At 39.8% G+C, this 110520-nt stretch overlaps 2 protein-coding genes across 4 annotated transcripts; both read right to left on the reverse strand.

Annotated features, from left to right (window-relative positions):
- Nucleotides 1–15725: 15725 nt before the first annotated feature.
- On the reverse strand, nucleotides 15726–30466 carry SLC35E3 (solute carrier family 35 member E3). The gene is made up of 5 exons (XM_025926810.2): nucleotides 29846–30466; nucleotides 28874–28984; nucleotides 24606–24764; nucleotides 21295–21377; nucleotides 15726–16094 (listed from the first exon to the last, which is right to left on the reverse strand). Exons 1-5 carry the CDS (start codon nucleotides 30245–30247, stop codon nucleotides 15908–15910), a joined length of 942 nt encoding a protein of 313 aa, XP_025782595.1. The 5' UTR covers nucleotides 30248–30466; the 3' UTR covers nucleotides 15726–15907.
- Nucleotides 30467–36357: 5891 nt separating this feature from the next.
- Nucleotides 36358–81058, reverse strand: NUP107 (nucleoporin 107). 3 transcript variants are annotated; one of them, XM_086712860.1, is made up of 28 exons: nucleotides 80908–81058; nucleotides 78817–78908; nucleotides 78298–78384; nucleotides 77144–77259; nucleotides 74416–74560; nucleotides 71441–71544; nucleotides 68859–68986; nucleotides 67809–67857; nucleotides 65314–65385; nucleotides 64818–64906; nucleotides 62683–62761; nucleotides 60808–60921; nucleotides 56214–56304; nucleotides 55979–56055; nucleotides 53954–54013; nucleotides 52728–52873; nucleotides 52556–52604; nucleotides 49012–49081; nucleotides 48575–48693; nucleotides 47780–47818; nucleotides 47323–47473; nucleotides 46882–46994; nucleotides 45455–45557; nucleotides 44837–44997; nucleotides 43933–44058; nucleotides 40748–40861; nucleotides 37127–37294; nucleotides 36358–36758 (listed from the first exon to the last, which is right to left on the reverse strand). In XM_086712860.1, the coding sequence occupies exons 1-28, from the start codon at nucleotides 80913–80915 to the stop codon at nucleotides 36651–36653; spliced, it is 2778 nt and encodes a 925-aa protein (XP_086568986.1). In that variant the 5' UTR covers nucleotides 80916–81058; the 3' UTR covers nucleotides 36358–36650. The 3 variants fall into 3 exon arrangements, with proteins under 3 accessions (XP_086568986.1, XP_086568987.1, XP_086568988.1); XM_086712861.1 differs by lacking the exon at nucleotides 80908–81058 and adding an exon at nucleotides 80456–80520; XM_086712862.1 differs by lacking the exons at nucleotides 78298–78384; nucleotides 78817–78908; nucleotides 80908–81058 and having other exon boundaries at nucleotides 71441–71512.
- Between the last annotated feature and the right edge of the window lie 29462 nt (nucleotides 81059–110520).

Genomic DNA, 110520 nt, shown 5'->3' on the forward strand with positions numbered 1-110520 from the left:
TGCCAATTTACAGCCCTACAATTGACAGAGGAGTGTGCTTGCTTCCCCCTGTCCCCCTTGGATACACTACATTTAGAAAGACCTGGATTTATAGGTCTCTATGAAAATTAACCAAATATTTGCCAACTTTCGATGTCAAAATGTCCGTTTCCATTTCGTAAATATTTTAATTAGTTAGAAAAACGTGTACGTTGCCCTTATGAAACAAGGAATTTGCTTTACATTATATTGCAGGGAGCACTGGGGTTTTGCTTGTTTGCACCAATGTTCCTGAGTTGGACTAGAAGTTCTCCGATGCTTTGACAGGTAGCTTTAAGATGGAAGTGTGACGGAACAAAACAAGGGTGGGGGAAAGGGGTAAGAAAAAAACCACAGTATGACTGGAAGGGAAGACAAAAAGAACACGAGCGAGGAAAACGAAAGAAAACAAAACAAAACACAACGTCGGGGGAGCAAGAAGGCTCAGACTTCTGCAGGCACACACTCTGCCCGTGCTTGTCTATTTTCTTGTGTGGTTGCTCTGTCTGATGGTTTTGGTGCAAACATTTAGCAACTGCAGCTTCCTTTATCATTAGAGGAGGAAATGAAAGAGTAAGCACAATTACAGGGTGAGAAGTAATTACTGGGCCCAACATGAGAAGATTTTTTTTTTTTTTAAAGGGAAAATCCTTGTGTTGCAATTTGCTAAGTCGCCAGGATTTTAGGGCTCTGACCCCAGTTAGTCATTCTTGCCTTTTAACACGGTTCCCGTTTTCTAACTGGCCACCGTGTTGTCAATAAACCCTGCAGGGCCCTTCAAACGTCTCTGAAACATTGGAAAATGAATTCAGATTCTAAGAAGCAGCATTTCTGAATGTAAATCAATCGACTACCTATTTTATTTCTTTCTACCTCTTAGGATCTTTCCTATGTAAGGGAATTTACTGAGGTAAAATTTAATTTAAATTCTTTCAAGAGGCTTTGCTTTTAAGATGACAGGAGAGGACGTTTCTCTACAAAGAAGTTTAAGATTTAGAGAGCGATGGCTCCCTCTAATGGCCAGAAGATGCCACAATCTAACTGTGGTTTTGTTTTCAAGCTCCGAGGTTGTGGTTAGTATTAGAATATCTGGGTAAGGCTCAATGTTTCCTATCTCTCATCACCTTACTTAAAAGTGTCAGCACTTTCAAATTATTTAAAGATGTAAATCCAAATATACCACACAAAAAGGGAACAAAAATCAATAGAGTAATTTTTTTTTAAGTAAACTCTACACCCAACATGGGGCTTGAACTCACGACCCCAAGACAGAGTCACATGCTCTACTGACTGAGACAGCCAGGCGCCCCAAGAGTAATTCTTAAAATAAATTATTGTGTTTTTTAGAAGTAGGGCTGAGGGGTAGGAGAACTGGGGAGATGTTAGTCAAAGGGTGAAAACTTGAAGTTAGAAGAATGAGTTCTGGGGATCTAACGCACAGCATAGTGTTTATGGTTAACGATACTGTATTACATATTTCAAAGTTGCTGAGAGACTAGATCTTAAATGTTCTCACCACAAAAAAGAAATAGTTATGGGGGTGCTTGCGTGGCTCAGTTGGTTAAGCGTCCAACTTTGGCTCAAGTCATGATCTCATAGTTTGTGAGTTCGAGCCCCACGTCGGGCTCTGTGCTCACACCTCAGAGCCTGGAGCCTGTTTCGAATTCTATGTGTTCCTCTCTCTGCCCCTCCCCTGCTCGCACTCTGTCTCTCTGTCTCTCTGTCTCTCTCTCTCTCAAACATAAATAAACGTTAAAAAAAAGAGAAATAGTTATGTGAGGTGATGGAGAGGTTCGCTAAGGCTATGGTGGTAATCATACTGTAGCATGTAAGTGTATCAAGTCAATGCGTTGTATGCTTACGTGTGCATAATGTTATATACAGTTGTCCTATAATTGTGACATCAATTGTATCTCAATAAAAATAAAAGATGGAAAATAAAAGCGAGTGAAAAAAAAAGACAGAGTAATGGATATGCATTTACCAGAGTATCAGTTTACTTGATTTGTGATATGTTTTCTAAACCAGTGGATGTTTGAAACATTTCTGAAGTTTCAGGAAAAAACAGTATGAAATAAACTGTGGAAATAAATCACTTGAAATTTCAGTGCCAATTTTTTTAAAGTGTATTTATTTATTTTGAGAGAGAGAGCGAGCATGAGCAAAGGTGGGGCAGAGAGAGAGGGAGAGAGAGAAAATCCTAGCAGGCTCCCTGCTGTCAGTAAAGAGTCTGACGCGGGGCTAAAACCCACAAATCTGTGAAATCATGACCTGAGCCAAAATCAAGTCAGACACTTAAACAACTGAGCCACCCAGGAACCTCTCAAGTACTAATTTTTAAAAAGGTAGATCTTTATCATGATTAAAAACAAATAAATAAGGTTAAAAAAAAAAAGTAAACTAGAATCTAGACTAGAACATTGCCCAGCATGGGTGAAGACAGTCATTTAGCTCAATGTGAAGAAATTCTGTGTGACCAATCGAGTCATGAGTTTCTTGAATTATCACTGCAATCCTATCTGCTAAATATCAAAATATTATAAGCAGGAGTTTGGCTGTGATCCTTAATTCATATATTTAACACATATGTATTGGCACAGCGTGAGGCATTTGAAAGATAGCCTTCTCAAAATAAAACGTCCTTGCGTTTTTGGAGCTTGCTGTGCAATAAAAGAGAGACTGTAAGCAAACAAGTAAATATCTAATTGCAAATTGGGATGAAGCTTTGGAAGGAAGAGAACTGGGTCCTTAACAGAGAGACTAACCAAGGCATCTGGACACAGAAGTAGACACAGATTCCCTGAGATCTGCATGAAGGGGAGTTACCCACGCACAGGGTGGGGAGAGCTTTGCAGGCAGACGGAAACTCTGACAGAGACACCATGAGTAATGATCACTCAATTACTCACAAGGCTGCAGTGGTTTGGTACAATATGTGATATATTAACAAGAAAATTCTTGTTCATATATGTGTCATTGCATAACATTTTAGCATTTTACATATGGCCATGTTCTCTGGCCTTTAGATGGAAGGCTCTGTGATGAAAGGAAATGTCTTCCATTTATTTCCATTTTTCTGGGTTTAGTACAGAGTGCTGCATGCAGAAGACTCTTAACTCATGTGACCAGAGGAATAAAGGACTATTTCTTTGAGGCTACCTAGTTGAGAAAGTCCCCTTGGTTGGATTGCTTCACCAGGGATTTTTTTTTTTTTTTAATTTTATTTAGTTAACACAACAGTGCAATATTGGTTTCAGGAGTAGAATTCGGTGGTTCATCACTTACGTACAACACCCAGTTCTCTTCACACGTGACCTTCTTAACACGCATCGCCAATCTAGCCCACCCCCAAGCCCAACTCCCTCTGTCAATCCTCAGTTGGTTCTCTATTGTTAAGAGTCTCTTATGGCTTGTTTCCCTCTTTCCTTCTTTTCCTTTCCCCCCTTCCCATATGTTCATTTGTTTTGTTTCTTAGATTCCATGTATGAGTGAAATCATATGGTATTTGTCTTTCTCTGATTGACTTATTTCACTTAGCCTAATACATTCTAGCACCATCCACGTCATTGCAAGTGGCAAGATTTCATTTTTCGGATAGCTGAGTAATATTCTGACGTGTGTGTGTGTGTGTGTTTGGCTATTGATGATAATGTTGCTACAAGCCTTGGGGTGCATGTACCTCTTTGCATCTGTATTTTTGCATCCTTTGGGTAAATACCTAGGAGTACAATTGCTGGGTTGTAGGGTAGTTCTATCTTTAGATTTTTGAGAAACCTCCATACAGTTTTCCAGAGTGGCTGCACCAGCTTGCTTTCCCACCAGCAACACAAAAGAGATCCTCTTTCTCCGCATGCTCGCCAACATCTGTTGTTGCCTGAGTTGTTAATGTTTGCCATTCTGACTGGTGTGAGGTGGTATCTCATCATGGCTTTGCTTTCTATTTCCCTGATGATGAGTGATGTTGAGCATCTTTTCATGCGTCTGTTAGCCATCTGGATGTCTTCTTCGGAAAAGTGTCTATTCATGTCTTCTGCCCATTTCTTCACTGGATTGTTTGTTTTTTGTGTGTTGGGTTTGATAAATGTCACCAGGGATTTTGCCTTCCTAGCATCTGACGACATGTCTGCCATAATCAGTGCTCAATACATATTTGTGGAATAGTGAATATAAGACCAAGTGAATACATTTTTCACTACGCAAATATGTCTATTTCCCTGTGTCCAATTAAACCAGTCATTTAATTTCTCAATCACTCAACAATCACTGATGACATGCGGCATGCCAGGCATGATGCCAGTGCTGAGGGTACAAAGGTGAGCAGAAACAGACAAGACTCTGTCCTTGTGGAGCTTACAGTCTATTAAGTATTACAAAAGTCAGAGGTAGTAAATTGATCAAGCATATACTGTGTTGTCTTTATTGCCAGGAGAGAGTTCCTGACAAAGGGCCTTGCCTTGATTTAACCACATAATTTCCAGAAGCTCAGAGCAGGATCCTTAGTGAACAGAAGCCAGAGTCTATTATTAGGGCTAAAGTGTAGGTGGCAAAACCCTGAACTTGGGTTGGTTTCTCAGTAAGGAATGTGGTGCTGTTGCAGATGACGGAGTGTAATCAGGGAGTGAGTCTGACTTTTTGAGCTAGGTTTGCTACTTCGCCCAATGCCTGTGGACTGGGGCAGGAAGGATGAGGGGGTGGGGGCGGCGGGGAGGCGGGGGGAGCTGAGAGGAAGCAAGACAGAGAAGATTCCACAAAGAAGATTAAAGAGATGCTCCTGGGTCGACACACACACACACATCTCAAGAATGTGATACGGATGGTCTCATTGCCCTTGTATGGGGGAAGACTGTCCTTTTCTACCCAAGCTGACGCTTAGGCCCCCTCCCTTCCCTCCTAGAGAGGAAATCACAACCTGGCCTCACTGCCTAGATGTGGCAGTAGGGCCCTCTTCCTCTGTACACCCCCCCCCTCCACCGACGGGATCGCACAGAATTCTGACAACTCACTTAAACGACAACCTGTGTCACAGAGATAGAGAGCCTGTCACAGGGCGGATTGTTTGGCTTCATAGCTCATTGCTATTTATACCTACTTAGAATAAGACAAAAGGCTTCATAAAGATTCAATGCACCTGTGACTGCTCAATTTGAGAGAGAAACTCCTTTCCTTCTTAAAATGGCAGATTTGATGTGTCAGTGGCTTTGACAGCTTCCAGCTCTCCAGACCCAAGGTGAAGAGGGATAAATTAGATATATTATACGCCAAAAAAAAAAAAGAAAGAAAGAAAAGAAAAGAAAAAAAGGAAAAACACTTTTATATGCACTAACAAGGAAGTTTTTATCTATCGAGTGTTTTCTCAAAAAAAGGCTCTAAAGATTATGACCATTGGTTCTGTGCCCAAACTGCCACCACTTTCCTGTCCTTGGCATGCCTCGGTTTCCTCATCTGTAAAATGAGGACAACAAGACTGTTACAAGGGTTAAACAAGGTAATACATACACTTTTATCATTTTTAATAATAATAATGTGGAATCCCCCTGAAGGAATTGTAAGGGTCATAAAAAAAAAATACTGCTGTTATCCAGAACCGGCCATTCTCTTGTCTTACTTTTTTTTTTTTTTTAATTTTTTTAAACTTTTATTAATTTTTGAGAGACAGAGAAAGACAGAGCGCGAGTGGGGAGGGGCAGAGAGAGGGGAGGAGGGAGATAGAATCTGAAGCAGGCTCCAGGCTCTGAGCTGTCAGCACAGAGCCCGATGTGGGGCTCGAACTCATGAACTGCGAGATCATGACCTAAACTGAGGTTGGACGTTTAACCGACTGAGCCACTCAGGCGCCCCAATCTTTCTTGTCTTTCTTAAGTACCAAGCTACTGCCTGCCTCAGGGCTTTGGCCCTTGCTATATCACCTTTCCAGAAACTTCTTCCCCAGTCTTGTGCATGGCAGACCCTCTCTCACCCTTGAGTTCTTGGGTCAGGTGTAACCTCCTCAGAGAGACCTTTTCAAAAGCAGCCCCTCCTCCATCCCTGGTTCGGGTCTAGCACATTCCCGTTGTTCATTCTCTTCCTGGAATTGACCAGGCTCTGAAATAACCTTGTTGATGCCTCCGCTTGCTGGTTATCTTCCATCGCTGGAACTTAAGCCCCACTGAGGCAGCAACCATGATGGATGTCCTGAAAGCCCAGGGTGGCTGTTCACAAAGTGTGGTCCGGTGACCCTCTTGTAAGGTCAAAACTCTTCACAATGCTACTAAGAATTGATTTGCTTTGCTTTTCACACATGTTGACGGTTGCACCGACAGTGCGAAGGCGACGGCGGGCAAAAGTGTTGGCACCTGGCGTGAATCAAGGCTGTGGCCCCAGATGCATCAGCAGTGGCTGAATTTTTCCTCACTCACACGCAAACAAAAGAAAACAAAACAAAGCAAAAACAAGCCGGTTTCACTGAAGAGTCATTTAAGAATGTCCTCGAAGGAACAATCAAAATTATTGGTCTGTCTTAGTCCTGACCCTTGCATACACGCCTTTTCAGTAGTCTCTGTGATAAGGTGGGAAACACACACACGCACACACCCCTGTTGCACACCGAAGCCTGTTACACGGCTGACCTCAAGGAAGAGCTCTCTCCTGGTTGAGATGCAAACTGGAGTAAACCGCTCTTTTCACGGGACACCATTTTTACTTGAAAGAACAGCGGACAAACTCTGGACCGGAGCATAGAACTGAAGATGTGGTTTTGAGAACTGACTGCGTAGAGCTGATAGGGTCTAATATGTGACCGACACTATTTCAGCCACTGGCAACAGACACATTTCTCTGCTCTCAAGGAGCTTCTAAGAGAATAAAGAAAGAGGTCAGAATTGAAGTTTGCTTCATATTTGAAGCTAAGGGCTAGGAGGAGAAAAAGAGGCCAAAAGGAAATCACTTAGGAAATGCATTAATTAAGGAAACAAGTCTGCAAAGCACTACCGTTTATTATTAGCAAAGCAGAGCGGTTAAGGGCTATAAGCCAAAATGTGGAAACAATCCTCTCATAACTGTGACCATAACAGTTTTATTCAGCAAAATGAGATTGTACTTATCCTGATCCTTTAAGGATCTTGCTTTTTTCCCTTTTATATATCCTTGCCTTTTTTTTTTTTAATTTTTTAAATGTTTACTTAATTTTGAGAGAGAGAGAGACAGAGTGTGAGCAGGGGAGGATGAGAGAGAGAGGGAGACACAGAATCTGAAGCAGGCTCCAGGCTCTGAGCTGTCAACACAGAGCCCAACGCGGGGCTCGAACTCACGAACTGTGAGATCATGACCTGAGCCGAAGTCGGACACTCAACTGAATGAGCCACTCAGGCGCCCCCCCCTTTTTTTTTGAGAGAGGGCACAAGTGAGCAAGGAGCAGAGAAAGAATCTCTAGAGGGACAGAGAGAGGGAGAGGGAGAGGGAGAGAAAAGCAGGGCTCACCTGAAGAGAGGCTCGTGTTCACCCAAAGTGGGGTTCGAGCTCACCCGATGTGGGACTCAAGTTCACGAACCGTGAGATCATGACCTGAGCCAAAGTCAGTCATGACCTGAGCCGAAGTCAGATGCATAACTGACGGAGCCACCCAGGTGCCCCTCCTTTCTTCTTTTTTATATCCGTGCTCCTCCAGAGAATTTTCAACATGAGAACATTCAGAATTAACTGGCAAGTGGCAATATCACAGATCACCCTGATTCCAAATACCCTGTCAAATTTACAATGAGAATAATGATTAACTTTTCATCCCTGTGCCATATACATTGTTCGCTCCCAAAGTCACTTAAGTTCATATTGCAATCGCGAATCTTATACTTTCAAAATAATGCTCTTAATAAACTCAACTTGAATTCTTCTTCCCCCAAAGACGCTCACCGCAACCCCAGTTTAAACAAGGCTTTCCTGCTTTCTCCCCTCTGTGTCCTCACTCTACATTCATTCTGTGTTGGACCGAGGCTGGGGCTGTTCCCTCTGAACCAGTGCTCTAAGTCATAAATGCCGGAGAAGACAAGCCTCCTTTTCATAGGCTGAGGGCACCAAATTGCATTCCTTCAATCTTAGGTCTGAGGGAAAAAGTTCTCCAACTGGAAAAGAAGCAAAGCTCTCAGAATAGCATATAGAACATTTTAAACTTTTAACAAAAAGTGTGACTTTAGAAATTACGCGCTGAGATTTTAGAACAAAATTTAGAACTAATTTAAATAAAAAGAGTAACTGGGGCACCTGGGTGGATCAGTTGGTTGAACGTTCGACTTCGGCTCAGGTCACGATCTCGCGGTTTGTGGGTTCGACCCCCATGTTGGGCTTTGAGCTGACAGTGCAGAACCTGCTTGGGGTTCTCTCTCTCCCTCTCTCTCTCTGCCCCTCTCTCACTCATGCTTTCTCTCAAAAACATACCAACTAATTCAGGACAACCCAGATGTCCTGCATTAGGAATAATATTAGAAATGATAGAAAGTTGGGGAGCCTGGTTGGCTCAGCCGTAAGAGTATGCAACTCTTGATCTCGGGGTCATGAGTTTGAGCCCCATGAGTTGGGTGTAGAGATTAATAAATAAACAAACAAACAAACAAATAAATACACTTGAAAGAAAAAAAAAGAAATGATAGAAACTGGGGCCAAAGAAGGGGCCCCAAAATATCCCTCCTGCTCACTCCCTTTATGCTTAGTGGCAACCCATATTTATTTATTAATTGGGGGAAATACTGGGAATTAATTGGGGGAACTACTGGGTAGTTACTGAATAGGTAGAAGGCTGTGGCTGGGGCAAGGGGGGTATTGGGTAATTAGGGATGATCAAAGTCAAGGAGCAAAAAGAAGACGGTGGAGGGCCAAGTAGACCCCCTCCCACTTGAGCAGAAAGTTTGCTCCTGTTAGAACTGGTTCACTCACCCCAAGGTACCAATAGCCCCATGTGTGGACTCCATCTATGTGTCCTCATGTCCACCAAAGCACTTCTTGTCTCCCATCCCCTTGGCCCCCCAGGGTTTGGTGTTCTATGGAATGCAAAGATGCCTGGGGTCAGGCTAGCAACTACTCCTTTTCTGTTTTTAACCAGCTACATTTACTTGTTTCTTCCTGAGTTTTAAAGTCCAACAGATAGAGCAAGTCCTCCATCCTTGCCCCTTGTCACACTGAGCAGCAGGTTGCAATTAAAAGTGGCTTAAGCTGGGGCGCCTGGGTGGCGCAGTCGGTTAAGCGTCCGACTTCGGCCAGGTCGCGATCTCGCGGTCCGGGAGTTCGAGCCCCGCGTCGGGCTCTGGGCTGATGGCTCAGAGCCTGGAGCCTGTTTCCGATTCTGTGTCTCCCTCTCTCTCTGCCCCTCCCCCGTTCATGCTCTGTCTCTCTCTGTCGCAAAAATAAATAAATGTTAAAAAAAAAAAAAAAGTGGCTTAAGCGAATCAGTGTTTACTTTTCATCTAGAACAAGAAGCCCGGAAACAGGCACCTGATGGCATTGTTTTAGCAGCTCAGTACTTTCAGATCATGTTCTCCTCACCTGTCCTTCACCAGTTAGTACAATTCCAGACATCCACAGCTATGTTTGAGGCAGGAAAAGGCAGCGCCAGCCGTAACCACTCCTTTTAGTAGGAAAGCAAAAAATTCCCCATATCCTCGACAGACCTCCAATTATGTTTCAGTGGCGATACCTTACATGACCATCCCTAACTATAGGGCAACATAGTGAAAAGAGAATTTAGCATTTCTAGCCTCTGGAGTAGAAGCAAACAAAGAATAGGAATGGGTGTTCCGTTAAGAAACCAACAGTGTCTTCCGTGGCATTTTGTGTCTCTTTTCACTCCTGTATAACTTTTTGTTCAATTGTATAAAACATTCTGATTCTAACAAATATGGTCAGTGAGCCACTCCATGATTCTCTAAGAACTCTAGTCGAAAGAGATTAGTCTTTCTTCTGAACCCCAGGCAGAGAAAAACCTGGAGAGTCTGAATGTTCCCATAGTAAATCCCAGTTTTGGAGACCCCAGATCCCAACAGACTAATTTATTCCAAGCATTCCATCGCCTGGTAAGACACCGCCCTCATCACTGTCTGGCACCAAACTGCCAGCACTAATCTATTTTTATATCTTTTTTAATGTTTATTTTCAAAGAGAGAGAGAGCAGGAGAGGGGCTGAGGGAGAGACAGAATCCCAAGCAGGCTTTGTGCTGTCAGTACAGAGCCCGACACAGGGCTTGATCTCCCGAACCACGAGACCATGACCTGAGCTGAAATCAAGAGTCGGACATTCAGCTGACTGAGCCACCCTGGCACCTCATCCAGCACTAATTTTAAATGAGAGAAGAATTGAGAAAACAGGAAGCTGACTTTGGGGAGTATAAGAACAAATAGGAAAAGGAAAAGGAAAACATTTGGTTGATACAGATCATTTGATTGTAAAAGAAAAAATATTTTTTATGGATATTAAAAAATTCAAAATTTAGAAATGCATATGAACCTAAAGTTGCTTTAAACAAATAAAGTCCTTAAAAAAAAAGAGCACATAATCCTGGCTGGTTAAATAAATAAGCAGGCTTGTTCTTGTGGGGTACATAGTATTTATGGGATTTTTAAATAGAAAAATGTGAATTACTGTGGCTTGGGTGATGGGCTCTTTTCCAAATTAAAAACAGCGTAGCAAAAAATATCCCCCAAATAGCCATAAAAAATTCGGTGAATGGGCAATAATTTACCTTCCAATCACTTCATATGGAGTGTGAAGCAATTTTGATAAATCAAATGAAATCATGCCTTCTAACATAACATGAAAATAAATTACCTTTAATGTTTTGAAGATAATTTCTAAAAACAATCCATCAGAAAAAAAAATGCACATGAACAAGAAGAATTCTTATAGGGGTCAAACAAAATCTTTCTCATTTAATCACATCTGCTCTCAACATAAACAAATGAGAAATTTTAATTTTGATCTGAAAAGGCAGAACCAGGGAATTTTGGAGTTGAAGAGTCCCTTGGAAATTATCTGGATCCAGGCCCTCATTTTGTAGATGAAGAAACTGAGAGCCAAGAGTCAAGCAGTTTGCCCAAAGCCAAAGACTATTTAATTGCAGAGCCTGGACTGAAAGTCATGGTTAGCCTTGATTTCCAGGCTAACCCGTTCCATCGTGCCATGCTAGTTCCCAGACTGAGACTGGTCTTTCTCTCAGCAGGTTTATCTTTTTTTAACCTTAGCAATAATAGAAACCAAAAAATGCATAACGGATCATTCCTTAATGGGCTTGCAAACAATTTTATTAATAGCAACCCATATTTCAAGAATACCTTCAGGAGCCAAAAATGAAACTCCTTTTCAGGGCAAAAGATCATCCCTTTTACAGAAAGAAGTATGTGTGCTACTTACAAGGTGGTTTCCAATTTTATTTATAATAATAATTTACCATTAAAGTCTTCGACTTACACACAACCAGCTCATGTCAACCTACATTCAGTATCACTTGCAATATTGCATGTTGCAAAAGAAACAGAATTGTCTTTACTCTAGGATTCCATATCCTTTCCTCTCACCCACAAATGACTCTGCCTGCTCCAATCTGCTTTTTGCCACCACCACTGCACTGAAACAGCCTTACTAAGGTCAACAGTGAATTGTCAGTGAATGCAATGGCTACTTTTCTGTACACACCTACCTTAACCTCAGTAGTGTTGTCACATTTGCCCACCCTCTCTCCCATTACATTATCGTTTTTCTCCTACCTCTTTTCTTCCTTCTCAGAATTCTATTCCTCCACCAGTCTATGCTGGAGTTCCTCAAGGCGCAGTAGTAAACAGTCTTCTTGCTTTATATGAGCCTCCTGGGCAAGCCCATCCTGATCTATGTTTTCTTCCGTATCAGGCACACTCTGTGAACTCCCCATGTGTTATCTCCACTCCAACTAAAAAACTTCCTGCCTTCTAGACCTTCCATTTTTAACTGGATGTCTCAAAGACACCTCAAAATCTGGATGGCTATGTACGAACTCATAATCTTTCTCCTTCCCATGTCATACCCCATCTTGTGTTTATTTCACGAATGGCACCATTCTCTCTCCAGCTACACCAGACACATGTGATTCCTGACGTCACCTCCTCCGTGCTCTCCATTTCCAATCCATCTCAAGCCCGGTTGATGCCATCTATTAAATTCTCTTGGACTGTCCCGCTCTAACATCTCACTGCCACTCCTCCCTCTCAAGCTATCATGTCTCTGTACATTGTCTCCCAGCATCCCTCTGGTTCTCCTCCATTAGTTTCAAGACAAAGGGGTTGCCTGTGAAAACACTCAGAACACTCCCCTTTGCTCGTACTAGATTCCTAACATAGCCTGCAAGGTGTCCCATGATCTGAGGCCGGCCTTCCTTTCCAGTCTCATGTTCCACCTTACCTTCCCTCCTTGAAATGTAGCCTTTATCCTCCATCCTGTTTGCAGTTCTTTAGACTCATTATAATTCCTCCAACCAATGGGTCTTTGAATGTGCTTTCCCTTTTTACGAGAATGCGATCCCCTCTCTTTACTTACCTAACTTCCATAAATTCATCACATCCCATCTCAGTCATCTTTTCTTCATGGACACCTTCACGGGCAACCAACCTGGGCCAGATTCTTGCTATATGCTCTAGAGAACTAGGTTTTTAGCATTTACCTGTATTTGTAATCATAAATCCACTGTTTTTATTTAATGTCTATCTTTTCTGCTCGACAGAAGTTTAAGATCATACGGAATACAAGACTGTTTTGGCATAAAAGGACTACCTTTGCACAGTGCCTCCTAGAGTATCTGGCACATAAGTTCAATAAACTTCTGCTGAGTGAATAAAATGATCATCATATTCCTGAGGTTGGCAAGTAAAACCCAGTTCAAGTTTAGAAACGGAAATGCAAAACAGAATACATCTAATAAATCTGGTCTCCATTCTTTTACTCAGACTTCCACCTTTGGCCATTCTGTACACGAATTCACCCAACAACTGTTTACTGATGGAGTCAATGTGCAGTGCCTGATTAATGCTGCTGCTTTTAAATAAATTAAAAAGACAGCTAAGACTTAAAAACGGCAAGGTTTAAAAAGCATTTTAAAAATGAAACAGGAGAAAGCTTGCCTCATTTCAGAGACAGATTTCCCCTTTATGTCATTTAAGATTTTATTTTTAAGTAATGTTTATACCCAACATGGGGCTCGAACGCAAAACCCCAAGATCAAGAGTCACATGCACCACCAACTGAGCCAGACAGACGCCCCTGTGTTATTTAAAAATTTTACTTTATTAGATTCTGCATTTTTGTCCAGCATTACCAATGCATATACACATGGATGCCATCCTTTTTCCACTGGTTCTAATAAGTTCTGACACACAACAGGAAAGTAAAAATAACAGGTTCTCTTTATTTGTAACAGATAAAACTGAAGTTCAGCCACTTAACACAAGATTAAAAACAAGTGTAGTTACATCTGTAACGAAAAGACAATGGGCGTTCATCCACAGCACTGTGTTTCTGGTTTGTTTCTGTGGTCGGGCCTCCTCATTTCCCCAGGAATTTCCTTTTCGATGGGAAGATCATTTTCAGGGCAAAAAATGTTTATCAGACTCTGGTTCCAGTAGTACATATTTTATTCACTTCTATATACACGTACCCCTACTCGATCTAGAGCCAACCTTCTCATTGCATTCCTGACATCAGTCGTTTATTATAGCCCTCCCCCGACATTTACTATGCCCCGAGTGTTTACAATGAAAAAGAATTTGCACATAGCACGAATCAACTCAGCTGTCAGTGTACAGAAGTCACATGATCCTCACGGCGCTGAAATATTTTTCTCCAGCTTTGGGGAAATAATTGTATGTTGGTTTGAACACACACAGACAACATTTCTTAGACAAACATAATGCCTCAGGCTCATCTGGTAAGACAAATTGCTTTGTAATTCTTAGCACGATAAAATATATCTTTAGAAACTGAGAACCAAAGAATATTTACTATTCATTCATTCATTTATTTATATTTTTGGACAGAGAGAGAGTGCAAGCTGGGGAGAGGGGCAGAGGAAGAGAGAGACTCTCAAGCAGATTCCACACTCAGCACAGAGCCCAACACATGGCTCAATCCCACGACCCTGGGATCATGACCTGAGCCGAACTCACGAGTCAACGCTCAACTGACTGAGCCCCAGAACCAAAGAATATTTAAAACAAAAACAGAAAATCATACGTACCAGTCACACAACTAATGGACCGATACACTAAAATTCTGTCAAAATAGATTTTCAGTGAGGCTTTTCATTTCAAACAGGCCAGGGGAAAAAAAAAATCTTAGAAGGTACATTTTATTCACGTGGCTCTTTGTCCTCTTAAGAGTTGTTTCTTCATTTAACGTTTATAAGTAATATTTTTTTTTTTTTAAATTTTTTTTCAACGTTTTTATTTATTTATGGGACAGATAGAGACAGAGCATGAACGGGGGAGGGGCAGAGAGAGAGGGAAACACAGAATCGGAAACAGGCTCCAGGCTCCGAGCCATCAGCCCAGAGCCTGACGCGGGGCTCGAACTCACGGACCGTGAGATCGTGACCTGGCTGAAGTCGGACGCTTAACCGACTGTGCCACCCAGGCGCCCCTATAAGTAATATTTTTTAAAAGAACCATGTATTACAAGAGGGGTTATCTGTCTCAGTCAATTTCTTGTGAGACGTTATTAATGACAGCTTTTAACCCTCCAATGTCAAGAAGCTGGAAGGCAGAAAGACGCTTTGCAAGTAAATGTGTAGCACTGTATTTCCTTAAGTGGAAACCCTGTACTTCCCCTGCAACCTTATTTTTTAGAAAATTATCCCTTTAAAAACTAGCAGAACTCGCTAAATATTGATTATTCTTCTGCTTCTCTTTAAAACCTTCCCTCGTATTTTCACCAAGTTTCTGCCAAATGTTTGGACACTATGTGCCCGGACTTGTTGCCTGAAAAATTTTCCTCAGCCACCTTAGAAAGATCGAACGTAGTTCACTGCAAATCGTTCAATGCCAACGGACGCTCTACGGATGCCTCCAATGTGGTGGGTAGGGGGTGATAGCAGGGAGGTGGTATTAGGAAATTACCAACGTGAAATGCTCAAAGAGGCCAGGAGAATGGGAGAAGACGCCTGCTCAATTCCATCCATCATCTTCTCTTTGGACTGTTTCAACACGGAGCTATTTTGTTTTTTAACTTCCCATCGTGTCTCTAGAGCTCACAGAGAGCTCAGAAATAAGAGAATCCCTGTGGCAACTGTGCTTTTCTGGATAACACATAACTTCTTATATCTATTTTCTACCAGAAATATAGCGCTATTAGAATTGGATTTTGTCTGATGGTCTTCTTTCCTACACTTTGTTTTCTATAAATGATATCTCATTTCTGTAAGTTAAGTAATCAGGAGGTTATACTAAACCAACTAAGACAGAAATGCTGGATTTAACTTCTGACTTGCACATTTTGGCTGAAATTCTAAAAGAGCTCACACTGCAGGCCACCTACGAGCAAGGAGAGGAGTCCTCTGTGTCCTTCCTCAGAAGGGCTGGAACACTTAAAAACCATGACACCTCTGTAGTACAGTGATACGGATTCCTTTGTCACTAGTATAGAATTTTAATTTCCTGTATTTCATTTGGTATAACCAAACCATCCTACAGACTTCATATAACCAATCCTTGAAAAGAAGCACGAGCCATTGTTTTAGAGGTACTTTAAAAGAGAAAGTTATATTTATGAACAAAATTTCCTTTGTGTTACTTCTTGCAAACCATCATTCAACAAATTTGGCAATGTAATTTTTTCTTCTTCTTTGAAGGTAACTTGCACACTTAACGTCTTTTATCTTCTTGGGGTGGCTTTCTTTTCTCCACCAAAACCCAATTAAGGACGCTGTACCAATTTACTCTTACTTCCTTCCTGTTCACTGAGTTTAAAATGGGTATAAGCGAGAATGCCAAATAACGTGCATAACATGCCAAGACCCTGATTAATTGACAATGGATCCTTAAATAAAACATATCCTCCAAATAAAGTGATGCAGAACTTGAAGTGTCCGAACATGTTATAGCTGAAGTTTGTGGATAAGGATAAAAAACCCAACAAGCTAGACTGTTCTATTCACATACGCACACACACACAGAAGGAAAAGCAAGCTAGATGTCATAGTCACACACACGCACACACGTACATATGAAGCAAAGCCTTCCTGTGGCTGGAAGAGCCTCATGGAGCATGGATTGAATTGGCCCCCCCCACCTGAGAAACGAGAACTTCAATCTGGATCAATCCTAGTTCCTTCAGTAGACTTCAGCAACAGTGACAGGAGAGCGCCTCAACTCTTTCTCTCCCGAAAGAAAAGAAAAGAAAAAAAGAAAAGCCCAAAAGAAAAGAAAAGAAAAGAAAAGAAAAGAAAAGAAAAGAAAAGAAAAAAAAGAAAAGAAAAGAAAAGAAAGGGGCTATACGATAAGGTTGGAAAAGGAATTCAGAACAAGGTACAGAGAAGATATTTTGCTGAGCCACTTATATTTCCTAGTGCTATTTCTAATAAACTTCCCTTGGCACATGAGGGGAGGTGTGTGCGGCCCCAGAGACCAGACTCAAGGTGAACACATCCAGTATGCTTAAGTTTAGGAGGGAAACAGGGACAGTATAGGGAGTAAGACCCAGCACCAACGACATGCTAGGCGCTATGCTAGATGTGTGGGTCACCCCACTGTATTAAGCATGACATTTACCTTCACCACAGCATCACTCTTCCCGTCCTGTAACTGTCGGGGCCCAAGGACTTCAAGTAACTTAGAGCACAGAGTTAGTAAGTGGCAGAGCTGGAGTCCAAACACGGACGGGTCTATTTAACTCCAAGCCCATGTTCTAGTCTGGTGCGTGGCCAGCAGTAAAGTGCTGCTCGATTAGGGGTTTCCAAATCACTGTTCTTAAAAAACAGACTACACACACACACCTCACTCCTTTAAAAGTTATTCTTACCGTATTTTACGACTATTTGCTCAGAGGTTTGATGTGTACCCCGCGACTCTTCGGATAATGCTAACAGAAGCAGCCAGTGCTCTGTGCCTCAGTTTCCGCGTCTATAGGACGGAAATGGATAAAAGCTCCCTCACAGTGCTACTGAGGGGACGAACTAGAGAGTGTGTGCAAACTTTCCAGCACGTAGCAAGCCCCACACGTGTCAGCAGCTGTCAACAGCAGTGCTGATGCAGAGTCAACATCTGCCAGGTGCTTGGCGCGTATCCTCTCAAACACTCCCAGCAGCCCGACGCTGTAGATGTTCTCCCCCCTCCGCCGATTCCTAAGAGAGGGCAGTGACAGCCGACAGCACTCACAGGCGGTTCAGGTGCACAGGGAGCGATGGGCCCGGGCGTGCAGCCCTCGAGCTGTCTGACCTCGAAACCCGGGCTCCGGCCCCCGTTGGGGGGCCAGCCAAGCGGCCCGGAAGCTCCTTCTGGGCAGGAGGGCACAGGCCGCGCGCCAGGGTACCTGCAGCTGCCTGAGCCACTAGAAGTGATATCCTGGAGGGCAGAGGGTCTTCCCCAGGACATTAGTTGTAACCACCACAACACATGCTTCGTTGCCCATTATGAACGATCTCAAAGTGCAGTGGCTCTAACACGCTCAGTGTTGCCTTACGCCACAGCCTCTCTTTTTAAGGAGTTCACGATCTGTGGAAGATGTTTATACTGGAGGGGAGGCGAATTTAAAGAAATTCTTCAGTGAGGTAAAAAAATAATAATAATAATAATACATTCAATTAAATCAAAAAGGAACAGTCTATACCTGGTATTTCCGATTCCCCTCTCTAATTCTGCTCTCTGCTCCGGTCAGGCTTTCACCTTGACACTCAGCTCTCGTCAGAATGTCTGCACCCCCACCTTACCAAGCCCCCTCCTCAATTCCCGGCCTTCCCTGACTTGGCCTGTCGGCACAGCTGACCCCTTCTCCTTACGTGGGGTCTGAATCACTTCCCTCCCCTCCTTCGGTTGCTCCTCCTCGGCCTCTGCTGCCAGCTCCTCTCATCCGTGGAGGAGTAAATGCTGACACGACCAGGGACTCCATCTTTGGGCGGCTCTTCTTCTGCTTGTTTGCTTGCTAATCTCAACCAGCCCCACTGCTTTAAACATCCACACGCGACACACAACTCTCTCTGGAATATCTGCATCTGAGAACCTTGATCCTGGACGCTCAGACTTGTTCTACCCGCAGCTCCCTACCCCAAAGCTTCCTTTGGGCTGTCCAATTTCAGCTGATGGCAGCGCCATTCTACCAGGTACTCAGGCCAAAACCATGTGAGCCAACCTGCTTCCTCTCCAATATACTGTCCACAATTTGTCAGCAAAACCTACTGGTGCCACTGGAAAATATACCCAGAATCCAATCACTTCTCACTATATCCACGGCTACCATCCTGGTACCAAACCACCATTATTTCTCTGGGCTCCCTTCTTCTCCTGCCTTTTTTAGTGCAGCAGTTCTCAACCGGTGTGATTTTGCCACCAGAAAGGTCCGGACACATTTTCGGCCGTCATACTTGGGGCATCTAGCGGGTAGAAGCCAGGACGCTGCTAGACATCTTACAATGTGTAGGACAGGCCTCTGCCACAAAGGACTGTCCAACCCCCAAGGTCAACAGCACTGAGTCTGAAAAACCGTGCTTCAGTCCGTTCTCAACACAGAATCCCAGACTGATCCTATTAGAACATAAGTAAAATCACATCATTTTCCTGCTCCAAGCGCCCACAGCTTCCCATCTCACCCCGAGTCACGGTCTGTATGTAAAAGCTCTGCTCAGCCCGGCGACCGGTTCCTCTCAGAGCCTTACTATTCTCCGCCCTGTACTCTTCCTGCTGCAACTCTACAAGGCTTCCTTGTTTCCCCAGGGCCTCTCACCACCGGGAACACTCTTCATCCCAATCTGCATGGGGCGACTTCATTTCCTTCGGGTTTTCATTTACAAGTCCCCTTTCTGTAGATGCCTTCCTGACTACCCCCTCCGAGGTTTCAACCCAGTCCCCAGCATTTTGGATCCTCTTTCCGGCTCTTTTTCTCCTCGGCACTTAGCACAATCTAACGCTCTAGATGGGTATGTTAAATATTTTCTTGTTTATAGTCTTCCTCGCCAGAATTGAAACCTGTGAGAACAAAGAGTTTTGTCTATTTGGTTCACCACAGTACCTCCAGTGCCGAACATAGAGTACATATGCCATCATGTAAATACTTAAGTCAATGCATGGTTTACAGTAAATTGTTCAATAAATATTTGTTGAATGAATGTTCTTAACCAGGGCACATCATCGAATGCCTTGATTTGGCAGCATGGTGCACAAGTTCTGGGACTAGACTGCCATGGGTTCAAATCTGAATACTACACATATGACTGTCAGTGACTTATTTAACCTCTCTGCACCTCCGTTTCTGCCTTTACAACATAAAATGATAGAATTTAACTCACAGAGCTGCTTTGAGAGTGTGATGCCTAATACACCTTAGGTGTTTCTTTCTAACAGTGCCTGGTACAAAGAAATATTTATTTAGTGTTGGTTCTTCAAAAATATTATTCTTAGGGCACCTGGGTGGCTCAGTCGGTTGAGCATCTGACTTCGGCTTAGGTCATGATGTCACGGTTCATGAGTTCGAGCCCCGCATCAGGCTCTCTGGTATCAGTGCAGACCCCACTTTGGATCTTCTATCTCCCTCTCTCTCTGTGCTTCCCCCGCTTGCGTGCTCTCAAAAACAAATAAAACATTAAAATGAAAATAAAAATATAATTCTTATTATAACTTGTTGGTATTTATTGATAGTTGGCAAATATGTTGCTTTTTTACTTTGCTGGCATCTCAGTGTTCACTCATTTAAATCAGCACACTTGGACATAACATTACTAAACTACCTCTCTCATTTGGGGAAATCCTTTTTTTTTTTTTTTTCAGTAAATTGTTTTTTAAGACTTTTTTAAAAGTTTATTTCTTTTTTTTTTTTTAATTTTTTTTTTCAACGTTTATTTATTTTTGGGACAGAGAGAGACAGAGCATGAACGGGGGAGGGGCAGAGAGAGAGGGAGACACAGAATCGGAAACAGGCTCCAGGCTCTAAGCCATCAGCCCAGAGCCCGACACGGGGCTCGAACTCACAGACCGCGAGATCGTGACCTGGCTGAAGTCGGACGCTTAACCGACTGCGCCACCCAGGCGCCCCTAAAAGTTTATTTCTTGAGAGAGACAGAGAACATGGTGGAGAGGCACAGAGAGAGGGAGGGATAGAATCCCAAACCGGCTCTGCACTGTCAGTGCAGAGCCTGACATGGGGCTCAAACTGACAAACTGTGAGATCATGACCTGAGCAGAAATCAAGAGTCAGATGCTTCACTGACTGAGTGACCCAGGTGCCCCTGGGGAAATCTTTCTTTGCATCTGCTTAAGAGTGGAGGCAGAGGGGGGCGCCAGGGTGGCTCAGTTGGTTGAGCGGCCGACTTCAGCTCAGGTCATGATCTCATGGTCTGTGGGTTCGAGCCCCACGTTGGGCTCTGTGCTGATAGCTCAAAGCCTGAAGCCTGCTTCTGATTCAGTGTCTCCCTCTGTCTCTGTCCCTCCCCTGCTTGCTCTGTCTCTCTCTCTCTAAAAAAAACCCAAAAAACCACACATTAAAAAAAAGTTTTAAAAAAAGAGTGGAGGCAGAGATAAATGAGAAGAGAAACAGAACTACAAGCAAAATGCTAGTCATTCAGATTCACTTCTTCAAGGCCTGATTCATTTCTTGATTGAAAGTAATATTGAGAAAAACAGGCACACCAATATCCAAGTAAGTACAAAAACAGGTTCCAAAGTCAGATGTCAATGGTCTGAAATTATCTTTTGTTTTTGGATTAGCTGTACCCCTACTTTATTACCAAAGAGACTGAAAAGTGATTTTAAAACCTGGTGTCCAGTCCATTATTCACTCAACAAATATTTATTTAACTCCACTATGTGCAAGGATTGGTGCTCCACGTTAATTTTGATAAGGGAAAAGGTCACTTACTACTTAAGAAAATTCAAAAGCATTCATGATACAGAAAACTAACACATTTCCCCAGCTCACATTTCTTTAAGTTTCCATAGAGTCCAGAGTGGAAAGATACGGTAAAAGACTAAAGATAAGTCTATCTACTCAAAGTAGGCCACGCGATAGTTAGTGCAAGACTCCTGGAAGGAAACGAATGCGACAGAGTTTTAGAAAACAGAAGATGATGCATTTGTAAGTTACTAGGAAAAGGATACGTGACTGGTGAAGTGTTCCCAATGATCCAATAAATTGATAAGTTCACCATGAAAGCTATTACTCCAGACAGCAGCACCATAAGCTACAAACAAACCCAAAGAATTATTCATGTAAAGCAGTTGCGATCATTATAGTCACCAAGTAAAAATACACTTTGATAGGCATTTCTAAAAACGTAAATGACAACCATTAGAACAAGATTTTTAAAAGAATCCATTTTGGAGACAACAAGAATGGAGGGTAAAATCGCAGAATGAATAGTATTCAGAAATGTAATTTTGTCTACAAAACGCAATGGAAAATTCTCCAGTAACATCCTGCCTCTGAATGTGAATTTCCAGGTTCATTTTTCTTATCCATCTGAAGAAAAATTATTCTGTAATAATTTCTAGTTATAAAAGTAATACAGACTGCTTATAGAAGAATCAGAAAACAAAGATAAGCAAAAAGCACATAAGGACTTCTTACAATCCTAACTACCCACCACTGTTAATACCTTTGCACATATCCTTTCCAGGGATTTTTCTAGTTAATTGCTCATATATATTCTAATTTAAATTAAATCGCTAAGAATTCATTGAGTATCTATGAAGCTAGGCCACACCTTCTGAGGAACAGAGTAGGGTCTTGTCTTCAAAGAGCTCAGAAACCACTTGAGGACATAATAAAAACCATGATAATCACAGCTTACGCTTACGTAGTACTCACTACATGCCAAGAACTGTCCTAAATGTTTTACATATATTAATTCATTTAACCCTCACAAATGCCCATGAGGTAGTAAATACCATCCCTTTTTACAGATGAACACAGAGAAGAAAAGTGATTGGCCTTCGATCACACAGACAGTAAGTGGTAGGGCTGAGATTTAAGCCCAGGGCAGCCTGATTCTAAAGTCTCTGTTGGTAACCGACTCTGCTAGGCTACCTCTATAACCACATGAAAGAGAGTGAGCTCCGGAAATAGAAAAGTCTTGACCGTTGCCAGGCAAACACATGACAGGTTTTAAGTGAATCTCTAGACAGATGTCATTTGGGGCTGGGATAGGGAACGACTGTTTGGATCTTGAATGTACGTACAGATTAGAGGCAGAAGTAGTGGTAGGTTCCCAAGCAGAGGGAACAGTAGGGGCCAAAGCACAGAGGCATGAGAACACAAGGCTGTGCATGGGATGTGAATAAGCCAACCCGGCTGAGGACGGGGGACAAAGTGGCTGTACCACTGTATGCACATAGGACATCTGTCCAAACCTTTCCCACAACTGTATTTAAAGAGTTATAAAGTCATTTTCTATTTCTAAAATAAGAGAATTTAGATAAAACATTTTCTGTGGAATGTAAGAAATCTACATTCCAAAGAAAACATGTCGTATTTGAAGATTCCTTCTGTCCCCTGGGGCTTTTATCAGTTTTTAGATCACTGCGGTCAGGACTAAAGGAGCTGGATTTGTGTCCTATTTAGGTAAAAACAGTAATACCTCATTTGTTTTACAACAGTGAGGTCTGTTACATTTTCAACTAAGAGGACCTTGTTCACTAAAGATTTTAAAAACTGTTTCTAGGAGGCCAATGCCTTATCCATTAGGCTACTAGGGCTTCTTAAAAAATCCTTCTAGAAATATACCACTGTTAGTTTTATTGAGTTGACAGAATGTTACATAATTCTTGATGACTTGGCATATCATTAAAAACACAATTACATGCTTTACTTTGAGGCAATGATGCCTTCTAGGGACAGTAAGGAATGAAAGTGACTTTTTCATATTAAATGGACTGCAACTGCTATGGTCTTAGTTCCTCTGACTTTTGGGGAGGGAGGGACTTCCTGCTGCTTTTCTCTGTTTTGAATCTGTCAGAGGGTCCAGTGCATAAAACCCCCTCCTTCTAGTTCAAGGTCTCTAAGCTGCACTAAATTTGAAGAGCAGGTAACCAAGATGGCTAGAACTAAATTAAAAGCAAATATTATCTGAGGGATGGTCAAGGGATTTCTACTGTGGAAGAAAGCTTATATGCCGGAGTCTACGCACTTGAAATAACTGGCATTCTGCTCACAGGGAGCAAAGCAGAGCACTTAAGAACAGGGGTTCTGGCGCTAGCATGCCTGGACTCAGGCTCTGGCTCCGCTTACTGGCTGTGGGATCTTGAGTCAGCTCCTTAACTCTGTCCCTCAGCTTCCTCATCCTATATCCTAAATATGAGGATAATAATAGTATCCAACTAATAAAGTAGATTCACAAAATAAAATGTGAGGATTAAATAAGTTAATATTTGCAAAGTGTTGGAATAGTTCTTGGAACAGAGTAAGGGCTATCCAAGTTTGATAAATTACCAGCACCAACAAACAAGACTTTTCCACTGACAGTGTTCCAAAGGTTAAAGTTGTGGGAGGCAGAAATTCCTTCCCTAAGCAGGGAGATTATACTTTCTAACTTAAAATGTCCCCAAAGTGCATATCCCTTTGATCTGGCAAGTCTCCTCTTGGGACTCTATTCCAAAGGGAAAAAGTACCAGTTCCTGAAGACATACGTGTAAGGATGTTTACTACAACACTGTTCATAGTGGTCAAGAACTAGATCTATTTTGAATTTTTTTTTTTTCTTAACGTTTATTTATTTTTGAGACAGGGAGAGACAGAGCATGAACGGGGGAGGGTCAGAGAGAGGGAGACACAGAATCGGAAGCAGGCTCCAGGCTCTGAGCCATCAGCCCAGAGCCCGACGCGGGGCTTGAATTCACGGACCGCGAGATCGTGACCTGACCTGAAGTCGGACGCTTAGCCGACTGAGCCACCCAGGCGCCCCTGGAACTAGATCTATTTTGTAGACACTGAAAAGAATGAGCTGGAGAGATTTGCATGAGATATTAAGTGAAAAAGCAAGATGCAGGAAATTATTTATGTTATGATCCCACTTTTGTAAAAGAAACAAATGTGTAATTTATGTTTATACAGGTGTGTGTGTATTGTGTTTACATGGGTATGTACAACACGAAGAAAAATACGGAAGAACACACACTAGAATGTTAACCTGACTCACCTCAAGGGGCAGGGACCAGGAATGAAGTGTGGAATGTGTACGGGGAGGAGGGCTGGCGAGAAGGAATCCATGATAACCGTGTATATGAACACACACACACACAGTGCCTTGGTTTCTTCATCTAAAAAATAATCCTTAGCTTGCTTCCCTTAAAGGGTGATTATACAGATAAATGTGAGAACGGATCTGAGATCATGCTCTGAAAACTAAAAATCACACTTAATAGCAAAGGGAGGATTATCTTGGTTCTTAGGCACCATAACAATTAAAACTTACCAAAGCAGAAACTGACCAGGGGCCAAATATTCCCCCTTCTCCAAACACGGGCTCAAAGAAGGGCACGGCCACCAGTAACATGGCGGAGGACATCGGAGCCTGGTAGTACAACAGCTGCATTGAGTTCACTTGCAATTCATGCTGTTTGGCTCCTACCCACTGAAAATTAGGAGACAAAACAAGTTAGATAGAAAAAAATAGCATCACTTAGTAAACAAATGATGCAACTCTAGTCACAAGGATGGGTACCTGGCGGGGCGGGTTGGGGGGGGGGGTGCTCGGGGAAGAGGAAACCCCTGATTATTCTACTTGATGCCAAAGATCAATAATATATACGAATGTCCTTTAAGCACCTTGGATGAAAGGAGCTTTACAAATTCAATATGTGACAATCTGTTTTCTTCTCAGCTTTGAAGAGAGAGAAAAAAGAGTCCTCTCTTCCCTGCTGGCCCTAGTAAATGGGGGGAATCAATGAATGCACACAGGGGCCCAGGAGTATCAGAGATCTTGGGAAAGAGGCGGGAATGGAGATTTAGGTGATAAGCAGGAACCGGAAATACAGTGCTAGACTTCATTTCTTCCTAAAACTGCCCCCCCCCCAACCCCAGGCAAGAGAAGATGGGGGGTGGGCAGGGCAGACTAACTAGGGATTGACAGAAACCTCAGCTGTCCCAGGTGGCTGCCAGTGTGTGTGGCTAGAAAAGTATGTGAGGTCTTTTCATCCACTTTAGAAAACCCAATCAATGGCAGAAGGAATTTTCCTCTTGATGACTGATTTTTCTGTGGCTAATCTCGCACTGATGCACTGGAAGAAATTAGATAGTCACAAACCCTTTTCAAAGACTACATCATTCAGGAGAACCAACACCTCGAAACCTCAGATCCCATCAGCCCTCAAAATGTTGCACAAATATGAATAAAAAGGAGACTTTCAAGAAAGCTTGACAAGACCGTTTGAATAAGATCTGGCAGAGAACAGCCAGGCTTTTGAATAACTACTCCTACATAATTCTTTTTCCTGTAGATCTGGGTATCCTGTTACACAAACGCGAAGTCTATAGAAATTCACCAAGACAAAAATAGAAGAGCAGGAAATTTGAAACATACCCCTGCCAGCCTCAACTAAGAGTCTTCTGTGAATATGAAGGACAAAGAATCGATTCTTCTGCTGCCCGCTCCCGGGGGTGCTGCAGAGAGCAAAAATGAGTGCAGAGCATGGATGCCCGCTCCTCGGTTCTTTTAGCAACCTCACGAGGCGGCTGCATGTCTCTGGCATTGAACCGCCTGGAAGGGTGGCAACTCTCAGGGCCTCCACTTTCCCTCACTGCGGTGCACCCTGGCTTCTGCCCACTGTGAATGAAACTGCTCTCCCAAAGGGCACCGTCACCTCCAACAGCCACACCCAATGGCCACCCCTCTGCCTTCTTCCTGTGGGGGCTCTCGACAGACCTGACAGGTTTCTCGTGGAAGAACTTGACTTCTGGTTTGCACTCACTTACCTCTTCCTCCATTTACTATTTTTAAGGTAGATGTCTGGCCTTTTTTCTCTTTTATCTCCCTGACTGACGTCACTGACACCCGAAGACCTCTCCAGTTCTGACCTCCTTCTCAGGGCGTGCTCAAACTTCCACAGCTTGCCGGACGCCTTAACTCACACAATCTGCAGGGACCGTTTTCAAAGCAGCTCAGTACTCACTTCCCCAAATTAGCTCCTCCTGTGTTGCTCCCATAATTAAAGACATAATCTCCCCCAAGGATGAGACTCCTTACTTTCGTCATTCCACATTCGGTCAGGTCCTGCTGATTCCTTCTCCAAAAGGCTTCTGGGGTCTCTATCAACTACCACTGTCTGTTCAGCGCCTTCCTGTCTTCCTCCTGAGCCACGAACAGCTTCCTAATTGCTCTGCCTTCACCCTTTGTCCCCCTCCTACTCACCCTTCACTGCCACCAGAGTTAATTTTCTCAAGCACAGGGGACGATCAAGTCACTCCCCTATCTAAGCCCCTTTCCTGGCCCCTGCAGGATAAAGCGCATGAAATTCAAAACTGTGCCATCTGGTCTCATCCGCCCCTAGACCTTGTCCTTCCACAACGCAACAAAGAGTCTCACCAAATAAATCAAGTTCTCCAAAAATGCTCTGTACTTTCACACATCACCGCAAAGAAAGACCTCTGCTGTATTTCTCTGCTCGGCAGATTCCTGTGGGCCCTTCCATTTCAATCGTTAACTTGTCCATAAAGTCTTACCTCACCACCCCCTTGAAGAACAGCCACTTCCTCTCTGGTGTTCCTCAGAACCTTCCTCACATCCTGAGCTATCCTACTTGCAATCAGCTGTCTACATGTGTTTCTACCATGCTGCATTACAGCTGTTTTTCATCTTTGTTATCTTCGAGCAACAAGCAAAAGAAATGTCTGCTGAATAAGTGAGCCTTTCCGCAACTAAAGCTAATACCCAATCACTCATCTTTTTTTTTAAAAATTTTTTTTCAACGTTTTTTATTTATTTTGGGGACAGAGAGAGACAGAGCATGAACGGGGGAGGGGCAGAGAGAGAGGGAGACACAGAATCGGAAACAGGCTCCAGGCTCTGAGCCGTCAGCCCAGAGCCCGACGCGGGGCTCAAACTCCCGGACCACGAGATCGTGACCTGGCTGAAGTCGGACGCTTAACTGACTGCGCCACCCAGGCGCCCCCCAATCACTCATCTTTTAACTCCTATGCCCCTTTTAACTCCAATGCCCTAGCAGTAAAGGCAGAAATAGCTTAGAGATTACACCTGGATACAATGGGAAACGACAACTTTCTTTAAAATGAATTTCTGGGGGAATATACCTATTCCTTAACAGTACATGTACTGTTTACTAATAATAGAAAACGCTGCCTATTAGTCTGTGAACAATCATTCCTTGGTCAATCCCATTTCAAATATGTGCCTGAGGGATACAGAATCCTTTGGTTCTAATCTGTAGCAATTTTGAGACTTGTGGGAACAAAAATGGTCATATTGGCAGGGACACTTAATACTCTGAACTGAAATTACATACAAGGAATGTAAGAAATTCTGATGTTCGATAAATAAAATTCCTTGCTATATTTAATAAACATTTAATCCTTCCTGGGCCAAACAAAATCAGTTTAACAAAAAGGATGAATAGGAATGTTCACTGTTTCTAGTAACAAAATTTAAACTCACTGAAGTATACCTAAATACAACCTTCTTAGAGCACAAAGCCGAACTTCCTCTGATTACTCTCTGTAGTGAAAGACACAGTATCCTGGCGACCAGTGACAGCACTGAGTGGGTGCTCTTTCCTTTCGTGCCACTGGTCTCTTGTTAACACCCCTTCTTGCCACTTACAAATGTCCTCAACCCCAGAATTTTCACATAACAGTATTTCTGAAATGATCAGTACTAGAAAGCTTCATATGCTAAGGCTGTGTTTAGTAAACTTCCAACATTCATAACAAGAAATGCCTTAGTTTATAACCAGCAGACATATGTGAAAAAGGTAAAACCGGTTACACATTTTGGCTCTGACTCCCCATGCAGGCTCACCCAGAATCTCCAGGCCAAGGTTTCCAGTATAGAGAAAATACTGTTTCACTGAGCCCTACACCAAGTTATTTTTCCCCACTGTACAAGAAACAAAAAACATACTTGTTGAGACTTTATGGTAATGAAGTAAGTGAATCCATGCACAAATTTTTAATGAACGCCTGCTAAAGGCAATGCACTGTGCTGCTATAGTACAAGAAGTGAAATACCCATTGCTATAAAATACTGAGAGAGACAAATTGTTGGAAGCTGATATACAAGTTGTAACAGCAGCGTATGTTCTGAGACAAAGATTCATAAATCTGAAATTTTCCTCTCCTGCTCAAATTTCGGAAACGCACTCATTCCTTCACAGTAATCTTAATAATTAAAGAGTCAATCATAAATTTAACCAATGATCTCGGTCTCAAGAACAAAGTCTTCCTACTCATTTTGTAAAGATTTCCCAGATGATAGTATAGCATCACCCCAAACTCAGACTGTCAAGCATGGGTATTATACACTTACACCAGGTAGGTAGGTATTTGGTGAGCATCACACCCAAGTTTCTCTGTCTCCTTTCTTCTCTTCACCTTGAGCCAATTTATGCAATTAGGCTTTCTTCCCAACAGTCTATTGTCTCTATACTGTATTTTCTAAACCTTGGGATACAGCTTCAAAATTTATGAAATCTGCTAAAAAGGCACATAAAGAAAAAAAAAATTACCAACCACTTGATAAAGGGATGTAACTAAAACACCAAGAGCAGCAAACACCATTCCAAGGAAATTAAACTTCACATCGTAATAAGAATTTAGGATTACACCTAAAGTTATAGGAATCTGTAAAGAAAAAGAGGTACATGTTCAGATTAAATTCATGAGACACAAATTTAGTATTCCTTTCATGTTGTCTTACAAAGTTAATCACAAAAGCATCACTGGGAAACAACCTCTATAATTTTTTTTCCATCTGAAAAAAACAGTTAAACCGATTTCCTCAAAGTGAAATATGTGAATTCTATATGTATGTTCCTATTTAATTCTATTTAAAATTCCGGGTAAAATGAATCAATACATTGCAAATTGCAACAAAGGCATACAACGTGCATGCACATAGGAGTAAACAGACCCCCAAAACTAGCGTCTAAACAAAATATAAGCATGAACGTATAGCAAAAGCATTAAGAATTTAAACACTGTAAGTCATTAAGTGCTAAAAGTATCTTCTCTTATTTAAAGACACAGAAACCTCTGCAGTATCTCGCTGCAGACATATTCGGAGACATGTTTTATGCTGAACCCTTAACGTTAATTCATACATGGTTTGAATCCCCTGGGTCGAAGGAGGGCCGTTTTTCAGTTTGCGATTTTGCAGATATTCCAATACACTGAATTGCATAATGTAATGCAGCGTTCTTTTCTTACCAATCACAGCATTTAAGGATTTCCATCAAACAGCAGTTACTAAAGCTCACACAAGCACACTGTTCTGGGCTAAGAGCCCAACAGAGTGCCAAGATGACTTTTTTCACCTCTCCCAAATAAGCCTGAAGTTCACAAACTCACAGACGACTCATCTGTGCATTTCAAGATGACTGGAAAGAGCTTGGCGCAAGGCTAAACATTCAAATTTCCCGGGGAGAAAGACGATCCAGGAGGTAGGTTGCTAGAGGTGCGCCTTGCGAAGCTAAAGCTACTCACCAGCGTGAGCTGTATTTTGGTAGAGAAGGTTTTCTTGTAGCACAGGGTCTGGATGACTATGATGACCGGCGTCGTCATGGCCTTGGCCAGCTGATAGGTGCCTATGGTGTTGTTCTGCAGAGAGAGATTGGTGAAGACCACGAAGCCACAGAAGCTGAGGGCCAGGAGGAGGAGTTTGGAAGGCGGCAGACTCTTGGGGGCAAAGATGTCCAGTTTCTGACAGATGTACAAGCCCAGCCAGGTGACCACGAAGTGCACCAGGGTCAGGCTCATGTTAGGGAAGCCGTGGTGCACATAGATCCATTTGTTTAGGAACACGATGCAGATGGACACCAGCAGGTTAAGCAGGAGCCCAGCGGCGATGCGCCCGTTGCCTCGCATTCGGTCCGCAAGCGATGCCATAACCCCGGCCGAGCCGGGGCCCTTAAGCTCCCGAGAGGGATGCCAGTCTGTCTCCGGCTGCTCTTCCCCTCCTCCGCTGTCTCCACGTCCTCGCCGGCTTCACGGTCCGACCCGGGAGAGGCATGCACTCTCCGCGTCCCTGGCGAGCAGCAGCCTCAGCCACACACACACATGCTCCGCCGCCGCCCATTCAGCTGGTGACGACGCGGCAGCACGTCCCGCGCGCCCCGCCCACCTCCGCTCGCGACCACGTGGTTCGGGGCTCCAGTGCTTCCGTCCCCGAGGTGTGGGCGGAGCAGTCTCTACCCTGCGCAGGCGCGTTGGGCTCTGCGTGAGGGAAAATTGCTTTCTCGGTCCCTTACTTACTTGGTCGCTTAACTTGGACTCTGGTTGGGTGAATATGGGACCTCTCTTGGTGTTGGACATTTCCTGTGTGTCATTTGATTTACTTGCTAGACAGCTGCTGTCAAGTTAGTGGAGTGCACACGCTATCGGCCGGTTTACGTATGAGACAGGTGCTGAGCAAATGTAGTCATGGCCAGAGAGGGGAAAGCATTACTTTTTGAAAGCATGTTTTTAAACATTTTATTTTAAAAATCAAAACATACAAAAAAGTAGACAGTATGATGAACTCTCGTAAACTCATGGTTAGTACACTATTAAGATTTTCTTCTTTTTGAATCAATGTTTGGCCTTTTAATTGTTCTAGAAAACTGCCCGTTTAGCTTAAATGTCCTAATATACTTGGTTAGAGTTTTATATAGTAATCTAACATATTTGAAATTTATTTCATCTGTTGTTCTATCACTTATTCTAAAAGCTATGCATTTGGGTTTTCTTTGTCCCTTGATTAGGCTGCCAGTAATTTGTCTCCTTCTCCAAAGTAACAAAATGGGGTCCTGTGAATGTATAATAAAAGAATCAGATCTAAACTTAGGGAGAGCAAGGCGGTCAAGGGCTTCCCCAAGGAAATGATTGTGAAGATTTGAGAATGAGTAGAAGTTAATAAGGCAAAGTCTACAGTCTAGTTTTCCTAACATAGTCTTCCTGATAAGCTTTTCTTCCTATCATGCTACCAAATTCTACTGATTCTTACCATACTGCGTGCCTTTTCCATTGTATGTTTATATTGCCATCCTCTGGTCCAGTTTGGACCTACAGGACTGTCTGGTCAATGATTTACAACGTTAACCCTCACCTGGTCCCCACTGAAGAGCTGTGGCACCCTGTCTTCATTTAGTCTATTCAATTCATTGTCTCCTTGTGGTTGTAGATTTGGACTGATAATCTTAGCATGGATGATAAATTATCTTTTTATCATCTATTTCTCTTGCAATATTTGAAAATAGTTACAATATGAACTCTGAACTTCGGGTTAAGATATAATAGCATCTAGTGGATTCCAACTGCCTGTTGGGTTAGGGTTACTAATCCTGCCATTCAAGACCTTCCTGAGTCTGACTCCACCTTTGCCATTCAACCAGTTTTCTGCTGTTCTGGAACCTGCCCTTCTCCACACTGATTTAATTGGTTAAGTGGCTTTCTCTACCAAAGCACAGGAGTCCTAATCCTTACTTGTCCTGAAATGTGATTATTGGCCTTATTGCTCATTTACGGATGTTGACTATAGAGGTTTGTGGCTGTTACCTTGCAGCTAGAATGGGATGAGAGTAAGATTCCAACCCCAATTTCTCTGGCTCTGGGACCACTGCCCCATCTTTTAACTATGGAGAATTGAAAACTTGTGCAAAGTTAAAATAGCATTGTGAACCCTCCTGTACCCATCACCTGGTTTCACCAACTGCCATTTTCATGTGTACCTGCTCTTCACTTCTCCATTTGTTGTTGTTGCTGCTTATTTATTTTGGGGAGCGAGGGATAAAGTGTGAGCAGGGGAAGTGCAAAGAGAGAGGGAGTCACAGAATCAGAAGCAGGCTTCAGGCTCTGTCTGTGCTGTCAGCACAGAGCCCGACTGGGAGGCTTGAATCCATGAGAGCCAAGAGATCATAACCAGAGCCGGAAGTCAGATGCTTAAGCAACTGAGCCACCCAGGCGTCCCTTCACTGCTCCATTTGATCTTTCAAAAGCAAATTTGCATTCATTCAAATGCAATAAACTGTACATTTTGTGATAAGTGGATGCACCTATGTAACCCACACCCCTGTCAAGATACAGTACATATCCATCACCTCACAAAATTCCCTAGAAAATCCCCACTCCCCAACGCCCGAAGAAACCACTGTTCTCATTTTTTCTTCACCATAGTTCCGACTGTTCTAGAACTTCACATAAATGGATCATACAGTATGTACTTTTTGCATCTAGGTTTTGTTTTTGTGTGTGTGTTTTTTTTGGGGGGGGGGCGGGCAGAGAGACGGGACAGAGGATCCAAAGCCGGCTCTGCGCTGACAGGCTGACAGCAGTGAAACCAGTGTGGGGCCTGAACTCACAAACTGCGAGATCATGACCTGAGCTGAAGTTGGACACTTAACCGACTGAGCCACCCAGGTGCCCCTGTATCTAGGTTTTTGTTTTTGTTTTTGTTTTTTTGCCAGTTAAGTGTCTGACTCTTGATTTTCGGCTCAGGGCATGATCTCACGGTTTGTGAGTTCGAGCCCCGTGTCAGGCACAGTGCAGAGCCTGCTTGTGATTTTCCCTCTCTCTCTCTCTCTCTGCCCCTCCCCTGCTTGCTCTCTCTCAAAATATTTTTTAAAATTATTTATTTTTTTAGTAATCTCTACACCCAACATGGGGCTCAAACTCACAACCCTGTAATTAAGACTCCCATGCTCTTTCAATTCAGCCAGCCAGGCGCCCCTAGGTTCTTTTGTTGAGTACATCGGTTTTTCCATTTTCATATTGCTGAGTAGTATTGTTTTGTATGAACATTCCACAATTTGTTTATAGTCATCCTATTGATGGACACTTGGGGCATTTCCAGTTTTGGACTATTATAAATAATGCTGCTATGAATATGTGTGCATCATGTTTTTGTAGAATTTATTTTCATTTTCTTGGATAAGTACAGAGGAGTGAAATTTCTAGGTTAAAGGATAGGTGGTTATAGGAAAGTCAAAACTTTCCCCAAAGATTGTACCATTTTATATTCCCCCAGCAGGTGTATCACAGCTGTTCCACAACCTCACAATTTGGTTGTGTCAGTCTTTTTTGATTTTAGCCATTTTGATGGATGTGTGGTGATATCTCATTGTGGTTTTCATTTGCATTCTCCATTGATTTGAGCACTTTTTCGTGGGCTTATTGGTTATGCACATTATCTTCCTTTATGAATCATCTATTCTTTGGCCCACTTTTTGCTTTATTGAGTTGTAAGATTTCTTTATATATTCTGAGTGGGAGTTTTTTCTGACCAAAGATCTGATATATTTTTGCAAATATATTCTCCTAGTCTGTGTCTACCTTATTTATTTTCCTAACGGTGTCTTTGATGAGTGGTTTTGTATTTTGGTGAAGTCTAAGGATTAAATTTTTTCCTTTATGCTTATGGCTTTCTGTCATTTTTTTCTTGTATAGGAAATCTTTGCCTATCTGCAGGTCATAAAGGTATTCCTTTTCTTCAAAGCTTTAGTTTTAGCTTTAATATTGAGCTTTATAATCCATCTCTAATTTTTATTAATGGTATAAAGTGGGGGTCACAGTTCTTTTCCATATGGATATTCAGTTGTCCTGTCATTATTTAACTCCACCCAAATCTTCTATTTTGAAGATTTTTAAATCTACAGAAGTTGAAAGATTAGTATAATAAACACTCCTGTGCCCTTCACAGAGTCCCTAGTTAATATTTTGACATATTTATCTGTGTAGACTTTTATTTTTTTTTTAATTTTTTTTTACGTTTATTCATTTTTGAGAGACAGAGAGCACAAGTGGGGGAGGGGCAGAAGAGAGGGAGACACAGAATCTGAAGCAAGCTCCAGGCTCCGAGCTGTCAGCATAGAGCCCGACGCGGGGCTCGAACCCACAAACCACGAGATCATGACCTGAGCTGAAGTTGGACGCTTACTGACTGAGCCACCCAGGCGCCCCAGTGTAGACTTTTATTTTAAAGCTAAGCCATTTTAAAGTAAAATGCAGACTTCACGACCTTTCATCTCTAAATAGTTTAGTGTGTATCTCTTAATAAGGATACTCTCAGGGCGCCTGGGTGGTTCAGTCGGTTAAGCGTCTGACTTCAGTCCAGGTCATGATCTTGTGGTCCGTGGGTTCGAGCCCCATGTCGGGCTCTGGGCTGACAGCTTGTAGCCTGGAGTCTGCTTCGGATTCTGTGTCTCCCTCTCTCTCTCTGCCCTTCCCCTGCTCATGCTCTGTCTCTCTCTCTCAAGAATAAACATTAAAAAAAAAAAAAAAAAAAGAATAAGGATGCTCTATCTGGCCCCAATACAACAATCACACCTAAGAAAATTAATTCAAGCACAGCAACTAATATACAATCTATTTTCTTGCTGAAATATTGATAAGAACTGTGTTAAACCTGATTATCAATTTGGGGAGAAATGACATCTTCACTATGTTGAGTCTTCCATTTAATGAACATGGTGTGCCTCTCCATTTATTTTGGTCTTCTTCCATTTCCTTTATCAGTATTTTGTAGTTTTTAGCATACAAGTCTTATACATAGTTTAAGATTTAGATCTTCAAGTCCGTTCATAATGCTCTAATTTTTAAAAATTTTATTTATTTATTTTGAGAAAGACAGAGCACGAGTGGGGGAGGGAGAGAGAGAGGGAGAGAGAGAATCCCAAGCAGGCTCCGCATTGTCAGCACAGACCCCGACATAGGGCTTGAACCCATGATGCTGCAAGATCATGACCTGAGCCAAAACCAAGAGTCGGACGCTTAACCTACTGAACCACCCAGGTGCCCCATCTTTTTTAATCTCTAAAAATGAAAGAGGTTTTGGGAAGTAAATATTTCATCTTTGGATCAGTTTCACTAGCATCAGTAAAAACTTGAGGCAGAGTCCACTGCTTCTCCACCTTTCCCCAGCTGATGACAGAACAATGTTAGGACAACTACTGCTGTCTGCCTTGGGTACAAGGGGAGGATCATTTAAGCCAGAATATCCCAAACTAATTAGAATCACCTATGGCATATTCTACTTAAAAGTACAAGTTCTAAGACACTATCCCAGGCCCCCTTGCCAGACATCTGTAGAGGTGGCATCTATAAATATGTATTTAAGAAATTCCTCAGGTAACTCAGATGTTCAGCCAGCTTTAGGAGTTACTAATCTGGACCATGTTTTCTTTTAGAGTCACATTATCTTAGTTATTCCCCCTTGTAAGTCCTACGCTCTTGTCAATTTGGCGTATTTGCTGATTCATAAACAGGCAGCACCATTTCTGGGCCTTGCACATACTGATTTCCCAACATGCAGTGCCTCACCCTTCTTGGGCCGTATCTTTGCCTTTGCAAATTCAGTGCATTACTCAAACGGCAACTCCAGTGCTTTGTCCTCAGAGACGTCTTAGCTGGAAGTAGTTTCTTCCTGCTCAGATTACTTGCATTTTTAAAAAAAGTTTATTTATTTATTTTTTGGGGGGGGGGGGAGAAGGGCAGAGAGAGGACAGAAAGAATCCCAAGCAGACTCTACACTGTCAACATGAAGCCCGATGCAGGACTCAAACCCACAAACTACGAGATCATGACCTGAGCTAAAACCAAGAGTTGGAGACTTAATCAATTTAGCCACGCAGGTGCCCCAGATTACTTGCATTTTTTGACGGTATTTTAAAAATGTATTTGTTTTATTTCCCCTACTAGAAGGGCTGGATTAGATTCCACTCATTTTGTATTTCCTAGTTTATTCAGTGCTTTCTATGTACCAGATACTACATTAAGTCTTTGCAAGATCCCACTTATTTTAGTAGCCAGTTTGCTGAGAGGTTAATAAAAATGTTTTCAAAATAAACAAGAGCATAATATTAGACAAAAGTCTTGCTATATTCATTTTACCTGTAGTATTTAAAAAGTATTACGTTTTATGAGCAATTACATAACTGGCTTAGAAACGTTATCTACTTTTCATCCTCTTTATAATTTTGAGATATTAGAATATTTATGATCACAGAAGAAAAATATGATAATAAGAAATTTAACTTCTCATTCATTACATAATAGATAATCCTGGAACTTGTAAGAACAGAAAATTTTAATTTTTACATAATTTTATTAATAAACACAGGGAAATACTGACATAATACATTAAAATTTCAAAGTATCACCATAATATTCCAAAAAATACAAAATTCAAATGTCTAAATTTTCAAGCATTTTCCCCAGGACAATGCAAAAGAAAAAAACCCAGTAGTTACAAATATGTATATTTTACAGAAAAGTCCACTTATCATGGAAATTAGCGAGATCACAAAGAGTGGATGGATTATGACTGAATTTCATATCCTAATGGATCAAGTCCCTCGTCGAGGAGCATTAGAGAGGATTCTCTTAACTTCTGTAGCAATTTCCTCAGTTCTTCCTTAGAAAATACCTGATTTTAAGAAAAGGAAAAAGAGAATGAGAACAAGGAAGAATCTATGAACTTGGAGTCACCTAATCAACCAGATTAGCTTAATGTAAGAAGAAATTCCTCTTTAAAACGACTTATGTAGCTGGAGGCCAGTATGTTAGCGTGGTCCAAGAACTTCAAAGCTATTTCTTTGAGCCAATCTATTTACTGCTAACTGCTTACGAATATGTACGTATTTTTGGAGAAAAGAACAAACATTAGAACTGGACCATTACTTTAAGAAAATCTAAGACCATCTAAAAAATGTAGACACGTCTCGCAAAATCAAATATTACTACAGAGCTTCTCAAATCACTAAAATTTAAAACTGCAAATGCTCTAGAACTTACCAGATACAGTTTGTGGCGCTCAGAGGATACCATGTCTGCTAACTGCAAGCATTCCTGATACTGGCCGGTACTATGCAATATGGTATGAAGCAGAAAACACAACATGGGCAGACAAAGCTTTCTCAGTAAAACCATTTGATGTGTTCTTTCATGGTCTTCTTCAGCATCCTATAGACAGACATCAAGTTGTCATCTTAACAAGTTTAAGCTAAGTAGTGTCACAAGAAAAAAATCAAGTACTAAATCAAAACCAAAATGTAACAGGTAGAACCTAATGGGGTTTCTCTAAAGCTTGTGACGCCCATTAAAAACAAAATAAAACAAGGCAGGATTTTAATCATGATAGCTAGAGATACCATTTTTTGGTAAAAAAGCATGAAGGTAAACAAAATATACTAGAGGAGTCCCAGGTCTGATAATGAAAACAAAATGCTTCTGAATTTGTATGTCTAATAATTATGTCTTGAATAAAAACATACTTAGGGGCGCCTGAGTGGCTCAGTTGGTTAAGTGTCCAACTTCGGCTCAGGTCATGATCTCATGGTTTGTAGTTTCAAGCCCCACATCGGGCTCTGTGCTGCCAGCTCAGAGCCTGGAGCCTGCTTTGGATTCTGTGTCTCCCTCTCTCTTGCTCCTCCCCGACTCACTCTCTGTCACTCTCTCATAAACATTAAAAAAAAAAAAAATGCTTAAAACAGTAAGAGTTAGAGACTAAATATTGCTAGAACAAAAATCAGAACAGAAAATAAGCCCCTTTCCCCTGGATGTATGTATACAGATGGCAAAACATCCAGAAAGGACACCAAACTGACAGTGGTGATTGCTGCTGGGGAGAAAGGTCATGATGGGGGTGGGGGAAGGTGGGGAGAGGCATACACAGAAGGACAATGTCACTGCAAACTTTGTTTTTAAGCAATGTGAATTTAGGATTCCTTTGTATAATTTTTCAAAAATATAAAAACTAGGGGCGCCTGCGTGTCTCAAGTCGGTTAAGTGTCTGACTTTGACTCAGGTCATGATCTCATGGTTCGTGAGTTCGAGCCCCATGAAGGGCTCTGTGCTGACAGCTCAGAGCCTGGAGCCTGCTTCGGATACAGTGTCTCCCTCTCTCTGCCCCTCCCCCGCTCACACTCTGTCTCCTCTCTCTCTCTCAAAAATAAACATCTATCTATATATATACATATATATAACTAAAAAAACCTATAAATTTGAAAAATACCATTAATGAGAGAACTAACAGATATATGAGGAAAACTTAATGTAGAGAAAACAATTAGCATTTCTAAATATACGTGGATCTTCTAAAAATTATGTGGGCAGTAAGAGTACAGAAATATATCCAAGGCATTTTGTCACAACAGATTTGAAAACTAGAATCATTAAAATAATAATAAAGTATCCAACTTTAAAATGTATGAAATAATCTTAAATATAGGAAGGAAATCCACAGAATTCATAGTGTAAGATAAAACAGAAAACAAGACAAACTAGGGGCTCCTAGGTGGTTCAGTCAGTTAAGCGTCCGAACTCTGGGTCTCGGCTCAGGAGATCGAGCCCCACACTGGCCTCTGCACTGATAGCACGGAGCCTGCTTGGGTTTCTCTCTCTCCCTCTCTCTCTCTGCCCCTTCCTGGCTCTCACTCTCTCTCAAAATAAACTTAAAAAAAAAAAAAAAAAAAAAAAGGGCAAGCTAAATAACTGATCTTTAGAAAAGCCTAATAAAATACCTAATTTTTAAAAATTAAAAATTTTTTTTTAAAAAACCGAATTTTTTTAAAGGCAGAATCTTCTTAGAATTTGGATTTTTCTTCCTTTAGGACCACTTGTATTAATCAGTGAAAGTATCTTCGTGTGACAGACTAGAGTATTAAGTCGCTAAAGCATTTTTCAAAGGTAGATGTACGTGGTGGCAGGAAGCAATAAAATGTAATGTGGTAATTCTACCAATGAATAATTGTACTGACTGATGCTGACCTAGGTCAGGTTTCCACACACAGGAAACATTACTATCAATCTTTTAGTCTTGTTTTGAGATAGAAATATAGAACGGTAAATATTAAAATGCATACCTCATGCTTTCTTAGCTTTAAAAGGGAAAGCACTTTCATTTCTTTCCTCAAACAGGCACTCCCTACTCTCAGAGGGGGATTTAAAATCAAGGTCTTACTCATAAGTCAAATGAGCAGCTGGAGCCTGCTAAGAATGAGAAGACTGCTTCCTTTTGAGTGACTGCTATCTGTGCTCCCGTGCCGTCTGTCCCCAAGGCTGCAGGGGCAAAGATGCGAGTGACCCAGTCACTCAGAACCAGTGACTCTTGTCAACTCTATTTTTACAATACTCCAGACCGTCCATTTTGTAACTTTCATCATCTAACCTACTAAAATTAATAATTTAGAACAAAGATTTATGTATAAATACTCAAGTCTTTTCAAAATTTAAATACTTAAGTAGCATTTTGCAACATTAAAATTTTATCTTCATGAATACCAGCATGAATCTGAAGAGAAAAATTTAGCCCAAGCAACCTACTGAAGGTTCAAAACCATGTAAGAAATCAGCAGAGTTCTATTATGAACTTCAGGGAGAATTTTAAGTAACTACAGTATCAGGAATAGTAGTAAATAGGGGCTCTAATCTAGCCTTATAACCTATCATTTTTTGCTTCTGGTCAGAAAAGGGGAGCTAGAGGAGCTAGAAAAATATAGTATCTAAAAAAAAAAAAAAGGGAATAATATATCAAGATATGGAGAATAGCAGAGGGAAAGATACTGAGAATGCTTCTATGGTTTTCTGTTCAAAATACTACACCATACATCCAAAAATCCAGCATTTCCACTTCCCCTTAGACAGATCATGAGGTCTATAGAGGCAAAGCTGGTCACTCCTGGTTTCTTTTACGCTCTAGGATCAGGCCTCAGCGTCTTCCACTCACGTGAATAGTTACCTGCAGTATGCCTCCTTTCTCCTATCTCAACTCATCCAGATTCTACCCCATTCATTCAGGAATCAGTCAAATGCTATACATTTCAAGCATCCTATCTAGACCTCTTCCAGTGAGAAGCAACCTTTTCTTTTTCTGAACTCACAAAATACTTAACCTGTGCTTTGTTACGACATTTAGTACTTTTGTAACTGGTTCTCAACCCAGGATACACATCTAAGCTCTCATGCCAGATTAAAAAAAACAAACAAATAAACAGAAAACAACCACCCTCCCCTGACCTACCTCTGACCAATCAAACCAGAATCTCTGAGGCTGCACCCCATTTTTGAAAAGCTCCCCAAGTCATTTACATGAATAGCTCAGAGGTGAGAGCCACGGTTATTAGACCTACCTTCATATCCTTAAATTGAGTTGAATATGACAGATAATTAAATTTTTAGGTCCAGAATTTTAAAAAATCAGATTTTAGTATCCTGAATGAACATATAAAATCTGAAGAAAGTTTATCCAAGAGTCAAGATTTCTATTCCCTAGCTAGTATTTTCAGTTTAGGTTTCAATTATGGGATGTTCTGTTATAAGTACAACAGTTATATAAGATCTGTAGGTGCTCCTATTCAGAGAAAGAACCTTTTGAAAAAAGACTTTTTTTTAGCTGTACACAAGGCACAAGCTTACCTCTCTAACATCCACCATCCACCCTCCATCAACAAACAACAAGACATTGTACATTTTCTCCTTCACGTCAGCAGTTAGGGCATCCAAATGCCCTTTCCAAATAACATAATCCATCTGCAAAACAAACATAAGGGCAGACATGTAACAGACCAAAACCAATAAATAATGTATTTTTAAAGCACACACAGGAATATTTACATGGAACATCACTCTAAAGAGTTGACTTAACAGAGGAACACGCGACTCTTGATCTTGGGACCTTGAGTTTGAGCCCTATGTGCGGTGTAGAGCTTACTCGAATAAATAAAACTTTAAAAAAAAAAAAAAAAGAATTGACTTTAATCAGCCAAATACAAAAATAAGTATCAACAGACTGTAGTTAAGTAAAACACTAAAACTGAACACTAATGTCATCTGAAGGCATTTTTCACGTTTGGTTAATAACCTACAGAAAAGTAACTAAACACATGACTTTTTTTTTTTCAAAGAACATTAACAGAAATATCACCTATTACAATAAGAATATAACTGCCAAAAAACCTGCTTCTTTAAATATATAACTTGATAAACACACAGTTATATGGTCAATTAATCTTCAACAAAGCAGGAGAGAGTATCTAATGGGAAAAAGTCTCTTCAATGAATGGTGTTGGGAAAACTGGACAACAGCATGCAAAAGAATGAAACTGGACCATTTTCTTGCACCACACACAAAAATAAATTCATTCAAAGACCTAAATGTGAGACCTGACACCACAAGAATCCTAGAAGACAGCACAGGCAGTAGTATTATCTCTGACATTGGCTGTAGCAACATTTTTCTAGATATACAAGCAAAAATAAACTATTGGGACCACATCAAAATAAAAAGCTTCTGTGGGAATGCAAGCTGGTGCAGCCACTCTGGAAAACAATATGGAGGTTCCTCAAAAAACTAAAAACAGAACTACCCTACGACCCAACAATTGCACTACTAGGCATTTATCCAAGGGACATAGGTGTGCTGTTTTGAAGGGACACATGCACCCTCATGTTTATAGCAGCACTATCAACAATAGCCGAAGTATGGAAAGAGCCCAAATGTCTATCGATGGATTAATGGATAAAGAAGATGTGGTAGGGGCGCCTGGGTGGCGCAGTCGGTTAAGCGTCCGACTTCAGCCAGGTCACGATCTCGCGGTCCGTGAGTTCGAGCCCCGCGTCGGGCTCTGGGCTGATGGCTCAGAGCCTGGAGCCTGTTTCCGATTCTGTGTCTCCCTCTCTCTCTTCCCCTCCCCCGTTCATGCTCTGTCTCTCTCTGTCCCAAAAATAAATAAATGTTGAAAAAAAAATTAAAAAAAAAAAAAACAAACAAACAAGAAGATGTGGTATATGTATGTATGTGTGTGTATACATACATACATACATACATATATATATGTATGTATGTATACACACACACACACACACACACACACACAATGGAGTATTACTTGGTAGTCAAAAAGAATGAAATCTTGCAGAAGTATGGAAAGTATGGAAAGAGCCCAAATGTCTATTAATGGATTAATGGATAAAAAAGATGTGGTGTATGTATGTATGTATATGTGCGTGTGTGTGCATATATATATATACATATATGTATGTATATATATGTGTGTATGTATGTATATACACACACACACACACACACACACACAATGGAGTATTACTCGGCAATCAGAAAGAATGATATCTTACCATTTGCAACTATGTGGATGGAACTGGAGGGTATTATGCTAAGTGAAATTAGTCAGAGAAAGACAAATATTAGAGACAAAACAGATGAACATAAGGGGAGGGAAGCAAAAATAGTATAAAAACAGGGAGGGGGACAAAACATAAGAGACTCTTAAATATGGAGAACAGAGGGTTACTGGAGGGGTTGTGGGAGGGGGGATGGGCTAAATGGGTAAAGGGCATTAAGGAATCTACTGAAATCATTGTTGCACTATATGCTAACTAATTTGGATGTAAATTTTTTAAAAATTTAAATTAAAAAAAAGAAAAGAAAAAAGAAGACAAAATAAAAAATATAAACGAACAAATAAATAAAAAGCTTCTGCACAGTGAAGGAAACAATCAACAAAATTAAAAGGCAACCCACTGAATGGGAGAAGATATTTGCAAATGACACATCTGATAAAGGGCTAGTATCCAAAATATATTAAAGAACTTATACAAATAACATCCTTGAAATAAATAATCCAATTAAAAAATGGGCAGAAGAAATGAACAGACATTTCTCCAAAGAAGACATCCTGATGGCCAACAGACACATGAAAAGATGGTCAACATCACTCCTTATCGGGGAAATACAAATCAAAACTTAACTCCAATGAGATATCACCTCACACCTGTGAGAATGGCTAAAATCAAAAACACTAGAAACAACAAGTGTTGGCGAGGATGTAGAGAAAAAGGAACCCTTGTGCACTGTTGGTGGGTAAGCAAACTGGGGCAGCCACTGTGGAAAACGGTATGAAGGTTCCTCAAAAATCACACCACTGGATATTTACCCAAAAAATAAAAAAACACTAATTCAAAGAGATACATGCAGTATCCCTATGTTTACAGTAGCATTATTTACAACAGCCAAATTATGGAAGCAGCACAAATGTCCACTGGTAGATGAATAAAGATGTGCTGTGAATGTGTGTGTGTGTGTGTGTGTGTGTGTGTGTGTGTGTGTGTGTGTGTGTGTGTGTGTATGATGGAAAATTACTCAACCATAAAAAAGAATGAAATCTTGCCATTTGCAACGACAGGGATGGAGCTAGAGAGTGTAACACTAAGTGAAGTAAGTCAGAGAAAGACAAATACCATATGATTTCACTTATATGTGGGATTTAAGAAACAAAACAAGCACAGAAAAAAAAGAGAGACAAGCCAAGAGACACTCGTAACCTCTTACAGAGAACATGTTGATGGTTACTAGAGGGGAATGGGGTGGGGGGAATGGGGGAAGTAGGTGATGAGGATTAAGGAGCATACTTGTGATGAGCACAGGGGGATATATGAAAGTACTGAATTTCTATATTGTACACCTGAAACTAACATAACACTGTATGTTAACTATACTGGAATTAAATTGTTTTAAAAAATGTGAAACATATGACCTGTATTTTTAAGATGCAATAGATACATCTTATCTATATTCAACTTACTTCATATTTCTTTTCTTTGTGTTCATGAGCCACTTTCTCAGTAAAAGTTGCTTGATGTATCAATGTAGGTTTTTGTGGAGCTGAATTCATATGCTTAAACCACTCATTAAAGGTTTCATGGGCTTCCTAAGATGTAAAATAGAAAAATACAAAAAAACCCACAGGTTTTCCATATGTTCAACACAATATTTACAATCTAGTTCTTAGAAATAACTTTGTAGCATCAAGAAACAGAACTGTTCAATATTTATTCTTTGCACACAAAAAAATCATTGTGAATAAATATTTTGTCAAGTGGTAAACACCAGCAAGGTACGCATATATTGTGTTTTCTGGCACCTACTCCTATCTCAGCACCTGGTCATACACATATCTTGACCTTTACCATTCTGTGATGTACGTATGTTTACTTGTCTGTCTTCTTGACTAGCCCATTAGCTTCCAGAAGGCAAGGATAGACTGCTATCCACAGATGTAGCTCTAGAACTTAGCCCAATGTAATTACTTTGTTATTTGTTGAATGAATTTTAAATGAGTATGTTGTTATTTTAGTTATAAAGACTCTAGAATATTTCGCTTTTCTGTTTTTGCCAAAAAAGAGAAAGAGAAAAAGAAATATTAAAGTTGATACAAGCATTCAAAGAATCTTAAGTAAACTAAGTTTCAGACATCACACACACTACCACATGAGATGTTCTTGGTTGGTTGGCATTGATTAGATACTTAAGGCAATGAAGGCCAGATCACGATTTCAATGTTCCTGTGGATCAGTCAGTACCACAGTCACAAGAGAAATAAGATAATAAGTCAGTCACCACTTCTGAAAAACAGTTCAAAGTCTGAGAGTGAATCAGAAAAGTCATCAGGAAGATAGGCACATTTGTGATTTTCTTTACAATCTCACCAAATAAGCTCTAATGCATAAATGTTCTCTGATAGCATTATCATCTTCAGCAGGAAGTGGACTGTCCATTCCTTGTTCCTCCCACTGATTATAGATTTCTGCTATCGAATCCTGAGGAATTTTCAAAAATACCTCTTTTGCAGCTTCATGCTTTTTTGATGCTGTGAAAAAGATGGTACACATGTGAATTTCTGTATGATCATTTATTAAGGAGCCAAATCATTGGTTTGCAACTTTTATAGTCAGCTATAAGCATCTCCAGTCCCAATGTACTTCTATTAAAGGTGTGGGGGATCTTTCTACCTAATGACCAGGATTTTCCTTATTCCAGTGTGACAGTCACAAAAGGATACATTAAATGCAGTTGCTTTTACCCACTTTTGTGTCTTAAAGCAATTATATTTTTCAAAGCCTTGAGATTATATGAAAAATTGATTAGACAATGAAAATCCATTGTTATATGTTTTGTTTCATAACATCAGATTTGATATACAAGAAGGGCTGTTTTGTCATCTGTCCTCCCCTGCCCATTGGAAGGATTAGAAAACCAGTTAAAACTAAATTTAGGAATATATGGATTCAAACAAAAACTTTAAAAAGTATTAAAATAAAGCATACCCAAGAATTTTCTCATTATCGCATTGCCTTGTTTTAGCGCTTCTGCCCTCTGTGCTGGGTCAAATACCAACCAGTCAATTACGTCAATTTTTAAGCGGTCCTCCTATTTATTTAATTGGAAAAAAGACATCAATTTTGGTATTTTTCTAAGATATTTTGCAAATTAGTAGAATTAACTTACATCTGCACTTCTAGTAAACATGATTTTCCCCCCAAGTTATACAGAATTATGAAAGAATCTACCTTTCCTTAGTTTCTTTTCACATTTAATAGCTCTCTATTAAATTACAAAAAAACTTACTGGAGTGTGAATCTGGAATTAAATATTCTGTGTCCCACCAACTTAACCAGGTCATTACTTAACTGTTATTCTAAAACATTTTTCTTTCCTAGATAAAACTTTCTTTAAAAAAACAAAACAGGGGCGCCTAGGTGGCTCGATCGGCTGGGCGTCCGACCTTGGCTCAGGTCATGATCTCACGGTCCGTGGGTTCGAGCCCCGCGTCGGGCTCTGTGCTGACAGCTCGGAGCCTGGAGCCTGCTTCAGATTCTGTGTCTCCCTCTCTCTCTGACCCTCCCCCGTTCATGCTCTGTCTCTCTCTGTCTCAAAAATAAATAAACATTAAAAAAAAAATTAAAAAAAAAAAAATAAAACAAAACAAAAAACAAAACCCTTTTAAAAAAGATGTTTATTTTGAGAGAGAGAAAGAGAGAGCAAGAGAAGGGCAGAAAGAAAGGGAGAGAGAGAGAATCCCAAGCAGACTCTACAATAGCAGCACCGAGCCCAACTTGGGGCTCAATCCCACAAACCATGAGATCATGACCTGAGCCAAAATCAAGAGTCAGATGCTTAACCAACAGAGACACCCAGGCGTCCTGTCTGAAAATAGGATAAGTAAACTACTGAAGAGTTAGTGATTGATCAAGTATCTAGAATAGTCTGAAGAGCAAAAACCCAAAGCTCACTTTTTTCTGTTAAAGAAGCTTCCCGGGGCACCTGGGTGGCTCAGTCGGCTCATCCCACTTTGGCTAAGGTCACAGGTCATGATCTCACCGTTTATGCGTTCAAGCCCCGCGTTGGGCTCTGTGCTGACAGCTCAGAGCCTGGAGCCTGCTTCGGATTCTGTGTCTCCCTCTGTCTCACCCCTCCCCCACTTGCACTCTGTCTCTGTCTCTCAACAAATAAACATTAAAAAAAAATAATAAAGAAGCTTCCTTTAACACAATACTACTGTAAGTAATTTTAATCCCTTACGTAAGACCTTCATTTTGCTGCCAGCTTTTATAATTTAGAAGGTTTTGGCTGACAAAGAAAAATTCTTAAAAAAAGAAAAGACGCCAGAATATTCTAAGTTGGAAGTTGACCAAAAAGCAACATGAGGGATTATTCAGAGTTACACACACACCTCCCTTGCCAGTCATATTACCTCTGTAGTGCCAGTATCTAGGGCTGGGGCCACGTCATGATGACTGAATTCACCATTATCTTTCTTTCGGGTATTCTCAACTACAGTCTTTGTTATAGCCGCAATATCCAAATCTAAGGAATGTTTTTTAAGAGACAAAAATAAGAACTAATCATTCACACTAATATTCTCTAAATGGTCACAATGATTTGGTAAACTGGGATAAAATTTCCTTAAAAATGTAACACATAAAATACGAAAGACGTTACAAAAGAAAACGCCAAAATGAGGGTATTTTACACACAAGTTGTAAGTCATTTTATTCCTAAAACAGAATTCCATGAAAAATTTTTTTTTTTTCTCTCAAAAGCAATAAAATTTAAACCTGGAAAGATAAATGTTACTGATGCCAAAATGGTAACTTGCCTACAAAGAACAGATAAAGTTCTCAACCATTTTTACCTGCTTCCTTAGCCAGCTCCAGACAATGGTGGCGCTGCTCAAATTCTGTAACACCTTCCAAAAATAACGCATACTGGGCAATAGCTAGGTCTTGAGGCAAGTGACAAGTATAAAATGCAATCAGATTTGTATGTTTCTCATTTATTAAAAGCTAAAAAACAGAAAAAAAAATCAAAGGATGTTAATAATAAAGCAGGTTCTGGAATCAACAGTGCTTTTTAAAAAGTTCACTTCAAAATTTCAAACATATTTATGAGAGATTCATATAGACATGGATTTGTGCTGCTAAACAGGATAATTTAAAATTCCAAATAAAATGTACTTATAATAATTAAAAGATCTCTTACGGATTCTGATGGCTCTCCTGCCACTGAGCATTAACACACTACTGTTCTGATTTTTGTTTTCGTCAAAATGGTGGGGAAAAAAAATCAAATTGTGGATTCTCAAAGTTTACCTGGATGTATGCCTTTAAAACTTCAATGGAGACTTCTTCCTTGATAGAAAAAAAAGTATACAACCCAATTATAAACACAACTGTTTATGTGTACCAGCAATATATCTAATAAAAATTCTATCAAATGATTTAATGACTTTAATATTTACCACTGAGCAATCACTATACGCTAGGCTAAGCGCTTAGCAAAGTTCATGTATTGCCTGATTTAACCTTACCATAGCTTTTCGTAGGCGGTTACTATTATTGTTCACAATTTACCAAGGAGGGAATTAAGAATTTCTAAACTAAGGAACGAGGGAGGTTTTATTTACCCAGAATTACACAGCTAGAAGCTGCCGAGTGAGAATGTGAACCCAGGATTCTTACTCCAAAGCCCAAGCTTTCAACTGTTGTACCATCTGCCTTCTACATGTACTCTGACCAAAATGTTATCATCATTTAGGAAAAAAGTAACAAAAAGAAAAAGAAAACAAAAATTTTAAATCTCACACAAAAATGAGTCTGGTTCAGTTAGCTTAGTTGACTGATTTAGAGTTGGGTGCTGATGGGGATAAAGTTCTTGAATTTATCAAAAACCACATAACCACCATCATTCTACATTCACAGACTAGAGCCCTAAATGGTTACCCGCAGTGGGTTATCACCAAGTGACCATAAGAGACTATACAGAACACTTTTGCACCCATACCACCATTTCTAGAAAACAACAACAAAAAAATAAGTGTGTTTTCCTGATGAGAGGCATATGGCATCAGCCTTGCAAAGAAGAGTAAATTGTTCTTTTTTATTTACTTTGGTCTGTAGTCCCAGTGTGCGAAAAAACAAAATGAGGTGAGTCATGAAGCGGAGGAGGTGTCCAGGTAGATTGTTTCTGCTTTTGGAAAGCCATTTGTTAAATTCACCCATCAAACCTACAAGCCATCAAAGCAAAGATTCAACAATAGGGATAAAAATCAAAAGGAGAAATAAACATTATCAAAGACATTTACTGCATTCCTATAGTGCTATTAAATCACTACCTCATTGTTAATATGCGACATATAAAACAGATCCTGGATTAAATTCAAACTCCATTTTTTTTTTTCAAACTCCATTTTTTAACAATACTTGCATTCAATATAAAGATTAAAAGATGTGGTGAGTCATGCATTGTTTTGTTGGCTTTTTACAAAATGGCCATAAGAAAAAAAGAATTCATACCAACTAAAATGAAAAGTATAGTATCTTACCATCAATGTCTCCCAGGATAAGGAATTTTTGAACTATATGGTAATGTTCTTGATTCTCTTCCAGAACTCTCTGAAAAAATGTTTACATTTTCCATAAATCTTCTAGTGGTCATTCTATAGTATTATTCACTGGCAAACTAAAATGTCAACTTTTGAAACAATATATACAAAGAAAAAGTTTTAATGAAGGGTCTCAGGAGATCAAAACAAAATATGAGAAGGATATTTTCTGCCCTTCCCTAGCTCACTCGTGCTTCCTCTCTCTCAAAAATTATCAAAAAAAAAAAAAAAAAAAAGCAGGGAACTATGACAAAACGGTTTAATCTCTATGAATATTATTAAAGTTTTACTTTTTATATTTTACTACTGTTTTTCTTGGCACTCCACGGTGAGCCAGAAAGGGAGGGCACATGGAACCTAAGCAAAACAAACCCTACGAGTCCTTCGAACGTGAGCAGCAGTTCCTGCAGGCATTCCTTGGGTATTCTCTTCTGCACATGGCACCAAGCGTAACAGAAATCACCAAAATAGTGATTAGATAGAGTAGAAAAACCAAGTAACCTGCTGTTACAGTGTTTAGAAGCAGAGTTTATTTCTTTTTTTGTTGAATATGTTTTAATTTTTATTTCATTATCAGCATTTATTATGTTTTTTAATGTTTATTTTTAAGACAGAGACAGAGCACGAGTGGCAGAGGGGCAGAGAGAGGGAGACACAGAATCCGAAGCAGGCTCCAGGGTCTGAGCTGTCAGCACAGAGCCTGACGTGGGGCTTGAACTCATGAACTGTGAGATCATGACCTGAGCCAAAGTCTGACACTCAACTGACTGAGCCACCCAGGTGCCCCACATTTATTCTTTTTTACATTCAAATCTTTGCTCCACCTGAATTGATTTTAAAACATGGCATGAGGTAGTGATTTAGCTTTGTTTTCATCCAGACGGAAAGCCAATTATGCCCACACCATGTATGTATATAAACCATTTCTCTTCCTTTGAAATGAAAAGATCACCACTGTCATTAAGTTCTAATACATACTTGGATGTCATATGGACTTCTGTGCTTCACTGATCTATTCATTCCATACTAACTGCATATTATTTTCTTGTATCTTTATACTGCTTTATTATCGAGTAAGACAAGCACGGCATAATACTGTTTTTTTCCATTTTTTTTTGCCATTCTCACTTATTTTACTTGTAAATTTTTCTGTTCAGAAAAATTTCCGAAAGTATGAAGTTTCTATGTTAATTTATGAATAGCTAATATTTACATCAAATCTTCTCATCCAGGAACATGGTATATCTATTCAAGTCTTCCCATAAGATTCTATAGTTTCTTTACCAAGGTCCTCACACCCCCAGTTAATTTTATTCCTATGTGTTTTATAGTTTCGGTCAATAATTTAAATGGGACTTTTCTAATTAGTTGTAGAAAGTACAGACAGGCTATGATTTTTTGGGGGGATAACTTTGTCTGGAACTTAGATACTTAAAAAATTCTCTTATTTTTTTTTTTAATTAAAAAAAATTTTTAATGTTTATTTATTTTTGAAAGAGAGAGACAGAGTGTGAGCCGGGGAGGGGCAGAGAGAGAGGGAGACACAGAATCTGAAGCAGGCTCCAGGCTCTGAGTGGTCAGCACAGAGCCAGACGCGGGGCTCGAACGCACGAACTGTGAGATCATGACCTGAGCTGAAGTCGGATGCCCAACAAACTGAGCCACCCAGGAGCCCCCAACATTCTCTTATTCTTATTAATTCTTTTATTAATCCTAACAACTTATTGAATCTTGAGTTTCTAGATTTATACTTTTATCATATGTAAACATTCCCCCTTTCTAATATTTATATTTATTCCTTTATTTTTCATTAGCTGGAATCTCCAAAATAACAGACTGGTAATGAATACTTGACAGAAGAAACACTAATTTCTTTTTTTTTTTTTTTTTAATTTTTTTTTTTTTCAACGTTTATTTATTTTTGGGACAGAGAGAGACAGAGCATGAACGGGGGAGGGGCAGAGAGAGAGGGAGACACAGAATCGGAAACAGGCTCCAGGCTCTGAGCCATCAGCCCAGAGCCTGACGCGGGGCTCGAACTCACGGACCGTGAGATCGTGACCTGGCTGAAGTCGGACGCTTAACCGACTGCGCCACCCAGGCGCCCCAAGAAACACTAATTTCTTTACTATACAAAGTAAAGTAATAAGGAAAAAATAAAACTCAACAGAACAACAGGTAAAAGATTTGAACAGGAAATTCACAAATGGTCAATAAACATAGGAAAACTTGCTCAGCCTTACGAACAGGAAGGGAAATAAGAGTAGAATAGTGAGCTCCTATTTCCCACCTAACCTGTTGGATTAGCAAAAAAAATTGGAAGTGTGACATTTGGGACTGGTGAGAATTCAGCGAAATGACCACACTAATAAATTATTTACAGGAATATGAATGAAGTGCTACAATCAGGTAATTATACATCTACCCTTTAACTCAGCAACCCTGCTTTCAGGACACTTATCCTGTAACAGGCTTGGTAGATAAGCATATATGTATATAAGCTTAAAAGCAACTTTAGAATGAAAGAATGTTCACTGCGGTGCTAAGAAACAACCTAAATACCATCAAAAGAGGAATGCTTAAAAAGAGTAAGTTGGGTTACATTAAATCCACTAACTTGGATAAAGTATCATTAAATGAAAAAACAAGACAAAACAACTCTCCCCCAAGTTGTAATGTACGTAGTATGATGCAAACAACAACAAAAATCAAAATCCTATCTTGAACTATATACATTATTTACACATATTTGTAATGGTATGGAGAAGGATACGGAAGAATACAGAGCTATATATTTATCATCTCTGGGGAATGAGAATAACTATAAAGGGGCTGGGAAGAAGTTATTATATAGGTCTTATTTATATTTTTGGATTATTTTGTTACATACTTCAGTTATTTACAATTTGTTAGGCGAATATTACTTAAATATATTAGATTATTTTAAGATCTAGGAAAAATCTTGTTAATTTCCCATTAATATTTTTACTTTCAAAAAGAAAGGGATAAATTAGTTTACATGCATACCCTTAGTTTTAATGCTTATTTTTATTTTTGAGACAGAAAGATAGAGTGTGAGCGGGGGAGGAGTAGAGACAGACAGGGAGACACAGAATCTGAAGCAGGCTCCAGGCTCTGAGCTGTCAGCATAGAGCCCAACATGGGGCTCGAACTCGCAAACCGCCAGATCATGACCTGAGCCGAAGTTGGATGCTTAACTAACTGAGCCACCCAGGAGCCCCTCCATACTCTTATTTTTAGATAAAACCAATCCTAAACCAAAGAGACAGAAATGAAACATTATTTAAATATGCAACTAAGTCTCTTCCTTTTCAAGAATGTCTCTCATTTGGATAAGAGGTAAAGAAAAGAAGAGAATATAACAGTTTCATAAATTTTTTTGCCTTTCAGCTACAGTGCACACCAACATAACATTCAGTGTTTCCTATTCCAATTATCCTAAAATGTTCCTACCAATATTTACCTTTTTATCAGTAGCTTGAAGTTCTTCAAATACCTTTTCTAAGGTCCAACTTTAAAAAGAAAGTACAAGAAAGGGATAAAACAGTATTAATAATATGAACAAGGGCTACAAAATAAAACTTTACAGAGCGTATTACAAATTACCAGGACAAAAACCAAACCAATAAACTCACTTTACTTCCAAATATTCCCTAGGGAGTTCTTCAGTTTCATCCAGAGTCAGTACTGATGTCCGGATTTCCTGTTCTACCAAACTGTCCACCATCACCCGAAAGTAGGCCCACACTGTGTCTTCCCAGGTGTCACAGACAGGAAGCAGCTTTTCCCCCATTCCAAACCAGAAACATACACACAGTCAACAAAAAAAAAAGGGAAAAACAGTTACTTCCATTGATATGGACTATAAAATCATTAGAATAACATAAAACACTGTGGATTATAACATACCATACCAAATAATCCTTTACGCCCCCCGCCCCATCTTCTAAAAAGCTCGAACTATTAACTTTTTTTTTCTTTTTTTTCAACGTTTATTTATTTTTGGGACAGAGAGAGACAGAGCATGAACGGGGGAGGGGAAGAGAGAGAGGGAGACACAGAATCGGAAACAGGCTCCAGGCTCTGAGCCATCAGCCCAGAGCCCGACGCGGGGCTCGAACTCACGGACCGCGAGATCGTGACCTGGCTGAAGTCGGACGCTTAACCGACTGCGCCACCCAGGCGCCCCTAACTTTTTTTTTTCAAAGTAGGTTCTACATCCAACGTGGGGCTCAAACTCACAACCCTGAGATCAAGAGTCGCATGCTCTGCTGACCGAGCCAGCCTGGCGCCCCTAAAAAGTTTGAAGTACTGAGACTTTTTCCTACTGAATTCATAATAGCATCATTTTTTCATGTTGATGTAAGATGGTGTTTCAACTAATTATTATAACATCCCTCAAATAACTATAAAGTGCAGGGGATGGCGGGGTCTGCAAGAAGCCCACACACGTAAGACAATCAAAACAGTTCCTGTGCCTTAGGGGCACACTTCTGTATAAAGCTATGGGCACTAGAAGTCAGCAATAAATGTATATTGCAAAAAAAGTGTGTTGTAACTAAATTTACAATTCTCAGAAATTAAAATCTGATTCCATGTATTAAAACATCACTTGGTGTACAGGATACATGAAATTAAGCAGCTCAAGTCACTATCCCATTTCACGATTATCGCTATCGCTGCTACTTCTTACAAAGTAACTTAAACTTATAAAATTCACCTGAAATCATTATTGTACTACATGCTAACTTGGATAGAAATTAAAACAAAAAAGCTTATAAAATTTATTCTATATGATTAGAATATTTTATATATCTGATTTTGTTCCATAGGAAAAAAAGAATTAAAACAGACTACATACCTGCTTGAGATTCCCACTTAAAGCTGCATAAATTGCTCTCTCGTATCTATTAAAAAGCTCCTGAAATACAGAATATAAATTTGAACTACAGTTTTCCTCAGCTTGTCAATTTTTTTCATAATCTGAAATTTTACAATGTCTTCTAAACTGAACTTATTCACTTGACAGTTGTAAACTTTGGTGAAAAATCTAGTGAGGCAAAAAAGGGGAAGGACCCTTTAATTCGATGATACAGTCAGTGCTGAAAACTTCAGGAAAAATCAACCATCTAAATTTCAAATACAGGATGAAAGCAGATCCAACTGTAGCGGATGCTTCGATTATGTATCACTGTCAAATTTTATTTCAGACAGAACCGGTGTAGGCATTTTCCCCTAAAAAGTTTCTAAATACCTAACACCACCTGATCCTTCTCTGAGAACATCAAGCAAGGCACCTGGATGGAACCTGTCGTGCACCAGGTTGCATCTAATTCCTAAGGAGAATTAATTATATTCAGCAAATTAGCCCATTTCACTACCACATTCTATTGATGGCATTTCCAGTCTTCTTATTATCCAGTGACCTCAGAGACTATCACTATATTTCTGAGTCCTCTGCCTTTGTTTCCAATCACCCTCTTGACCATTCTTGCTCTCTTCCTTTCTATTATCAATATTATTCTAGGACAGGCCCTTATTACTTAGGGTCTGAATAATTCTAACAGGCTCCTGACTAGTTTCTCAGCCGTTAGCCCATTCCATTTTTTTTAATTGTTTTTTTTTTTTTTTTTTACTTTTTTTGTTAATCTCTACACTCAACGTGGGGGCTCAAACCCATGACCCAAGATGAAGAGTCACATGCTGCACCGACTGAGCCAGCCAGACATCTCTAGTCCATTCAATTTTTAAGCCTATTTTTCACTGTCATGCTAATCTGAAAACACTGTTGTCATGTGCCTTGAGGTTTTGATGGTTCACTGCTATCTGTGATATACTCATTCTTTAGAGCAACACTTGAGGACCAATGCCTGTTCTTAATTTACCCTTTTCAATCACCTTTCCCATTAGTCCTGTTACAATGTTTGTTTTGAAACTGTGAATTGGTTCCAATGCAACTGATCTATTGAGGAACTATTTAAACATGATGCAAATTTCCCATAACATACAATTTCATCCGAAAGTAATACTAGGTGAATGCAGAAAACTACACCTGGTTGAATGATGTCACCTAGAAATACTACACAAAACTGAGATACCTCAAACATCTACTTACTACCTCACTTCATTACATGCGTTATAAGCTAAACTCATCCATATTGAGTGTGACAATTTTCAGTTTGATTGATTTCAGCTGACCTCCTTCTATACTTCACAGTAACTCACAAGCTGCAACCCTCTGACCCTCAATTCCACAAGTAAACTTCAGTGCTTTTTCAAGGTAAAATGCTGTAGTTATTGTAGCATTTGTGTATTTCCTGTTTAACAGTGCTTTATTGAGTTTTTACCCTTTTATGTATCACTGAGAATTTTTTAGTATTGTGCTCTCAACTCCATTTTCCCCAAAAGCCCTGTGGATTTTTTGCATGATTTTGCATGCTGTAGTGATTTTTTAGGAATGCACAAGTCACGTGATATCATAATAGGACTGACTGTAATTCTTTTGTGAGCCTTCTGTTCCAACCTGGTAGACCTACCTCCCTTGAGTTGTCCACCCTATACATCCTACCTAGAATTCCTTCCTCTTTTTTTCACACCCAACAACTCAAAATCCTAGTAATTTTTTAAAGTGCAATTCAGTTCTCTCTCCTGGGAAGCCAGGTTAGCCCAAATGTTTATTCTCTGAACTCATTTGGTACCTCTTTCATATTTTCATCTTTTATCAGTGTTTGATTAGTAGTTAAGCCTGACCATCCCTATTCTTCAATTTGATCAGAAGTTTTTTGAAAACAGAAACTTTAGTCTTACACTACTCGGAATGTTTCAAAGCACCTTCAGCAGGCCTTCAATTAATTAGAGTAAAAATGAGTATCAGTAAATATCTTACATCTTCTGCCATTCTCCAACAACTTATTTTCCAAATCACTCTATATGGATTCCCTTCCACAGGTTCTAATTCTGTTCCTATAAAACAGTAAAAGAAATAAAATTTATAGTATAAAATATAGAACTCCTTATTTCAACAATTTCTAAAAACGAAAGCTGTGCTTCACAAAGATTGGCATTTAGAGCTAAATACATACCCAGAGATTAAATTCTCAGAATAAAATCTACTAAAATACCTCCATTAACATTAGGGTCATGATAGAGTTTCCAGCCTTCAAGTGTCGCAGCTCTCCATGCCTGACCACAACGTTTACAGAGTCGTTGTGCCTTTAGAAACAGAAAAAGAGCAGTCAGTCCTATAACCAAGTGTGATACTGGAAAAGCACTGTGCCTTACAGAAAAGTACAAGCAATACATATCAGGATTAGGTAACTTAAAGCATGATACTTCAAAGGGAGATGCAGACAACTAACAACTAGTCATGGCATTTCACTTTGCCACCCTTTGCTCTTTGGTTCTGGGCTTGCAGAGGAGGCTCCCATGGGGCTCACAGGCATTTAATTCTGCTAGAGACAAATGGGGCTAAAGAGGTTGATGACCCTTGACTTCAAGTATTATAAAAACAGTCAGTCTCTATAACGACAGGGTGCTAGTGCTCATTCAGCCCACTGATATTTGTGTGAACTGTGATGAATCAGATGAACTTAGAGTAACCAGCAAGATACATCAGTGAGATAGAGAGACTACCTCTTTAGGAACCATCTCTTCGTCATTTACTTCATATGGTTTGGGCAAGATCCTACGATCCCACCTCCAAATGCTAAGATTAGGCATGTGATCGAACAAGAATCACTCCTAGGACTCTTGCTGGAAATACTGGCAAAGGGACACACTCCTTTTGCTGGAATTGCTAGCTGGCAGGAGGATGCAAGTCTGGAGCTGCTGGGGGCCATCAGAGATACAAGGAGCGGCTTCTTGAGAATGAAGCCACAGAAAGGAGGACAGGGCCAAGAGCCTGGGAAAGAGACAGTGTCCCAATACCATCCCTGGATCCTGCTTAAAACCAGATTATGACCCCACAGACTTCCCTGTTCCACAAGCCAATCAATTCTTCCCCATGTAAGTAACTTGAGTTGGGCTTCTACCACTTGAACCTAGAGAACCCGATTAATGTAACTAAAGAATATCATACCCCAAAACATCATTCTGGATTTATAGCCATTAAACATAATGAAAGCTATGCGGAAATGTTTTGATATGCTATCTAAAAAAGGAAGGATAAAAACTGAATATAGAATCTTGAAAACATTTTTCTAAGTAAAATAAATTAGATACAAAAGAACAAATATTGCATGACTCCACTTGCATGAAATAGCTCGAATAGGCAAATTCAGAGAGACAGAAAGTAGATCAGAGGTTATCAAGGACTGAGGGAAGGGAGAAACGGGGAGTTATTACACAATGTTACAGAGTTTCTGTCTGGTGTGATGAAAAGGTTTTGGGAATAGATAGTGGTAATGGTTTCACAAAACTGGAAATGCAATTAATGGCACTGAAATGTACACTAAAAATGGTTAAAACGACAAATGGTGTTATCTATGTTTTACCACAGAGAAAAAAAATGAATAATGCAATATGCCCAACTACTGAATTGTAGATTTAAAAAAATCTTTTTAATGTTTATTTTATTTTTGACAAAGAAACAGCCAGAGGGTGAGCAGGGGAGTGGCAGAGAGACAGAGGGAGACACAGAATCCGAAGCAGGCTACAGGCTTTGAGCTGTCAGCACAGAGCCCGACACGAGGCTCAAACCCACAAGTCGCGAGATCATGACTTGACCCGGAGTTGAATGCTTAATTGACTGACCCACCCAGGCGCACCTGAACTGTATATTTTAAATGGATGTATTGTACGGTAGGTGAATTGTATCTAAATAAAGTTATTAAAAAACCTTAATGTATACTATGATTACAATTATGTTCAAAAGAGGTATGTTCAAAAGACAGGTCTTGTCAGAAGATAGTAAATAACAAGTGTTGGTGAGGATGTGAAGAAAAGGGAACCCTTGTGCACTGTTGGTGGGAACATAAACTGGTGCAGCCACTGAGGAAAACAATAAGGAGGGCCCCTGGGTGACTCAGTCATTAAGCATCTGACTTCAGCTCTGGTCATGATCTCATGGTTCATGAGTTCAAGTCCCGTATCAGGTGAACTACAGTCCTGCTTCAAGTGAGCACGAGCCCCGCATCAGGTATAACATGAGCGCCGCTTGGGATGAGCCCCACTTTTCTCTTTGCCCCTAGCTCACTTGCTCCCTCTCTCTCTCAAAAACAAACAAACAAACAAAATAAACAAAACACCAAAACCAATGAGGAGGTTCCTCAAAAAGTTAAAAATAGAGCTACCCTACAACCCAGCAATTCCACTTCTAGTATTTATCCAAAGAAAATAGAAACACTAACTTGAAGAGATATATACACCTTCATGTTCACTGCAGTATTATTTACAGTAGCCAAAACATAGAAACAACATAAGCGTTCACTGACAGATGAATGGATAAAAAGATGTGGTGTATATACATATACCAGTACACATACACAATGGAATATCTTTCAAAGAAGAATGAAATCTTGCCATTTGCAACAACATGGATGGACCTAGAGGACATTATGCTAAGTGAAGTCAGACTAAGTCAAATACCATAGGACCTCTCTTATTATACGTGCAATTAAAAAAATAAACAACAAAACATGATCATAAATACAGAGAACAGATTGGTGGTTGCCAGAGGTTGGGAGTGGGAGAAATGGATGAAGGGGGTCAAAAGGTAAAAAGGAAAAAAGAAAAAGAATTTTCATCATATGTAAGATGAAAATGTTAATAATGAAAGTTCTCATTTACTGAATATTTACTGTAAGCCAGACAATGTGCTAGATACTTCACAGCAATTATCTCATTTGATTCTCATATGAACCCAAAGAGAGGTGCTAATTCTGTGCCTGTTCAATGGATGAGAAAATCGTGGCACAAAGGTGATTAGCTTACTCACGGACACACAGACAGTGAGTGGTACAGCCAGAGTGACCACATTGTAATAGAATAGGCACTGAACTGAGAGCACAGCCTTGGATTCCAGCCTTGATTATTTCACTGATTCTGTGACCCTGAAAGTCACCAAACTTCTCCAAGTTTCAGTGTTGTATTACTGTTTGCTTGTAAATGAGACCACTGGAAAACATGGACTATACTGAAGCTCTTTCTAGCTCTAAGAAAAAAAAGAATGCTAGAAGTAAAAAATAAGAAGAAAAACCCCATTATCTATGGTTTTGTAAAGGCAGTGGGACCTTGAAAGTTTTTGTTTTTCAAACCTTCAGTAATGTGATCATGTTTTTGTTTTCTGTTTTTTAAAATACATCCCTATTTGCCACCATGATTCCTAGTTATTTTCCGTACCACCTGGCAGAGTGGCTGGAACTTAACTATTTTCTGAATAAATTAGTATGTAATAAACACTTCTTTTCTTAATTGGGAAAAAAAAAAAGAGGGGCACCTGGGTGGCTCAGTCGTTTAAGTGTCTGACTCTGGCTCAGGTCATGATCTCATGATTCGCAGGTTCAAGCCCTGCGTCAGGCTCTGTACAAACAGTTCAGAGCCTGGAGGCTGCTTCAGATTCTGTGTCTCCCTCTCTTTCTTCCCTACCCAACTCATGCTCTGTCTCTCTCTCTCTAAAAAATAAACATTAAAAAATTAAAAAGAGGGGCGCCTGAGTGGCTCAGTCGGTTAAGCGTCCAACTTCAGCTCAGGTCACGATCTTACGGTCCGTGAGTTCGAGCCCCGCGTCGGGCTCTGGGCTGATGGCTCAGAACCTGGAGCCTGCTTCCAATTCTGTGTCTCCCTCTCTCTTTGCCCCTCCCCCGTTCATGCTCTGTCTCTCTCTGTCTCGAAAATAAATAAACGTTAAAAAAAATAAAAAAAAAAAGGAATGATGCTTATTACCACTTATTACTACAAGAACTTATAATAGTTTGAACATATGTCTATCTAAAGAACACTGCCAAAGAGACTGCAAAATAGGTACAACCTATTACCGTAAGCTTGGAGCTCCTAGGCATTGGATGTCCTCAAGAGTCAGCAAAGCCATCCAGTATGTTGTCTAATTAGATACTAAACATTCTCTATAGAAGATCTTCACTATCACAAAAGATCTTTTTTTTTTTTTTAAGTTTATTTATTTTGAGAGAAACAGAGATAATGCAAGTGTGGGGAGGGGCAGAGAGAGAGAATCCCAAGCAGGCTCCATGCTGCCAGTGCAGAGCCCGGCACATAGGGCCTGAACTCAAAAACCCACAAGATCATGACCTGAGCCTAAACCAAAAGTCAGATGCTTAACTGACTAAGCCATCCGGGCACCCTCCCAACAAAAGAGATTTTAAAACATGAAATTAAAAGGAAGAAGTCTGAGGGCCACTGTAGTTTTCACAAGTAAACAGTGTCACCTAGAAGAGCAATTAGGGTCAGACTCATTCTTAACTCTTAAAAATCAGAACTAAAAATAATGGGGATATGCCTAGGGTATGCAGTACAATTTGGGAAGGCAAAGTCTGACTTCTTACAAAAGATTTTCTATTAGAGTTGCATAAACTACAATGCACTGCTTTCTGAAGTAATGTGTTTCTTATCACTGGAAATGTTCAAACACAAAGTAGATCCAGAAATAATGTGGCAGAGATTACAGCATCGAGGAGACATACGAGGTAGTCACAAAGGTCCTTTCCAACTGAAAGAGTCTATGACTTCTGAAACTGAACTAGCAGGGTGTATATGACTTACCTCTTCTGTCATTCCAGCACGGATTAGAGTGAAAAGATATTTGAGTAATCTGACTTCATCTTCTCTATCCAGATCATCAAGGGGCATTTTCTGTCTAATGGGAGCATCAGGGTCCTATCAAACAAACAAATAAATAAATAACAATAAATTCTTTGTACCCACATACATTTTAAACATCCCCAAGAGATGATTAAACTCTCGAGTTTATATACTGAAATAAGTTTATTTACAATTTAGTTAAGTAACAAAGGGAGTGAAGTATCACACAAGCATTCCAGAGAGCCATAGAACTGTCTGCTGCCCATTCAAAAAAGACTGTTGGCCCACCAAGGTACATACTTCAGTCAGACAAGGCAGAAACAATGCCAGCCAAACCAGGCAACTCTTAAAAATGCTACAACATGAGCTGTAGCCTGTTGTAGCAACTGTACCTCCAAGTTAATCCTAAACAGAATTAGGTCTAGATGGAGAATGAGCACAGAGGAAACACTGAAGGAAGAGTAATACATTCTATGACTTGAAAGTGCTTCTCACATGAGAGGAGAGCCATAGTGGGATTAAGGCCATATAAAACACACTGATGTCCAATAAAATAATTTTTCAAGAACAGATTTCTAATAAATAAATCTACCTAGAACAGTTTATTCCCACCTATTATTTTTCATGGATAAAGAAATGTGCCTTTAAACATTTGGGATAACATATTGTCCTCACTTTTGCAGCAAATATCACATGTGGTCTTCATGATGAATTTTAAATGAAAAACTATTTTAGTTTTTGAAAACGTTTATTTATTTTAAGAGAGCACGCGTATGCACGAACAGGGGAGGGGCAAAGAGAGAGGGAGAGAATCCCAAGCAGGCACCCTGCTGTCAGCACAGAGCCTGACGCAGGGCTCAACCCCACGAACTGTGAGATCATGACCTGAGCTAAAACCAAGAGTCGGATGCTTAACCAGCTGAGCGAGCCAGGTGCCCCTAACTGAAAAACTATTTTAATGTGACTCTTATTTTAAATGCTACTCTTATGTATGGTAATATATCAATTCAGAAAATAAAGTACATTATAGGTGAAATGGCTACTTTCACAAGTATTTTGTGGACCGATACAATCATTCAGTTTTGGAACATGGTCTCTTTCTGGCAAAAAGGAAATCACCACTTTCCACATGTTAAAAGTAAATGATTTTTAGTTGTTTGCTACAGGGTGATTTAGCTATGATTTATTTCAAGTTCTTCCAGTAGCTTCCAAACAATTTTCATCAAAACCACTTTTGCTCCCAAAGAATTCTATCAATTTTTCCATCTGTTACTTACTTCTCCTACTTTTCATTATAAACATTTAGTGCACATGTTTCCACCTGTCACAAAGCTCTCTTTCTTTATTTCTACAAGAATTAGACTCCTGTTCTTTTCAAATCTATTGTTATTCCTATTACTCATATCCTAGAATGGCCTTTCTAACCTCAAGCTTATTCAAAGCTCCCCTCTCCTCCCCCCCCGCCACTTTTTATTATGTAAGAGGCTTCATGAGTCATCACTTTAAAGTTGAAGAGTCAAACCTTACTGTAAGACCAAAATTAATTTGTTTTTAAAGCTGGCAAGTCACTTTCTCTACCTTCTTTTACAATTTATAATTCATAGGCAATAGGTTCAAATGTTCAAATACATTCCATCAAATTCAAAGGCAACCAAGTAGTTAGTGGTAAACAGTATATACAAATCTTTGGGAAACCAAAACAAGGATCCCTATGAAGAAAATTCTCAGCCTTTAAAAAACAAACACACACACACACAAAAATAAATAAAAAAATAAAAATAAAAATAAAAACAAACACAAAACCTTGAAGACAACTTTCATTTCAAAGAAACTTACCAATTCAGTGACAAGGGGACGGACACTTCCTATATAAGAAGGCAGCTGCCGCTGCTTCAGGGTATGCAGAGTATTTTCCCTGCAAGAAAAAATATAACATTTTTAAAAGGAGTAACTTTAATATGTTTACTTAAGGAAATAAAATCAAGTCAAAGTAGAAAAAGAGAGTACAAACTCAGAAAATCAGGCAAAAATGCTAAATATAAAGAGGCATTTTAGGGGCACCTGGGTGGCTCAGTCGGATAAGCGACCGACTACGGCTCAGGTCACGATCTTGAGGTTCGTGGGTTCAAGCCCCATGTCAGGCTCTGTGCTGACAGCTCAGACCCTGGAGCCTGCTTCGGATGCTGTGTCTCCCTCTCTCTCTCTCTCTGCCCCTCCCCCACTCATGCTCGCTTGCTCGCTCTCTCTCAAAATAAATAAATATTTTTTTTTTTTAATTTTTTTTTTTCAACGTTTTTATTTATTTTTGGGACAGAGAGAGACAGAGCATGAACGGGGGAGGGGCAGAGAGAGAGGGAGACACAGAATCGGAAACAGGCTCCAGGCTCCGAGCCATCAGCCCAGAGCCTGACGCGGGGCTCGAACTCACGGACCGCGAGATCGTGACCTGGCTGAAGCCGGACGCTTAACCGACTGCGCCACCCAGGCGCCCCATTAAAAAAAAAAAAAAAAAAAGAGGCATTTTAGCTCAGATGACTAACGATGCTAAACATGTTTTCATGTCTTTATTGGCCACTCATCTGTCTGCTTTTGTGAGCTTATCTGTTCAAATCTTTGTCCCCCGCCCTTTTTTCTTTTACTACATTATATTTTTATTATTGAGTTGTTCTCTTATCAGCTACAAGTCTTACACTTTTCTTCTAGTCTGTGGCTCATCCCTCTCATTTCTTAATGATGTCTTTAATGAGTAGTTTTTCATTTTTATGAAATCGAATCAATCTTTCCCAATTATTGCTTCCTATGATCTTTCTTACTCTTGCCTATCCACAAGTCACAAAGATATCCTATGTTTTCCTCTAAAAGCTCTGTGGTTTTAGCTTTTATGATCCATCTTGAATTAAATATTGGGTATGGTGTGAGGGAGGTGTTTTTTTGCATGATATCTCATTTTTCTGCAAGGTTTGTTGAAAAGACATTCATTCCCTCATTGGATTGCTTAGATGCCTTTATTGAACACTAACTGACCATCTAAGTGTGGGTCCGTTTTACAGTTCTATTCTGTTCCACTGATCAGAATATGATCTGTTATGAGTTATGACTAACTCATAAAAAATGTGCGAAGACATTTACCTTAACTTTTTCAACTTTAAATGAAAATTTCTTTCTCCCAGAAAAATCACAACTACTCAAGATTTAATTTTTGACAACCACTGAATAGCACTAATTTCCTAGTTAAGCACAGAAAAGATATAATAATTGACCTGCAGACTTTGTACAGGCATAATGTTACTGAATTCAAATGCAATCTGAACAGTTTCTTCAAGTCTTAATATAAACTGTCCCTTTAACTTAGGGATGCTTTTTGGTTTCAAGGTCCTAAAATAATTTAGAAGTATTAAAGGATGTAGTGACCAAAGTTTTTCAAAAAAGCACAAGTAGCTAGAAACATAACAGAAGTATCTTCTTGATAATCAAATTACATTTAAAATAAGGTCCCACAGCCTTACCCTAGCCTGCCTATAAAAGTCCCATATGAGTTGACTCTCTTCAATCTCATTTCCTACCATACTTTCCTTTGCTGTGTTCAGACTGGCCTCCTTGCATAAATAGTTTGTTTTCAGGATCTTTGCAGTTTCTGTTCCTGTCTGGAACAACTTGTCTCCCAAATTTCTGCATGTTTTGCCTCCTCTCACTCATTACCTGTTACTTCCTTAGAAGAGGCCTGTTCTGATTACCTCTTCTATTTAAAGTTGTACCCACTGTCATCTTCTATCCATCAACTCTCTTTTTTTCAAAGCTCTAATTGCCCAACAGGCTATTTATTTGTGGTCTAACTCCCTTAAATAATGTCAACACCATAAAGGCAGGGTTTTTGTCTGCTTTGCTGACAGACTGAATTTAAATATTTGCTGAAAGATAAACAAACAAAACCAACACTGAGTGACTTCAAGAATAAGCGTTTAGTAACTTACCAATAAACTGATTTTGCATAGAACTCAATGTTATCAGAAAAATCTCCAATTTCATCTTTGGCAATGCTCTCTAGCCAATCCACCACCAGCTAGGAAAGGAAAAAAAAAAAAAAAAAGACCATTAACTATAAAATCTGTTACTGTTTTACTTGAAATGGTACTTCCATCCTTAATTCAAAATGTTTCTGATTAAAAAATACCAACTAACAATTTTTCCAACCACTATTTTTGCTTTTTTAAGATACATAAACATAGCAAAAGAATGAAATGTTCTATAGGAATAATACAGTTCTTAAAAAGCTATTCCTGGAAATGCTAGGGCTATTCATTTGAAAACTGAAGAACAAGGTTCTTAACTCCTTTTAACTGTAAGCAAAAACATCAAAAAGAAAAACAGTTTTTTTAAGTTTTAAATTTAAAAAGGTTTCAGTTCTTTGTGTGTCATTTACCTTTTCTCCATGCTTCATAAAAAAATATTTTAAAATTCTAATCTTACCTGACTTTGTCGGACAAGTGGATCTCTCTGAAATAATGTTTCCACCACCACTTTCTCACTGGCATTAAGAGCCTATTAAAAAAATTATTTAAAGAAAGAAAAAAAAAGATGTTCTAAGAATATTATTTTAATAGAAAGGAAAAGGTGAACCTGACATGTATTCAATTACCCATAAACATTTAACCACACAGCAGATCTGTACATTCATGTGTGAAAATTTTTCTTAAGCAAATTTCAAACTGCTAGATCAATCTGCAGCTGTTCTTGATACTTTCATTCTTTAGCTCTTCGTGGAATTTTAAAACTCTACTTCCTCAGAGATGTTTAGGGAAAACAAAACACAGAACAAAATGAAACAAGCAAAAAAAATCATAGTAAAGGGCAGGATGCAATCATGTGACATTATCAGAAAGTGAACATTTAAAAACTTCTAAACTCTTGGGTGGGGGTGGGCTAAATGGGTGCTGGCCATTAAGGACAAAACTGTGTGGAGCACTGGGTATTATACATAAGTGATGAATCACTCAATTCTACTCCTGAAAACAATTATTACACCATATGTTAACTAAGGAGAATTTAAATAAAAATTTGAAAAAAATAATAAAACCTTGAAACTCTTTCATTCTACATACCAGAAGTTGATAGGTAATAAAATTTTACAATCCAAGGGCTTTCCTTAACAAGACACAAGATAATGAATGATCAAGGAAAACTTCACAGATGTGATCATATAAAAATGGGAATGTCTACTTGACAAAGACCCCTTAAACAAAACTGAACAAGTAAAAGGAGGACTATCTTTAACATATACAAGAGAAAACAATAATTGGAAAATGAGCAAAGTGTATGATTACAGAATTCATGTAAGAATATTAAGGCTTGGGGCGCCTGGGTGGCGCAGTCGGTTGAGCATCCGACTTCAGCCAGGTCACGATCTCGCGGTCTGTGAGTTCAAGCCCCGCGTCAGGCTCTGGGCTGATGGCTTGGAGCCTGGAGCCTGTTTCCGATTCTGTGTCTCCCTCTCTCTCTGCCCCTCCCCCGTTCATGCTCTGTCTCTCTCTGTCCCAAAAAAAATAAATAAACGTTGAAAAAAAAAAAAAAGAATATTAAGGCTTAAGAATGAAGAATACTAGGGGTGCCTGGGTGGCTCAGTTGGTGAAGCGTCCGACTTCAGCTCAGGTCTAGATCTTATGGTTCCTGGGTTTGAGCCCCGTGTCGGGCTCTGTGCTGACAGTTCAGAGCCTGGAGCCTGCTTCAGATTCTGTGTCTCCCTCTCTCTCTGACCCTCCCCTGTTAGCACTCGGTCTCTCAAAAATAAATAAACATTAAAAAAAAATGTTTTTTTAAAAATGAAGAACACTCCACCTTGCTAATAATCGATAACATACACATTAAAGTGACACACCTAATCTCCAATTGGCAACATCAAATGAGTTAGAGGAAGCATTTTCACCCATTGTTAGTACACTGCATTAGGAAGGCAAGATGACAATCTATCAAATTTTGACCCAATTTCACTTCCAGAAATGTAGGAAATATTGAAATACATAGATAAATACGATTTAGAATGTTCACTGCCTTACTGATTGCTACAGCAGAAATAGTGGAAACAACCTAAATATGTCTATCAGAATGTCTGAAAAATTTCAGTTCTGGCATATTATGAAAAAATAAGGTAAACCTACATGAACTGACAGAAAAAACAAATATTGGTGATTAAAAAAGAAACTCTTAGGGGGCGCCTGGGTGGCGCAGTCGGTTAAGCGTCCGACTTCAACCAGGTCACGATCTCGCGGTCCGTGAGTTCGAGCCCCGCGTCAGGCTCTGGGCTGATGGCTCGGAGCCTGGAGTCTGTTTCCGATTCTGTGTCTCCCTCTCTCTCTGCCCCTCCCCTGTTCATGCTCTGTCTCTCTCTGTCCCAAAAATAAATAAAAAACGTTGAAAAAAAAAATTTAAAAAAAAAAATAAAAAAAAAAATAAAAAAGAAACTCTTAGTATAATGTATAAATGAAATCATACTATATGTTAAAAAAATAAAACAAACCCATGGGGCGCCTGTGTGGCTCAGTCAGATAAGCCTCTGACTCTTGATTTTGAGCCCCAAACTGGAACTCTGTGCTGACAGCATGCTTGAGATACTCTCTCCCCCCTGTCACACACATACTCTCTCCCTCTCGTGTGCACACACTCTCTCAAAATAAGTAAACATTAAAACACACACACACACACACACACAACCGTGTGTATATATACATATAAAGATGCACAGAAAAGTGGTCGCAAATTGTTAGAACAGTAAGGGATAAAAGAGGACTTTTACCTTTTACCCTATAATATAAATTAATATTTGATTACTTTATGAGATTGTATCTTTTACTTGTAAAATTTTTTAAATGAAGAAACTCAAGATGGAGGGTCAGAAATCAAATCCTATTATTAAAAACCATTTTAAGTTTTAAACATTTATAAAGGAAAAAAATTAATCTTAAACTTACACTAAGTACAAACATATTTTCATCTTCTAATGCAGACTGTATTCTGTCTCTGAGGAAAAATAACAAAATGAAAAAGGTTTAAATTGCATAAATATATGAAATCGCCTTTTAAACTATATATATACACAAACCTACATTCTCTCCAGCGTAAACAAGTTGAGCTTCCAATAAACTTAATCATTCTTTTGAAACAAAGATACAAGTAGTAAGTACCTTCTGGATCGGATATTGACATCTGAGCAAATCTGATATTTACTAAAAACAGACACTGCAAAGCCTTTCCTGGCTACCCGCTAAGGCACACACTGAACTTTCTAATATAATTGTTTTCACATGGCAAAAATTATACAATCTAATTTTCTTTCGGGATTTTCTCATCACAGTGAGAAAGCAGCAGAATGAGAGGCAAAACCACTGAACATCTGAGAGAAGGAATATTTGGTTAACTTCTTTCAAACTGCCACTTTATATAAAGTCTATTTTTCAGTTCCTTTTCTTTAAAATTTTTTACTGTTAATTTATTTTTGAGAGAGAGAGAATGAGCAGGAGAGGGGCAGAGAGGGAGGGAGACACAGAATCCAAAGCAGAGTTCTTTTTCTTGTCTATCCTAAGTACTGCAGTATTTTCAGTACTTTCTGATCTTATTTTTGGGAGCTACCAGCTTTTTGATCTAATATTCCCCTCTTCCCTCCTAACTCACTCCTGATAATCATCTAATGATGAGGCATTAGAAACAGTAAGTACCAAAGATAGTAGAACCTATTTCCACACATCCTACTCTAACTTTTAAATTAATTTGCCTATTTGGGGGCCTGGGTGGCTCAGGTCATGATCTCACAGTTCTTAGGACGGAGCCCCATGTCAGGCTCTGTGCTGACAGCGTGGAGCCTGCTTGGGATTCTCTCTCTCTCTCTCTCTCTCTCTCTCTCATTCTCTCTCCCCCCCACCCCCGTAAAATAAATAAACATTAAAAAGACAAACCATGTTTAAATTAATTTGCCTATTGGTTACCTTGTGTTTATTTCACTTATGAGGCCTACACAACTTTACCTATACAGAGAAGCCAGCAGCCTCCATGTGACCATCTCCTGTTGAAGAAGCCAGAGCATACTGGCTGTTTTTGAGAACTTCTGAAGTCCAGGTGTTGCTCGGCTCACTATTTTACTCAGTATATTCACCTAACGTAAAGACACAGATGTAAAGAGGTTTTCTATCATTCTGAGCTATAACTGCGTATTCTTCAAGTGCACAGCTCTAAAACTAAACACACACACACACACACACACACACACACACACACACACACACACACAGTATGAATTTTTCCTATCTATTGCCTTTTTTAAATTGAATGGAAATATAACATTCCCACTCGAAACGATCTTAATTTGAAGTAAGGTGTGTTTATGTGAGTATATATGTAAAAGTTTAATATACTCCAAATTTCAGATTAAACAAGAACAGCCATGGATACATTTTTTCTTCTTTTATAAGCTAAATCTAACCTATTCCTGACAAATCTAACCTATATCTAACCAGAAGATAAACCAAATCTAACCTATTCCTGACAAAATGATAACATGGACTAACAGCATAGCAATGAAAATTGAAAATAAAGTTATCTTCAATCTATGCCTGAAAAATTTATACCATATATCAAATCAAGAAAAATATTTTAAGATTGGTACTAAAACACTGTCATTGCTAACCACAACTTAACCAAAGTCCCCTCCTTGTTCTAAAACCAGAGTTCTTAACCTTTTTCAGGTTGAGGCATTATGTGAAAATCTAACGAACAGCATGGATGTTCGCCCCAGAAACACACACAAAATTATTTATCAGAAGGTTTAAGAATCTAGGGTAAAGGAAACCTTTCTCAAAGGTTTTGAACAGTACCTCTTAATCTTCTGAAGTGAAATTCAGACACAGAATGGCTCTCATTCAGAACATGAAGAATCATTACCACCACAACACCTTTTCCCTCTCTTTAAAAAGTACTCACAAAATAATGTTACTTTTGTCTTAAGGCCAGTGTTTAATAAAAGTGTTATCAGTACTTCTCATTATTTTCTATTGGAACCCTAACTCTAGTAATTCACTAAGTGACTGTTACTGCTTCAGTTATTTAATGAAGTTACTGCTTTTATAATGGAACAATTCAGAGATTGATTATTGAAACAATATTAAACGATTAAAAAATGTTGGCTATTATATTGTAATCATTCTTGAATATAATAAAGTCCATTTATTTATTTGCTTATTTTTTTAGTAATCTCTACACCCAACATGAGGCTTGAACTGATGACCCTAAGGATCAAGAGTCACATGCTTTTCCAACTGAGCCAGCCAAATGCTCTTCCTCTTCCTTTTTAAAAAAACAGACTTAATGTTTTAGAGCAGATTTAGGTTTACAGCAAAACTGAGTGGAAAGTACAGAGTTCCCATCGCTTTCTGCCTATCAGGATCCAGCACCAGAGTGGAACATTTGTTACAACCATGAACCTTCACTGACATGTCATTATCATCCAAAGTCCATAGTTTACATAAGGGTTCGTTCTTGGTGTTGTATATTCTACAGGTTTTGACATAAATGACATGTATCCACCACTATTATCTCATACAGTTTCACTCCCCTAAACATCTACCAGGTTCTACTTTTCATCCTTATACTCCCCCACCCTCTGGGAACCACTGATCTTTTCACTCTCTCCAAAGTTTTGCCTTTTCCAGAATATTGTTTAGTTGGATTCATGTAATATGTAGCCTTTTTGAATTGGTTTCTTTAGCTTACTGATATGCACTTAGGGTTCATCCTTGTCTTTTCATGGCTTGATGGCTCATTTCTTTTTAGCATTAAACAATATTCCATTGTCTAGATACACACAGTTGATTTATCCATTCGCTTACTAAAAGACAACCTGGTTGCTTCTGAATTTAGGCGATGACAAATAAAGCTGCTATAAACATTTATATGTAGGTTTTTGTGTGGGCCTAAGTTTTTAACTTGTTTTGGTAAATACCACAGTATGAATGTTGTGGAATCATATGATAAGACTATGTTCAGGTTTCTAAGAAACTGAGAAAGTGCCTTGCAAAGTGACTCTACCGTTTTGCATTCCCACCAACAACGAATGAGAGTGATTGCTGCTCCACATCCTTGCCAGCGTGTGGTATTGATAGGTGTTGGGGACCTTTGCCATTCTACTAGGCGTATGACATCTCATGATTTTAATGTGCAATTCCACGGTGACATATGATGTTGAACACCTTTTCACATGCTTTTTTGCCATCTGTAGATTTTCTCTGGTGAGGTGTCTGTTAATGTGTTTTGTCCGTTTTTTTAATTGGATGTTCATTTTCTAATTATTGGGTTTAAAGAGTTCTTTGTATATTCTAGATTCTCCTTTTTTTTTAAGTAGCAGAATCCTTCGGTTTCCCAAAGAAATCTCATATGGACCTTCAATAAGCAAAAAGCAGAGCTGCCCTGGCTAACCTCCCAACCATGCTACCCCTGCCACTACACCCTTAAGACATCTCCCCCCTTAAATACAGTATGGAAATTCACAGGTTGATGCTGTTCAAAAAACTAAGAGTACTGAAGTTTGACCAACAATGGAGTGAAAGTAACTTACCTGACTATTACAGATGTTTTCATATTCTTCTACAAGGTCAAAAACCGTATTTGAAGAGTGCTTCAAGTAAGACTGCAGGAAATCAGAAAACATACTCATGGATGCTAGAACACATTAAAAAGAAAAGGAACAAGAAAGTTAAGTGACATACTCCTAGGTAATTATGTTTCTATGAAAACTTAAAAACACAGCTACGTATCTCTTTTTTTTCTACTGTATTTTCTAAAAAATTACAACAGTGGTGGGGTGCCTGCGTGGCTCAGTCAGTTAAGTGTCTGACTCTTGATCTTGGCTCAGGTCATGATCTCACAGTTCATGAGTTGGAGCCCTACATCAGGCTCCGTGCTGGTGGTGTGGAGTCTGCTTGGAATTCTGTCTCTCCCTCTCTCTCCCCGTCCTTCCCCCACCCCCCCAACAAAATAAATTAAACTTAAAAAAAATTGTAACTGTGGTAAGATAAACATAACAAAATTTACCATCTTAACCATTTTTAAGTGTACAGGTTAGTGGCATTAAGTACATTCACAATGCTGGGCTACCATCACCATCATCCATCCACAGAATTCTTTTCATCTTGCAAAACTACAACTCAGGATAGCCAAAGCGATCCTAAGAAAGAACAAAGCTGGAGGTACTATACTTCCTGATTTCAAACTATACTACAAAGCTTGAGTAATTAAAACAGTATGAGAGGCGCCTGGGGTGGCTCAGCTTGTTAAGTGTCCAACCCTTGATTAGGGCTCAGGTCATGATCTCACAGTTCTTGAGATCAAGCAGCACAGAGCCTGCTTAAGATTCTCTCTCTCCCTCCCTCTTCCCCGCCCCCTCCCCCACTCTCATGTGCACATGCTCTCTCTCAAAATAAATAAAGTTAAAAAAAAAAAAAAAACAGTATGATAAGGCATAAAAACAGACACATAGATCAAGGCACAGAATAGGGTCCAGAAACAAACTCCCACATGTATAGTCAACTAATATTTGACAGGGGAGCCAAGAATACTCACTGGGGAAAGAACAGCCTTTTCAATAAATGGTGCTAGAAAAACTGATGATCACATATGGAAAAATGAAATTGGACCCCCTAGATTACACCACTCATAAAAATTAACTTGTGGGGTACCTGGGTGGCTCAGTCGGTTAAGCATATGACTTTGGTTCAGGTCATAATCTCACGGTTTGTGGGTTTAAACTCCCGTGTCGGACTCTGTGCTGACAGCTCAGAGCCTGGAGCCTGCTTTGGATTCTGTGTCTCCCTCTCTCTCTGCCTCTCCCCAACTTGTGCTCCGCTTCTCTCAAAAATAAATAAACATTAAAAAAATTTTTTTAAAGGGGCGACTGAGTGGCTCAGTTGGTTAAGCATCCGACTTTGGCTCAGGTCATGATCTCACAGTTCATGGGTTCAAGCCTCACATCGGGCTCTGTGCTGACATCTCAGAGCCTGGAGCCTGCTTCAAATCCTGTGTATCCCCCTCTCTCTGCCCCTCCCCAGCTCATGTACTCTGTCTCTCAAAAATGAATAAATGTTAAAAAAAAATTAACTTGAAATGGAATGGAGACTTAAACTTAAGACCTGAAACCATAAAACTCCTAGAAAAAGATATAGGCAAAGAGCTCCTTGACATTGGTCTTGGTAACAACTTTTTGGATATGACACCAAAAGCACAAGAAACAAAAGCAAAAGTCAAAAAGTCTGACTCAAACTCAAGAACTGTGAGATCATGACCTGAGTTGAAGTCAGACGCTTAACCCACTGAGCCACCCAGGCACCCCACGTTATAGTTCTTTCTACATTCTAGATATTACCCTTTTATCAGACATAGGATTTGCAAATACATTCTCCCATTCTGTGGGCTGCCTTTTCACTCTACTTACTGTATCTTTTGATGCGTGAAAATTTTAGATTTTGATGTAGTTCAATGTATTTTTTTCTCTTGTTACCTACAAGTCTTTTAAGAGCACACGGATGTGTTGGCTATTAATCCGTCAACAATTACTACAAAAATATAAGCCAAATTTTAAAATATCTGATTTGTATTTTAAACATATAACAAAGTAGCTGAGAAAGTTGTAACAGATACTAAGATGATATATTCTACTCAGGGAAAACATACACACTCCACAACAGTACTGTATCATATTGAAGGTCTCATCCAGTGTCCATACTAAAAATGAACTTTTTTTCTTTCTATTTTATCTATTTAGTAAAAAGGATATCTAAATCACTCAAAATCTGAGTACTTATTACTGGCAGAGACTATAAGGAAGCAGTGGTTACCACGGTGTTAAGAGAAGGGCTGTATAATCAAACTGCTTAGTTTCAAATCCTGGTGCCATCACTTTCCAGCCAGGTGAGCTTATTACGCAAGCTACCCATTCTGAGCAGCAGTTCCCTTTCCCCTCTAACGGTAACAGCTACTGTAACTCTTCAATGGACCCCTACAGAAGATAATGTTCACCCAGGGGTAAGCACACGGACTCTGGCACGTTAGCTGACGATGATGATAAAATGAAGATCCCATGTGGTAATGAATACATACAGGCACATGAAAAGCAAACTTTTCTTTCCAAAGGGGAATGGTAATAACCAACCTGAAACTAGAAAGGTCTTCATACTATTTGAAAAAAAGACAGCATTAGCATCCAGGTGAAAACATGTCAATATTAGATGAAAACTAGACCTAGAGAAAAAGAGATGCCCTTTCAACAGAAATACGAAAAGAATGAAGATATGAGACTTATCTAATAACCTAACAAGGTATTTGAACTGAAAAACGAAGTGGCAAGATGCCGCTCCAACTGAGAACGAAGGTGAGATTCTCAACCTTCCAGAGCTACTACATCAAATGGTCAGCCATAACCATAACTAATCAGCTTAATGAAAAATATTTTATAATGACACTCAGGAATAGGAGATAGTTTCCTGGGTCTTAGTAAAGCCAACAGGCTACGTTGTTAAAGAGTTAACGCCATTTTACCAGCTTCGCCAGGATCATCCTCACGTAACATAACGGCACTGAGAGTTACATCCTCTGTTACACTGTGGGACTCTGTACTTGTGAGGAGTCCTGAACGCTGTGATGTGAATGCAGCAGCCCAATTACTGTCATCCAGATTAGTTACCTATAAAAAAAAAAAAAAGGAAGATACAGAAAAGTAATGAGCTATTGCCATTGAGTACAAAAAAAGACATTAATGGCTATTTTGTTAAGGAAATCACAGCTTTTATACTGTTTTCTTCTCTGTACCACTCCATATCTTTTTTTAAAAGGCAATAAATACGGCATTTTGTAACATTTAAGCTGATATTAACATGTAAAATAAGGCAGTCATACTGCTTTAAGTTCACATCGGTTTTTCACTATTGGGAAAACGTACAGGACAAATGATCCAGTTTTTTCAACATATAAACGCTAACAAAAAGGGTGATGGAAGAAGTTACAGATTAAAAGATGAGCCACATCAAGCAAATGCAGTGTGTTTACCTTATTTGAATCCTGATTTAAACAAACCGACTTAAGAAAACATGACACAACTGAGGAAATTTTAAACAAACCAACTTAAAATTTGACACAGCCGAGGAAATGTGAACACTTAGTAAAATATATACAATAATGAACACATATATACACACAAAATGGATATTTAAGATGATAAACAAATTACTCTGTGTGTAAGTATGTGCGTGTGTGGAATGTTAGATGTGTTAATGGCATCGTGTTAAAGAAAGAATTGTCTTATGTCTCAGAGATATGCACAAAAATATTTATGGGTAAAATGGCATGAAATCTGGGAGGTATAAAGTAACAAAGGGGAAACACTTGTGGGTGTAGATGAAATAGGATCAGCCATATATTAATACCTGGGCAAAGAGCACATGAGGGCTTATTCTATTTCCGGACGTGTCTGAAGTGTGTGCAAACACATTTTAAAAAAAAATTTTTTTTATGTTTATTTATTTCTGAGACAGAGAGAGACAGAGCATGAAGGGGGGGAGGGGCAGAGAGAGAGGGAGACACAGCTCTCTGCTGAGCTGTCAGCAGAGCCCGACGTGGGGCTCGAACTCACAAACCGTGAGATCATGACCCGAGCCGAAGTCAGTCGCACAACCGACTGAGCCACCCAGGCGCCCCCACATTTTTTTAAATTCACCTTTATTTAAAATCACCTTTATTTAAGATCTTCTGAAAGCCAGAGAAAGCTATCTGAAGGTTTAAAAATTTGTCTTTATTAAAATTCCAGGCACAAGCAACAATAAAAATGTTTATTTAAACACAAACATTTTATAATAATGCCCATATTATTAATAATTTACTGTCCTGGGCTTTAAGAGACTAGAAATCTTACTATTAATCTTGCAGTTCTGAAGCAATAAATAATAAGTCATCTTCTTTTGTTTAACCCCAGATGCAGTCAATTCACTCATGTTTTAAGCAAAATAAGATAAATGCTGCTAACATAACCAGATTCAAAAGCAGCGTAAAATTATTCAATGACTAAATCATTGTTAGACATTAACATTCTAAAAATCCGTAAGACAATAAGAAGTATTTAACAAATCAATTTATCCTTTTTTTTTTAATTTTTTTTATTTTTGGGACAGAGAGAGACAGAGCATGAACGGGGGAGGGGCAGAGAGAGAGGGAAACACAGAATCGGAAACAGGCTCCAGGCTCTGAGCCATCAGCCCAGAGCCTGACGCGGGGCTCGAACTCACGGACCGCGAGATCGTGACCTGGCTGAAGTCGGACGCTTAACCGACTGCGCCACCCAGGTGCCCCTCAATTTATCCTTTTAAGGAGAGGTTTAACAAGCTAAACCATTCTTCAGAAAACACCTAATCTAGACAATTTCAAATGTGTGCAAAAAATCCCTGTGACTTTTCTGGGGCGCCTGGGTGGCTCAGTCAGTGTTTGACTTGATTTCAGCTCAGGTCATGATCTGCAATTTGTGAGATGGAGCCCATGTCGGGCTCTGCACTCACAAGTGTGGAGCCTGCTTGGGATTCTTTCTCTGCCCCTCCTCTGCTTGCTCTCTCAATGTAAATACACTTAAAAAAAAAAAAAAATCGCTGTGCCCTTTTAATAAGCACAGAGCCAAACACAGAACTGTTTTCATTTTGTTTTTAGCACTAAATTTTCCATCATCCTCTACTACTCCAACAGAACTCTTCTGTTTCCTTCTTTTATTAGATTGAATCCTTTCTTTTTTATAGGGTATCTTGAACACCTAGGTCAAGTCATTCTGTATGTTTATACGACATTTCTTCTATTTTCAATACTGTACCACACAGTGATTTCTAAAGAGTGTCTCATCTCCTTTTTCCAACATTTTCTCTTTTCTTTCCTTTAATACATTGTCTCTCTTCCTTATGATACTCTTCATCCATTTCTCTTGGCTTCTTACTCTTCTATGCTTCAAAACAGGGCTCATCAGCAACCAATCAAGTATTTCTTCAGAGGAGCAGACTGTCAGATTAACACATTCTATCTGCACCCAAATGTTGCTGGTATTACAGTTTCCAACTATGACAGGAGATGCTTAAGGTTTTCAGTTTTCTGAAAGCCTAACCAAAAAACAATTTCAATCTACGTAACCTAGTTAACTCTTTTGAGGACTAGGACTTCAAACCTCACTAAAGGCTTTTAAGCTCAATATCTTACTTATATGAAAAGGGGGAAATTTTTACCCCATTTTTTCACATACCATAGACAGATTTCCCAAGAACCCTGAAGACTGTGTAAGCCGGGGAGACCTCCCTCCTGTTCCAAGAATGCAGGAAACATCTGGATGCCTCAGTAAGCTTCGGCTGGGTGGAGTAACTACAAACAAGAGGTTAGAAAAAGAATCCAAAGTACATGAACATTGATCATGAAAACAAAACAATCAAACCACCAATAAATAACTTTGTTTCTAATTATTTAGATTCTAACCAAGTAAATCCTTTAAATATTAACATTTCCATGTTATGAAGATTTAACTTATTTTTGTAAATTTGATCTTTTGGTACTAGTGAGCCCAGCAGGAAAATCTTTTACTGCAAACAGAGATGCTTTCATTATAACATAACTAAGTAGTAAAAAAAGAAAGACACTAATGAGTCCATGGATTATTCATTCATATTCCAATTTTACAAATACTGAAGAGGTAGTTTAGTGTAAAGGGCACAGGCTTTGAAGTAAACAGATCATTGTCTGAATTTTGGTTCCATCACTTACATATATGCTTAGCCATGCTATCCTCATTGAATAACTTCTCCACGTCTCGATTTCAGTTTTGGTAAAATAGAGATAGAATACCTACATCACAGTTATTGTGTATTTATGTAAAGTATAGTGCCTCACACATGGTAAGGGTTCAACAAATAGTAATGCAATCATTATTATTTGTTCTTAACTATTGATATTGTAACCAAAGATTATCACGTGTACTGTAAGCTTTAACATATAGCTATTACTATTATTAAATATTATATTAATGTTATTAAATATTATGCATATTTAACATATATAAATATATATTATATGTTGTACATAATATTTATATATAACAAATACTTGTTATATATTTGTACATATTAATATATATTACTATATTATTAAATGCTTTAAAAGCAAAAATTCTTATGAGGCACCTGGGTGGCTCAGTCAGTTGAGCATCACACTTCAGCTCAGGTCTTGATCTTCAGCTTCAGCTCATGATCTCACAGTTCATGAGTTAGAGCCCCGCATCAGGCTTGCTGCTGTCAGCACAGAGCCCAATTTGGATCCTTTATCTCCCTTTCTTTCTGCCCTTCCCCGGCTCACACTGTCTCTTGAAAATAAATAAAACAGTAAAAAAAAAAAAAAAAAAAATCTTACAAGGTGGTCGAAACGAACTGGGAGTTCGAGGGATAACCTGGTTTCTTGGTGTAGTATTAGCAAAAATTTCATCTTGGGATGGCCGAACTATAGGAAGAGTTAAGAAAAGTTTTCCATACAAAAAAGACACCATTAAAGTTAGAATCAACCATATTTACCCTATATAAAATATTTGAATACACTTTTCAACAAGATTTTGATGGCTACCACTTTTTCTATGCAAAGAGTAAATCACTCCCTCTACCGCTTAATTTCTCAGATATCAGTCTTATATTACTACACACTGAACTAAGAGTACTTAGATTTCAAATAAAAAAAGGATATCTCATCTCAGCAGAAGCTAGCTACAACAGGATAGCAAGAACGTCCTTATTTTCAGGGTAACACAAATTTTAACAATTTCCCTATCATATTATTATAATACTGAATGTCTAATATCTCTCATAAAAAGAAAATTCTATAACTCTGATTCCAAGCATGCTGTAATTTGAATAATGATGCTTACAACGTAAAGGATACTTAAAACTCTTTTTTGAGCACTCTGTTTCCGTGCAGTCCGAGTCACTTCTGCCTCTCGGATCACAGGAGATGACATCTCTCCATAGCCGCTCCTAAAACAGTATAATTAAGTTCATGTGAGTGAAATGATAATGTACCATTTGCAAAGAACTCTATCATGACTGGAGCAAAAGACCCTGGGTCAGTCAAAGCATACATCATCCCAGTAGCCAAGTCTTTGACCTTTTGGTTAACAGCGCTCTTTGATTCCAAACCCTGCTTATCCCTCAAAGTCTACTTCTCAAATTTTTCCTGCACAGGCATCTTTGAGTTTCTAGCACTCACTATGTTATTCTCACCTATGGAATGATTTCAACACTTGGCATCTATATCATAGCACTGTTTTACATAATTGCTTCATGAAGGCAGGTCTTTCCTTGGTTGAATTGAGGAATTCCCTGAAATTGCAGGAACCATCTCTTAAAAGAATATTCCGCAGTTCCCAAAATTCTTCAAACCATGGGTACTACGAAAAATAAAATCTGTTGTTGGGACTGGTGAGATGGGAAGCTAATTAAAAAAGAATTCTAATAAATTGGAGAAATGACTCTTCAAGTTATTTCTCCCCAGAGTACACTAATGGCATCTCCTGCCTCAGTACTATTGCAGTTGCCCTGATCTCCCGTTGTTCTCAGCTCAAGGTCTAGAAAATAAATCGTGTGAATTAAAAGACCTATATTTTGAGGGGCGCCCGGGTGGCTCAGTTGATTAAGCATCTGACTTCGGCTAAGGTCACGGTCTCATGGTTCGTGAGTTTGAGCCCCGTGTCCAGCTCTGCGCTGACAGCTCAGAGCTAGAAGCCTGCTTCAGATTCTGTGTCTCCCTCTCTCTTTGACCCTCTCCCACTCATGCTCTGTCTCTCTCTCTAACAAAAGAATAAACATTAAAAACAAAAAAAAGACCTGTATTTTGAGACAAGAATCTAACATGCTTTTTCCTCCACTCAAAGTCTTAAGATAGCTCTGAAGCCTATAGAATCAAGTCCAAATTTCCTTTATTTTTACAATCTAACCCCCGACTTACCAGTTCAGTCTTATATTCAACCACAAACATCCTCATACAAACATACATTGCATGTGACCATTCAGCTACACAATGCCTTCCTTTTCATATTCTTGCACCCTGTAGATGTTTCTTCTACAGAAGCCTACATTTGCCCCTCTCATCCACCTGGTGAACACTTACTCATCAAAGAGCCTCCTGGAGTCTGGAGACACATATATCAGGTGGGCAACTTGGTTCTTCTACTTATTAGCTTTCTAACTGTCACCAAGTTCTTAAACTCTTTTAGCCCCAGTGTAATCTATGAAAAGAGGATCAGAGTACCTATCCTCATAGGATTGTAGGAAGACTAAATTAGCTAATACAATATATATGGTAATAACAAAGCATTTCAGGCTCTCAATGTTAGCTATTATTCAGGCCAACTAGAGAGTTACCTCCTTTGAGAAGTCTTCCTGATAGATCCCGTGGCAGAGAGACTTTTATCGCATCCTCATTTTCTCTTCCCACAGAAAAGTTAAAACACATCATTTTGCACTGCTCCGTTGTCTCCTCCACTACAACTAATTCCCAGAGGCCAAGAACAGGAAAAACTCACCTGTATAGCAGGAGGCTAGCATAGTGCCAGGGTCATAGAAAGACTTTAATTCTGTAACTACCTGATGCTGGAACTTGTATCAGAAAGTCTGGGCTGAGATCCCAGTTCCGTCACTGTCTGGCTTTGTGATCTCGGTCAAGTCAGTCGGCATGTCAAAAGCCAGACCACCTCCTATTCCGCCCACCCCAGCAATGAAAAACGTTGCCCCAAAACGCAGAACAGGTGGCACCGCTGCCGCGAAAACGCAAGGGATGATCACTGTCCGTATCCATTCCCGACCCAAGCTGCTTTTCTTCCATCATCTGCAGAGACTCCCAGCCCGGGGAAGGAGTCCTAGGGTTAGCACCCGGGCCTTCCTGGCTTCCTGTGGGAGTCGGGCTTCGACTATTTAGTTCCGCCCTACAAGCAGGAAGGGCAAGTGTCCTAGCTTAACCATTACCACCTCAACTGACCTGTCCATGGCCACAGCCTTCTCCACCGAGAAGCTCGCCAACTCGACTCCAGCTTAACCACCGCGTTTCAGCCTTCCCGCTCTCCGGAAGCAAACCCTTCGACCCGGAAGCAAGTCCTAGCTAAGCTGTCTTAGAAAAAAAGGGGAGGGAGGAAGAAACACCTTTCCCCTTGAGCGCACGCGCGACGACTTCCGCCTTACTGCCGCAGGTCCGGTCTGCGCAGGCGCGAAGGCTGTGCTTCAGTGTGATGGCGTCTGACGGGACCGGGCTGAGCCGGGCAGGGCTGAGGGGGCGGGGCAGGGGGCGGGGCAAGGGCGGGGCCGGTGGGTTTAGCGGTGTGGCGACGCTGCCGCTTTGCCTGACTGGCATTTGTGGGCGTGGTCCAGGCGCCAGGTTATCCTAGAGGGAAACTTGGCTTGTATTGATAGTCTAGAGAAATGTGCGGTCATTTCCTGGTATTCTCAGGAGGCCGGGACTGAGAAGGAACCTGGACCCTGAATTCATACATGCAGGCTCTCCCCTCCACCTCCGGGGTCCCTGCCAGTCTCACTCAACTCATCTTGTTTGAATTGTAGCGTAAACCCCCTACACTTCTTGATATTGTTTTCCGTAATGGCTCTTTGTTTTTCTTTAACTTGGTATTTTTCCCTATTAAGGAGAAAAAGATCACTTGCCTTAGAAACCATAAAGAGTGGGGTGCCTGGGTGGCTCAGTCGGTTAAGCATTGGACTTTGGCTCAGGGCATGATCTCCTGGGTTGTAAGTTTGAGCCGGTTTCGGATCCTCTGACTCCCTCTCTCTCTCTGCCCCTCCCCTGCTGGCTCAGTCTCCTCTCGCTCTCTCTCTCAAAAATAAACATTAAAAGGGGCACCTGGGTGGCTCAGTGGGCTAAGCATCCGACTTCCGCCCAGGTCATGATCCCGAGCTTCGTGGGTTCAGGCCCCGCGTGGGGCTATATGCTGACAGTTCGGAGCCTGGAGCCTGCTTCAGATTCTGTTTCTTCCTCTCTCGCAAACCCTCCCCTGCTTGCACTCTGTCTCTCTAGCTCCCCAAAATAAATAAATATTAAAAAAATAAGTACATAAAATAAACATTAAAATAAAAAGCATAAAGAGTGATATGTAAGTGATGCATCACTAAATTCTACTCCTGAAACTAATATTACGCTATATGTTAACTAACTGGAATTTAATAACTTGATACAAACAAAGCATAAAGGGTGATAGAATTGCCCTCTATTTCAAAGTGCCTGGATAGGCAAAAAGTAGTATATTCCTGTGCTGAAGGAATCAAAGCTTTGCCTTACCCATTTACATTCTGCTGCAATCCTGGGTAATGTACTGGGAAGGCCTCTTCGTACTGGATTCCCATTAAGACTGATGTGGAAGTGTTGGAGTTCAGAGCCCATGGCCAAGAAAGAATTCTTGAGATGTCTTCAGTGCAAAAAGGTGGTTTTATTAAAACCTTGGGAACGGACCGGTGGGCAGAAAAGGCTGCCCTAGGGTTGTGATGGGTGACTAATTGTATACCTTCAAATTATGAGGGGGTTAGGAATAGTGTAAGTCTCTAAGGATTTTTGGAAGCAAGGTTCCCAGGACCTGGAGGGGGCTAGCTATCATTAGGAAAAGTTCATTTATTACTGTTTAGTCAAAACTCAGTCATGAGACCCTTCAGATGTATATCAGTGGGCCATAAGCTTGGAGGATGATTGCTAACATAATGGGGGGCGGGTAGAAATAAAGGAAGTTTGGAAAGGAATTTTTATATGTTAAAGTAGACTTAAAGGATCTTGAGGTCAGGATAATGTTAAGCTAAGATTGCCTTTTGCCCTCAGCAAAGTGTCATCATCAAGCTCCTAGAGGGAGGTCACTCTGCCTGTTTCAAGGACTTGTCAGAGGGCTGTAGACAGTAAGGAAATTTAATTTTTCACTTCCTTTGTTTCCCACATCATGACCACATGACATTTTGAGAAAAGAAAAAAAGTGACCTTGGATTCCATCTAGGCACAAACCCTCCACGCATATTCCCCCTCATCTGTAAAATGGAAATACCACCTTTATCACCGTTGTCGCAAAGATTAATGACAGGATGCCAAATGTACACCTTCACATGGTAGTCATTGAGTCTCCTCTTTCAATTACCTACTTAATGAGTCCCCACCCTGGTGCTCTCTCATTCATCCTGTCTCCTAATTTTCCTGTGCAAAAAGTGCACTTGTTCTCTTATCCAAGGTGCAATCTGGTTCTTGTTCTCTTATTGAAGGTGAAATCTGGTTCTAATGATTTTGTGGTGCCGGAGCAAAGTTATTCACAGCGTGAGCCAGTGGTTCAGGTTCTTGCCACGCGTCCCCTGGCAACTGAATTCCAATGTGTTCTATTCATATAATGTACTTGAAGTGATTGACCATAAGGCACACAATAAAAAGGAAGAGCAGTTTGGGGTGAAGGGTTAGCCCAATATTCAGTTCATGTGCAAAGAGAAAACACTTGTTGAAAAGCGTAGGGGGGTCACTTTTGACGCATTTAATTAGTAGGCATGAACATTTAATTAGTAGGCATGAACATCATACTACCCCCAAAATATTTTGCAAATGTATTTGTTTGATTACCTACCTTAAAACTATTTGGAATAAAATCTTTTGTATGGTGCCTGGTGTATATATTCTGGCTTTATGTTTGGATTTCAATGAAAAAAGTTCATTACAGCTAACTTCAGCAAAGGAGAATTTACCAGAAGCCTATCAGGAACTCACAGAATTGTTAAGAAGCTGAAAAAAGGCTTGGGAACAGTTGCACAGGAGCTAGAACCCAGAAAACAACTACCGCCAAAGCACTCAGAGCCAAACTGTCTCTGATCTGGAGCACTCTTTGCTGTCTCTTACCCTCAGCAGCTGAGGAAGAAAATCATTACTTGTTTACCCCCTCCCTAGCTTTCTATTTTGAAAACTTTCAAACCTCCATGAAAGCTGTAAAACAGTACTCTAGGTGTCAATATATTCTCTACCTGCAACAGCCAATTGCTAACATTTCCCCACAATTGCTTGCTCTTTGGGTTTTTTTGCCTGAACTATTTGAAAGTTAGTCGTAGACATCTTGACACTTCACCCCTAAATACGTCAGAATGGCATCTCCTAAATCAAGAACAAGACATTCTCTTAACCAATACATTAAACAGAACATTTGGCATTGGCAGAATACCATAATTAACATAGTCGATTTCTTCAATTGTCTCAAATGCCTTTTTTTAATGTTTATTTATTTATTTGGAGGGGGGAGAGGAGAGGGAGAGTGAGAGAGAGAGAGAGAGAGAGAGAGAGAGAGAGAGAGAGAATCCCAAGCAGGCTCCACATTGTCAGTGCAGAGCCCCACTCAGGGCTGGAACTCACAAACTGTGAGATCATGACCTGAGCCAAAATCAGGAGCTGGATGCTTAACTGACTAAGCCACCCAGGCGCCCCTCAATAATGCCTTTTATAACAGTTCTCCTCCAGTACAGGATCCAACATAGGATTATGCATTTAGTTGTCTTGTCTCTTCATTCTACTTTCATTTAGAGTAGTCCTCCAGACTTTCAGACTAGTTTTTGCAGAATATTTCTCAATTTGGATTTGTCCAATTGTTTTCTCATGAAAACATGAGCACTTAAAAAAACAAAACAAAACAAAAAACACCAGGTGCCTGCATGACTCAGTTGGTTGAATGTTTGATTTTTGATTTCTGCTCAGGTCACGATCTCACCGTTTGCCCACGATCTCAAGCCCCGCATTGGGCTCCGTGCTGACAGTGTGGAGGCTGCTTGGGATTCTCTCCCTCTCTCTGCCCCTCTCCTGCTTGCTCTCTCTCTCTCTCAAAACAAACAAATAAATAAATTTATAAAAAAAAAAAACAAACAGTTGGAAGATAGGATACAGGCATACTACATAGGTATTGTTGGGTGTTTCTCACAATCACATCAAGTGGCACATGAGGCAAGTCTGTCTCTGTTTCAAAATCTGCCTGACCTCTCTCTTCTCTCAAAAGAAAGCATTCTTTCACCTGGCACTTCTTTCTAGCTGTTGTCTTTTTAGTCTTCTCCTTCTCAGCCCAATTTCCTTTTTGGTAAATTGTAAGTACCTGGTTAGTGGTTTTCTTACTATAAATCCAGTAGATGTGATTATTACAGAAAGATACAAAAATAGACACAAGGATATGGAGAAAATGAAACAATTCTTATGATTCCATTAACTATATCTGGCTACAATTACATAAGAGACTCTCATCCAGAATCACCTACCTGAGGGGGCCCCTGGGTGGCTCAGTCAGTTGAGCATCTGACTTTTGATTTCAGCTCAGGTCATGATCCCGGGATCTTGGGATCAAGCCCCACGTTGGGCTTTGCACCAAGCATGGAGTCTGCTTAAGATTCTTTCTCCCTCTGCCCCTCTCCCCCGCTCGTTCTCTCCCTCTCTCTCTCTCTCAGATAAAATAATAAGAATAAAAAAGAATCACCTGAGTTTGGTTAACCCACAGAACCAAGAAACTTAACATGTTATGTCACTACGTTTTGGGATGGCTTGTTATATAGTCATAGATAACTGGAACAAGTGGGATTATACTGTAACACTGTTTCATGATCTGCTTTTTCACTTAACAGTATGAACATCGTGGGGCGCCTGGGTGGCGCAGTCGGTTAAGCGTCCGACTTCAGCCAGGTCACGATCTCGCGGTCCGGGAGCTCGAGCCCCGCGTCGGGCTCTGGGCTGATGGCTCAGAGCCTGGAGCCTGTTTCCGATTCTGTGTCTCCCTCTCTCTCTGCCCCTCCCCCGTTCATGCTCTGTCTCTCTCTGTCCCAAAAAAAATAAATAAACGTTGAAAAAAAAAATTTAATAAAAAAAAAAAAAACCAGTATGAACATCGTATTATATCCAGTATCATTCATGTATATCATTCTTAACTTAGCCAAACATTTTGAAAAACTAATATTCCTTTTTGTCTCCATTTACATTTACAGTGCAACCTAATGCAGTCTGACTTCAGCCTTCACTGCTAAAGGAAAATTGCTCGAAACAAGGTCACCAATGATTTGTCAGTAAAAGTCTGTTTTTTCATTTCTCATCATCTCTTGAGCATTTGACATCAGAGACTACTCTCTTTTCTGTCACTCTCCTGTCCCTATGTGTTACTACTTTTGTAGTGGGCTTCTCCTAGTCCTCTCTGGCTTTCTTGGCTAGTGTCCTCCTTGTCATATATATTTGTCCAAACCCATAGAATACACAACTTACGTAAACTATGGGCCTTGGGTGATTATGATGTATAAATGCGGGTTCAGAGATTATAACAAATGTACCTCTCTGGTGGGAGATACTGATAATGAGGGGAGGCTACGCATGTTTGGGAGCAGTGAACATATGAGAAACCTCTGTGCCTGCCTCTCCATTTTGCTGTGAACCTAAAATTGCTCTTAAAAATGAAATCTTAAGAAGTATCTAAACAAAGATCACACCAAATGTTGATAGCGGTTGCCTTTGGTGAGACTGGATGATTTTGTTATTGTTGCAAGTTCACCGATTTGCTTTATTTAAAGTGATTTATTTTCATAGCATGGTTTAATTGAAATTCAAAAAAAATTTTTTAAATAAATTCACTAAGAATTCCAGTGAGTCAGATGTGAATCTGGTGAATTGTTATGGTACATTCTTTTTTATTCTTTTTTAGTTTTTTTAATGTTTATTCATTTTTTGTGAGACAGAGAGGGACAGAGCGTGAGTGGGGGAGGGGCAGAGAGAGAGGGAGAGACACAGAATCCAAAGCAGGCTCCAGGCTCTGAGCTGTCAGCACAGAGCCCAACGCGCGGCTCGAACTCGCGAACTGCGAGATCATGACCTGAGCTGAAGTTGGCTGCTCAACCGACTGAGCCACCCAGGCGGCCCTGTTATAGTACATCCTTAAATACTTTTTCCCTGCCCAAAAGATAGTTAGAAGGATTTTGAATACAGTTGTAGGATACACTGCAACTTCTATAAAACTAAAGGAAGTACTTAGATTACTAACCTCTTGTTCAGATATGAGATTTTTTAAAAAATTTTAGTATTATGGGAGCAGTTTTCTTCTTTGAGCTCAAAACATTGCAAACATTCGATTATAATTTCCTAAGACTATTCGGAAAATCTGAAGAAGTAGAATTGCAGAAGCTGAAGTAATTTACTTATAGACATGGACTTGAACTAAACTAAACCACCAGCCAAAAGTATAGTAAACAACAATGGATCGTGAACTGAATACAAATATCAGTTTTGGGGGTGCCTGGGTGGCTCATTCAGTGAAGCACCTCTTGATTTCAGCTTAGGTCATGTTCTCACAGTTTGTGAGCTCAAGCCCTGCATCAGGCTCTGTGCTGATAGTGTGGGGCCTGTTTTAGATTCTCTCTCCCTCCCTCTCTCTCTCAAAATAAATACATAAATGGGGCGCCTGGGTGGCGCAGTCAGTTAAGCTTCCGACTTCAGCCAGGTCACGATCTCGCGGTCCGTGAGTTCGAGCCCCGCGTCGGGCTCTGGGCTGATGGCTCAGAGCCTGGAGCCTGTTTCCGATTCTGTGTCTCCCTCTCTCTGCCCCTCCCCCGCTCATGCTCTGTCTCTCTCTGTCCCAAAAATAAATAAACATTGAAAAAAAAAATTAAAAAAAAAAATGCCAGTTTTTGGCTGAGCCATGAACCAATTGCAATGTCTAGGTTTTTTTTTTTTTAATTTTTTTAAAGTTTATTTCTGACAGAGAGAGAGAGACAGAGCATGAATGGGGGAGGGGCAGAGAGAGAGGGAGACACAGAATTGGAAGCAGGCTCCAGGCTCTGAGCTGTCAGCACAGAGCTGGATGCGGGGCTCTAACTCACAGACCTCGAGATCGTGACCTGAGCTGAAGTCAGACGCTCAACCGACTGAGCCGCCCAGGTGCCCCTGCAATATCTAGGTTTTAAAACACGGCTTGACTCAGGAGACACTATTGCCTGGAAGTTAAGAGCACAGTGTTGGAAATCAGACTTCCCAGGTTTGAATCTCAGTTTGGCAGTTTATTGGCCCTTAACTGTTCTAAACCTCCTCTCTGTAAATGAGACTCTTCTCTTTAGGGTAGTTGCAAGGACTAACTACACAAATAGCAATAGAGCAAACCGGTCAAAGGCTCAGACTTGAGAACTTGATCGTCTGAAGTCACATCCAGCTCCACCACTAAATAGTGAGGTGACCTTGAGTGCCGGTGCATGCCTCAGTTTCTTCTTCTGGGTGTAATAACAGTACGAGATCATCAGGTTGTTATAAAGATTTACTGAGTTAATATATGTAAAGCCTTAGAACAGTACCGGGAATTATGATAAGTATGGCATATTTATATATTATTCAAAACGACCTTATTCTTACTCTGATAATAATTATCAATTCATTTGGCAACATCAAACTCAAAACACAGGGATAGAGGCATGAGTAACATAGATTGAACTGAACCAATCCCAATCCTTTTTTTTTTCTGTGATGCTGTAATGACAGCAGAAGCAATTTCCCCTGTCTATATGAAGAGCTCAAAAGAATGAATACTTTATATTGAAAAATATAAATATGACTGTAAAGTCTCCTTTTGCTCTCCATATAAAGGAGTTCAGTGGATCTAACCCTGAAGAATCCTCTACTCATCCACTCACAATTTTGTATTAAATGTCTACTATGTACTGGGCACTGTGCTTGCACCTGGAAGATACAGATTGGGGGAAAAAGACCATTTACTCATTAAAAAAAAAAATCATGTAAACTTAACCTATTCGAACATACTTATTTAATCATAACATGGACAACATAAATATATACTTTTTTTTAAAGTTTATTATTTATTTTGAGAGAGAGAGAGAGAGCACGAGCAGAGGAGGGAGAGAGAGAGAGAGAGAGAGAGAGAGAGAGAGAATCCCAAGCAGGCCCTGCACTGTCAGTGCAAAACCCAACGCGGAGCTTGAACTGTGAGATCATGACCTGAGCCGAAACGAAGAGTTGGATGCTTAACCAACTGAGCCACCCAGGTGCCCCACAACATAAGTCTTTTAAATCACTACTGTAGCAGGGGCGCCTGGGTGGTGCGGTCGGTTAAGCGTCCGACTTCAGCCAGGTCACGATCTCGCGGTCCGGGAGTTCGAGCCCCACGTCAGGCTCTGGGCTGATGGCTCAGAGCCTGGAGCCTGTTTCCGATTCTGTGTCTCCCTCTCTCTCTGCCCCTCCCCCGTTCATGCTCTGTCTCTCTCTGTCCCAAAAATAAATAAACGTTGAAAAAGAAAATAAATAAAAATATTTAAATCACTATTGTAGCTACCAGATAAAATTTGGTTATTATTTTCTTAAAATGCTCTTGCTTAAAACCTATTTTGAGGTTAAACTATTCCATCTTGCAAATTGATATTAGTACTTGGTTGGCAATGTTTTATTCTTTTTTCCTCCTCATATTGACCAGCTCTTTTACTTATTTATTTAAAAAGTGTGGTAACATGCATAATATAAAATTTACTACTTTAGCCATTTTTAAGTGTGCAGTTCAGTGGAGTTAAGTACATTCAAAGTGTTGTGCAAAGTTTTGTTTAGTCTTAAATATATATATAAAAATATATAATATATATCATTATAAGTATATACATATAAATGAACCCCAAATAATTTTTATTTAATTCGTCTCCCTGCTCAAAACGTATCAGATCTTGGTAATTAAGATGAAATTCTGACAAACATTTTATGCATAAGAAGCAGTGATATTGTAAAGTAATTCAGGGCACCTGGATGGCTCAGTTGGTTAAACGTTAGACTCTTGATCTCAGCTCAGGTCTTGATCTCAGGGTCTTGAGTTTAAGCCCTGCGCTGGGCTCACTGCTGGGCATGCAGCCTACTTAAAAAAAAAAAAAAAAAAAGTAGTTAAACATCAATAATATGAAGCAAAACAGAGCTCTGAATGCATTATAGGGGAACCTGCAAGGTTCAAGTTTGGTTCAGATCAGGCAGCAAAAAAGACAGGATAAAATGTTAAATTTCAAGAAAAAGAAGTTCATGAGTCAGGGAGGAAAAATGTACTTAAGTGTGAAGCGTAAACTGTGTATGCCCTCCAAGATTCAGATGTGTTATTTGACTTCACGTTTAGAAGACAAAGTAGCAGAAAGACTAAAGGCTAGCAGAAAGACTAAAGGCTCGAGCGGACACTGATAGGATTCCAGCCAAGGATGTGGTTGTGGTGATAATACCGGGAAGCTATTGACTGAGTACATTATGTCTTTTCAAACAGGACTTTTTTTTTTTTTTGAGGGAGGGAGGTGATGCTATTTGGTTTGAAGCAAAATGCTTTACGCTGAGGTCAAGGAGGGTCAAAAGTTTCAATGCAGAGTCAGGTTGACACTGGTCTTTCTTCCAGTAAGGCAGGGTAGTGGGTAGGATTTTGGTCAGTTCACATTTAATGAGGTATTTCACCTCTCTACAATCCAGTTTTCTCTTCTGTAAACTTGAGAAGATAAGAGTATTCTATTAACAGTTTGTACCGGCAATTAAATAATATCTGTACCGCAATTTGAGAGGTGGTGCAGAACACAAAAACTCCTTGGGTTGAATCCTAGCCCCCCTGCTTACTTGGTGGAGTCTTGGACAAATTATGTCTATGCTTCTGTATAACAAATAAATTTATTTCACAAGTTTATGGTGTGAATTAAATGAGTTTGAATGCATAAATCACTTAGAACAATACTAGTATATAATAATCACTCAAGAAACATTGGCTAATATTATCATGCACCACATGTAGCAAATATTCAATGTGTTTGCTCTTTTGTTCAGCACCAAGAAGGCAGGGACCATATCTGTTTTTTTCACCTTTACCATTTGTCATTTAGTAGATGCTCAAATTTTTCTTGAATGAGTGGGTCATTTCCAATCAATACAATTGCATTCAATTCCTCAGAAAGTATTCTAGTAAGAGCAGCCACATTTGTATAATCAGGTTAAGTTTATTTTCACTTATATTCTGTCATATGTAGATACTTCACAGTACTCTCTACCACCTCAAAAGATTTCTTTATCATCTTCATCTTGAGAAGCTTAAAAACAGGAAGAACCCGTGAATAATTTATGTTACAGCTTCTCTTTCTTCTTTCGAATTATGTTGAATCTGAAGAGGAAAATAGAATGATGAAATGTAAAACTTTGTAATTTTGAGTGACCCGTTTACTGCTGAATTGTGATTTAAACATCGATGTCTGGCAGATTTTTAACATAAAATCGTAAATACATTATTGCTTCTTAGAATTCTAACAGTAAGAATTAGCTCAATGTAGGTTTCATTGTGGCTTGTGTTTCTAGTGTCTTAAGCATAAAGTAGTCAGTGACATTTTCAAGGTAGTGGTGAATTTGCTGACAAAAAGTTTGCCAGACAAATAAATCAATTGCAATGACTCCTCTTCACAGACATCTCAGGCTTCATCAATAGCGGAAATGATCTTGGAAGCAATTGAAAAGCTAAAATCGTTATTCTCTGTTGATACAGGACATTCTCCAGCTAGACCACAGTGCAGCTTATGCTGTTTCACATACTTCTCTACTTGGCATAGAAATTCTGTAAATCAAACGCATTTGCGTTTCTGAAGAATGATTTATTAAGGCCCTGGAGAGAGCATTGCTTTGTTCTGTTTTCTCTAAATAGCACGCTTTATACGGTGTTTAGATTTTATTTTATTATGAAAAGAAGATAACTAGCATGAACCTTACCCCATAAATTCAACTAAGAAAAGTCACATTACAATTTTTTTCTTATATAGTGTTCTCTTAAAAAAAAATGTTTTTAATGTTTATTTATATTTGAGAGAGAGAGAGAGTGTGCGAGTGCGCAAGTGGGGAGAGGGGCAGAAAGAGGCAGAATCTGAAGCAGGCTCCAGGCTCTGACCTGCCAGCACAGAGCCTGACCCTTTGCTTGAGCTCACGAACTGCAAGATCATGACCTGAGCCAAAACTGGACACTTAACCGACTCAGCCACCCAGGCGTTATGGTGTTAGTTCTGACTAAGTCCTCATCCTGCCTGGTTTGGTGGGGTGAAGGCGAGAAATTTAATCTCACAGATCACAGTGTTCTCTCCTCTCTTCTGGGGTTTGCACAAGAATCCAGGGAGTGTCTTCTGTGGTGCTAAAGGCATTTAGCCTTCAGTTCACTTTACCTAATGCAGGTCATTGTCCAGCCTGAGTGTGTTGGCTGAATATGGGAGGAATGTGCTTCCTACCTACAGAGTGAGATGGAAGAAGGCAGGGAGGGGGAAAGAATGTAGAGGAAACAAACACACACTATTATCTGACTAAATGATAGCCTTTAAGAAACAATATAACAAATAGTTAAAATTTGAATAGGTAGTTTACCATATATGGACCATTATCTTTATCTGTAGGTAAATATCTTCTAATTGAGAGGATCTTTGAAAATGTATCCTTAAGAGAATGCATCATGCATCCATAATGCTATGAGTCTATTCCTTTTTTTAAAAAAACATTTATTTATTATTGAGAGACAGAGAGAGACAGAGCATGAGCATGGGAGGGACAGAGAAAGGGGGAGACACAGAATCTGAAGCAGGCTCCAGGCTCCGAGCTGTCAGCACAGAGCCTGACGCGGGGCTTGAACTCACAAACCACGAGATCATGACCTGAGCTGAAGTTGGACGCGTAACTGACTGAGCCACCCAGGCACCCCAAGTCTATTCTCTAATGACAAAATTTTAAAGGTGTTATTTTAAAGATTGAAAATATAGCATATTTTGGGGCACCTGGGTGGCTCAGTCAGTTGAGCATCTGACTTGGGCTCAGATCATGATCTCAAGGTTTGTGAATTCAAGCCCTGCATCAGGCTCCTGATGACAAGCCACTTTGTATCCTCTTACACACAACCACCGCCCCCTCCCCCCGCCCCTGCTCTCGGCACCTCCCCTGCTCAAAAAAAAAAAAAAAAAAAAAAAAAAAAAAAAAAAAAAAATATATATATATATATATATATATATATATATATATATATAGCATATTTGGTTCATAAGTCAAGAGCAGGAATTGACTTTTAAAATACTTTGAGAGTATTTTGAGCTACAAAAATATTGACATATAAGAGCAAACTATGCAGGTTCTATAAATAGAAGTGCACTTAAAAGCATAAAATATAGACTATAAGTATTGGCAGTAGGCTGTAATGCAAAAAAACCTGTGCCTGTCTTGAACATTGACCTTGAAACTTATTTGGAAGCTTTAGTCTGTGTTGTGAAAGGGCATTAGGTAAAGCTGTACTTCAGAATCCATCCTTGTGTCCTATTTGCAATTTTTAAATGATTGAGTTTAATCTTTAGGAAACTGCTTGCCATCCTAGGGGAGTACAGCTTCTTTGTCCTTCACAAAATCAACGGAAGCTCTCTAGCTTTGTAAAAAGGTTGAATTTTGGGTAATAAAAGAAAGCTAAACTTCTTTGACTTTTTGAATGATGCTTTTTGTTTTTTCTGATTTAAGTATGAAGTTATGATGATGACTTCATTTAAAAAATTTTAACTTTACTTAATGATAGCATAACAATATTAGGAGACGACAAATGATTCAAAAGCATCCATATTACTACTGCTTAGTACAGTAATTTTTATTATTGCACATTATCTTTCACATGTTAGCATTCATATTTTACATATAATAATGACATTCATATAGCTTTTAAAATGTATATTCCAGAAACTGTTATTTACCTGCTATTGACAATGAGGATTCTCTGTATCTTCATGTTCCTGTTTTTCTTTTTCTCACTGATGTATTTTTGCTTTTCTTCTTGCACCTACTCAGATCCCCCTAACTTCCTCACCCCTTCCCTCCTCTGTAACCATGTTAACAACCTGGTATGTATCTTTCAGTACCTCGCTTTGTTCACTTTCAATACCTCATAGAAATCCCTCTAAGTCAACCATTAAACATCAAACTCATTTTTAAATGCTGCATAACGTTCTATGTGAGGCATGAATCATAATCTTTTCAATTATTCTTTATTGATGGTCATTCACCCTGTTGCAGTTTTTTCTTCAGTAGTGTGTGGCAGTAAATAGTCTTGTGTATGCATCCTTTCATGTCTTTGGTGTAGCCACCAGGAATAGGATAGCTGGGTCAAATATGCCTATTTTAACTTTCAACAGATATTAGCAGATCGCAAATTAAGATTTTGCTTTACCCCAAGGCTATGCAATGCACATTTCCATCAGCATTACATGACTCCTTTCTTGTTCTCTAACCTCCTTTTTGGAATTAGAGTGTTATCTCTGTGAATTTTGCCCACGCGTTGGGTTCTTGGTACTTTGCTTTGCATGTCTCTGGCTACTAGTTAGAGCATCTTTTTATGTTTATGAGCCATTTGGATTTGCTCTTCTCTGAACCGCCTAGTAATATTTCAACCATTTTCCTTTGGATTGTTTCTTCTCAATTTCTAAGAACTCTTTGTATTTTATAGATATTAACCCTATGTATTTTATACTTTCCCAAATCTACTTTATATTTTGCCAAATTATATATCTACATCTACATATCTATATATAAATATATATTCTTTAATTTTATTATAATTTAAATACATAAAATGTTTTAATTTTAAAATAGCTTCTGAGTTTCTTGAATTGGCTAAGGTCTTCTTTATCTCTAGACCATACTTCTAGTCTCTTAGGTTTTCTTCTAAGATTTTTGTTTTACTTTGTAGCTTGAAAATTTTAGATATATTTGGAATTTGCTTTAAAAATTTTTTTTATTATTATTTTTGAGAGAGAGAGAGAGAGAGAGAGAGAGAGAGAGAGACTGAGAACAAGCAGGGAAGGGGCAGAGAGAGAGGGCGACACAGAATCAGAAGCAGGCTCCAGGCTCTGAGCCCTCAGGATGGAGCCTGATGTGGGGCTCGAACTCACAGACTGCAAGATCATGATCTGAGCTATAGTTGGCCGCCCAACCAACTAAGCCATCCTCGCGCCCCTGGAATTTGCTTTATATAGAAGTTGAACTTTTATTTTCTTCAGATGGATAGCTACTTGTGCCAGCATCATTAAGTAACATTCTTTCTTACTGAAATATATATTTTTTTCATATATTAATTTCTGTTATATACTGGAATCTACTTCTGGATTCAATTCTATGCTGATCAGCATCATTGCTTCTTTCACTTGAATTTTAAGATCATTTAAATTTCGACTTCAAACTTCACTCAGTTGAAATTCAAATTGGAATTGTATTACATTAAAATATTAATTTGGGGGAATTGATATTTTGTGATATTGTCTTTCCATTCAAGAATATAGCATTTGTCTAAATCTTGATTTATGTCCTTTAGTAAGACTTTATAATACCTCTTCCTTGTCAGCCTTATTTCTTGAGGCATTTATAGTTTTTATCATAAATGTTTATACCCCCATTATCAACTTTCAAGTGTTTATTGTGAATATAATATAAAGCTATTAATTTTTGGCTTACTTATCTTGTATCTAGCCACTTTCCTAAGTTCCTGAAGAATTCTAGTAGATTTTTTTCCAGCTTTTGAGGTATTCTCTTCCTATTATTTTTAAAGTAATCTCTACACCCAACATGGGGCTCAAACTCACAACCCTGAGATCCAAGAGTCGCATGCTCCACCAACTGAGCCAGCCAGGAATCCTGAGGTATTCACTTATAATATCAGCAAAAATAATTTCATTTTCCAGTGTATATAATAAATATATATTTCTATTGATTTAATGCCTTTTATAACAGTATTAGAGGACACTAATAACCCCTATTTCAATAGCATTGTGTTGAGGATTAAATAAGATAAACACACGTAAATTGCTTAGAGCAGTGGGTGGAATATGGTAGGGGGCCCAAGAAATGACTAATATTATTATTACTTCTCACCCATTAGAGCTTGAGAGTTCTTCCATCTGAAAAGGTCTCTTTCATGTAAACATCATGCCAAAAAAAACAAAACAAAACAAAAAACAACAACCCCAAGAATTAAATGATTATTTGCTAGTTTTTCTTATTTCATCATCCCCCATTTTGACTGGTTTTGGGGAACCTGGGTCACAGCTTTCTTAAACTTTTATTTCTGATTCTCTCACCTTCTGATTCTCTCACAGAATAGCAGGAAAGGAAAGCAGAGAAACAGCTTGTGTATGAATGATTCATTCCACGGACTGTAATTACACAACAACAACAGATTAATAATTATGATATAATAATGATGATTCTACAGATTATTTTTCTTTGAAGAGGAGTTACAGTCAAATGAGGCTTAAGGCTTGGTGACTGTATTTTGGTTTAACTCATGTGGTGTTTCAGAGTTTATTTTGTGCAAGGCCTGTCACAAAATCTTTTGCCTCCTAGAATTTACCTTTCTTCTTCAAAGCGAGATAAAACAGGTAAGTCAACTGTAACCAATGTTACTGCCTCTTTGAGGGAGTTTTAGGAGTACCTAAGAAAAAAGCTCTTTCTTATGATGTAATAGCCTTGGAGAGATGCAGCTCTTTACTGAGCGGTGGAAGAAGTGGCTTTGGAAACTGTCTTCACTTTCCAGGGCTGACACAGTTTGGCACTTTACATCTACTCTGGACGACATCTTGAGATTCGTCCTCTTTACCCACCCTGAACGAGCCTTGGCAGAGGGCCTCGTGCAACAAAATCATGAACTCTACATCCGGCATTAGCCACATCCCGAGAAGGGGAGAATGCCTTGACCGTAAGAATATCCTGTATCGGTTCAGGGTAGAAAGAGGACAGCAGGTGCCATCCTCTATGACAGCATTGGTGGAATGAAATTAGTGTCATGGCAGTGGCTAACAATACTCTTTGTTCCTGAAAAATTAAGGGCTAGCTGTTAGCTTTGCTAACTAGTTAATTACTAGCTGGTCTAGCTTCTGCAAGGAGCTCAAAATGTATTTCAGGAATTGATACCGTCTTTTAGTCTAATCCAATAGACTCTATTAAATAAGTTTCCAGTTAAAATCTTGTATGATGCTTTACTGAAGTCAGAAAATTCAAAGGAACAAATGAGTGAAATGAGAACTTTTTCCAGAATAGTACCAGGAGACAATGACTAATTCAATTTCTGGAACTGTAAGTTTGTTTCTGAAACATGTAAAGCACACAAATGGTTACTGTCTCCTTATAACATTACTTGCAGTAATTAATGGATAAAACTTATCTGGAGAAGGTCCAAATCCAGTTCTGAGAAGTGATTACGCAGACAGAAACCTCCCCCTTAATGCAGGATGTACTAACAAATACAAAAAAACCCTACTGGATTGAATTAATCCCTAATTTGCTGGTCATTTGGCTCTTATGCCTGTCCATCACTCCAATTACTGAAACAAAAAACAAACAAAAAAGCAGTAAGGAAAACATTCAATTAAGTGCAGCAGTGGAGTAAAATCTTCTAAATCATGATGGTTTCAGAAGCACTCACTTTCTTCTAATATGAATCATGTATGTCCGGATAAGGGTGGAGGGGAGGGGGAAAGAAAACCTTGAGTCTGAAGATGAAAAGTAAGAAAATAAAGTTTGTTATTCATATCACTCCTAAATCTAAGCCAGTGGAAGGGGGAGATTATTGTCAGCACTGAAAAAATAGAATATATATAGTGAAGACAAGACGTATGCTAACACAAGTGGAAGGTAATTCAGCGGGATAAATTAGCAGAATTACGTGAGTATTTTATATGAGTACTACGTTGGTTCTGAAATTGTGGCACTAGCCTGGAATGGACCCCTTATCGACTCCTGGAAGGCTCATCTGATTCTAGGTTTCCCTCCAAAGAATCTCTACAGAGTAGCTTAGACGTGGGCCTTTCCGAGATTGGATTTCTCCAGGGAGATCTCTAGGTCTGCGGATTCAATTCAGCATGTTTTGGGTTATCCTAGAGTCATGCTGGTCTTTGTTGCTGTAGAATTAGTAGGCTGACAATGGCTCCCAGATAATGTCCTAATCCCTAGCTTGTGGGATTACCTTTATTTGAAACACAGGCAAAAATAAATAAACATAAAAAAAAAGAGCCTTTGCAGATGTAATTAAGAATTCTGAGAGATCTTCTTGGATTACCCCAGGTGGGTCCTAAATGCCATCAGAGAAGTCCTTAAAAGACAGGAGACACACATAGAGAAGATATGAAAATCGAAGCAGAATCTGGCATGTTTGTGTCTTAATGTCAAAGAATGTGAGCAGTAAGGAATGGGTTCTCTCCTAGAGCTGCTAGGGAGCAAGGCCTTGCTTACACTTTTGATTTTGGCCTTTTGTCCTCCAGAACTGTGAGAAAAAGTTTGTGTTCCTCTAAGCCACTAAATGTGTGGTAATCTGTTACAGTAGCCCTAGGAACTAATACATACTGCTTAACTAGGACATGAATGTCTTTCTAGAAAGCTATATAAATAGAGCAAGAACAGATGAGAGCCCAGTTAATAACAATTTATCTCCCTAACACATTTCTGTGGGTAAAATACCAAAGTGCCTTACAAGAAAAATGAGAGGGGCAAAAATGTTTATTGGAAAGGTATATGGAGAAATACTTCAATGGCATGTATTTGAAAGACGCCTCATGGCTTCAGTTTAGCAGAATTTGAAAAAAGCCTTGTCAACGTTGGCTCTGAAATGCTTTATAGCCGCTACACGGACACCCATAGACCTGATACTAATTAAAGGCTGGAATTTCCAAAATCATCCTATTGTCTCCAATTAGTAGCCAATCCCCCACCAAGAAGTATATAAAGGGACAGGCATAAATTATGATGTGTCTAGATTCTTTTGACATAAATTATGATGTGTCTAGAGAATAAAATTACGACTGGCCTACGGATCAAGTAGAGAACGTCATCTTGTTCCTTGCCATCGAAGGCGCTGTATTCTCAGGCTGTGGAAGGCTATTTGCTGCCTTCTCTCTGTAGTATCAATCCTTTGTACTCCAACCTTCTCCACTCGGGCCCACTTAGGCTGGGCTTTCCTATTTCACTTTCTCCATGCTTAATCGTTATGGAAATAATTTAATTCACTCACGGTTTCAGTTGCCTTCTGTATGTCAATGACTCCAAGGCCCAACTGTTACAATCTGCCTCTCCTCAGAATATACTCAGCAAAATATTTCCCTTAACATCAACATCTTACCAAAAAGTTCTTTCACTCATGCACTAAAAATAATTCCTTACAGGCTTCTTTCCATGTTACTGTCATTGGTGCTCAGTCTCTCTGGTCTTGTTGATAGATCAGGTTGTTTCACTCTTTCCTTCAGTTTCTATACCTAAGCCATTAACCAGTTCTCTAGTTATTCCTTTAAAAATTCTCTTCGACTTCCCTGGTCACCACGGCTCCAACCGTAATCATTTCATGCTTACAGACCCCAGCAGCCCACAAGCTGTCTGGGTTAACTCAGGCTCTACCGTCACTCCTCCTGGGACTATCCTTCATGGCTCTCAAATCTGTTGTTGCTTTAATCATATGATTCTCATTTATTTTATTTAAAAAAAAAATTTTTTTTTTAACGTTTATTTATTTTTGAGACAGAGAGAGACAGAGCATGAGCAGGGGAGGGGCAGAGAGAGAGGGAGACACAGAATCGGAAACAGGCTCCAGGCTCTGAGCCATCAGCAGAGAGCCCGACGCGGGGCTTGAACTCACGAACCGTGAGATCATGACCTGAGCCGAAGTCGGACGCTTAACCGACTGAGCCACCCAGGCGCCCCGATATGATTCTCATTTAGAACAACAGGGTATTTCCCGGCTAACTACCCACTGTATATACTATATTATTTATTTGATTGTACTCCGTTCCCAGCATGGAAAGGTACTTTTTTTTCCTGCCAGCTATGTAGTTCTCCAATCAGTCCTTAATTTGCTCAGAGAATCTAACTAAAACTGACCTGAGCAAAACAAATAGAAATCAAATAGTTTACATATTTTATTAAAAATTTTTTTTATTTATTTTTGAGAGTGCGCGTGTGCGCGAGAGAGTGAATGCAAGCAGGGGAGGGGCAGAGAGGGAGAGGGAGACACAGAATCTGAAGCAGTCTTCACGCTCTGAGCTGTCAGCACAGAGCCTGACGTGGGGCTCTAACCCACAAACTTTGAGATCACGACCTGAGCCGAAGCCGGACGCTTAACCGACTGAGCCACCCATTCACCCCTCAAATAGTCCATATATTTTAAAGCAAAATGCAATTTTTAATCATTAGTATCAGTAGAGATAATAAGCACAACCGGTCTGTGGTTAGATATGAATTTTACATTTTCACTTTTTTGATACTTGTTGACTGATCTTTCCCACCATCGATGCATTAAACACCTTGCCAGTAGGGTCTGGGCTTATTCTGTCATTTATTCTTTGCTACTCCTCTATGCCCGAGCATGGTACATTACACATTCAAAACTTTGACAGTAAGTTTCCTGTTCTGAACTCAGTGCTCACAGGGGATACAGACTACTATACTATAGTACAGTATCTGTAGTACAGACTACAACAGAAATTTGAATGGGTATTAATGGCAAATGACAAAAACATTAGACTTTGATCTCTGCCTATTTAAAAACTGCTATAGGGGGGCCAGGAGGAAGATGGCGGCGTAGGAGGACGCTGGGCTCACCGCGCGTCCTGCTGATCACTTAGATTCCACCTACACCTGCCTAAATAACCCAGAAAACCACCAGAGGATTAGCAGAACGGAGTCGCCGGAGCCAAGCGCAGACGAGAGGCCCACGGAAGAGGGTAGGAAGGGCGGCGAGGCGGTGCGCGCTCCACGGACTGGCGGGAGGGAGCCGGGGCGGAGGGGCGGCTCGCCGGCCAAGCAGAGCCCCCGAGTCTGGCTTGCAAAAAGCGGAGGGGCCTGACGGACTGTGTTCCGACAGCAAGCGCGACTTAGCGTCTGGGAAGTCATAAGTTAACAGCTCTGCTCAGAAAGCGGGAAGGCTGGAGGACAAAGGGAAGGAGAGCTGCTGAGCCCCCGGACGACAGAGCTCAGTTTGGTGGGGAACAAAGGCGCTCGCCAGCGCCATCTTCCCCGCCCATCCCCCAGCCAAAATCCCAAAGAGAACCAGTTCCTGCCAGGGAACTTGCTCGCTCCGCGCAAACACCCAACTCTGCGCTTCTGCGGAGCCAAACCTCCGGCAGCGGATCTGACTCCCTCTTGCTGCCACAGGGCCCCTCCTGAAGTGGATCACCTAAGGAGAAGCAAGCTAAGCCTGCCCCTCCTGCCCCTGTGCACCTTGCCTACCCACCCCAGCTAAGACGCCAGATCCCCAGCATCACAAGCCTGGCAGTGTGCAAGTAGCCCAGACAGACCACCCCACCCCACAGTGAATCCCGCCCCTAGGAGAGGGGAAGAGAAGGCACGCACCAGTCTGACTGTGGCCCCAGCGGTGGGCTGGGAGCAGACATCAGGTCTGACTGCGGCTCCACCCACCAACTCCAGTTATACACCACAGCACAGGGGAAGTGCCCTGCAGGTCCTCACCAAGCCAGGGACTATCCAAAATGACCAAGCGGAAGAATTCCCCTCAGAAGAATCTCCAGGAAATAACAACAGCTAATGAGCTGATCAAAAAGGATTTAAATAATATAACAGAAAGTGAATTTAGAATAATAGTCATAAAATTAATCGCTGGGCTTGAAAACAGTATAGCTGACAGCAGAGAATCTCTTGCTACAGAGATCAAGGGACTAAGGAACAGTCACGAGGAGCTGAAAAACGCTTTAAACGAAATGCATAACAAAATGGAAACCACCACGGCTCGGATTGAAGAGGCAGAGGAGAGAATAGGTGAACTAGAAGATAAAGTTATGGAAAAAGAGGAAGCTGAGAAAAAGAGGGATAAAAAAATCCAGGAATATGAGGGGAAAATTAGAGAACTAAGTGATACACTAAAAAGAAATAATATACGCATCATTGGTATCCCAGAGGAGGAAGAGAGAGGGAAAGGTGCTGAAGGGGTACTTGAAGAAATAATAGCTGAGAACTTCCCTGAACTGGGGAAGGAAAAAGGCATTGAAATCCAAGAGGCACAGAGAACTCCCTTCAGACGTAACTTGAATCGATCTTCTGCACGACATATCATAGTGAAACTGGCAAAATACAAGGATAAAGAGAAAATTCTGAAAGCAGCAAGGGGTAAACGTGCCCTCACATATAAAGGGAGACCTATAAGACTCGTGACTGATCTCTCTTTTGAAACTTGGCAGGCCAGAAAGAATTGGCACGAGATTTTCAGTGTGCTAGACAGAAAAAATATGCAGCCGAGAATCCTTTATCCAGCAAGTCTGTCATTTAGAATAGAAGGAGAGATAAAGGTCTTCCCAAACAAACAAAAACTGAAGGAATTTGTCACCACTAAACCAGCCCTACAAGAGATCCTAAGGGGGACCCTGTGAGACAAAGTACCAGAGACATCACTACAAGCATAAAACATACAGACATCACAATGACTCTAAACCCATATCTTTCTATAATAACACTGAATGTAAATGGACTAAATGCGCCAACCAAAAGACATAGGGTATCAGAATGGATAAAAAAACAAGACCCATCTATTTGCTGTCTACAAGAGACTCATTTTAGACCTGAGGACACCTTTAGATTGAGAGTGAGGGGATGGAGAACTATTTATCATGCTACTGGAAGCCAAAAGAAAGCTGGAGTAGCCATCCTTATATCAGACAAACTAGACTTTAAATTAAAGGCTGTAACAAGAGATGAAGAAGGACATTATATAATAGTGACAGGGTCTATCCATCAGGAAGAGCTAACAATTATAAATGTCTATGCGCCGAATACCGGAGCGCCCAAATATATAAAACAATTACTCATAAACACAAGCAACCTTATTGATAAGAATGTGGTAATTGCAGGGGACTTTAACACCCCACTTACAGAAATGGATAGATCATCTAGACACACGATCAATAAAGAAACAAGGGCCCTGAATGAGACATTGGATCAGATGGACTTGACAGATATATTTAGAACTCTGCATCCCAAAGCAACAGAATATACTTTCTTCTCGAGTGCACATGGAACATTCTCCAAGATAGATCATATACTGGGTCACAAAACAGCCCTTCATAAGTTTACAAGAATTGAAATCATACCATGCATACTTTCAGACCACAATGCTATGAAGCTTGAAATCAACCACAGAAAAAAGCCTGGAAAACCTCCAAAAGCATGGAGGTTAAAGAACACCCTACTAACGAATGAGTGGGTCAACCAGGCAATTAGAGAAGAAATTAAAAAATATATGGAAACAAACAAAAATGAAAATACAACAATCCAAACGCTTTGGGACGCAGCGAAGGCAGTCCTGAGAGGAAAATACATTGCAATCCAGGCCTATCTCAAGAAACAAGAAAAATCCCAAATACAAAATCTAACAGCACACCTAAAGGAAATAGAAGCAGAACAGCAAAGGCAGCCTAAACCCAGCAGAAGAAGAGAAATAATAAAGATCAGAGCAGAAATAAACAATATAGAATCTAAAAAAACTGTAGAGCAGATCAATGAAACCAAGAGTTGGTTTTTTGAAAAAATAAACAAAATTGACAAACCTCTAGCCAGGCTTCTCAAAAAGAAAAGGGAGATGACCCAAATAGATAAAATCATGAATGAAAATGGAATTATTACAACCAATCCCTCAGAGATACAAACAATTATCAGGGAATACTATGAAAAATTATATGCCAACAAATTGGACAACCTAGAAGAAATGGACAAATTCCTGAACACCCACACTCTTCCAAAACTCAATCAGGAGGAAATAGAAAGCTTGAACAGACCCATCACCAGCGAAGAAATTGAATCGGTTATCAAAAATCTCCCAACAAATAAGAGTCCAGGACCAGATGGCTTCCCAGGGGAGTTCTACCAGACGTTTAAAGCAGAGATAATACCTATCCTTCTCAAGCTATTCCAAGAAATAGAAAGGGAAGGAAAACTTCCAGACTCATTCTATGAAGCCAGTATTACTTTGATTCCTAAACCAGACAGAGACCCAGTAAAAAAAGAGAACTACCGGCCAATATCCCTGATGAATATGGATGCAAAAATTCTCAATAAGATACTAGCAAATCGAATTCAACGGCATATAAAAAGAATTATTCACCATGATCAAGTGGGATTCATTCCTGGGATGCAGGGCTGGTTCAACATTCGCAAATCAATCAACGTGATACATCACATTAACAAAAAAAAAGAGAAGAACCATATGATCCTGTCAATCGATGCAGAAAAGGCCTTTGACAAAATCCAGCACCCTTTCTTAATAAAAACTCTTGAGAAAGTCGGGATAGAAGGAACATACTTAAAGATCATAAAAGCCATTTATGAAAAGCCCACAGCTAACATCATCCTCAACGGGGAAAAACTGAGAGCTTTTTCCCTGAGATCAGGAACACGACAGGGATGCCCACTCTCACCGCTGTTGTTTAACATAGTGCTGGAAGTTCTAGCATCAGCAATCAGACAACAAAAGGAAATCAAAGGCGTCAAAATTGGCAAAGATGAAGTCAAGCTTTCGCTCTTTGCAGATGACATGATATTATACATGGAAAATCCGATAGACTCCACCAAAAGTCTGCTAGAACTGATCCATGAATTCAGCAAAGTTGCAGGATACAAAATCAATGTACAGAAATCAGTTGCATTCTTATACACTAACAATGAAGCAACAGAAAGACAAATAAAGAAACTGATCCCATTCACAATTGCACCAAGAAGCATAAAATACCTAGGAATCAATCTAACCAAAGATGTAAAGGATCTGTATGCTGAAAACTATAGAAAGCTTATGAAGGTAATTGAAGAAGATTTAAAGAAATGGAAAGACATTCCCTGCTCATGGATTGGAAGAATAAATATTGTCAAAATGTCAATACTACCCAAAGCTATCTACACATTCAATGCAATCCCAATCAAAATTGCACCAGCATTCTTCTCGAAACTAGAACAAGCAATCCTAAAATTCATATGGAACCACAAAAGGCCCCGAATAGCCAAAGTAATTTTGAAGAAGAAGACCAAAGCAGGAGGCATCACAATCCCAGACTTTAGCCTCTACTACAAAGCTGTCATCATCAAGACAGCATGGTATTGGCACCAAAACAGACACATAGACCAATGGAATAGAATAGAAACCCCGGAACTAGACCCACAAACGTACGGCCAACTCATCTTTGACAAAGCAGGAAAGAACATCCAATGGAAAAAAGACAGTCTCTTCAACAAATGGTGCTGGGAGAACTGGACAGCAACATGCAGAAGGTTGAAACTAGACCACTTTCTCACACCATTCACCAAAATAAACTCAAAATGGATAAAGGACCTGAATGTGAGACAGGAAACCATCAAAACCTTAGAGGAGAAAGCAGGAAAAGACCTCTCTGACCTCAGCCGTAGCAATCTCTTACTCGACACATCCCCAAAGGCAAGGGAATTAAAAGCAAAAGTGAATTACTGGGACCTTATGAAGATAAAAAGCTTCTGCACAGCAAAGGAAACAACCAACAAAACTAAAAGGCAACCAACGGAATGGGAAAAGATATTTGCAAATGACATATCGGACAAAGGGCTAGTATCCAAAATCTATAAAGAGCTCACCAAACTCCACACCCGAAAAGCAAATAACCCAGTGAAGAAATGGGCAGAAAACATGAATAGACACTTCTCTAAAGAAGACATCCGGATGGCCAACAGGCACATGAAAAGATGTTCAGCGTCGCTCCTTATCAGGGAAATACAAATCAAAACCACACTCAGATATCACCTCACGCCAGTCAGAGTGGCCAAAATGAACAAATCAGGAGACTATAGATGCTGGAGAGGATGTGGAGAAACGGGAACCCTCTTGCACTGTTGGTGGGAATGCAAATTGGTGCAGCCGCTCTGGAAAGCAGTGTGGAGGTTCCTCAGAAAATTAAAAATAGACCTACCCTATGACCCAGCAATAGCACTGCTAGGAATTTATCCAAGGGACACAGGAGTACTGATGCATAGGGGCACTTGTACCCCAATGTTCATAGCAGCACTCTCAACAATAGCCAAATTATGGAAAGAGCCTAAATGTCCATCAACTGATGAATGGATAAAGAAATTGTGGTTTATATACACAATGGAGTACTACGTGGCAATGAGAAAAAATGAAATATGGCCTTTTGTAGCAACGTGGATGGAACTGGAGAGTGTGATGCTAAGTGAAATAAGCCATACAGAGAAAGACAGATACCATATGGTTTCACTCTTATGTGGATCCTGAGAAACTTAAGAAAAACCCATGGGGGAGGGGAACAAAAAAAAAAAAAAAAAGAGGTTAGAGTGGGAGAGAGCCAAAGCATAAGAGACTGTTGAGAACTGAGAACAAACTAAGGGTCGATGGGGGGTGGGAGGGAGGAGAGGGTGGGTGATGGGTACTGAGGAGGGCACCTTTTGGGATGAGCACTGGGTGTTGTATGGAAACCAATTTGACAATAAATTTCATATATAAATAAAAAAAAAAAAAAGATAATCAGGGAAACGTGGGCTAAAATGTTGATTGTGGTTATTTTGGGGGTTGGATTTGTTGGGATTTATTTTGCTATCATGTTTTGCTAATGTTTGAATATTGCCTATGTATTGTATTTGTAATCAGACAAAACAAATGTCACGGCTTAGGAAACTCTTCATGATCTCGAAAAAAAAAAAAAAGAGATTGCTCTCAAACCAAAAAAAAAAAAAAAAAAATAAAAAAAAAAATAAAAATAAAAACTGCTATAGGGGCGCCTGGGTGGCTCAGTCGGTTGAGCATCCGACTTCGGCTCAGGTCATGATCTCACGGTTCGTGAGTTCAAGCCCCGCATCGGGCTCTGTGCTGACAGCTCAGAGCCTGGAGCCTGTTTCAGATTCTGTGTCCCCCCTCGCTCTCCGCCCACCCCTGCTTGTGCTCTGTCTCTTTCAAAAATGAACAAACATAAAAAAAAAAAAAAAACTGCTATAACCTTTTGACTTAAGTGAAAGTATTATTCACATAAAAATCCTGCAAGATATGTGTTTAGTTTTCAGAAAAAAACCCTGGATTTTGACCCGTGTTGAACCTAGGTAATTATTTATGTCATCGTGTAAGGAAAATCAGGTTAAACTAGGTTCCTAATAGTAAAAATTCTTTCCATACCCTTTCAGACAAATCAGAGAAATTAACTGCCTATAAATGATATTTATACATATTAAAAATAGTATTTTCCTGAAACCATTAAATTGTCCCAAATGGAAAGCTCTGAGAAAGTTTAAAAGACAATAACCAAATGAGCTTTGCTCATTCGCCACTTGTCTTCCCCCCCCCCCCAATAGAATGTATGCTCCATGTGGGCAAAACGACCCTGCTGTATCCCTCACACGGCGAACAATGCCTGGAACACGGCAGACATGCAATACTGAATACGTCTGCTGATTCTTTGATACAAAAACCAGGTAGATGTCTCTAATTTTGGATAAAATCTTTAAATTCTTAGTTCAGTAATCTATAGGCTACAAACAAGGATGTTTTAAGAAAGCAAGTTAAAATTATGTGCAACACGTGCAATACTTTTTATCTGCATTTAGAAAACAGACCTCTTTAGCAGTATTTTACTTTCAAAGAGAAACTAATGTCAAGCCCACAAACTTAGCTGCTCCATTAACAGGCTTACTAGCTAATTTTGAGAAATACCATCAATACCCCAACAAAGACTCATGCATTTTTCTTTGAATAGTCAGTTATGAGAAACTAGGTTTCATTCTACTCTGAATCTATTACACTTCTCTTAGTGCATTCATAAAATACCAGATGTATTGATGCAATGGAGCAAATTACAGAATAAAGCAAAAACTTGAGTCCTATAAATCACAATTGTTAAGACTCACTGATAGTTTAGGAGAAGCCTGAAAACACTAAGATTTCTAAGCTAAAGTCATAGGAGTATTAATCATAAAATACTATAACTCCTTACTACATTTCCAAGACTTAAAAGGGAGGGGACAAAATAACAGCTGGAGATTAAATTCAGTGAAGGCACAGAATGAGGAAAACTAAAAGAAAGGATGTTGCAGGGATAAGTTTTGATTCTAAGTTTGTTGCCCCACATCTAAAGATGAAAGGATTTAAAAAACAAAGCAAAATTTACTTTCATAACTGGGTATGTTAAAACTTTCTACTCCTAATATCCACATGTGCTGAAGATTATATATTAAATAAATAAAACAACAACAACATGAAAGTCAAAGCAGCGTTTTTTTACACCTTTGTAGAAAAAATTAGGTGAAATGACATTCTGGTTTTCTCCTAAAATTGAAGTTTCTCCAGGTATTGTTGGGGACATGAAGAAGTACTCATGATTTTTCCCAATTGAATTATATTTTAGTATTTTTCCATTTAAGCACCAGAAAAGTCCATCAATAGGATTCGAATTCCTAAGCTGCAGTTACTAATTTGGTTTTTTTAAACATTTTTTTTTTTAGCGTTTATTCATTTCTGAGAGACAGAGACAAAGCATGAGTTGGGAAGGGGCCAGAGAGAGAGGGAGACAGAATGGGAATCAGGTTCCAAGCTCCAGGCTCGAACTCACGAACTGTGAGATCATGACCTGAGCTGAAGTCAGATACTTGACTGCCTGAGCCACCCAGGTGCCCCTGTCGTTACTATTTTGTATGGGAGACAATGATGCTTTTTGCCAAACCACAGTCCTATTTCCAGTAGCAAAATACAAAATAAAAAGCAAAACAAAATATTGACCAAGAGGATGGCACTGGCATTTATTTCACTCCCTTTAACTCTATATGAAGGGGTGCTATTATCATTCCTATTTTACAGATACGGGAACAGAGGTGCCTAACCACTGTCACATGCTAGGAAGTAGCAGAGCTGGGATTAGAAACCCAAGAAATCTGGTTCCCACAGTCTTATTCACTATACTGAAGTGTCCACTTTATTCCCCTAACACTCATCTGTAATTAATGTGTTGTTTCCCACCAGATCAGTGGTTCTCAGGCAGGGTGATTTTGTCCTTCAACAACCCCTCACTCCCTGAATCTAGCTGGAAAACACTTGGGCAAAGTTTGGAGACAATTTTGGTTGTCACGACTTGGGGGTGATGGTAGTATTACTGGCATCTACAGGGCAGATACAGGATGTGCTGCTAAAAATTCTGTAATGCGCAGGACAGCCTCCCAACAACTCGTTACCAGCATAAAACACACACCGTGCCGAGGCTGAGAAATCCTGTAAGAGAGTATAAATTCTAGAAGGGCAGGGTCCTAAGCTGATCTCAGTTTTTGCTCTATCCTCACACCTAGAACAATTGTGCTTGACCAGTTAAGTCTTAAACTTACCTGAATATTTGTTTTCAAGAGCCTAGAACTCAGCCTTGTGCCCAGCCGGTAGACAACATTTATTAAAGGTAACAAAATTAATGGTGATGCCCTCAAAGAAGGTCAAATGGGTATAACAGGACACAGCAAATCAAGGCAATTTTAGTGCCCCATAATCCCACTTTTTGGAGTTTTTTCTCCCAATGACTATTAATAAAACCAGTTCTTCCAAGATAAGTCTCTTAAGTACATGGGACTTCTGAAAGAACAGGTTTTTCTTTAGATACATAAAACTTTTAAATACATGGAACTCTTGGAGTTAAATTTGTAAAAGATCAGACCTTTTTCTTTAAAATGAAAGCCTTTGGGGCGCCTGGGTGGCGCAGTCGGTTAAGCGTCCGACTTCAGCCAGGTCACGATCTCGCGGTCCGTGAGTTCGAGCCCCGCGTCGGGCTCTGGGCTGATGGCTCAGAGCCTGGAGCCTGTTTCCGATTCTGTGTCTCCCTCTCTCTGCCCCTCCCCCGTTCATGCTCTGTCTCTCTCTGTCCCAAAAATAAATAAACGTTGAAAAAAAAAAAAATAAAAAAAAAAAAATAAAAAAAAATAAAATGAAAGCCTTTAAAGTTCCATTCACGGGGCGCCTGGGTGGCTCAGTCGGTTAAGCGTCCGACTTCAGCTCAGGTCATGATCTCGCGGTCCGTAAATTCGAGCCCCGCGTCGGGCTCTGGGCTGATGGCTCAGGGCCTGGAGCCTGCTTCCGATTCTGTGTCTCCCTCTCTCTCTGCCCCTCCCCCGTTCATGCTCTGTCTCTCTCTGTCTCAAAAATAAATAAACGTTAAAAAAAAAAAAAGATAAAGTTCCATTCACATGGCATGTATTTAAGAGATTAGTAGACACCCCTAAATTAGATTAGATGGCATCACTAATCGATTGCTGATATGCTCCAGTGACTGGGAAAAACTTAGAAAGTCTGAGTTAAGATTGGTTTACAAATTTCAAAATAACTGAATTATAGCACACATAAGAAAAAGCCAGGTTATCTAAAAAGAAAGTAGTACTTGAGTCCACTTCATTCCAAGATCTTTATAACCATAATATTCTAAGTATAACTTCATCCTGTATTTTTAAAAAATCCATTAAGCGTAACATTTGTCCAAGTATTTTCAATTCTTTCCCCTACACTTCAAAGAGCTACAAAACATTACCCAAAAGGCATACGTTCATTAATATTGCTTGATTTACAAAATTCTTTTCCAAGAAAAAATTCAAAAGGTGGTT

The sequence above is a fragment of the Puma concolor genome, chromosome B4 (assembly GCF_028749965.1).
Source record: "Puma concolor isolate L17-30 chromosome B4, mPumCon1.1.hap2, whole genome shotgun sequence".
Classification (NCBI taxonomy): Eukaryota; Metazoa; Chordata; class Mammalia; order Carnivora; family Felidae; genus Puma; species Puma concolor.

Excerpts from the sequence above, each read along its gene's own strand:
- NUP107 (XM_086712860.1), bottom strand. Across the intron at positions 78,385-78,816 it reads TGCTCAAAAAAGAGTTTTAA|TTCGGCCATCCCAAGATGAA; the intron begins GTATCCTTTACG and ends CTCTTCCTATAG. Across the intron at positions 45,558-46,881 it reads TAGATACTGGCACTACAGAG|GAGGACCGCTTAAAAATTGA; the intron begins GTAATATGACTG and ends TTAAATAAATAG.
- SLC35E3 (XM_025926810.2), bottom strand. The coding sequence starts at position 30,247 with ATGGCATCGCTTGCGGACCGAATGCGAGGCAACGGGCGCATCGCCGCT. Across the intron at positions 28,985-29,845 it reads CCAAAATACAGCTCACGCTG|ATTCCTATAACTTTAGGTGT; the intron begins GTGAGTAGCTTT and ends TTTTCTTTACAG. Across the intron at positions 24,765-28,873 it reads TTACATCCCTTTATCAAGTG|TGGGTAGGAGCCAAACAGCA; the intron begins GTTGGTAATTTT and ends CCTAATTTTCAG.